Source organism: Amblyraja radiata, chromosome 29 (assembly GCF_010909765.2).
Source record: "Amblyraja radiata isolate CabotCenter1 chromosome 29, sAmbRad1.1.pri, whole genome shotgun sequence".
Lineage (NCBI taxonomy): Eukaryota > Metazoa > Chordata > Chondrichthyes > Rajiformes > Rajidae > Amblyraja > Amblyraja radiata.
The window spans coordinates 20563361-20707539 of record NC_045984.1 but is presented as its reverse complement, the minus strand read 5'-3'; the positions used below and the strand labels follow the sequence as shown (position 1 = coordinate 20707539).

Here is a 144179-nt window from a genome sequence, read left to right as displayed (position 1 = left end):
TGAGTGGGGGGGGGGGGGGATTTTATTAAAAATGTGTTGAGTAAAACGCCAAAATTTAATGAGGATTGGATTTGCGAATGTAAAAGTGAAATGTCTAGCGAAATGGAATAAATCTCGGAGTTTTTGCGTGTGGTTTTGGCGGATCAAGGAATCAAAGGTCAAATCTGACACCCACAAACAAATAAAGACACAAACAAAGAAAGACTCACACACACAGAGTTTTAAAAGTATACAAATCTGACAACCACAAACAAATAAAGACACACACATACACAGTTTTAAAAGTATACTAGACCAAGTGCAGACCCGTTGGGTCTGTTTCCCTAACGGCGTTTGCGGGGGGGGGGGGGGGGGGCTGCGGCATCACACTCACATTAACCACCCCCCAAACACACAGGTGGGGGGAGGGGAGGTGAGAAGAGGGGAGGGAGGGGAGAGGAGGAGGAAACGGGGCAGATTTGGGAGGGAAAGGAGAGCGGGGTAGGAGGTGAGATAGGGGGATTGGGAGAGAGACGTGAGGGAGGGGGGGGTGGGGAGGGAGGGGAGGATGGAGGGAGGGGGAGAGGGGTGGGGGGAGAGAGGGGAAGGAGTGGGGAGAGAGGAGGGGGAAGGGGGGAGAGAAGAGGAAGAGTGGGGAGGGAGGAGAGGGGTAGGGGGAGTGATGGAAGAGGGACAGAGGGGTAGGGGGAAGGGGGCGGGGGAGAGAGGGAAGGGGGTGGGGTAGAGAGGGAAGGGGGGTGGGGGAGAGAGGGAAGGGGGGTGGGGGAGGGATGAGGAGAGGGAGAGGGGGAGAGGAGTGGGGAAGGAGGGAGAGAGGGGTAGAGGGGTAGCGGGAGTGGTGGAAGAGGGACGGGGGTGTGGTGGAAGCGGAACAGAGGGGTAGGGGAAGGGGTGGGGGAGAGAGGGGAAGGGAAGGGAAGGGAAGGGAAGAGAGAGGGGTGGAGGAGGAAGAGGGGTGGGGTAAGGGAAGAGAAGTGGAAGAGTGCGGAGGGAGGGGTAGGGGGAGTGGTGGAAGAGGGACAGAGCGGTATGGGGGAAGGGGGCGGGGGGGGAGAGAGGGAAGGGGGTGGGGTAGAGAGGGAAGGGGGGTGGGGGAGAGAGGGATGGGTGGGAGAGGGAGAGGGGTGAGGAGAGGGAGACATAGAAACATAGAAATTAAGTGCAGGAGTAGGCCATTCGGCCCTTTGAGCCTGCACCACCATTCAATATGATCATGGCTGATCATCCAACTCAGTATCCTGTACCTGCCTTCTCTCCATATCCCCTGATCCCTTTAGCCACAAGAGCCACATCTAACTCCCTCTTAAGTTCCGATTGGACATATGTGAACATTTGGCATTGTGACATCACACAATGGAACGTTCACCATTGGCTGGGGCTCCTGCAAAGGCATATGTAAATGGATCCATTCCGATTGGACATCTGTGAGCATCGGGCATTGTGACATCACACGATGGAACGTTCATCAGGGGCTGGTGCTGCTTCTATGGGTGAGAAGCCAGTTTATTTTTGAAATATTGGGGAGGGGGGGGGGAGGATTTGATTAAAAACGTGTACTTAAACACGACGAAATGTAATGAGGAGCGGATACTTAGAAAGAAAAGTGAAATCTCTACCGAAATGGAAAAGATGTCGGCGATTCTGCGTCTGGTTTCGGAGTTGCAGTGAATCAAAGGAAGAAAGGCGGCCAGCAGCCGTCCATGTAAATGGGTCCATTCCGATTGGACATCTGCGAGTATTGGGCATTGTGACATCACACGATGGAACGAATCAAAAGGAAGAAAGGCAGCCGGCAGACAGACAGACAGACAGACAGACAGACAGACAGACAGACAGACAGACAGACAGACAGACACAGAGAGACAGACAGACAGACAGACAGACAGACAGACAGACAGACAGACAGACAGACAGACAGACAGACAGACAGACAGACAGACAGACAGACAGACAGACAGATAGATGAGAAACGGGCCTGGAGAATTTCAAGGGAGAATCAGAATTTCAAGGGAATCACCAGAATTTGTGAATAATCGGAGAATGCATTAGCAAAGTGCTGTAGAATTTTGTAACTTTGGTAAAAAAAACATTAGAATTTGAGTCTCATATTTTCAAGACTAGTAACCCTTACTTTTAAAATATTAATTTTAAAATGGCAGCAAAATGAATTAAAATCCTAGGATGTTTGTAATAGGTAAAGCTCAATATGATGGTTACGGTCACTTATTCAAAGCATCCCATTGTTTATTACCTTCAGTATGGACAAACTATCTCTATCAAATTAAAATCCTTAACATCTATCACTTATCCCCTTTTTTCTCCAGTCACATTTTGAAAATCATGTTTTTCATTCTGCTTGAATGAAGTAAAAATAAATCAAATCAATTGTGGGAGGAAGTGTTCATGCAGCATGCTAGCATACACTCTGTTAAAATACAATCAACCATCAAAGACCAAATGTAATTTTTCTCCTTCCAAAATCGACATGAAACCCAAGAGAAAAGAATGTGGAAAGTTTCAATGGACCAACAAGCTATAGAATAAATGTAATGGCAAATAATGTCAAATTACCCTGTGTTGCAAAGCTAACAGACTGCGTCTTTGACGGTCATAATTTGATAAAATGCAACATGCTGATGTTACTAAGAAAAGGTGTTAAGAAAAGGAGTTAAGCTTTCACACAAATATGCTACAAATATCAAAAAGTATTAAAACTGAAATCATCATCCAAATTTACGGAGGTTAGGGTTTAGATTAATACTGCCAGGCTGATGAACAAATCTCTTTGAGTTAATACACCAATCTAGGGTACGTGTTTACAAACGATACCAATAAAAGGCTTGACCATATTTCAAACTTTTTTTTTGCTTTTTGAGACTGGAACATCACAAATAAACAAATTACAAATAAGAGTTTTAAATGAAGCGTAAAATTTCCAAAGCACAGATTCGCGTACCTGTTTTATGCTAATACCACTTTCACTCTAAGTTAGCTAGGGAGAACTGCTGAAACGAAAATGGAAAATATCACCTAGAAGAAAAAGAGCTATACAATGAGAAAAAAAGATGCTAAAGTGCTACTTTGTTTATATTTTGTGACATAAACATGTGGTCAAAAATAATCTTGATAGCATCTGCTCTGTTCATGTAAAACTGCTAATCTAGAATGCTCAGAATTGTGGTGGCCTCACTGACAGCTTTTCTGCACTATTATAAAATATTCATTCGAACGCACTTTTAAATCACTTTTTTTTTAATGTCATGCAGTATTATAATAAATTCTTTAATGGATCTGGTAGGTTTGACGGGAACATGGGAACCAGGGCAACTGTGAATTTTAAGGTAACATGAGAAGTGGGCCTGGAGAATTTCAAGGGAGAGCAGGAAGCAGAGGCCTGGTGTGTTTCAAACAAGCACCAGAAACAGATGCCGAATCACCAGAATCGGTGAATAATCGGAGAACGCATTAGCAAAGTGCTGTAGAATTTTGTAACTTTGGTAAAAAAAAACATTAGAATTTGAGTCTCATATTTTCAAGACAAGTAACCCTTACTTTAAAATATTAATTCTAAAATGGCAGCAAAATGAATTAAAATCCTAGGATGCTTGTAATAGGTAAAGCTCAATATGATGGATGTAAAGCCCAAAATATTCCCTGCATATTCATTGACATTCTCTTAAGTCTGAACAGCAAACACAACCTTCTCCACCTGACAGTTTGGTCAATATATTGTGTCAATGGTACACAAGCCACCCCTGTGTTATGAGGTTCCCAGAAAACAGCCCATATTGCGATTTTCCCTAATGTGCAACTGCTTCATCTGCACATGCATCAAGAACGCAAATTTTAAAAAAAATTATGTTGATTAATTTAATTTGTTTTCATATAAATTATGTGAGAACTTTTTTTTCGTATCTCAAAGTTTTGGGTAGTGATTTATGAATTCGTACAGGCTCCTTGCTGATGTACTGCTCCTAATTTCCCGAATGGCCGTAATGCAGGGGTTGCCTACATGTATATCTTTGAAAAGGCATTAAGAGTGCTTAGAGAATATGTGCAAAGAAATACAGAAATCTATGATGTATATTTTGCCCGAGATGAAATTGAACCATTTAATTGATGTAATTGATGTAAGAAGATATTCATTGCACTGGTTTTATTAACAAGTTTAAGTACAAGTATGGTCATAGGCTCAAGGCAAACTAAACTTGTAAAGTCAGAGCATGCACTGCAAAGCCAGTTCCATAACAAATGAATATTGATTCAGATGCTTTGTTTATAAAAAGGTACATTTATAATAATTTTTTAACAATATAAGTACCAGTATAACATAATCCAATTCAGAGCTATTTTTATAACTTTAGAAACAGCTCAAAACAAAATATATTTAATGATTATTTTACATTCTATGTAACTGTAGATACAAACAATGATAAAAGGTATTATCATGTACAATAAACACATTTACCATATCCAAAAACTCAAGTATAGTAAAACAGATCTAGTAAAATCAATATTATTTCCAAATGAAAATACTACTTGCTAATTTTAATCTCTAGGGAATTCCATATACTTTAGATTCCAAATATATCTATACCATGACACAAACTTGTTCTTTCTCATCATTTATTATTGAATGTATTAGACAGACCTTGCCATTCACTATCTGAACTAGTAAAAACTAACCAAATCATTGAATCATATATTCCTACTTTGCTGCAACTTCCTCCACTACATTCACCAACCAACTACAATCTCAAACACGAACTGCACTTATGCCGAATTACAGCTGTACCTCAACAAATCGCACTGGGCTAATTATTGGTGAACTCATTTGAATAGCAGAAAAAAATCATCCAGGTACGTGTTGAAAAGTATACAAAGTATCTAAGTACTGTGGGAGACAATGCATCAATATATCATGTCCAAATCTATTGCAATTTTGTCTTTAAAAGGAAAAAAAGCCCTTCCTCTATTTGGCTAAAATACAAAGAGAATAAATGTTGTATGTTCACAACTGTTTAGCCCAAATTCACAAACACAGAGCATTCCTCTTCCTTATCACAGATCTAAACAAACACTGATTTGGCATTACTGGTATACTTGTGTTATTGCCAATTTATTTATTTGTTGTTGCATTAATGTGCTGTAAAGCTGCAGCAAGGAAACATTTAATTGTTCCATTCTCAGTGCATATAGCAATTAAACACTCGTGTGTGCAGTTTTGGTCTCCAAATTTGAGGAAGGACATTCTTGCAATTGAGGGAGTGCAGCGTAGGTTCACAAGGTTAATTCCTGGGATTGCGGGACTGTCATATGTTGATAGAATGGAGCGGCTGGGTTTGTATACTCTGGAATTTAGAAGGATAGAGGGGATCTTCTTGAAACATATAGATTATTAAGGGATTGGACACGCTAGAAACAGGAAACATGTTCCCAATGTTGGGGGAATCCAGAACCAGGGGCCATGGTTTAAGAACTAGGGGTAGGCCATTTAGAACAGAGATAAGGAAAAACTTTTTCACCCAGAGAGTTGTGAATCTGTGGAATTCTCTGCCTCAGAAGGCAGTGGAGGCCAATTCCCTGGATGCTTTCAAGAGAGTGTTAGATAGAGCTCTTATAGATAGCAGAGTCAGGGGATATGGCGAGAAGGCAGGAACGGGGTACTGATTGTGGATGATCAGCCATGATCATATTGAATGGCAGTGCTGGCTTGAAGGGCTGAATGGCCTACTCCTGCACCTATTGTCTATTGTCTATAACTCTTCACTTGATTCGTAACAAGTATGCTGCTGGCAAGGAAATTTCAAATAACTAATAACAAATGCACATTTTAAATAAAATCCACAGAAATGCCAGGCACAGAAGGTGGTTAAAATAGACCATTATGCAATTTAAAAACAAATTTCTTTCCAAAAAGTCAGTGCTATTTCTTGCATGCTTTTATAGTGATATAATCACAATGAAAAATATATTTACAATTTACTTTTAAATATCTTTCAATATAATGATTTTAGTGAGTAAATCATCACCTTTAATGTTGCAGTTATTCTAAAACGTATTTACAATTGCAATATAAAATTAATTTAAATGATGTATTGCATGTGCTTCAGTACCAGATTAGCTTTTCACTAACCAAAAGAAAGATACTGACTTGATTTTTGTCTCACTACCTGCTAGATAAGCAGGCAAAGTGATCGTGTTTTACTGAACCAACTCAATTTCCAATAACTCTGTAGATTAAAAAAGAGCAGCCTAATCTAATCTGCCCAGACATCACAGTCAAAAGTCTGCAAAATGTTAAAACCCTATGCAATACCTTATTTGCATTGTTGACATAATTATTAAAACAACAGACTCTTAAAGAAAAATTGTTTCGTTTTGTAGAAGCCTTTAAGACCAAACTGTTACGTTTCAACATAATTTGATCCAGCCAAGAGGGACAAAGTTAGAATGCTGGAAAATAATATTTTTCAGAACCCGAGTGCTTCTTTACTTCACATTTTGACGTAGCGTGTTTCACATTCATCTAAAAGGTAAACGCAGCCATGGTTTAACTCCCCATCAAAATGATGCAGCCTTCGGCAACACAACACACTGTAATTCAGCATAGGACCGTCAACCTAAATAACACCTTGAAGTCCATGAGCCTAAAATAACATTACGACCAATGAACAAAGCCTTAGACCTAGGGCAAGGCATAAAGCTTCGTGCTCCAGTGACAATTACTTTAGCTTAAGGCATGAGGGTATGAAAAGGTGATGGGAGAAACTAAGGCACCAAAAAGAATAAGAATTGCCGTGGACGCAAATTATGATATCGTGTAGAAAGCTATTCTGAAAGTCTCCACGACGCAAGAGTTGTAAAAACTTACTTTATAGCCTTCAGTGCTTTTTACCTAAAACAAGCCAAATTCCATAAAATATTATAAACTATTTCCATGTAATATTGGCTTTTATGATAAAACACATATTTTAATTGCATATTTAAATTTTAAAATTATTTCTCATTCCTTACAGGAATTAAATATTATGTTGCAACAAAATAGAAGATTAAACTGACAACTTGTTTTCTACACTACCAAAAAGCAATTATATGGTTGCCACTGGAACCGATAAATTATTATACAGTCTAAAGATTAGGTGGTGCACCGAACCAGTCTGATCTCGCACATCAATCCGCAACATTCTTAGTCGTGACACCCAGAAATTGTCAGGGTATCAGAAATGGTGTTTACTTCCACTTCATTAAAACAAGTGATGGTCTGATGCTGTCAGTTCTATACCAGCAGAACTCAAAATTGTTTATAACATTGATCAACATTGTATGCTGTTCATTGATCTTAGCATAAAATGCAGAACAGTACCGCATGAGAACAGGCCCTTTGTCCCACAATATCTATGGTAATCATGATGCCAATTTAAACTGCACACCTGCCTGCACGTATTCTATATTTTCCCATCCCCTATCTGTTTATGCATCTGTCTCAATGTCTTCTAAACATTGATATCATATCTGCTTTCACCATTTCCTCTGGCAGTGCAGTCCAGCACTTACCACTTTCCGTATACAATATCTGCACTCAGAGATCTCAGTTAAGCTTTCCTCCTCTTATTTTAAAGCTATGGTCTCTTGTATTTGACATTTATACTGTAGTTTAGGAAATAGCTCTATCTACTCTATTTATGCCTCTCATAATTTTATATACTTCCAGCAGATTGTCCCTTCTGACATTCCAGAAAAAAACAATCCTAGCCTGTCAAACCTCTCCTAATAATTAATACGCTCTAATCCAGGCAGCATTCTGGTAAACCCCGTCTCTGCCCTCTCCAAAGCCTCCACATTTTTTCTGTAATGCTGCAATCTGAATTTATTACAGGCAATGCATCAAATGTGGCCTAACTAAAGATTTATACAACTGCAACATGACTTCCCAACTTTTATACTCAACACCTCAACCAACAAAGGTGAGTATGGGGTTTGCCTTTTTTACCAGCCTATCTGCTTTCACTAAGCTCTGGACTTGCACCCTTGATCTGGGCCCTTTCATTTTATATACTGTATACTTTCTTCTTGCATTTAATCCCATAAAATGCAACACCTCATAATTTTCCAGATTAAATTCTATCAGCCATTTCTTTGCCCAAATTTCCAACTTTTCTATATCCTGCTGAACCCTTTAACAACTTTTCAATTGGCCACGCCAATTTTTGAATCCAATCCATTAAGTCGCCAAGGATCCCATGTGCCTTAATTTCCAGAGCAGCCTACCATGAGAGACCTTGGTGGATGCTTTATTGAACTCCATATATCAAAATTCTATTACTGGCTTCTTCGTTATCCTCATTAAAATGACAACAGCTGATTAATCCTGCCAGACTCACTGAGTTACTCCAGCACTGTGTATCTTTTTTATAACCACTGATCAAGTTTATTCAGTGTTGCAATACTTCTTCCGAATTTACTGAATTACATGTGCAAAATGTTGCAAAAGATAATTACCATACATTTTCTGAAGGAGATTTGGAACTTCGTATTACCAGTGAAGAAAATAACAGCTGTTAAGTACAACAGCTCATTGTTTCATTGTTGTATAAATGATTACTGCAGTAAAACAGTTACTGCATTAACAGGGTATTTTAGAATCAAAATAAACCAAAAATATTTCTGCAAATTTTTACTTTGTTCTTCATTTGGCTATACAGTTTTCCCAACTCTTCAAGGGATATTATTGATTTTTTTTTAAATGAAAATTCTATAATTTGGGAAAACATAAACCCCAGATGGTTACAATTTTTCATTGCATAAAATGTAAAACCAATATAACATCATAACATATTAAGTGAGGGCAGGAACGGAAGATCGGACGGATGAATGCATGGTTGAGGAATTGGGGCATGGGACAGGGATTCAGATTTTTAGAGTATTGGGATCACCTCTGGAGCAGAGGTGACCTGTGCAAGAGGGATGGGTCGCACAAACTAGAGGGGGCCCAGTGTCCTGGCAGGCAGGTTGCTCATGCTCCAAGGGAGAGTTTAAACTAGATTAGCAGGGTAGTATCTATTCCAGGAGTGAGGAAGGTGGAAAGCTGGAAGTCGATACAGATCAACGATAGAAACTTCAGTGGACAGGACAGGCAGGAGCAGGAAAGGAGCAAAGAACGCCGGTTGGATTAACTTACATTAATTTCAATGCTAGAGACATGACAGGTTAGGCGGATGAATACAGAGCATGTATAGGTAAATGTGATTAGGCCATTATAGCCATTACAGAACATGTAAAGGAGGGATGGCAATGTAATGCTCCAGGGTACAAGTCCGATAGGCAAGATAAAGATAGGGGGTGAAAGAGGATTGGGGGTAGCTTTATTGATTAAGGAGAATCTCATGGAAGTAGTCCGAGTTGGCAATATTGGGGAATTATCTAGTGACGCTTATATGGGTGGATCTGAGTAATAAAAAGAGGATGATCACCTTATTAGGATTGCACTATTGGCTCCCAGACAAATTAAATTAGAGAAGCATATATGCTGGAAGATTGCTGACAACTACAAGACTAATAGGGTTGTCATCAACTTCAACTTTCCCAATAGAGACTGGGACTTCATTAGTAAAAAGGGCTTAGATGGGGTGGAATGTGCCAAGTGTGTTTAGGAGATTCCTCAGAAAATATATAGAGTGCACAACAAGGAAGAGTGCAAAGTTTGACCTACTCTTGAGGAATAGGACAGGGCAAGTGACAGTGGATGAGCACTTTGGGGCCAGCAACCACAGATCTATTCACTTTAAAATAGTTATAGATGACGACCAGGCTGGTCCATAAGTTAAAGTTCTAAATTGAGGAAAGGCTAACTTTGATGGTATTCAACAATAACTTGCAAAAGTTTGTTGGAGTCGCTTGCTTGCAGACCAAGGGATGTCCAAAAAGTGGGATACTTTAAAAAAAAGTGAGTCAGACAACCCTGAAAGGGTGAAGGATAAGCAGGTTGGAGTAAGGAACCTTGAATGAGGAGAGAAATTGAGACTCTGGTCAGGTAAAAGGAGGCATGGGTCAGGAATATGCAGCAGAGATCCAGTCCATCCCTGGAGATATGTGGGGGAATAAGAAGCATACTTAAGAAATAAATCAGGACAAAAAGAACGCATGTGATAAATCTGCCAGATAAGATTAAGGAAAATCAAAAGAGATTTTATGTATATTAAGAGAAAAAGGTAATTGGAGAAAATGGTCCCTCAGAAATCAAAGTGGTCATCTAAGAGTGGAGCCACAAGTGATTAGCACCGTCCTCAATGTATATTTCTCTTCTCTTCATATTGTGGAGAAAGACATGAAGACAAAGGAAATTAGGAAAGTTAATGGCGATATCTTGAGGCCGGTCTGTATTACAGTCGAAGAGGTGTTAGATGTCTTAAACCATACAAAGGTAATGTCCCAGGACTGATAGGATATGTCTAAGGACAATGAAGCTGGAGAAGAAAGTGCATGAGCTGTGACTGAGATATATGAACATTCATTATGATGGCTAATGTTGTGAGGCCACACTTGAAGTATTGTGTGGGAAAGAACTGCTGTTTTGGTTACCTGCTATAGGAAAGATGCTATTAAACTGGAGTGAATGCAGAGGAGATTTTGCCAGGACTTGAGGGACTGAGCTGCAGAGGGAGTTTCGGCAAGGTAAGACTTTACTCCTTGAAGTCCAGAGTGCAGAACGGTGATCTTGGAGAGATGTGTACAATCACAAGGGGAATAGATAGGGTGCATGTGCAGTGTTTTTTTCCCGGGGAAGGGGAAATCAAGAACTAGATGGCACAGGCTTAAGGAGAGAGTGAAATGATATAAGAGTAACTCGAGAGGCAGCTTGTTCTAAGCAAGGAGTACATACATGGAACGTGCTGCCAGATGAAGTAGTTGAGACAGGGACAATAACAACATTTTGGACAGGCGCTTGGGTAGGAAAGGTTTCGAGGGATATGGGCCAAATGCAGGTGAAAATCATGGTCAGCATGGACCCGTTGATCCAAATGGTCTGTTACCATGCACTTGGTCTCTCTGACTCGGTGATATTCACCATCAATTTTTGTCACGGATTTTAACTGGCAAGTAAATAGTTTAGTAACCCATGTGTGGATATATGGTGTTCTGTACATTAATTTTCCCTAAGGCAGTAAAATTATGCTTGCAGCAAAACACAAACAGCAAAATATCCAAACAAGTTGGTAGAAATGAGATTCATGAATGTAAAGATGTCTTCAATGAACTAAAAGGATTAGGCTTTTAATATCTATTGGTGCAGAATTATGTTGTTGATAGATTACATATTTTATCCCGGGATTATTAATCCAGACCACTAATTTGGTTCAGATTGATGGTATATTTTACAAGTTATTGAGATTTTAAACTTTACAAAAATCACTTTTCAAACGACTTTTCCACTTGCCCTGCCCATCTGCCGTGTTCAGCATCATAATGACATCACAATAGGATCCCGAATCTCATTTACATTAAAAAATCGCGATTTTCAAAAAACTCCGTTTTAATCAAATTCTTCCATTCACAATTACATCACAATGGGAACCCGAATCTCATTTACATAAAAAGTGTGAGTGGTGGAATATTGTGTTGGGGGAATGGGGCCCAACAGGTCCCACTTGGTCTAGTACTTCTTAAATTTCTCTTCAATTTTTGACACTATTATCAAATGTAGTTCTTCAAAAATATGCTCTTTTCCAAGATACAGTAACACCGTTTAATGATGGCTGAAAATATTGTTTTACAAATTTTAAAGCGATAATTACATGATTACAAGATATTAATGGATAAAACTGCTGAATGGTATTTGACACAAATTTTCCCAGTGTAAATAAATTTAAATAATTCATTATGCTAAAGTGGAGAAAAGAAGATAATTTCTAATTAGCAGAAAATACTGGCGGTCCAAAGAGACTCATCAATGAACAATGTCAAGGAGATACAGAAACACATATTCATAAAGGCCCACAGAAAGTTGATTTTATACTTAGAAAGCTAACTATAGGTTAAAAAAGTCATGATTAAACCAGCAATGCTGAGAGTAGTTCTGAACATCACAACTCAGTGGGAAATTACTGTGAAAAAAGAATTCAACTTAGATTTAATAAAGGCAGTGGGAATCGAGATATAATTATAAAGAAAAATTATACAAACTAAGGATATTCTTCCTGTAAATCACCATTTTGTGTGAAGTGCACTGCACACAGCACATACTTTCACCATTCCTCCACAATTGCCAATTTCCGCTCAGTCAATTGCTAAATTTAAATCCAGGTTTGATTTTTTTTTTGTTTTAACAAAGATTTTAGAAATATGGAACAAAAGTATCTAAAAATGTTGCTGCTTCTCCAATTCTACATGCACCTGTCAGTTAGGGTTGCAAGAGAGGAAAAGGAATTGTTCTGCTTGGAAATTGAATGGCCTTGATGGATAAAATAACTTCCTTCTGTTTTGTTACAAATAAATAAGAATGCCCGCTCCATCAAATATCTTATTGGAACTGAGTTACAGCTCAAAATACATCACGCATGATTTCACAACTTCAAATGCGCTAAAAAATGTAAATAGTAGCAAACAAAAGAAATGTGGCAAAAAAACACATTCTGCAGAACCTGGGAACTAGTCATATAAAGGAATTCAATCTTAATGTGTTTTATAGATATCCAAAATATGTTCAGTTATATTATTAACAAACTGGTATATATTTAAAGTGAAGGGAATTAAAAGAAGTTTATGGTAAAAATGAGCCAGTGGGTGCCTAGGAATTTTGAAGTTGTTGAAATGGCAGAGCGTGTGAGGAGTTCTGGCTAAGAAGGATGGTGGGAGTGGGCAAGATAGAATTGAGGTATGAGGAGATGTGTTCAGTGGGGCAAGAGCTCGGTGAAAGAATGGCCGACCAGGGTAGTCCTAATTGTGGATTATAGATGGGAGCTAGAAAAAGGCAGTACAGGATTGAGTAACTATCAAATGTGGAAGGGAAATTGCCGGAGTAATGAGATCTGTGATGGTCTGTGGCATGGTGTTTGTTGATGGGATCATGAGTAAGGGATAGATATGAGAAGGTCTCTGCGAGTTGCTGCTTAGCCTCGCAGGGTTCAAAATCCAGAAGTCTGAAAATATTAATGGATGGAAACAGAAGCTCGGCTTTATAACTACTACCTATATCTTAATTAAGGTATGTTAAGAACCTGAGAGAGCTGTATCTAGATTTTGATGCCTCTGAGATTCAAATTGTCGGTCGTTTCCTATGTACACTCATACAGTAAAGTCAGTGATAGCAGGTGAAGAACAAAGAGCTATTTACATCAGTGAAACTGCACTACTGCTACAATTTACACACTCAGAGAGTTATTCATACTTTAGATTCCAAAAGCCAAACAGACTTGGATCTATCCAGTGAGCATTTTTCCTTCCCAATAAAAATACTTGGAAAGACATCAACATTATATTATGAATTAAATGAATGGTAATATCTGGAATATATTAATTGATTTAATAAAGTATTAAATAAATTACCATGATTTTAAAAGTTTAACATCTGATTGGAAATAACACAAAACAGGTAGATTACTGGAGGTAAATCAGCGGAGGATAGCATGATTAAAGCATCGAAATGCAATGAGTTTAGTGAGCAAGTGAGGTGTATTACTTTGGGCGGTCGAATGTAGAGAGAAAGTATATAGTTAATGTCAGCACTGATGCGAAGTGGATCTTCGGGACCAGACATCCCTGAAAGTGGTAACACAAGTAGATAGAATGGTAAAGAAAGCATATAGTATGCTTGACTTCATCAGTCAAGGCATTGAGAACAACAGTCAGGAAGTCTTCTAACAACTTTGTAGGACTTTGGTTCGGCCACCTTTGGATTATCGTGTGCAGTTCTGGTCGCCGCAGAACGTGGAGGCTTTGGAGATAGTGCGGAAGAGGTTTACCAGAATGCTGTAGAAAGGAACTGCAGATGCTGTTTAAACCAAAGATAGACACAAAAACCTGGATTAACTCAGCGGGCCAGACAACATCTCTGGAGAAAAGGAATAGGGTGACGTTTTAGACTTCTTCAGTCTAAAGAAGGGTCTCGACCTGAAACATCACCTATTCCCTTTCTCCAGCGATGCTGTTTGAACCACTGTTTTACCAGATTGCTGCCTGGATTAGACGATATTAGCTATGAGGAGAGGTTGGACAAACGGCTTGTTTTCTCTGGAACATCAGAAGTTGAGGAGAGACCTGATCGAAGTACATAAAATTACGAGGCATAAAAATTATCGGGCGGCACAGTGGCACGGCCCAGAGCAGGGACCCGGGTTCGATCCCGACAACAGGTGCTGTCTGTACAGAGTTTGTACGTTCTCCCTGTGATCGCCTGGATTTTCTCCGAGATCTTCCGTTTCCTCCCACACTACAAAGGCGTACAGGTACGTAGGTTAATTAGCTTGGTGTATGTGTAAATTGTCCCTTGTGTGCAGGATAGTGTTAATGTGTGAGGATCGCTGATCGATTGGGACTCGCTGGGCCGAAGAGCCAGTTTCCGCATTGTATCTCAAAACTGAACTAAACATAGATAGGGTAGATAATCAGAACCCTTTTTCCCATGGTGGAATTGTAAAAGACTTCAGAGCAAGGCTAAGATGAGAGGGGAAGTTTACAGTAGATGTGTGGGGCAATTGTTTTTAATACAGTGAGAGGTGGGTGCCTGGAAAACGTTGCACGGGTGGTGGTGGGGGCAGATATAATACTGACGCTTAAGATACTTTTAAATAAGCTCATGGAGATGCAGGCATATGAGATTAGTTTAACAACATCATGTTCTTCATGGATATTGTGGGCTGAAGGCCTATTCCTGTGCAGTGCTGTTCTGCAGTATGTTCATATTTCATTTCATTGTTATTCGTTAATTATTCGTTGTTTTTCATCCAAAACCAAATTTTAATAATATAAATGTATTTCCATTTAATTCACACAAATACATTGCACTTAAAACATTGCTATCAAAGCAATCTGATAAAATCATCCTGTGACATTAAAAAAGCATCTTTTGGGGATTTTTCATAAGTACATAAAAGTCACAACTTGGTAGATCATTCTTTCTCTCCAACACTAAATATTCCCAAAATATGATTAATTCAATTTCAATGGCATTATCAAAAGTTTAAAAGTTCCAACTTGATGTACAAGTTAAGTTTACTCTCCCCCTTAATGTAAAATTTCCAAGCAAAACACAAAATAAAGAATTTATGAGCAATAAACAAACAATTCATGGTCACAAATAATAAAAGCCTCAATTAAACGGAATGACAAATGGGCAATAAAGTAACAGGTTTAAATGCTGCTTTGCATTCACAAACACCATCACACAAACTCACATCAATGTCTTTGACCTCTGTCATTGAAATATTCCTGGTATTTTCGAGTGGAGTCTGTCTCTTCCAGGACATTTCAAGATCAAATTCTGGACCATCCTTTTCTTCTTTTGCCAGCATCGGTTTTACCTTAATTCTCAGTTTGTGAGGAAGGGCAGAACAATTTGATTTCATGACTGTTGGGCATTCAAATCTGCAGTCCTTGAAAGAAGAAAAATGATGCATCTTAGGAACCTCTTGTTCATCATCAGCATCATCTTCTGATTCTCTCTTGCTGCTTTTACTGTTCACTTCTATTGCAGTTGTGAAAACACTTGATGGTTTGTAGCAGGCATATGTTTCATTGAATGAGCAGGGGTATCTGGAATATATGAATTGATTCAAGGGAATATTGTGCATAGTCGGCTTATCAGCGGAGCTTTCTGGAGGATGTTGCTTCTGTAGTCCAATTGAGGTAGGGATAGCATAGGCTTTGGGAAATGGACTATCTTCTACATGTTGGGACATAGATTCAACGGAAAGTCTCCCTGGGGCGCATATCATATGGCTGTTGCAGATGCCATCTCGGATGAATGGGAGGGAATCCACTTCCAAAATAGGCGCATCCATCTCCATGCTTCTCTGCCTTGCCAGATGCTTCTGCATGTAGCTGTCCAGGATTTGTGCCTCTTGGGCATAAGCTGAGGAAGTGATGAGGCCGTGCCGGGCCTTCAGCGTGAGCAGCTCGGCCCTGAGGTAGGCGTTCTCGTCGCTCAGCGCCAGCATCTTCCTCTCCAGCACCAAGTCGTGGAAGCGCCGCTTCTCCCGCGACCGTTTGGCGGCCTCGTTGTTTTTCCGCCGCTTTTCCCAGTACGACTCGTCCTTCCTCTCCTCGGGCATGAACTCTCTCTTCCTGCGGGAGTTTAACCGGCTCCTGAAGCTATCGTGCTTCGGGCTGGGCGGCTCCACGTCCACCTTGACGTCGAAGGCCGACAGCATACCTGGACCGGGTGCCCGAGGCTTCGGCCTGGGCCTGGGCCTTTCCCTCCGCTCGCCCCTCGCCCGTCTCACCGAGAAGGAAGGCGGCTACCGCCCCTCGTCGATCGCCCAACGACCCGCCTCGAATGCGCCTCGTCCGCGCGCTGCTGGGCCTCAAGCCCGCGCCGTGCACGTGCACCCCGGGCTGGCTGGCGGCGCGCGCTCCCGCTCCTTTCACGCCTCTCCCGGGCCCTCACCAACGTGACAGCAAACTAGTTTATCAAATCTGCTATTAAAAAAAAGCACATCAGCATTATTAATGTCGTTAAAGCAGAATTTAAATAAATGCAGACAACTCCTTATATAGAAACATAGAAATTAGGTGCAGGAGTAGGCCATTCGGCCCTTCGAGCCTGCACCGCCATTCAATATGATCATGGCTGATCATCCAACTCAGTATCCTGTACCTGCCTTCTCTCCATACCCTCTGATCCCCTTAGCCACAAGGGCCACGTCTAACTTAAATATAGCCAATGAACTGGCCTCGACTACCCTCTGTGGCAGAGAGTTCCAGAGATTCACCACTCTCTGTGTGAAAAAAGTTATTCTCATCTCGGTTTTAAAGGATTTCCCCCTTATCCTTAAGTTGTGACCCCTTGTCCTGGACTTCCCCAACATCGGGAGCAATCTTCCTGCATCTAGCCTGTCCAACCCCTTAAGAATTTTGTAAGTTTCTATAAGATCCCCTCTCAATCTCCTAAATTCTAGAGAGTATAAACCAAGTCTATCCAGTCTTTCTTCATAAGACAGTCCTGACATCCCAGGAATCAGTCTGGTGAACCTTCTCTGCACTCCCTCTATGGCAATAATGTCCTTCCTCAGATTTGGAGACCAAAACTGTACGCAATACTCCAGGTGTGGTCTCACCAAGACCCTGTACAACTGCAGTAGAACCTCCCTGCTCCTATACTCAAATCCTTTTGCTATGAAAGCTAACATACCATTCGCTTTATTCACTGCCTGCTGCACCTGCATGCCCACTTTCAATGACTGGTGTACCATGACACCCAGGTCTCGCTGCATCTCCCCTTTTCCTAGTCGGCCACCATTTAGATAATAGTCTGCTTTCCTGTTTTTGCCACCAAAATGGATAACCTCACATTTATCCACATTATACTGCATCTGCCAAACATTTGCCCAATCACCCAGCCTATCCAAGTCACCTTGCAGTCTCCTAGCATCCTCCTCACAGCTAACACTGCCTCCCAGCTTAGTGTCATCCGCAAACTTGGAGATATTGCCTTCAATTCCCTCATCCAGATCATTAATATATATTGTAAATAGCTGGGGTCCCAGCATTGAGCCTTGCGGTAACCCACTAGTCACTGCCTGCCATTGTGAAAAGGACCCGTTTACTCCTACTCTTTGCTTCCTGTTTGCCAGCCAGTTCTCTATCCACATCAATACTGAACCCCCAATGCCGTGTGCTTTAAGTTTGTATACTAATCTCTTATGTGGGACCTTGTCGAAAGCCTTCTGGAAGTCCAGATACACCACATCCACTGGTTCTCCCCTATCCACGCTACTAGTTACATCCTCGAAAAATTCTATAAGATTCGTCAGACATGATTTACCTTTTGTAAATCCATGCTGACTTTGTCCAATGATTTCACCACTTTCCAAATGTGCTGCTATCCCATCTTTAATAACTGACTCTAGCAGTTTCCCCACTACCGATGTTAGACTAACTGGTCTGTAATTCCCCGTTTTCTCTCTCCCTCCCTTCTTAAAAAGTGGGGTTACGTTTGCTACCCGCCAATCCTCAGGAACTACTCCAGAATCTAAAGAGTTTTGAAAGATTATTACTAATGCATCCACTATTTCTGGAGCTACTTCCTTAAGTACTCTGGGATGCAGCCTATCTGGCCCTGGGGATTTATCGGCCTTTAATCCATTCAATTTACCCAACACCACTTCCCGGCTAACCTGGTTCTCACTCAATTCCTCCAACTCCTTTGACCCGCGGTCCCCTGCTATTTCCGGCAGATTATTTATGTCTTCCTTAGTGAAGACGGAACCAAAGTAGTTATTAAATTGGTCCGCCATATCCTTGTTCCCCATGATCAACTCACCTGTTTCTGACTGCAAGGGACCTACATTTGTTTTAACTAATCTCTTTCTTTTCACATATCTATAAAAACTTTTGCAGTCAGTTTTTATGTTCCCTGCCAGTTTTCTTTCATAATCTATTTTTCCTTTCCTAATTAAGCCCTTTGTCCTCCTCTGCTGGTCTCTGAATTTCTCCCAGTCCTCCGGTATGCTGCTTTTTCTGGCTAATTTGTACGCATCATCCTTCGCTTTGATACTATCCCTGATTTCCCTTGTTATCCACGGATGCACTACCTTCCCTGATTTATTCTTTTGCCAAACTGGGATGAACAATTTTTGTAGTTTATCCATGCAGTCTTTAAATGTCTTCCATTGCATATCCACCATCAACCCTTTTAGAATTAATTGCCAGTCAATCTTGGCCAATTCACGTCTCATACCCTCAAAGTTACCAAAGTTAGGTGGTGCAACTCAAAATACTGGAAGTGCTTAATATTAATATTATAATATTGGAGATACAAGGAACTGCAGATGCTGGTTTATAAATAAAAACGCAAAGTACTGGAATAACTCAGCGGATCCGGGGCATCTGGGGGAGAACGTGGATAGTAGACGTTACTGGTCAGGACCCCTTTTCACACAGGATATCAATCTATTTTATATGAGCTGGAATCAATGGTATTTGATTGGCTAAGAGGAGACTGCGGTCTTCCGTGCTTCTTTACCTAATCTACATTTCGTTATGACAACTACTGTTATGCAAACATTTCGAGTAACTTGCATTGCAATGCAGCCGCCCGGGCCGTGAGATCTCGTAATGGTGGAGTTTCACAGGTATCAGATGTGGGCTGCTGGGTGCCCTTCCGCGGAAGCGTTTTTTTTTACACTGTTCATTACCATATAGTTTCGAATTAGATATTGGTCTTATTGTCTCCTTAATGCGATAACATGAAATAACTAGCAGATCAATAATGCTGCCGAACTCTTTCTTCCATCAACACCGGTTTCAGGACCGTAAATCCACTTTTCTTTCTTCCCCATTCTGTCCGGTTTTGGGTTTCTCTTATTTCTCCCCTTCTCTCACATACGATAACATCTTTTCTTTTTGCTGCCTGACCCGATAAGTGACTCCAGCGTTTTGTGTTTTTGTTGAAGATTCCAGCATCTTCAGTTCCTTGTGTCACAATTTCCTTATTTTTATTTCACATCCCCTTCTACACCATCACCCCGCCTCTCTCTCCAATTTATTTCCTTCTCGTCTATGATTACCTCATTCGTTTCTCGATTCCTGTGCATTTTCCTGCGAAGTCACTAGATCACGTAACAGGTGCAAATTGAAGGCTTTAACGCAAGAAGAAATAATAAAAAAACAACTGTTAACTGCGATGGACAGTAACCTCAAACGCGCCAACTGATCCAAAGTTTCCCAAAGCACCAACGCACATTTAAGTAAAATATGCCAGGTTGCGTTAGGTTTAGAAGAATCAAATACAAACGTTCCAAAAAATTATATTAACCGCGATGAGTCCAACATTTAGCATCCCACCTCCGTGTCTAGACATTTTTCAAAGAAACTGAAAAAGTGAAACGAACACCCACCCACTTGCCATCTTTACGCAAAATTGTTTCGGCGACCAAACATGAGATCGCATTTCTAAGAACAAATTTAAAGATTTGAAAATCAATAATATTCACTGTTAAAGACCGGTATAAGCAGGAAGAATTTAATGCAGACGGTTCATTCTCAGTTTACCCACGTTATCTAGTTTCGAATTTTTTACGCTTTGTGCTCGTGTTGAAATGACCGAAATGAGAATCAGTGACGGGTCATGAACAGTCGCGGGTGTCAGTAAGATAGTGTGAAGACAATACTCTCTACGTCTATATCTCTCGTTTCCCTTTCCCGTGACTCTGGTCTGAAGAAGGGTCTCGACCCGAAAGATCACCCATTCTTTCCCTCCAGAGATGCCCAGTCCCGCTGAGTACACAACTCCAGCATTTTGTGTCTACACAACAATGAATCCTTGATTGTACCTAAAGTTATTTCCCTTGCTTCTAAGAAATCTTGTTTCTCCATGATGAAAACCCACACTCACAATACCTTTTCTCTACAAACTAAGCTCTGGGGCATGTCACTGTGCATAACACATAACGGAAGAGGATTATATTAACTCTGCACTTAACCAGAAGAGAACACAATTCTGCCCACCACCAGATGTAAATTAAAGATGGTTAATAGATTATCCAATGTTGTCTTACAGTTTTGAAACAGTTTTGAACTGAGATTAAAAAGACATAAAATATTTTTCTTGTAAAAGGAAACCAATTTTGAAAAGTTTGTCATGGCATATCTGTCAATTTAATCTGTCAATCGTTTAATCACTTAACTTGAAACGTCTCAGTTGAATTTTAGTCATAGTAATATTTCCTTAGGGGATTATATGCAGATCAGGGAAGATGGGCTTGTGTATCTAGAATTGAAATATCCGTAAACTTCAGGAATTATTAAAATTGTAAAGTTTGTAATGGCAATTTTTATATAGTGTAGCAATATCAGAGAATGGTTATGTAATCGTATCCAAAGCTGAACAACTACTGCTTATGTCTACATAGTGAACGCAGATGTGGAATTGTTTTTTACTGAGAAGAATAACCAGGTCATGTACAACCTTTAGAAAACATCAAGTATTAAAATGATTTGGTATTATTCCTTCATTTTGCCTGTTTCAATCAAACAACAACCAAAACAACAGATTTTGTTCCAGTCTTTGACAGATGGCTCCAACCCTGAAATATATGTTATCAAATAACTGGAGTAACTCAAGCAGGTCAGGCAGCATACATGGAGGGACTGGATAGTTCGAGATTTGGATGGAACCCTTCTTCGAATTGCTAGCCCTGCTGAGGTACTCTAGTTCTAGCTCTTTGTGTTTTGCTCAAGAATCCAGCATCTGCATTCTGTAATGTATCCTCTTTATCAAATGACTATTCAATTTCATCTCAAATTGTGAATCCCTTTTTTAGGCTGTCCTGCATATTGTGTGCAACAAATATTGGCATTTCAGCTCAGTTACATTAGGGCAATGACAGTTTTGGGCACCATTGTTTTAGAAATTCAATGGCATTATGACTCCATAAATTGCGAGTAATTGCATTCTTGCTTAAATAAATGCATTATTAAATGCAATTATGGTAGGTCTACAACATAATGTATTTTTATAATTGCATTCTATAGACCTAGAGGGAACCAAGGATGTGCAGATTATATTCTTTCATTATCCAGCCTCTATTTTCTCTGTGTTTCATTGAATTCTCTGCTGTAAACAATATAATGCAATTTAAGAATATAGATCATGGAAAAGTACAGCATAGGAACAGGTCCATTGACCCACAATATCCATGCCAAACATAATACCAAAATGGATTTGAATAGATCGGGTAGATGCACAGAGTCTCTTGCCCAGAGTAGGTGAAGGGGAAAAGATTTAATTTGAATCTGAGAGGTAACTTTTTCACACAAAGGGTGGTGGATGTATGAAACATACTGCCAGAGGAGGTAGTTGAGGCAGGTACTATCCCAACATTTAAGAAATATTTGTACAGATGCATGAATGGGACGGGTTTGGAGGGATATGGACCAAACACGAGCAGGTGGGACGAGTGTAGCTGGGATATGTTGGCCAGTGTGGGCAAGTAGGGCCAAAGGGTCTGTTTCCACATAGTATCACTCTATGACTTTATAAGCTAATCTCACATGTACATGATCCATATCCTCTCATTCCCTGCATATCCATGTACCTATTGAAACACCTCCTAAATACCACAATATTTGCCTCCATTACCACCCCTGGCAGCACGTTCCAGTCATCCATGTAAAAAACTGCCACCACACAACTTCTTTAAACTTTGCCCCTCTTACTTAAAGCTACGCTCTCTAGTCTTTGACATTTCCGTCTTGGGAAAATGGTTCTGATTGTCCACCTCTCAGAATTTTATACACTTCTATTGGGTCTCCCCTCAACTGTTAGCATTCTTGGGAAAACAATCCAAATTTGGGTATGAAATATTGATTCAGAATTTAGATAAGGCAATAGGGTCACTTTCAGGAACTAAACAAGTACAGTAAAATAGCATTTTTTTCCTGAAATAGTTCTGAGCAATTTAATACAAGCTAGTTTTATATATGAAGATGTTGAACTTCAATATGAAGACTATTATTATCAAACATCTAAATTCATACAGATCTTTTATTTTAGTAAGTAACTGTTGCCTTGTACACCCCATTTCTCTTAGAGAATGATGTGAACTCAGCAGAGGTGCACATTTCAGATTATAGTACAGGGAAAATTATAAGCAATCTCATACATTTTAATAGTAATCCTTAATCATTAATTTACAGTTTATTTACAATATATTTACAATAAGACCCAGAAACAACCACAAATACTTTTAGATAGGAAATGTTTCTGTGATATTAAATTCTAATTATATTGTTTTAATAATTTAATAATTGTTTATCTTTAACTTGCTAATTATTATACATTATTTAAAATATATTTGTGAAACATTGTAATTGTGGCCAGGGTTTATATCAAATAATAAGCTGTCACACAGTGACCCAGAGGCAAGTTCGTATGTACAGTTTAAGTCAAGTAATGAAATAAAAGAAACGTTATATTCTTCATTCCATCTTAATAAATTCTGACATATAACACAACGTCACTGTAATTCAAAGCATTGGTCAAAATGGTTGTTACACTTTTCCATAGACTAGGATTTTATCACATTTAACATAGTTCATTGCATATTCATTCTTTCTTTCTTGATATTACTACTTTTCACCACATGCAACAATATAAACCTATTAATGAGACTTGTCAATATTAGCCGATAAACATAAATAGTACTGTGACTTACCATAAATGTAGAATAATTTGATGATATAATAACTTGCGACGTTAGGGGTCAGAAGAGTACAAGTACAATTGCATTATATATCTGGCTATTTGTATACATTTTCATACTTTTAAGACAGTGTCATTCTTTCAAAGGTGGATATTACATATGCCCAAAACAACAATTCCAGCCTTTGCCCCAAAGGCACGCTGGTAGGCGGGCCGACTTCCTACGCTGGCAAAATTTACATGCAACTTTCACAAGTCTATAACGTACAGTAGCGGAAAATCTAGCCCACGAGTCTCTTATTTTCCACGAAACCTAATCTGCAAAATACGCAATAATTCTTCCATTGTAAGAATCCCTGATGATTCATTATCCGCAAAGTCGCATTGTTAAAATAGTTGTTCGGCAATTAAACCCGAATTAAAAGTGCATTTTTCCCTCAAAATGTTCCTGTTATCTTTTACTAAATACAAATGAAAATTGTGCTCCATCGTTTGGGAGGATGTGACATTGTGATATATAGTATTTAGTCACAATCAAATGAGATCAAATTGAATAGGTTGTCCTAAAGTAGATTGTATGTAGTTGCCTCTGGATTTCATGTTGTCAGGCCATTTTAGAAACAAAACACAAAGTGCTGGAGGAATTCAGTAGGTCGGGTAGCATCTGTGAAGGGAATGGATGGACGACATTTCAGAATACCCGAAACGTCTCCTGTCTATTCCCTCCACAGATGCTGCGTGGCCCGCTGAGTTCCTCCAGCACTTTGTATTTTGCTCAGGATTCCAGCATCTGCAGTTCCTTGCGTCTCGATCTTTGAAACAAGACGGTACTTAAATGAACGCCGAGCATCCCATACAGATCATCCAAGGCCCAGGGCTGCTGCTTGATTTCTGAGCTACTTAAGGAAGTGTTGATCACACCGCCCAGTACCAGGGATTTTTCCCCCTGATGGTTATTCAGTAATATCTGGTGGAAATATCAGGCGTCTATCTAGCAATTACAGTGGCGATTTAATAAGAGGGGTGGGGAAAGGGTGATTGCTTGTTGGCAGGTTGGGTAGAACGTATGGGGTTCAGCACAGTCCAGAGTCATTCACGGTCCATTGGTTTGTCAAAACTGTCCATGTCCAATCTGGCGAAGATTAGGGAGTCATTCATGGTCCATTGGTTTGTCAAAACTGTCCATTATTAGGCTTGGCAAAGATTGAGGAATAGTTGGTGTATATTTGCAAATTGATTTCAGAGGAGAAGGTTTGGAGAAACTAAAGCATTAAAATAATGAAAAACTGTTGGAGGAACTCAACAGGTCAGGCAGCATTTCTGGGTTCGGACTCTGAAGAAGGGTCGCATTAAAGAGCATTTAAAGAAAACCATGATATAGTTTCGACAGAATGGAGTTTAAATTGGTGCTGTGATTGAATTAATCCTTCTGGTTCCAACCAGATTTAAAAAATCCAATTACGTTAGGGCTTATCTGAAATGTGTATATTGTGGTAGCGAAAAGTCGTGCAAGAGGTTTCTGTTTCACTAGAAGTACCTTCTTTCTGCGATTACAGCCTAGCCCCGCTGGCAATTCATCGGCTTCAAGCCAATATGAAATAAAGTTTGTTTGTAGGCGGTTTTGAACAGTTGCCTCAAGAAAAGAAAATGCTCACCATAGCAAGCTTTTAACAGCAGTGCCTATTTTTCAATACCTGCAACTGTACAGATCAATAAACATATTTAAGCGCAATGCGTGGGGATTATAGTGAGCGTAGGGCCAGCGAGCTCCGGGACCATGCAACATGGGTTTAATTATTTTAACAACGTATGTTGCACCTCTCGGCAATTTACAGCCGGACTGGGTTTCAAGATCTGCTTTTCGGAATGACGTCAAAAAAGTAGCCCTGTCTTTGTAGTGCGAACAGACTTCCAGGAAGTCGATCAAACTCAGCACAACATCAAGGAAGGTCGAATGGTGATTTCCCTCGCGGGTGGAAAGCGGTTTACATTTTGATGCCTTCTTTAAGTAATTGGTTAGATCAATATTTGACACATGATGTTTCAACACTTTCACGGTAGAAAGAGCGCCAAGATAATCAGTCGATTCCATCCTCATCCTCATCCTCCTCCTCCCACCCACCACACCTAAACCCATCTCAATCGCATTACCTTTTATTCCTCTCCAGTTCAAAGCAACGATGGATTCCAGTGCTATCGTTTGAGGACTGAAGTGACTTACAAACTCTTTCGACGTTGTCACAAATGTGTTTAAAAACAAATCATACACAGTGGGTGACAACATACTGAGCGAAACACAAGGTGCAGGATGAACACAACAGGTCAGGCAGCATCTGTGGGGGGAATGGACAGACGAGGTTTCGGGTCGGGGCGTCTGAAGAAGGAGCCCGACCCGAAACGTCGTCGGTCCGTTCCCTCCACAGATGCTGGGTTAAAAGAAGGGTCTCGACCCAAAACGTCACCCATTCCTTCTCTCCACAGATGCTGCCTGGCCCGCTGAGTTCCACCAGCACTTTGTTTTTTTGCTCAGGGTTTCAGCATCTGCAGTCCCTTGTGTCTCCATGACAAACTCACATTCAGTGCTGCATACAGAATGTTTGCTAATGTAGCATATTTTGTTTACACAGCATTGTGTAAGGACTGACTTTGTTGTCTGTAATGAGACGTGTTGAAAATTACCAACATATATAATGTAGGGTTTTCACTGTATCTGACAATAATAACCTAAAACCAATACAAATAAACAAAATCCAAATACCTACTTGAAAGTTTCTCACCTAGGACGCATTTTCCGAATATAACCGCGGTGGAACATTTGTTTCGCCCCCTGTCCCGAGAACAGTGCGGAGTGCGGCCAACACCGACGTGTTTGTGAGTCAAAATGCCTTTATGCACAAGAAGCGTGTAACAAGGAACAAGCGCGCTGTCTTTACGCAACAGCATATGACAACGCACTTTATCATAACCGGTCGGGGGTAACCGGTCGGGGGAGCACTAATATCATTAATATTGGCCGCTAGTGGCAAGGTAAATTTAGTTTTAATTTAGAATGCCTTGAAGAAATCGGCCTAACCATGTTATAAACTGAAAGAGCGAACCAAATCTGGAAAGAGGCGCTTCGGCCCTACTCCTCTATGCAGACCAAGATGCCCCATCTAAGCTACATCGTTTTACCCGCATTTGGCCCATATCCCTCTAAATCTCTGTAAAACCAGGTATTCATAACTGAAAAGTTAAAATATGTAAACACGATTAGGCCAATAGGTTCGCCTGCCAATCAATATTAGAATAATCAGAAATATTGGTCTAAAGAAGGGTCCAGACCTGAAACGTTGCCTGTCCGTGTCCCTCCACAGATCCTGCCTGACCCGCTGAGTTCCTCCAGCTCTTTGTGTTTTGCTCAAGATTCCAACATCTGCAGTTCCTGGTGTCTCCAAATATTGGATCAACATTGCTTTAATAACCGGAAACATTAATTAAACTGAAGAATAATGCTGGAAATAATTTTATTTGATATATCATATTTCTCGAGGCAATCTAAAAACATCTCTGTCGATAGATTGAAGGAAAGTTGAATCGGGGAAAGAAAGGCAAGGAGCGACCTTGCAATGTGGAATTGATGGTGCCCAAACCCGACACCCGACTATGCCCTCGCTTGTTGCCTTACCACCGAGAGTTTCGAGTGGCGCTCCATATAGCGCCATCGACACATCTACTTGAATGAGAATATTGAAAGCTGTCACTGAATGGTTCAACGTGACATTTTAATTTTTGCTGGAAACCCCTTGATGGTCACCACTGGGAATGGATTTTACGCGCATTAATCCTGACACATAACTCAATGGTGGGTTAAATGGCTTTTGTATCAAAATTGCTCCAAGCCTAACTAGTCCACTGTATTGCACAAAACACAAAGTGTTGGAGTAACTCAGCGACCAGGCAGCATCTGCAAAACATAAGTGGTGGTGTAAAATCCTCCAGTCTATCCATGTACTCCACAGATGCTGCCTGACCCGCTGATTTACTCCAGCACTTGTATGTTTTGTTCAAGATCCCAGCATCTGCAGTTCATTGTCTGCCCATTGTTTTGCCACAATTCCTTTCAAACAGAGAATTTAAAAAAAAGATTTGATACATTGATTAATTTTGTTCTTCAGAATGTCTTTATTAGCCCACTGATGAAATGGAAGATCTTAATGGTTTAAGATCTTAAAACTAAAGGTGTAGGTGCAGATTCTACAGTGGGGGTAGGTAAGTTGAGTGAAAAGCCCACTCTCTCACACGCTTCAGACTAGGAATGATTCACGGCCATTGCTAGATGTCCCAATCCAAAACAGCACCTATCTCATTCCTCCACAGATGCTGCCTGACCCACTGAGTTCCACCGGCACTTTGTGTTTTGTTCAAGATTCCAGCATCTGCAGTTTCTTTGGTCTCCAATTGCTAGACGTTGCTGGATTGGAATCTCTATCCCATCTCAAGAGAATGCAAACAGCTAAATCATCAAATATCATCGTCAAAGACACACACCACCTTGGCCTCACTCTTATCCCATTGCTACTATTTGGATGAAGGTGCCCAATCATCAGGCTCTAGAAGCATTCATCATAACCCTAATAACAACCCTACCTCAGCACTGATCAAGAATAGACTTTGTTTTTGGTTTGCACTCTTATGGTCTGGTTACCTAGTTTTACTAATTTTTTTGCATGTGATTATTGTATATTAACATAGAAACATAGAAAATAGGTGCAGGAGTAGGCCATTTGTCCCTTCGAGTCAGCACCGCCATTCAATATGATCATGGCAGATCATCCAAAATCAGCACTCCATTCTGGCTTGTTCCCCCATACCCCTTGATTCCCTTAGCCCTAAGAGCTAAACCTAACTCTCTCTTGAAAACATCCAGTGAATTGGCCTCCACTGCCTTCTGTGGCAGAGAATTGCACAGATTCACAACTCTCTGGGTGACAAGGTTTTTCCTCATCTCAGTCCTAAATGGCCTACTACTTATTCTTAAACCGTGACCCCTGGTTCTGGACTCCCCCAAAATCAGGAACATTTTTCCTGCATCTACCCTGTCCAATCCTTTAAGAATTTTATATGTTTCTATAAGATCCCCTCTCATCCTTCTAAATTCCAGCGAATACAAGCCCAGTCGACCCATTCTTTCATCATATGTCAGTCCCGCCATCCCGGGAATTAACCTGGTGAATTTACGCTGCACTCCCCCAATAATGTCCTTCCTCAAATGAGGAGACCAAAATTGCACACAATACTCCAGGTGCGGTCTCACCAGGGCCCTGTACAACTGCAGTAGAACCTCCTTGATCCTAAATTCAAATCCTCTCGCAATGAAGGCCAACATGCCATTAGCTTTCTACACTGCCTGCTGTACCTGCATGCTTACTTTCAGTGACTGATGTACAAGCACACCCATGTCTCATTGCACCTCCTAATCTCCTAATCTGACCATTCAGATAATAATCTGCCTTTTTGCTCTTGCCACCAAAGTGGATAACCTCACATTTATCCACATTATACCGCATCTGCCATGCTTCTGCCCACTCACCCAACCTATCCAAATCACCCTGCAGTCTCATAGCATCCTCCTTGCAGCTCACACTGCCACCCAGCTTTGTGTCATCCACAAACTTAGAGATGTTACATTTAATTCCCTCATCTAAATCGTTAATATATATTGTAAACAACTGGGGTCCCAGCACCGAGCCTTGCGGCACCCCACTAGTCACTGCCTGCCATTCTGAAAAGGACGCGTTAGTTCCTACTCTTTGCTTTCTGTCTGCCAACCAGTTCTCTATCCAAGTCAATACCCTACCCCCATTAACATGTGATCTAATTATGCACAATAATCTCTTGAGTGGGACCTTGTCAAATACTTTTTGAAAGTCCAGATACACCACATCCACTGACTCTCCCTTATCCATTCTACATCCTCCAGAAATTCTAAAAGATTAGTCAAACATGATTTCCCATTCATAAATCCATGCTGACTTTGACCGATCCCATCATTGCTTTCTAAATGTGCTGCTATAACATCTTTAATAATCAACTCCAGCATCTTCCGCACTACCGATATAAAGCTAATTGGTCTATAATTCCCCGTTTTCTCTCTCCCTCCTTTCTTAAAAGGTGGAGTTACATTGGCTGCCCTCGAGTCCACAGGAACTGATCCAGTCTATAGAACATTGGAAAATGATTACCAATGCATCCACTATTTCTAGGGCCACCTCCATCTCTGGGATGCAGACCATCAGGCCCTGGGGATTTATCTGCCTTCAGTCCCAACAGTTTACCCAACATCATTTCATGACTAATGTGAATTTCCAACAGTTCCTCCCTCACACTAGATTCTCATACATTCAAAGTCTCCTTTATTCATGTTCAGGACACTAGTCTCTGAATTAACCATGTCACTCTCCATCCTAATGCAGAATTCCACCATATTATGGTCAGTGTTGCCCAAGGGGCTTTGCACAACAAGATCGCTAACTAATCCTTCCTCATTACACAATACCCAGTCTAGGATGTGTTCAAGAAGGAACTGCAGATGCTGGAAAATCGAAGGTACACAAAAATGCTGGAGAAACTCAGCGGGTGCAGCAGCATCTATGGAGCAAAGGAAATAGGTAGGATGGCCTGCCCTCTAGTCGGTTCCTCCACATATTAGTTTAAAAACCCATCCCGTATACATTCCAGGAAATCCTCCTCCTCAGCACTGTTACCAATTTGGTTGGCCCATTCTATATGTAGATTAAAGTCACCCATAATAATCGCTGTACCTTTGCGACATGCATCCCTAATTCCTGCTTGATGCTATCCCCAACCTCTCTGCTGCTGTTTGGTGGTCTGTATATAACTCCAACAAGCGTTTTCTGTCCTTGGCTATTTCGCAGTTCTACCCATACTGATTCTACAGCATCCAAGCTAATGACTCTCCTTGCTATTGCATTAATCTCCTCTTTAATCAGCAATTCCACACCTCCTCTTCCTGTCTATCCTTCCTGAATATCGAATACCCCTGCATGTTTAGCTCCCAGCCTTGGTCACCCTGGATCCATGTCTCTGTTATTCCAACTATATCATATCCCTTAACTACTAACTGAGCTTTCAATTAATCCACCTTATTTCGAATGCTCCTCGCATTAAGGCACAAAGTTTTCAGATTAGTTTTTCTTATCTCCCTTCTACCTTTTACTTCTGTCCTCCTTTTATGGCCCTCTGTCTCCTTGCAAGGGGTCCCATCTCCCTGCCCTGTTAGGTTAAACGTGACCTTTCCTACACTCCCTTTCCCATTAGCTGCATGGATACGCGTCCACATTGTTGACTCCACCACCCCACTTTTTAGTTTAAACCCATCCGCGTAGCACTATCAAACCTGCCTGTCAGAATGTTGGTCCCCTTCTAATTAAGGTGCAAACCGTCCATTTTGTACAGGTCACCTCTGCCCCAGAAGAGATTCCAGTGATCTGGAAATCTAAATCCGTGCCCCCTGCACCAACTCCTCAGCCACACATTCAGATCCCCTATCTCCCTGTTCCTACCCTCACTAGCACGAGGTACTGGAAGCAACCCAGAGATAACCACCTTAGAAGTCCTGCTTTTCAGCCTCCTGTCTAGTTCTCTATATTCACTTTACAGAACCTCCTTCGTCTTCTTACCCACGTCATTTGTGCCAACATGCACAACTACTTCCGGCTGCTCATCTTCCCTCTTGAGGATTTTCTGTCTCTTGTCTCCATGCCAAATAACTTTTGCCACTATTTTCCCCCAGGTTTGATTCTCAAGACATCTTAATATACAGTGCCCTCCATAATGTTTGGGACAAAGACCCATCATTTATTTATTTGCCTCTGTACTCCACAATTTGAGATTTGTAATTTAAAAAAAATGCAGGTGGTTAAAGTGCACATTGTCAGATTTTATTAAAGGGTATTTTTATACATTTTGGTTTCACCATGTAGAAATTACAGCTGTGTTTATACATAGTCCCCCCCCCCCCCCACCTCTATTTCAGGGCACCATAATGTTTGGGACATATGGCTTCACAGGCATTTGTAATTGCTCAGGTATGCTTAAATGCCTCCTTAATGCAGGTACAAGAGAGCTCTCAGCACCTAGTCTTTCCTCCAGTTTTTCCATCACCTTTGGAAACTGTTATTGCTGTTTATCAACATGAGGACCAAAGTTGTGCCAATGAAAGTCAAAGAAGCCATTATGAGACTGAGAAACAAGAATAAAACTGTTAGAGACATCAAACAAATCTTTGGCTTACCAACATCAACTGTTTGGAACATCATTAAGAAGAAAGAGAGCACTGGTGAGCTCACTAATCGCAAAGGAACTGGCAGGCCAGGGAAGACCTCCACAGCTGATGACAGAAGTATTATCTCTATAATAAAGAAAAACCCCGAAACATCTGTCCAACAGATCAGAAACACTCTTCAGGAGTCAGGTGTGGATTTGTCAATGACCACTGTCCACAGAAGACTTCATGAACAGAAATACAGAGGCTACACTGCAAGATGCAAACCACTGGTTAGCCGCAAAAATAGGATGGCCGGGTTACAGTTTGCCAAGAAGTACTTAACAGAGCAACCACAGTTCATGAAAAAGGTCTTGTGAACAGATAAGATGAAGATTAACATATCAGAATGATGGCAAGAGTAAAGTATGGAGGAGAGAAGGAACTGCCCAAGATCGAAAGCATACCACCTCATCTGTGAAACACGGTGGTGGGGGTGTTATGGCCTGGGCATGTATGGCTGCTGAAGGTACTGGCTCACTTATCTTCATTGATGTACAACTGCTGGTGGTAGTAGCATAATGAATTCTGAAGTCTATAGACACATCCTATCTGTTCAGGTTCAGACAAATGCCTCAAAACTCATTGGCCGGTGGTTCATTCTACAGCAAGACAATGACCCCAAACATACTGCGATAGCAACAAAGGAGTTTTTCAAATCTAAAAACATGGTAAATTCTTGAGTGGCCAAGTCAATCACCCGATCTGAACCCAATTGAGCATGCCTTTTATATGCTGAAGAGAAAACTGGGGATTAGCCCCCAAAACAAGCAAAAGCTGCAATACAGGCCTGGCAGAGCATCACCAGAGAAGACACCCAGCAACTGGTGATGTCCATGAATCACAGACTTCAAGCAGTCATTGCATGCAAAGGATATGCAACAAAATACTAAACATGACTACATTAATTTACATGACATTGCTGTGTATCAAACATTATGGTGCCCTGAAATGGGGGGACTATGTATAAATACTGCTGTAATTTCTACATGGTGAAACTAAAATGTATAAAAATACCCTTTAATAAAATTTGACAATGTGCACTTTAACCACATGTGATTTTTTCCATTACAAATCTCAAATTGTGGAGTACAGAGGTAAATAAATAAATCGTGGGTCTTTGTCCCAAACATTATGGAGGGCACTGCATTCATTGATTCAAATGAGGACTGTCTGAAGAAGGGACAATGCATGGGACTGAAGCAACTGAAGTAGATGCGGATCATCCAGTGAGGTAGACTTGTTTTTGCATGGGTTTTCTCTGAGTAATAAATCATAGAAAATGTGTTAAATACTCACTTCCTAATTTTTATATTTCATTGAAGTGTTATCCTGACCATAAACAAATATAGATTTCCATTATCTCAAGATCAAGCAGTGTCAAAGGTTCAGAGCTTGCTACTCAGTTTGTTTGTTTAAGATTAGCTCTACTAGGGCTTACTGGTTGGAGATGTATTTGGAGTGGTGTCTAATTTCTACAGGTGTATGATAGAGAGCATATTTACTTGTTGCATCACAACCTGATTCAGCAACTAGAGTGCCCAGCAACGAAGGAGATCACAAATAGTGTTGAACACAGCCCAGTTCATCATGGGTGATGAGTGAAAATGTGAATGAGTGATCGATGGAGGGTGTGGACTCAGTGGGCCATAGGACCTATTTCCACGCTGTACCTTTCAATTAGTTAAATTCAGCCAGAAATGCTAAAGAAACTGCTCAAAGATTTAGAATTATTCAAATGTTTATAATCATCTTTTGGCTGAGTTACCATCATCATATCTCCCAGATTAAAATCTGAGCCCCCTTGAATAACTCGTGTTAACAAAGGTGTTAGGTACACATGTGCTTTTATGTACAATGCAAACCTGTGGTTCAGCAAACTGATCACGTCGAGTGCATCCTGTTGTTACTTTAGATGCTACTATTGATAAGAGGCTGAGTCTATTCAAAACTGTGAAAAGTAATACTTTGGTGCAAATTTTGACAAACACAACTATATATATATATAGTTACATATACAGTCTGAAGAAGGGTTTCGGCCCGAAACGTCGCCTATTTCCTTCGCTCCATAGATGCTGCTGCACCCGCTGAGTTTCCCCAGCAATTTTGTGTACCTTCGATATTCCAGCATCTGCAGTTCCCTTTTGAACACTATATATATATATATATATACTTGCTATAACCGAGTTCAGCACATATTACGAATGATATAGTTTTTGGTGTTTAAAAAATGAAACAAGTAGCAGAGACTACTCCAGTTAAAAATATCATTATTTGATGTATAAATATATTTATTTTATGAGCCTTGACATGATGTGTAGGGGGTGAATCTTCTGCCATGGGTGAAATATGTTGCCATATACTCTTATTTTTAACTCAACCGCAATCTGTTTTTCCATAATTGTACCATCATATTTTTTCACTTTCAGCAATATAATCCTGATAATTCAGCAGTTTATCACTCATATTTATTGTTATATTTATCATCACTGTATAGATATTGTTTAAGATACCATGGTGATAACTGATACAACTGATGTCCATAATGTGATGCAGAAGAAATGGTCAGTAGAATGTCAAGCAATTGATAAGAATATTTATTGAAATTCAGTTCCGCCAACAGCCCAGACTAGCAGAGCAGTAGCTCTACTCAACAGCCAAAAGTCTGTAACCTCCTTTTGCTCTGGTATTTTATTTTATTCTTCACATGTTTAAATTATAATGCTTTATTTTTAATTGTCTACTGTATATCATGTTGTCACTTGCGAGCAAAGCACCAAGGCAAATTCCTTGTATGTATACATACTTGGCTAATAAAATGTATTAAATTCAATACAAAATGCTGGGGATTCTCAACAGATCAGTCAACCATTGTGGAGAAAGGTACTCAATGCTTCGGGTTATTGGAATGGTGCAAGATTGATGTGAGAGTGTTCTTTAACATTTTAGTAGACTTACTTTCTCTCTATTGCACTAAAAGGTTGAAGGGAGACAGAATTTATCACCCAGGCCTCATCATCTTCAAACAATTTTTACGAGAATATTGCCATTTACAAGGATGTTGCCAGGAGCTTGAGCTATAGGGAGAGATTAACCAAGCTAGGACTTTATTCCTTGGAGTCCAGGAGGCTGACGGATGATCTTATAGGGCAGTACAAAATCATGAGTGTGTTAGATAGGGTTAATGCACAGGCTTTTACGCAGGATAGGGGAATCAAGAACCAGAGGTCATGGGTTTAACATGAGAGGAGAAATATTTAATAGGAATCTAAAAGGGGACTTTTCTCTCAAGAGGTGGAGGGTATGTGCAATGAGCTGCCAGAGGATGTAGTTGAGGCAGGTACTCATACAGAATTTAAAATATACTGGATTGTTACATGGATAGGAGAGGTTTAGAGGCATATGGGCCAAACGTTGGCAAATGGGTCCAGCTTAGACGGGACTTCTCGGTTGACATGGACCAGTTGGGTTCCCTGGTGTATGACTCTATTACTGACTCTGTTTTCAAAAGTTTAATTCTTCCCAGATGAAAGACATTAGAATCCGCATTTAGCTTCTGGGCGTCGCGTTTGCTATTGTAATTCATCGCTAAACCCGGCTCTCTTGGCAACGGGAGATTGACTGTGGAAGTCCCCAGCAAGCGGCAGTCTTCTCCTTAACGCCGGGTGAAGTGGGAGGTGAGGCGCGGTACCTTCCCGAAGGCAGTTCGATGCGAGCTCGTTTTAGGAGCCGGGAGATGCTTCTGAGAATCGATGCAAGTTCCAGTCGAGATGGCCCGGGGAGTGGTTGGTTCAAACAGCGTAGCCTCTGATGGTCTGTTTCTCCATTCCCGTGCGTTTGAAGCGGAGTTTGTGAGGAAGGCTGGCGTGTGATCCCGAGTCCTGCAGGTCGGTCGAGGTGTACCAGGGGGTCTTGGGCAGCAGGCGGAGACCCTGCGGGCCGGACAGGGCTGGGTACACCTTACTCCCAACATCATCCTGCCCCCCTTTGGAGGAGGCACTCTCAACTCTAAGGTCGGATAACCTGAAGGCGTTGGCCAGACCCAGCGAGTCTTTCCTGGTCGATTCAGACTTGGCATGAGCCCAGCATCCACCGGGCGGGGAAGCGCCACTTATCGAGTTTGGGTCACATTGACAGCTCAGTGTCCCAAAAACAGGCAGGAAATTAGACAGAACTTTTCTCAGCCACACCTGTGAATGTGGAGAAACTTGAACGATGCCTAACTGGTACTGGAGGGTCAACAGCTCGGTTTTTAAGTGTTTGTTTTCCTCCGATAACGCGAAGATTGACCTCTCCATTTCCATGCTCCGTATGCGCTGCTTCTCCCGGGACTTCTTGGCCGCGTCGTTATTTTTTCCCCTCTTGTTCCAGTAACTGACGTCCTTTTTCTCCTGGGGCACGAACTCTCTCTTGCGCCGTGGAACCATGTCCCGTAGTCCGACACCCTGCCCGCTGGGTTCCTCGTCCCCGGCCGGAGCGGTGGGAGCGACCGCGGTGAAAAGCAGAGACACGGGCGAGTCAATGGCACTGGTGTTACAGGCAGCGCCCATCAAGCCGATGTTGGTCTTTAAATAAGGGCATTTCCCCTCTCGGCGAGGTTTCAGAGCAGCTTGAGAAGACAACATATTGCTTTTGGTGATTTGAGGTATTAAATAAAATGACAAACCGTTCTGAAACTCGCTTGCCTTTAGCGCTTTGTGGAAACAAGACAGTATACGGGGCAAGCTACATCCAATGCTAGACGTTCAATGCTTGACCTACTGAGTTCCCCAGTACCTTTGTGTTTTGTTTAAACTTCTATGATGAAGTCTGCAAAGTAAAACAATTACAGTTCTGTTCCCTAAAACAAGGAAAAGTGATATTAAAAGGCATAATGTCAGGTCATACATAAAAAAAATAGCTAAAGAATAATGCAGTGAAAGATAACTAATCTATTTTCAAAAGCACAACACACGGATCTCAGGACGAAATAATTCAAAAACAAATAAGCCCTGAGACAAATAACTATCTCAAACATATTTAGCTTTATGTTTATTATTGTCACGTGTACCAAGGTACAGAGAAAATCTTTAGAAGTAGAAACAAGGAACTGCAGAAGTTGATTTACACAAAAGGTCAGTTGTACAGAGCCCTAGTGAGACCACACTTGGAGTATTGTGTGCAGTTCTGGTCCACTAATTTGAGGAAGGACATTCTTGCTATTGAGGGAGTGCAGCGTAGGTTTACAAGGTTAATTCCCGGGATGGCGGGACTGTCATTTGCTGAGAGAATGGAGCAGCTGGGCTTGTACACTCTGGAGTTTAGAAGGATGAGAGGGGATCTCATTGAAACATATAAGATTGTTAAGGGCTTGGAAACACTAGAGGCAGGAAACATGTTCCCGATGTTGGGGGAGTCCAGAACCAGGGGCCATAGTTTAAGAATAAGGAGTAAGCCATTTAGAACGGAGACGAGGAAACACTTTTTCTCACAGAGAGTGGTGAGTCTGTGGAATTCTCTGCCTCAGGTGAAGGCAGGTTCTCTGGATGCGTACAAGATAGAGCTAGATAGAGGTCTTAAAAATAGCGGAGTCAGGGTATATGGGGAGAAGGCAGGAACGGGGTACTGATTTGGGATCATCAGCCATACTCACATTGAATGGCGGTGCTGGCTTGAAGGGCCGAATGGCCTACTCCTGCACCTATTATCTATTGTCATAAAATGCTGGAGTAACTCAGCGGGTCATCCCGAGTGAACATGGATGGGTGACGTTTCGGGTGCAGACCCTTCTTCAGACTGCGTTGCTTTGCATGCTATCCAATCAGATCAGATAATAGTACACATCAATACAAACAAGCCGAACTCAAGTACAATCGGTAGAACAAAGGGGAAGATACAGATTACAGAATATAGTTCTCCGCATTGCAGCGCATCAGTTCCATGGACAAAGTCGAATGTCCACAATGGGGTGGGGGGGGGGGGGGGGGGGGGGGGGGGGGGGGGGTGGACATGCTATCTTCTGAAGAAGGGTCCCGACCCGAAACGTCATCTGTCCATTCCCTCCCCTGACCCGCTGAGTTACTCCAGCACTTTGTGTTTTGCTCAATGTTCCAGCATTTACAGTTCATTTGTCACCACGGATGTCTAACTTGGTTTACACAAGATTATTGTACAGTTTTGTGGGAGGGGGGATAATCGCTGTTGAAACCTTTGATTCGATCACTGAATCGTTGAAAATGTCGAAATACAGGGTATAAATAAAACTACTCGACTCTTCGCTGGTTTATTGTCATATTTATTAAAGCGCCTCATTGCAGAATTAGCTGCCATTAGCTGGAGAAACTCAGCGGGCCATGCAGCATCTCCGGAGAACGTGAATAGGTCACGTTTCGGGTCGGGACCTATCGGGGGGGGGGGGGGGGGGGGGGAGAGAGAAAGCTGGAAGAGAGGTGCGGCCGGAACAACGCCTGACAAGTGATAGGTGGACACAGTTAAGGGATTGGGGGTTGAAGAAAGAGGAGGGGCAGTAATGTGTTACAGTTATTCTGTCTAGTTTTGTGGTGTGGGATATTCAGTGGATGTCCCTGAGTGGATACTGCATTGGATATTGGGCCAATTACTTCCAGTGTTAGTGTAGGGTGAAATGTTGGTGTACAGTTCCTTTAGGTAGCCCATTACAGAACAGTGGACATATTATTTCAAAACGGCACATTGGTATAATATTTGTTTCGATTGAGCATCTTGGTCAGCATAGACCAGTTGTGCCGAAGGGCCATTTTCCGTGCTGTGTACCATTGCATACTAATATGTGAATTGATTAATTATGCGGTATATTCATGAATATTAATCGGTTTTAATCATCATTGGTCAATTATTCGATATTGTATTACCGGAAACTGATACGTGAACTCACTTGGCGGAGGGTTACCTGACATTGGATGTGTTTACCCTTGGAATAGTGGAAACTATCGGATGGGACTTTGCAGGGTGTTTGATCAATGTCTGAGTGGTAAACTGAACGCATTAACACCATATATTCATTGTGAAGGTTTATCTTAACTAATTACCTTTGACAGTTTCATTGTAAGATATCGGGTGTGAGTTTTAGCTTAGTTTAGAGATACAGAATGGAAACGGGCCCATCCGCCCACCGAGTCCACGCCAATCGATCACCCACCCGTACATTAGTACTATGATATCCCACTTTCTCATCCACTCTCTGCACACTCGGGGTAATTCACAGAGCCCAATCAACCTACAAACCCGCATTGTGTTGGGTATTGGGATGAAACCGGAGCACGCGGTCACGGGGAGAACGTGCAAACTCCACACAGAGGTCAGGATCGAACCCAGGTGTCTGACGCGGAGACTATCCCTTGTATTTAGCTCATTAGCCTTAAATGAAATCTTGTGGATAGCGCAGAGTATTCCGTAAAAATTTGTTTATATTATGAGAAAATTCTCGGTAAATTAACGATTTATAACTGGCTAGAAAATATCACAGTGCATATTATTCACGGTTTTGCCACACCAGGTCGAAGTAGGTTTAAATCAAGGACGCGAAGTGCTGGGGTAAATCAGCAGGTCAGGCAGCATCGCTGGCGAGCATGGGTAGATGATGTTTCGGGTCTGAAGAAAGGTCTCGACCAGAAACATCACCTGTCCATGTTCTGACCAGAGACGCTGCCTGACCCGCTGAGTTACTATAGCACGTTGTGTCCTTTTGTGTAAACCAGAATCTGCAGTTCATTATATCAAGGTTTAAATAAATGGCAAACAAGACAAAGCAACAACAATTAATTCGCGAATACGCTGAACACAATGTTGTCAGGTCTTGTGCTATCAGTCTGAAGATCTAAATGACAAGAGACAACCACACGAGTGCATTTAAAAAAGCGCACGCGCCTCTGAATAGTTTTGAGAAAAGCCGAACTCACCTGCGACAGGGTGCGGGGGCCGAGTGGCTGGCCGATTAGAGGCAGTGGGCTGTTTAGATCAGTTGGAAACAAAACCGGAAATAAACAGGGTGTGAAAACAGAGTTCAGCGTTTGAAATACTGAACGTGTTTACAGTCCACCACATGTCCATTCACTCATCTTCTGAATAACATTATCATTGCTTCCCTTCAATTAAACAACCCCATCCCCCATTAACACGATTTCCAACATCTAATTCCGCCCTATATCATAAAGTCCCCAATGCAAAGGAGCTCATGTAACTCCCCCGAACAAAATGTCAATAATCTGACTGGAAAACGTGTAAATATTTCCAATGCATCTGATAGATGAAAAATAAACTATTGTTTCTAAATAAAACAGCTGACCTCAAATGTCAAATCTTTTTAATTTTAATTAAAATGTAAGTTTTTAATGTACAGCATTGAATATTTTTGTCTCTTATGTTTCAATTAAACAACCCCCTCTATGTCTATAATTTGTGTCTATTATGTTATCTGCGACAATGGCCTGTAATACTGCTGAAAATAAGAATTTTATTGTTCCATTCAGTACATATGACAATTAAACACTGTTGACTCTTGACTTCACTCATAGCATGGTTCGAACCTGACCTAAGGTTCTATCAATGTGGTGTTTGCACATTCTTCTTGTGACCGCATGGGTTTTCTCCAGGTGTTCTGATTTCATAGAAACATAGAAACATAGAAAGTAGGTGCGAGAGTAGACCACCAGGTCCGTCGAGCCCGCACCGCCATTCGCTCATGGCTGAACACTAAACAGACACACTTACCCACAAACAGTAGACACAAGACACAGAACACAAGACACTACCCTCCCCTTTATACCGCTATCACCCCTCTCCACCCCAAGAACCTCGTGATCTCCTGGGGGAGGCAAAAAACCGGATAAAAACCCAGGTCCAATTCGGGAAAAAAATCCGGGAAATTCCTCTCCGACCCCAATCCAGGCGATCGACACTTGTCCAGGAGATCACTCAGGTCTTACTATAGTAACCATACCTAGGTCCATATCCCTGCCCTCTCCCCGTAGCCCCTTATCCCCTTGGCAGCTAAAAAACCATCTATTTTAGACTTAAATATATTTAACGTTTCTGCTTCCACTGCTCCCTGGGGCAGTGAATTCCATAAATTAACCTCCCTCTGGGTGAAGAAGTTCTTCCTCATCTCAGTTTTAAAAGAGCCCCCCCTTATTCTGCAACTATGTCCCCTAGTTCTAGTTTCCCCGATCATTGGGAACATCCTCGGTGCATCCACCCGATCAAGGCCCCTCACGATCTTATATGTTTTCCTCCAACATTCCAAAGACTTGCAAATGTGTTGGTTAATTGGCATCTGAAAAAAGAACCCTCATGTGTAGGGAGTGGATGTGAAAATGGGACACAATGGGCCAAAGGGTCTGTTTCCATGCTGTATCTTTCAATCAAATACTGTTGTCTTTTGCAGTCTGCTATTTGCATAACGTTGCTTCATAGCTGATAGTCTGCCACAGTGCCATGAGAGCCAGCTGGTGGTCTGCCATGGTGACTGAAATATAATCAACTGGCAGATAATGAAGGAGTCATTGGAACCCCTTCAGCAAATCACATTCACCATCAATATTTTCATGTACATCTGTCGTAGGAGCAGAATTAGGCCATTTGGCCCTTCAAGTCTACTCCATCATTCAATCATGGCTGATCTATCTTTCCCTCTCAAACTCATTCTCTTGCTTTTTTCATATAACCTTTGATACCTTTACTAATAAAAAATCTGCCCATCTGCACCTTAAAAACACCCAATGACTTGGCTCCACAGCCCTCTGTGGCAACAAATTCCTCAGTTTTTCCACCAGTGGTCTTGAACCAATGAACCAGTAATCAAAAGCCTTTTTATTTCCCCAACAGGTAATTTCCAGTGTGGACGGTTTAATGACATCTATACCGCCAACCTATATCTCAGCAGGTGGATGAATTCCAGGTCCTGATGAGATGGCAAAATGAGGTAAGGGTGGGGGACATAGAACATGAACATAGAACATATAACATAGAAGCGCACAGCACACAAATTGGCCCTTTGATCCAATGTCGATGGTCCTCTTCTGTGGTGAATCTCTTCTGTGTCATTTCCAACTTAATGATATCCATCCTGTACCTGGGTATCCAGAACTACACTCGGTTTGCTGGAGCTTTGATGTTATGTCACAAGTCTGTGCAGCAAAGTAGTCACCCTTGGCAGAAGATGCTGCAAACTGATTGGGGAGGAAGCAACATGTTGGAGGTCAGACCTCCGGTAAGTCTGGAGCAAACACCACAACGTTTTTTTAATGAAGAGCAACGCACGAGATGCCTCCACTTCACCCGGGAAGCTGTCATTGAGCTATGCCACTTACAGCCACAACTGTAACCTCAAACCATAGCATCAACAGTACTTTCTGCCACAGGTTACAAAAGCACTGTGTCGCACCTCCCTGTGTACTGATGTGTCTGAGGAAGACCACAGACACTCTCTATTCCTTCCTCTCAGCACGCAAGAGTAGGAGCAGAGAGAGTCATGGAGCTGAATGGAATGGAAACAGGTCCTTCGGCCCACCTTGTCCATTCAAACTCCAAGTTGGCATACTGGGCTTCTCCGATTTGCCAACATTACGACCAAATGCAGGAAGGTGGGACTAGAGTAGATTGGGCATCTTGGTCAGTATGTGTAAACTGGGCCGAGGGGCCAGTTTCTGTGCTGTATAATAATAATAATAATAATAATAAATTTTATTTATGGGCGCCTTTCAAGAGTCTCAAGGACACCTTACAAAAATTTAGCAGGTAGAGGAAAAACATGTAAGGGGAATGAAATAAATAGTAGAGACATGACTAGTACACAAAGTATAGACAGAATTCAATACAAAACACAATATGAGGCAATTAATGCACAGATGAAAAGGGAGGGGGACGTGGGGCTAAGGATAGGCAGAGGTGAAGAGATGGGTCTTGAGGCGGGACTGAAAGATGGTGAGGGACACGGAATTGCGGATCAGTTGGGGGAGGGAGTTCCAGAGCCTGGGAGCTGCCCTGGAGAAGGCTCTGTCCCCAAAACTGCGGAGGTTGGACTTGTGGATGGAGAGGAGACCGGCTGATGTGGATCTGAGGGACCGTGAGAGTTGGTAGGGGGAGAGGAGGTCAGTGAGATATGGGGGGGCCAGATGGTGGAGGGCTTTGTAGGTGAGGATCAGGATTTTGTAGGTGATTCGGTGGGAGATGGGAAGCCAGTGAAGTTGTTTGAGGACTGGTGTGATGTGATGCCAGGATTTGGTGTGGGTGATGAGTCGGGCGGCTGCGTTCTGGACCAGTTGGAGTCGGTTGATGTAAGTGGAGCTGATGCCAAGGAGAAGTGAGTTGCAATAGTCCAGTCGGGAGGAGATGAATGCATGGATGAGTCTTTCAGCAGTGGGAGGTGTGAGAGAGGGTCTGAGTTTGGCGATGTTGCGGAGATGAAAGAAGGAGGTTTTAATGACATGGCGGATGTGAGGCTCAAGGGAGAGGGTGGAATCAAAGATCATGCCAAGGTTGCGGGCCTGGGGAGATGGGGAGATGGGGAGACAGTGGTGCCGTCGATGGTGAGAGTGGGGTTATTGATTTTGCTGAGTGTGGCTTTGGAGCCTATGAGGAGGAATTTTGTCTTATCGCTGTTGCGTTTGAGGAAGTTATGTTGCATCCAGGTTTTTATAGCTGACAAACAGGAGTTGATATGGGAGAGGGGGGGGGGGGGGGGGGGGTTGTGGGGGGATATGGTGCATGATTTGGTGTATGATTCTCAGACTCTATGAATTTTACATTGCAATGATAAAAACGGTCTGTTTTGAGGATGAGTGAAGGGGAATTCTGATCACCTTTTTTCCCAGGAGAATCCTTGGTTCATTTGTGGGTTCTGAATAGTGAAACAGTCGAGAGTGGTTGTGCTGGTTGGTGTTAGCCGCTGTCAGTCACTTCCACCTCCAAGAATTCTTGTTGCCACTCACTTTCCTGTGCAGTCCCCTGCAGCAAATCCAAGGACCTCTCCAGGTCAGGCAGCATCTGTGGAGGGAATCGATAGGCTCCACAACAACAGTGATCTTACACATGATAACATGAGCTAGGAGCTGATTTAGGCCACTCGGCCCCTCAAGTGGTTTAGGATCATGCTGTACCTCACTTCAGCATTCCGATAACCTGCATGGGCTGTAACCTTTCAGTCCCAAAAAAAACAAAGTGCTGGAGGAACTCAGTAGCTCAGGTAGCATCTGTGGAGGGAATTGGCAAACAATGTTTCATTGGGACCTTTCCTCAGAATGTCTGTCCATTCCTTCCACAGGCGCTGCCTTGCTCGCTGAGTTCCTACACCACTTTGTTTTTCGCTCAAGATTCCAGCTTCTGCAGTTCCTTTTGTCTCCCCCTTTCACCCCTGGTAGATGTTACGGGATCCTGGCTGACTTTTCCATCTCCAGGAAGCACTGTTGCAGATTGTAGTTTGTCCTATATTTGGTGTTGGCTCTGCAGCAGCTAATGGGCCTCAAAGTGCTTTGTGATGTGTCTCTGATTCTTTCAGAAGCTGGTCTCATGACTACTTCTCCCTCCCTCTCCAGCTCCTCCACCAATCGGATGGACATGTACTACGGTAGCCAGGACTGAACCCTGAATGTCACTTGGAGCCATCATGGTTGGGTGAGGGTGGGGATACTCTGGTTTCTTCCCACATTACAAAGACATACAGGTTTGTAGGTTAATTGGCTTCTGTAAATTGACCCTAGGGTGTAGGATAGGATTAGCACACGGGTCGGCGTGGGCACCGTGGGCCAAAGGGACCGTTTCCTTGCTGTATCTCTAAACTAAACTAAACTAAATTAAACAAAACTAAACTAAACTAAACTTCTCTGACTTCAGTATTGGTGACCTTGCCTTCCACAGCAGATCGGTCAGGGTGAAGGGAGTTGCCCCCTGATTGCATCAGTTGCCTGGAACCATCATAGGTGCCAATGCTCATAGTTGTAGAGCTGTGCATTAATGAGCTGCAGAGCAAAGGGTCAGCCTTGGTGAGCATTTTGAAAGTTGCAACAGATCACGGGCGGCACGGTGGGGCAGAAGTAGAGTTGTTGTCTTACAGCACCAGAGGCCTGGGTTCGATTCTGACTACGGGTGCTGTCTGTACAAAGTTTGTACGTGCTACCCGTGACCTGTGTGAGTTTTTTTCCAGGATTTCGGTTTCTTCCCACACTCCAACGAATGACCGGTTTGTAGGCTAATTGGCTTGGTATAATTGTAAATTGTCCCTAGTGTGTGTAGGATAATATTAGTGTGCGGGTATCACTGTTTGCCACGGACTCGGTGGGCCAAAGGGCCTGTTTTCGCACGGTATCTGTAAAACAATTTAGTTTTGAGATACAGCATGGGAACAGGCTCTTCGGCCCACCGAGTTCGCGTCTACCAGCGATCCCCGCACACTAACACTAACCCTACACACATTAGGGACAATTTACAATTATACCAAGCCAATTAACCTACAAACCTGTATGTCTTTGGAGTGCGGGAGAAAATCGGAGGTCCCAGAGAAAACCCACGCAGGTCAAGGGGAGAATGTACAAACTCCATACAGACCAGCACTCGTAGTCAGGATTGAACCTAGGTCTCTGGTGCTGTATGGCATCAACTCTACCGCTGTGCCACTGAGCTGCCAAATTAAAAGAAACGCATGCTGCTTTTAACATGATGCAAGTGTTTGAAACTATTGCATTGCGAATATGTAGCCTTTGTCCCACAGAAGATTAAGATTGCTGCCCTTGCCCTGGGCCATGGAGTATTCCGTCATTCACCATGCTTGACGCATTGGACATCCAATGCAGCAATAGCTAATATGGGCCATTAATAGCAAGGTAATAGCAAACTTTGTAGCAATACCTCCACTTCATAAAAATATAATGCCAAATGTTTATGGCAGTATGCCAGAGAGGGAGAATTGCAATTGCCGTTCTCCTGGACTGGGATGCTACAAGAAGTCCCGATCATCTGTGCTTGATTCTCCCCAACCTTCTAATCCTATTAAAACCCAAGCATGTGGTGTTACTTTCAAAGTCTCCTTAAAGTGCCACCATTGGAGTTTGTCCCAAATAATGCCTTGGACATGGAAAACAAAATCAAGTAAATTGTTGACGTGAAAAGATTATCAGAAGATTAACAGTAGATATTGATGTGACAATGCCGATTATGATAGTTTATATCCTACTGCTTGCTCACTCCCTCACAGAGCACAACAGAACTTCCTCTTCCAACCAAGGTTAGGCAAGATTTCAAACGTTTCTGTGACCATCACCACTTCTGATCAGCTCTTACAGATTATGATTGAAGGAAGTGGGTGAGCAAAGATGATCTCAGAAAGTTTGACTTTACATTGCAATCTTGGGTAAAAGATAGAGTTGTAGCATCGCACAGCATGGAAACAGGCCTTTTGGCCCAACTCATCCATGCTGACCAAGATGCCCCTCTTAAGTTAGTACCATTTACCACTTATGGCTTATATCCCTCTAAACCTTTCCTATCCTCGTACCTGTTCAAATGTATTTTACATGTTGTAATAATACCAGCCTCAACTCCTTCCTCTGGCAAAAGGACACAAAGTGTTGTCGTAATTTAGCAGGTAGTAACTTTATGCAGCATCATAGGAGAGCATGGATCGATGAAGTTTCAGATCGAGACCCTTCTTCAGCCATACTTCAGCATTTTGTGGCTTTTTTGGTATTAATAAGCATCCACAGTTCTTCGTTTCTACATCCTTTTTCCAGCAGCTCATTCCATATCCACCATCCTCTGTGAAAAAGTTGCCCCTCAGGTTCCTATTAAATCTCACGTTAAACCTATGCCCTCTTGTTCTTGATTCTGCTACCCTTGGAAAAAGACTATGAATTCACTCTGTCTATTCCCCTCATGATTTTATACATCTCCCTAAGATCAGCATCATGGCATCTTTCCTATAACAGGGTGACCAAAGCAGAACATAATATATGTGCTCAGATAATAAAGACAACCAAAAGAAGCAAATCTCATGAAACTACGGAAACTCTGTACTTGATCTTATACTATTGAGTGAGTGGGGTTATGTGAGTGAGCTTTGGTTTGATGGAAGGAAGGACAGCACCAGGGCTGGAGCATATGTGCAGCATTGATTTTACTTTTAAACCTCCAAATGTATCATCAACTTTAATAATGAAAAATTTACTTTTTATGAAAATATATCTTTAATAAAATTGGCAGCTCTGCAGTTACTCAACCACAAAAATGTCACAATTTAATTTGACACTTGATGAGACTGTTGTGGCAGAATAAAATTAGATGTGTCTAATGAAGCTTAATGTTGTCACACATTAGTTTTATGCCTGCTAATGTGTAAAAACATGTTGCACAGTGGAAAGTACTGTTAGCATGTTTGCCTTTGTAACTGACCAGATCTTAACACACAGGCCACAAGCCCACTGCACCTTACACTTGACAGTAGCTGGTAAAACCACCCATTTCCCGGTGATTAAACTGCATAGTGTTTGGATAAAAATAAAACACCAAACAACTTCAACTTCATAGTTTTTTTTGTGATGTTCATCTTAACTGAAAAATATGTTTTCTCTGTTATAAATGGTTTGAGCTGCAAATGTAAAATTTCTGTTGAGGATTACTTCAACATTAATGTACCACGTTTATGAACAGATTCTGCAAGGTTTATTTATATTATTTATGTAGCTGTACAGTTTAAAATGTCTTATATATTACACTCCATTTCTTAACAGGGTGATTTGATCTACCCATATTACAGTGCATAGTGAACTTTCATTGCTCAAGTTAGGAATAAGTAAAATTGGTAATGTCTGCTGCTAATATTGCATTAATTTTTTCTTACAATATACCCCAGAAAAAGTTCCATTTTTATTTCTGTCTTTGAGTTGATACCATCACTTTGAAAGCAAATATATTGAGTCTCTGACGTTTATTTTCAGTACCTCGGGACCCAGGATGTACATAGAGAATTTGATGCCTCATTAAGCTACGGTTGGTTCCCAATTAAGAACACAGAACATAGAACAGTACAGCTCGGCAGCAGGCCCTTCAGCCCACAATGTCTATGCCGAACATGATGCCACAGTTAAACTATTCTCACCTGCCTCCACATGATACATTTCCCTCCATTCCCTGTATATCAAATTGCCTATCAAAATGCCTCTTAAATGCCACTATCGTATCTGCCTCCATCACCACCTCTGGCACCGCGTTCCAGGCACCCAAAACCTTCTGTACAAAAACTTGCCCTGTACACCTCCTTTATTTTTTGTCCCTCTCACCTTAAACCTATGCCCTCTATTCTTTGACATTTCTTCCCTGGGTAAAAGGTATTGATGGTCTACCTTATCTATGACTCTCATGATCTTATATGCTTCTATCAGGCCTTCCCTCAACCTCTGGCGTTTGAGAGAAAACCATTCAAGTTTTAGCACAGTGTTTTAGCCCTGATTGAATTATCATGTTGAGTTTTAAGCTTTGCAAAGGTTCCCACAACTTGACAATTTAAACCAGAGTTCAAGTCATTGATGGTACAATGGAGCAGTGGTAAAGTCGCTGCCTTACAGTGCCAGAGATTCCAATTCAATCCTGACTATGGGTGCTGTCTGTACGGAGTTTGTATGTTCTCCCTGTGATAGTGTGGGTTTTCTCTGTGTACTCCAGTTTCCTCCCACATTCCAAAGACGTTTCCTCCCACACTCCAAACATGTATAGGTTTGTAGGTTAATTGGCTTCTGTAAATTGTCCCTAGTGTGTAGGATAGTGCTAGTATACATGGTAATCGCTGGTTGGCACAGACCCGGTCGGCCAAAGGGCCTATTCCCACACTGTATCTCTAAATTAAACTAAAGTACAATCACAGTGGGCCTTCTCTCCAGTCTCTCCATTGCCATGGTGCTCTTGCTGACTTCAAATGGATTGTGAATTGAGTGTGACATTGGTTCTGTACAGTTTGGACCTAATTCTTGCCCCTTGCCTCAATAAAGTAGATGATGGATCATCACAGAATCATCATGCCAAAGAATTGTCAAAATGATCATTACAAAACAATCGGAATTATCATTGTGCCTAAGAACAACGGGACTAAACTAGATGGGCATCGTGGTTGGCATGGATGAGTTGGGCCGAATGGCCTGTTTCTGTGCTATATTACTCTGTTTACAACTTTCTATTGGATATTTTTTTTTAATGTTGGCACTGTGCACCAGCTTCCAGTGATTTATACAGCAAGACATTTAATCCCATATCTCGTCCCTCATTCCTGACTAATACCCATTCAGACAATATTCCAGTGATGTTGCTTGAATAAAGAATGGATCAACCCACATTCTCCTGTTGGCCCCAGTCTTCCAGTTACTGAATCCATCAAAGCACCTGGTAAATTCGTAACTTTTTTTTCTAAATTTCGGTCACTGTAAATCTGTATAAATAGATGCAGGGTTAACAAAGTTTGCTTTTGTTTATTTACAGAAGATAGTGACTTCAGGGAAGGGGCAGCTAGACAGTTAAACTCAAGTCAAGCCATTCTGCTGTTAGCTTTGCTCGAGCAGTATCTTGTTGTTTTCCTTGCCATTGATGTGCATTCAGTGGAGTGAAGTTGCTATAAACTTGCAATATGCATAAATTAAATTTACCGCAAAAGTTATGCCTCGTTTACTGCAATCTAAGTAAATTGATCAAAAATATTTGTAAAACACCCTTCACATTGCATTCTGAATGTTCTAAGTCCAATGAACTACACTTGAAATACAATCCCTGTGGATGTAAGAAACACATCATTTACTTTGTACACAGCATGCTTCCATAAACAGCAAAGCAATAATTTCCTCATAATTTTTAATTAAATGTTGGAGGAACACAGCGGGTCTGGCATCATCTGTGGTGGGAATGAACAGACAATTTGGTTCGGGACAATTCTTCGGACCCATCGAGACAGAAAGGTATGCCCTCTCGGTTTGGACTCCCCGTGGTGGATGAGACCACTGTGGCCGACAAAAAAGATGATAGGTAGGATAAAAGCAAACACGAAGAGAAAACTTTGTTTAACTGGACAGGATGCAGAATAGTCCTCTCACTGTATCTCTGACATGTGACAGTAAATAAATTAAACTAAGTATTATTCTAAATTATGATTCCTTGTCAGTTCTCTTTTTCAAGTGTTCAAATCTCGATGACTCCTGCCTTGAGTGAAAAAAGTACGTCCTTTTAAGGACACAAGAATAAATGCTCATATAGAGGTAGAGAACCTGATTTTATTCGTATTGATACTTCATGTTCACCAAAGGAAGCAAAGGGATAAAAATTATCCCTTTGCTCATATCTTGTCTTGGTATATTTTTACTCGAGTTTGAGCAATGTGGCTTGAGACAGAGTGGGAGATTTGTTTGCAAATATTCCTAGTTCTGTGCGTCATTTGTATGCAATAAACCTTCTCAATTTTCCCCACTTGTTCCATTAAGTATATTTCGGGGTAAGGTTTCTACTGGATTGTTATCTGCACTGCCAACATTTTGGTTTCTTGCTGGTCTTGCTTTGATAAACCAGTAAACCGTTGTTAAAATGGCCCATAGGGGGGAGAATGGTGTGTGTTAATGCTGATTGTCTGCTGTAACCGAGTAAGGGATTATCTGAAGAAGGGTCTCGACCCGAAACGTCACCCATTCTTTCTCTCCAGAGATTACTCCAGCATTTTGTGTCTACCTAAGGGATTATCATTGTACAAGTAGTAGAAACAAACAGCTGCAGTTGCTGGGTAAAACACAAAAAGACACAAAATGCTCGAGTAATACAGCAGGTCAGGCAGCATCTTTGGAGAACATGGATTATCCCTCTGGTGCCAGGGTCACGGATGTGTCTCAACACATCCAATATATCCTGAAATCAGAGGGAGAGGAGCCTGAGGTCGTGGTACATATAGATACCAATGACATAGGTAAAAAAAGAGAAGAGGTCCTGACGGGAGAATTTAGGGAGTTGGGAGGAGAGTTAAGGAAAAGGACCAAAAAAGTGTCCATCTCAGGTTTACTGCCTGCGCCACGCGACAGTGAGAGTAGGAATGGAGCGAGGAGGAGGACAAATGCGTGGCTGAAGAACTGGTGCAGTGGGCAGGGATTCAAGTTTCTGGATCATTGGGACTTCTTTTGGGGAAGGTGTAACCTGTAAAGAAAGGACAGGCTGCACTTGAACCCGAGGGGGACCAATATCCTGGCGGGGAGATTTGCAAAGGCTACTGGGGAGATTTTAAACTAGAATGGTTGGGGGGAGGGACTCAAATAGAGAAAGCTAGTAGACAGAGTGTGAGGCAGGAGGCAGAGAAGGGAAGCACTCTGACCCAAAATCTAGGGGAGAAAGAAGAAAAAGAAAATAAACAGAATAAGAGGCAGTAGGTTTCTTAAATGTGTATATTTTAATGCTAGGAGCATTGTAGAAAGGTGGATGAGCTTAGAGCCTGGATTGATACCTGGAAGTATGATGTTGTGGCGATCAGTGAAACATGGTTGCAGGAGGGCTGTGATTGGAAACTAAATATTCCAGGATTTCGGTGCTTCAGGTGTGATAGAATTGGAGGGGCAAGAGGTGGAGGTGTTGCATTGCTTGTCAGGGAAGATATTACAGCAGTGCTTTGGCAGGATAGATTGGAGGGATCGTCGAGGGAGGCTATTTGGGTGGAACTGAGAAGTGGGAAAGGTGTAGCAACACTTATAGGGGTGTATTATAGACCGCCAAATGGGGAGCGAGAATTGGAAGAGCAAATATGTAAGGAGATAGCAGTAAGCACAGGGTAGTGATTGTGGGAGATTTCAATTTTCCACACATAGACTGGGAAACACATTCTGTAAATGGGCTGGATGGTTTGGAGTTTGTAAAATGTGAGCAGGATAGTTTTTTGCAGCAATACATAGAGGTACCTACTAGAGAAGGGGCAGTGCTGGACCTCCTGTTAGGAAATGAGACAGGTCAGATGGCGGAGGTATGCGTTGGGGAGCACTTCGGGTCCAGTGATCACAATAACATTAGTTTCAATATAATTATGGAGAGGGTCAGAACTGGACCTAGGGTTGAGATTTTTGATTGGAGAAAGGCTAACTTTGATGAGATGCAAAAGGATTTATAAGGAGTGAATTGGGACATTTTGTTTTATGGGAAGGATGTAGAAGAGAAATGGAGGACATTTAAAGGGGAAATTTTAAGAGTACAGAATCTTTATGTCCCTGTTCGGTTGAAAGGAAATTGTAAAAATTGGAAAGAGCCATGGTTTTCAAGGTTCGAAAAAAGAGAGAGATCTACAATAATTATAGGCAGCATGGAGTGAATGAGGTGCTTGAGGAGTATAAAGAATATAAAAAGAATCTTAAGAAAGAAATTAGAAAAGCTAAAAGAAGATATGAGGTTGCTTTGGCAAGTAAGGTGAAAGTAAATCCAAAGGGTTTCTACAGCTATATTAATAGGAAAAGGATAACAAGGGATAAAATTGGTCCATTAGAGAGACAGAGTGGACAGCTATCTGCAGAGCCAAAAGAGATGGGGGAGATATTGAACAATTTATTTTCTTCGGTATTCACCAAGGAGAAGGATATTGAATTATGTGAGGTAAGGGAAACAAGTAGAGTAGCTATGGATACTATGAGATTCAAAGAAAAAGAAGTACTGACACTTTTGAAAAATATAAAAGTGGATAGGTCTCCAGGTCTTGACAGGATATTCCCTAAGACATTGAGGGAAGTTAGTGTAGAATAGTAGGGGCTATGACAGAAATATTTCAAATGTCATTAGAAATGGGAATAGTGCCCAAGGATTGGCATACTGCGCATGTTGTTCCATTGTTTAAAAAGGGTTCTAAGAGTAAACCTAGCAATTATAGACCTGTTAGTTTGACTTCAGTGGTGGGCAAATTAATGGAAAAGATACTTAGAGATAATATATATAAGCATCTGGATAAACAGGGTCTGATTAGGAACAGTCAACATGGATTTGTGCCTGGAAGGTCATGTTTGACTAATCTTCTTGAATTTTTTGAAGAGGTTACTAGGGAAATTGACGAGGGTAAAGCAGTGGATGTTGTCTATATGGACTTTAGTAAGGCCTTTGACAAGGTTCTTCATGGAAGGTTGGTTAAGAAGGTTCAATTGTTGGGTATCAATGCAGGAGTAGCAAGATGGATTCAACAGTGGCTGAATGGGAGACGCCAGAGAGTAATGGTGGATGGCTGTTTGTCAGGTTGGAGGCAGGTGACTAATGGGGTGCCTCAGGGATCTGTGTTGGGTCCACTGTTGTTTGTTATGTACATCAATGATCTGGATGAAGGTGTGGTAAATTGGATTAGTAAGTATGCAGATGATACCAAGATAGGTGGTGTTGTGGATGATGAAGTAGATTTCCAAAGTCTACAGAGAGATTTAGGCCATTTGGAAGAATGGGCTGAAAGATGGCAAATGGAGTTTAATGCTGATAAGTGTGAGGTGCTACATCTTGGCAGGACAAATCAAAATAGGACGTACATGGTAAATGGTAGGTAATTGAGGAATACAGTTGAACAGAGGGATCTAGGAATAACTGTGCATAGTTCCCTGTAGGTGGAATCTCATGTAGATAGGGTGGTAAAGAAAGCTTTTGGTATGCTAGCCTTTATAAATCAGAGCATTGAGTATAGAAGTTGGGATGTAATGTTAAAATTGTACAAGGCATTGGTGAGACCAATTCTGGAGTATGGTGTACAATCTTGGTCGTCCAATTATAGGAAGGATGTCAACAAAATAGAGAGAGTGCAGAGGAGATTTACTAGAATGTTGCCTGGGTTTCAACAACTAAGTTACAGAGAAAGGTTGAATAAGTTAGGTCTTTATTCTCTGGAGCGCAGAAGGTTAAGGGGGGACTTGATAGAGGTCTTTAAAATGATGAGAGGGATAGACAGAGTTGACGTGGACAAGCTTTTCACATTGAGAGTAGGGAAGATTCAAACAAGCGGACATGACTTCAGAATTAAGGGACAGAAGTTTAGGGGTAACATGAGGGGGAACTTCTTTACTCAGAGAGTGGTAGCTGTGTGGAATGAGCTTCCAGTGGAAGTGGTGGAGGCAGGTTCGATTTTATCATTTAAAAATAAATTGGATAGGTATATGGATGGGAAAGGAATGGAGGGTTATGGTCGGAGTGCAGGTAGATGGGACTAGGGGAAAATAATTGTTCGGCACGGACTTGTAGGGCTGAGATGGCCTTGTTTCCGTGCTGTAATTGTTATATGGTTATATGTTATTGTTATATTGCACCAAATGATGGGTGCAAGTTAAAGATAGGATAATAATTCTGTAATTGGAAACTGAAGGTTGTACCAAGTTGATTAAGAAGGGTTTCTGAAGAAGGATTTCGGCCCGAAATGTTGCCTATCTCCTTCGCTCCATAGATGCTGCTGCACCTGCTGATTTTCTCCAGCATATTTGTGTACCTTCGAACACTAGTTGATGTTGGGCAGTTAACTGGTCTCATGCCTGAATTGCAAATTATATCTGGTAATGATTTATTATGGTCACAAGTACCGAGATACAGTGCAAAGCATTTGGTTGTGTGCCATCCAATCAAATCAGATCAGATATACCATACATGTCATACACTTACAGTCATGCATATGTACAACAGATACATGCAAAGAGAAAAATATCAGCGTGCAAAATATAGTTTCTCAGCATTGTAGTGTAACAGTTCCTGAGAAAATGTCCATTGTCCCCAGAGAGCTTTATTTGGTAAATCAAACTGTACCCCAGCTTGTGGAAGTCTGGTCACAGAGGGGAACTGTTTGACTTCATTGTGTTTATGTCTAATATATCTGATCTGTTTGGATAGCACGCAAAATATAACTTTTGGTGCAAAATATAACTTTTCACTGTACCTCAGTGTACGTAACAATAATAAAACTAATGCTATTCACGCGATATATGTTGCATGTCCAACAGCAGGAAAAGTTCTTAGCTGGTGAATCTTACTGGATGAATTGATAAATTCATCTAACTTCAAACTCTGTCCTTATTACATACAACAATATCCAAAAACCCAACATTAGTTCATGTACAAACTGAATGATATTTCTGTCATTAGAGACTATGTAGGCAACACTGTGGTAGCTGACGCATCACCATACACTTGTTATTTATTTGTGATGCTAGTAAACATGTCAGTTTTGTATTGCCAGTTTACATTTTAAGCACCCGCACAGAAGGTGCGTGTTTCTGAGGTTTATAAAGTCCAGCCAATGTTTATTTATATTTTGCCGTGGGCTGTAAAGTCCATATGATGGTCTTACGATTTGTTCATCTCACTGTATTACTTGGTTTGTGTGAACTTCCTTGTGGGTTTCGTTTACATCGTAGATTGCTCATATCTTGTCTTGGTATCTTTTTACTCGAGTTTGAGCAATGTGGTTTGAGACAGAGTGGGAGATTTGTTTGCAAATATTCCTAGTTCTGTGCGTCATTTGTATGCAATAAACCTTCTCAATTTTCCCCACTTGTTCCATTAAGTATATTTCGGGGTAAGGTTTCTACTGGATTGTTATCTGCACTGCCAACATTTTGGTTTCTTGCTGGTCTTGATTTGATAAACCAGTAAACCGTTGTTAAAATGGCCCATAGGGGGGAGAATGGTGTGTATTAATGCCGATTGTCTGCTGTAACCGAGTAAGGGATTATCTGAAGAAGCGTCTCGACCCGAAACGTCACCCATTCCTTCTCTCCAGAGATGCTGCCTGTCCTGCTGAGTTACTCCAGCATTTTGTGTCTACCTAAGGGATTATCATTGTACAAGTAGTAGAAACAAACAGCTGCAGTTGCTGGGTAAAACACAAAAATACACAAAATGCTCGAGTAATTCAGCAGGTCGGGCAGCATCTTTGGAGAACATGGATTGATGACGTTTGGGTCTGACCCTTCTTCAGACTCAGGGTGCAGAACTGGGCCTGGAACAAGGGGTCACAGTTTAAGGGTAAGGGGGAAATCTTTTAGGACCGAGATGAGGAAAACATTTTTCACACAGAGAGTGGTGAATCTCTGGAATTCTCTGCCACAGAAGGTAGTTGAGGCCAGTTCATTGGCTATATTTAAGAGGGAGTTAGATGTGTCCCTTGTGGCTAAAGGGATCAGGGGGTATGGAGAGAAGGCAGGTACAGGATACTGAGTTGGATGATCAGCCATGATCATATTGAATGGCGGTGCAGGCTCGAAGGGCCGAATGGCCTACTCCTGCACCTATTTTCTATGTTTCTATGAATCCAGGTGAGTTGGCGGCCCCTGGCCTGCTGGTGGCTGGGGGAAAGGTGAGGATCAGCAGAGTCATTGGTCATGGCTCGCGGGCGGCCGGAGTTTAGGTAAAGGCCGGCAGTGGTGGCGGTGACAGCAGGCATGGCCTGGAAGCGGCCGAATAAGCCGTGTAGCTTGGCAGCGGCGGCAGCAATAATAATAATAATAAATACTTTATTGATCCCCTCAGGGAAATTCAGATGTCCAGAAGCCCCCAACCAACAAACCCACAGATTCAAAATGAACGCAGACAGAAAATACATAGAATACAATGTGGACACTACCTGAGAGCAATAAATGCTTAAAAAGACCAATAATTAACAATTAAAAATTAAAAATTGCAAAATGCATCCCCCTACAGCCTAGCCGAATTATAAAATCTAATGGCTGCAGGGGTGAAGGATCTCCTGAACCGCTCCGTCCTACAGGGCAGGGAGAGGAACCGGTTGTTGTTCCGAGTGCTCTTTTGACTCTCCAGAATTACATGGAGAGGATGCCCGGGGTTTTTCAAGATGGCCTGCACCTTGTGCCTCATACGCCTCTCAAGCACATCCATCCCAGAGTCTACTCTCCCCTCCAGCACTGAGCTAGCTCGTTTAACCAGTTTGACCAGCTTCTTGTTGTTTTTTGCACTAATGCTGTTGCCCCAGCAGACAACAGCATAGAAAATAACACTTGCAACCACAGTGTTGTAAAACATGTGCAGCATATCATTACACACATTGAAGGATTTGAGCCTTCTGAGGAAAAAGAGTCTGCTCTGGCCTTTTTTTGTAGAGGGAGTCAGAGTTGACAGACCAGTCCAGTTTGTTATCAAGGTGCACTCCAAGGTATTTATATGTCTGCACCACCTCAATGTCAGCCCCTGCAGCATTGACCAGCTGAAGGGGGAGCTTGGACCTGCCAAAGTTAACCACCATCTCTTTAGTCTTAGTTGTGTTCAGGATGAGACAGTTCTCTTCACTCCAGGCACAAAAGGAACTGGTCAAGTTCCTGTATTCCTCCTCCTGCCCGTTCCTTAAACATGCCACAATCGCTGTATCATCTGAATATTTCTGTACGTGGCATGTGTCAGACTTATAGTTAAAGTCTGCTGTATACAGGGTGAAGAGGAACGGGGCCAGAACTGTTCCCTGTGGGGCTCCAACATTCCACGCCACTGTGCCAGAGACACTGTCCCCCAGCTTGACAAACAGTGGTCGACCCGTCAGGTAGTCGTATATCCAGAAGATAAATGTGGAATCCACCCCCACCTTCAGTAGCTCTGGTTTGGAAGCGGCCGGGAGTGGAACGTGGGCCAGGGGTGGCGTCGGCAGGCCGGCCTGGCTGTGAAAGTGGGTAGGTTCACCCCGCTATAACCAAAATCTGTTATAAAGAGATCCGTTAAAATGAGGGGTTACTGTATTGTTTGTTAGTTGACTCACAATGTTGGGTTTCACTGTGTAATCGCATCTGCAGTTCCAGTTATCCCATCATTCATGAAAAAGAACCACGGTTTAAGAATGTCAATGAAGAAATAAGGAACTGCTGATGCTGTTTTACCAAGGAAATACGCAAAATGAACAGAGAACAGAATTCCCAGAGATCCATAGAGACAGGCTTTCCTTCCTGCTGCTGTTAAAACATTAGCTCCGCCTGGCCAGAGGAAATTGAGCAGAAAACATTTTCAAAATTATTCTGCCTGGGCAAAAGGCTGAAAACCTGTTGCTGGTGTAGGTTCTGAAAACCTGCTACTAGCCACTATCCACAGGCTGTGTGGTACACAAGACTAGAGGGCATAGCTTCAAGGTGTGGGGTGGAATGTTTAAAGGAGATTTGTGTGGCAAGTTTTTTTTACACAGACTGGGTTGGGTGCCTAGAACGCATTGTCAGGATTGGTGGTGGAGGCAGACACATGAGGTGTATTTAAAATGCCTTTAGATAGAAACATGGATATGCAGGGAATGGAGGGATATGGATTATGTGTAGGCAGAAAACCTGGCACCATGTTTGACACAGACATAGTGGGATGAAGGGCCCTGTTCCTGAGCTGACCTGTTCTACTGTATATTCTATGCTCTGGTTTGCTGCATGCCTGACTGGTCAGTTTGCTCCTGGAAAACAAGGGCAGAGTTACAGTCAGATATGCTGGAGGTCTGGGCCGGATTTACCTATAAGCCAGACAACCTTAAGCTTAGGGCCTCGAGGTCTAGGAGGGCCTCCGGCCAAGGCAGGACACCTGCCGTTCAACTCTGAGTGGGCCCCCCTCTCTATCTCTCACTCTCCATCTCCCCCCGCTATCCGTGTCCGGGCCGCCGGGCTCCACTCGCTCCTCATCCGCCGGCACGGCAGGCCGCCTTGCACATGCGCATTGTTGCGGCCTGCACGTCCTCCCCCCTGCACATGCGCACAACCACGGCCAGCACATCATCGGCCGCCCTGCGCACGCGTACTGCGACGGCAACTAGTCGGCGCTGGGCACTTTCTCCCTCGCTTTGAATTGTGGGAGATTTGGCCGCCATGGCTGTCCGGTGGCTGCCTCGCCGCCAGCGCTGAAAACCAACGCGGAGGGGGCCTCACAAGTGGAACAGCTTAGGGCCTCTCTTCATCTAAATCCGGCCCTGCTGGAGGTTGAGAGGAGACCTGACAGAAGTATATAAAATTATGAGAGGCATAGAGAGGGAAGACAGTGCAAGCCTTTTTCCCAGGTTGAAAACGGCAAAGTCAAGAAGGCACAGCTTTAAGGTGAGAGGAGCAGTTTAAAGGAGATGTGCGGGGCAAGTTTTCTACAGAGAGGGTGGTGGGGACCTTGGTGTCTGGTGCTGTAAGACAGCAACTCTACTACCATGCCACCAAGCTTCCTCTGCGTTATTGCCAGCAGTTGTGACGATAATGCTGACTTCCCACCATCAAGGCAGCACAGCAGTTCTAAGGTTCCAAACCTCAATGAGTGTACAGAGTGGAGATAACTTGTATTTTGTTTTGTAAGCAAAACATTGCTATTTCAAAAATACAGCAAATTTGTTTCAACATTTGATATCACAGAATCAGGGAATATATCTGGAGGAATTCAGCAGATCAGGCAGCATCTGTGGAGGGAATTAGATAGGTGATGTTTCCAAACATCAAATGGGTTCTGACTCGAAATGTTGCCTGCCCATTCCCTCCACAGATGTTGCCTGGCCCACTGAGTTCCTCCAGCATTTTGTGTTTTGATGTAGATTGAGTTTGAACCTCTAATACCAATAGGCTTTGACTAAATTTGATGGCAAAAAAGATTTTGCCCTTTAAGGAAGGACTAAACAACTTGTTCCCAGTTCTACAGTACCCAGAGTCTTTTACCCAGAGTAGGGGAATGAAGAACCCGAGCACATAGGTTTAAGGTGAGAGGGGAAAGATTTAATAAGAACCTGAGGGGCAACTTTTTCATACAGAGGATGGTGGGTATATGGAACGTGATGCCAGAGAGGGTAGTTAAGGCAAGTACTATAACAACATTTAAAATATATTTGGACAGGTTCATGGACAAGAAAAGTTTCGAGGGAGATGGCAAATGCGGGCAGGTGGGACTAATGTAGATGGACATCTTGGTTGGTATGGGCAAGTTGGGCCAAAGGCCCTGTTTTCCTTCTGTATGACTCTATGACTCTATCCAGCAATTGCTGAGGTAGCATTAGGGATGGATAGGAAAGGTTTAGAGGAATATGGGCCATCTGTTGGCAAATGAGACCAGCTTATATAGGGCATCTTGGTTGGTATGGACATGTTGGGCCAAAGGGCCTTTTTCCATGCGGCATAACTCTATTGATGGTAATGGGCATTGCATGAGTGCATCAGTTGTGTGTCTGATGCCAGACAAGCATCAGGTTGCCTGCATGACTGGTACTGGCCCGCCCACCTTCATGATGAGTGTGACCTCATCCAGAAATGACTGCTGATCTAATCTACACCAGTATGATCTCACAATGCCTCAAGTTAAGTTGTTTATTTTCAGATTCACCGGTTTGGTGAGGTACAGGTACAATTACAACTATGCTTGTGGCAGCATCAAAGCCACATAGACACAAACAAACAAAAACATAAATTATACATACTTTCACATAAATTACACGTAAGTTCTGTAAGATACTGTGAGATTCAAAATCACAAACGCTTTTGAGACAAATTCAGGCAAAGAAGTGTTTTTATTAAGTTCATATTCTGCAGAATAGGTGCCTCTCCTCTGATGTACCCTAGAGGCACACCGAGGATCGGGATGTCTTCTATCTTTATACATTTATTTTCACTATTTTCACACCCATTGAGCTTCTTCCAATCATAACATAAAACCCAGATTCCCACGAGAACGTCGTGGAACGCCCACCCAAACTTCTACTGAAGTATTTCTGTTGCTACTTTTTATCTAGAATCTCTCTCTGTTCTTTATATCGTTACTTTCTATTCTACTAGCAGTCTGGCTTCTGCTGACATCTTATTTCTTTCTAAGTTATATTTTTCTATCCCTAGTCTAAATCAACCATGTCTATTAACTCTTTCCTCACAATACCATAAAGAAAAATGTCTGCAAAATAATATGGAGAGGGCAAACGAGGTTTGTACTTTTCCGTTGTCGGGGTAGGATTAGGATTGTGTAGGTCAGTTCAACCATCTGATGGTTGTAGGAAAGTAGCTGTTCCTAAACCTGGTGGTGTTTGACTTAAGGCTTTTGTACCTCCTGTGTGATGTAGCAGTGAGAGCAATTTTTTAATGAACTTGTGCATAGAAAAAGGGTACTAATGGATTCAACTTCTGGTTTGAGGTGCCCATTTGCAATAGAGCAGGGAAGCGATTGAAACTCTTCTTTACAACCCCATCTAGTGGCACACTTAGATGTGGGTAAAAGGCAGGCATGGCCTTTGGTGATGAGTCTCCATTGTTCTCGACCCCAGAGGTTTCCGGAGGCTGTATCCTCGAAGGGATTTAACAAGGGATTAGGTGATATCTTTGAACGGTCAAAGGACAATGCGGAAGAGGGGTTGAGACCAGCACAGATCAGTCTGGAGACACAAAGAACTGCAGATGCTGGAATCTTGTGCAGAACAAAGTGCTGTAGGAACAGGAGGCGACATCTCTGGAGTACATGGTTAGGCGATATTTTAGGTTGGGATCCTCAAGATACTTTGTTGTGCGTTGTTCCATTGTAGATTAGCTCAGCCTCCGACAAGTAACTCACCCATCAATCCGTAAGGCCTCAATTACCAGCCCTGAATAATCATACCGTCTCCAATCAACCCTCAAGCCATACCAATCAACCCTCAAGCCCTCAACTACCATACCTCAGCAACCAGGCCAGTACGAAGCTTGTCAAAAAGGGGGGTGGGGTGGCATGACAGGATTACAAAAAATTACGTTAAATAATGTGCGAGCAGCGCACATCGTGAATGCAAAGCTTGAAGTCCCTCGCGGCCGGGGTCCAGGGCCCGCTTACGGGCACTGGAAGCTCTGGGGTTTTAGATGTTCTCTGGTGCATTCTGAACCTTATTTTGGAGCATTTCTGCAACAAATTTATGACCAATATTTCAGAAATAATTTTAGTTGAGTCAAGAGTGGATGGAATGGGATGATTGGGGTCATTGTTGTATACATTATTTTAAATCAAGAAGTGAAGTTGTCCTTGTTTTAATAATCAAGTTGTACTGTTGTAAAATGTTATGTAAAATGTTATAAAGGAGCACGCAAAAACTGCAAATAAAATACTAAGTTTTTGCAGTAAAGAAAACCTTTTTTTAGAAAATGTTTTGTGTGTTGATTTGATTGCCTGTTACTATTAGACTGTGTTAATTTGTGCAGTGCACATTTAATGGTCCTTCTGACCTAATAACTTCACATTACGTCAATTTAAACATGGAATACAACATTTAGTTTGACTTCAATTTCCATCATGAAAATTGAAGTCAAACTAAATGGTGCATTTACATTACTATGATCGATTTCAAACTAACCTATTTTACTGTCATACTATTATAACTTCCATGAAAATTCTACTTCCATGATGACTCATAAACGAGATCACAAATCACATTTTGAATTCTAAAACACAATGTGATTGTGAATAATTACGGAGCTGCCAAGTTTCACCGAGCATTTCCGTATTTTGATGGCTGAAAATCAGCATTTTGTTGGGGAAATTGGTATTTCTCACATAAATACAATAGAACGTACCACACAGAAACTGGATTTTTGAAAATTAGTATTTTGCATGCAACCTCATGTATTCTCAAATATCAGTATGGAATACTGAAAATCAGTACTACTGAATTGTGAAACCATTTTTGAAATGTGAATTTATAATTCTTGATTTTGATTCAATCATATCCTTATAACTATAAAACTCTGATCTTGCATGTGTGTGTATTTATTTATTTGTTTGTGTGTTTTCACATCTTCTCGAAAAAACGACGGGCGAACGGGAACATATTTACATATTCTGGTAGAGATTTACCCCCTGGAGTCCGAAATCGGCTTACCTGAAAATGTTGTGCTTTATTTCTTGAGTTAATAAAAATGTTCACAAATCCAATCAAACTTTGAAATCAAAATGCCTATTTTTCGCTGATGACGTGAAAATGGTTCTGCCTGCCTGCCGACTGCTTGCGCTGCGACTGACCCTCCCACCCCTCCCTCCTCCCCCCATTGTTCAAAAGTCACCCTGTCGACTGAAGACCAAAGATCACAGCTGAAGATTGCGCAGGCCCAACTGGCGCTCCTTTGATCGACACTCGCTCGCTCGCCCACCCACTCGGCCTCGGCTCTATCCCCCTCCCCTCTCTCCCCACCCCTCTCTCTCCCCCTCCTCTCTCCCCCCCCCCCCCCCATCTCTCTCTGCCCCCCCTCTCTCCTCCCCTCACTCCCCCACCTCGGCTCAGTCCGGGCCTCCCCCCTCTCTCTCTTCCCCCCCTCTTCCACCTCCTCTCTCTCTCCCCCTCACTCTCCTTCTCTCTCTTGCCCCTCTCTCTGCCTCTCTCCCACCTTTTCTCCCCCCCCCTCCCTCTCCTCTGTCTCTCCCTCCCCCTTCTTTCTCTCCCCCACTTTCTCCCTCTCTCTCCCCCCCAAATCGGCTCGGCCCGGGCCTCCCCCCCCCCCTCTCTCATCCCCCCCTCTCTCCCCCCGCTCTCTCTGTCTCTGCCCCTCTCTCTCTCTATCTCTGCCCCCTCTCTCTCTGCCCTGTCTCTACCCCCCCCCCCCTCCTTCTCCCTCTCTAGACGCGCCTGAGAGTTGGGGAGCTATGCGTGAGAGGATAAGGCGGGGATGGGGGTAATAGGAGCGAATGAATAATATTAATATAATATCAAGGGGGTGGTTAGTCTGTGTGTTGGGGGGGGGTTGGTTAGTGTGTGTGTGGGGGGTGGTTAGTGTGTGTGTGACGCCACAGGCCACCCCCCTCCCCCCCGCAACCGCGCGTTGAGGGGATGAGACCCAACGGGTCCCACTTGGTCTACTAACTATTAAAAGTCTGATCTTGGATGTGTGTGTGTTTGTTCGTGTGTGTTTGTTTGTGTATAATCACATCTTCTCGAAAAAACAGCACGCTAACAGTAAAATGTTTACATATTCCAGTTGAGATTGTTCCCCTGGAGTCCAAAATCGCCTTATCTGAAAATTTCATGCTTTATTTCTCGAGTTAGTCATGAAAATCTTTAAAAATCTGACAAACTTTGAAGTCTGCGTCGTCTTGCTTGCGCTACGAGTGTCGTCGCCCCCACCACTCCCTCCTCCTTTGGTTGACGCTCGCTCCCCGCTGTCCACTCCACACTGTCCGCTCTATGCTGCCTGCTCCACGCTGCCCGCTCCCCACTGCTCCTCTCCCCCTCCTCTCCCCTCCCTCCCTCCTCCCCACCTCTCTTCCCCCCCCCTTCTCTCCCCTCCCCTCCTCTCACCCCCCCCCCCTCATCTCCCCTCCCCGGCCTCTCTCCCCCCCCTCAAGTCGCCACACCAGCAGCATCCCAGGGTACACAAGGAGCCCAAAGGCAAGGCTCCATCTGTGAGTTGTAAAATAAAAAAATATTGCGCCCCAAATTTTTAATTTATTTACTCTGGAAAAAACGGGGGGGTTGCGACCGCACCCATCGCACACCCCCTTCGGACGGCCATGGCAACCATGCCCTCTCCAGCCTCTCTCTCCTCCAAATAGCCGTAATGTATTTTCAGGATGTTCAGCTTTTATACATCTCACGAAAAGATCCTCTGATTGCTTGCTGTCTCTGCCTTAATGGATCTTTTTGCAAGCTTTTAGCTGCCGATTTTACAACTTTTATTTTGGTGTTAGGGGTTGCAAACCACAACCATCCCTGCATGTAGCCACATCTTTGCACACCAATAAGGACAAAAAACCTGTTCCCACGCACTGCTTTCTCCATTGTGTCATATTTTGAAATATATTTTTCATTGAATGGAGAAAATCAAGAGATATTTGAGAAAATGATTCAAAGTTACAGAGAATTTGAAATAAGTAAATACAGAAAAGCTACTTCCTTTCCATTGGTATTGGTGCATGTTGGTGTCACCTGTTCACCTGCCTGACACCAAAACAGATGTTGATTCTATCTCTGTCCTGGGAAGAGATTATCGGCTGGACAGAGGAAAAGGTTCAGGATGTACTTAACGCCTTGGTAGTGGTATTGGTATATTATTGTCACCTGTAGCGAGGTGCAGTGAAAAACATTTAAGTCCAATCCAATTAAATCAGATAATACTGTTCATGAATACAATCAAGCCATACACAAATATAGTATGCAGAGTGAAGAAAAAAAATACAAGAGTGCTGACTATAGCTTTCAGCATTCTATTGTTAAAGTTCCATTGAAAAACTCCAATGTCCGCAATGAGGTAGGTTGGAGGATTGGGATTAAACTCGAGCTAATAGGAGAACTGTTCATTAGTATGATAACAATGGGAAGAAACTGTTCCTGAATCTGATGGTACTTGCTTTGGAGCATTTGTATCTACTGCCCATTGGGAGTGGGGAAAAGAGTGAATGACCTGGTTGGGGAAGGTCCTTGATTATATTGGCTGCCCTCCCGATGCAGTATAAAGTGGAGATGGTGGGAAGTCTGGTCTGAGTGATGGACTGGGCTACATTCACAACTCTGTTATTTCTTGTGGTCTTGTGCGGAGCTGTAGTCAACCCAAGCTGTGATACAACTTGACTGTGCATTCTATGACACAAATGCATTGGTGACATTCCCACGGACCTCTATCGATGTTTAAAAGATATGTTTGATTTTGCTGCACTTCTCAAAGTGGGAACTGTATGAAATAAGGCCCTTTCTGTAATTTAACTTGATGTAAAATTCCCTCAAGATAACTCATCCAACAAATGTACAACAAATTAATAATATTATAAATATACTTAATCTGTGGCGTTGCAATGCTTCATATACAGTATATATATTTTTGTAAAACTGAAAAACAGACTGTCTTTCTATTAAAAATGCTATCTTGATTGATTGATTGGTAAATAAATGAGTCATGTAATTCTTCGTATGACTAAGGAAAGTGTAACACCTCCTTGGTTGCAAGTTAAGCCTCCTTGTTTAAGGTCATGGTTCAGGTTAAAGTTAATCACGGGCTATGTCCAGTCACTTTTAGAAAGTCAGAAAGGAAATTTTGAATAAGCTCCTAGGCCACTGTATGTTTCTGACCCGGCTGGATGTCATGAGAGAAAAGGGTGGGTACAATGAGTTCAGCAGCAGTGGGCAAGTTGTGTCCAGGTCATCTGTTGCAAAGTTTCCAGTTCATTTCAATTGTTCGACATGATTGTTCTTTTCATTATATATTGACCATATTTGGTTGATTTTGCTTGAAAAAGTCAATTATTTAAAGATTTGAAAAATGTTGCAGTTATTCAGGCCACAATATTGAATTCATGGTAAATTACAGGAAAATGACTTATTTGGTGAATCAGTGGAATTGCCTGCACGTTTTAGCCAGATTACTTGCAACTACAATGGAATTGAAAATGTGTGATCAACAGCAAACATCCCCACTTACAACTACTGTATATCATGGAAGGAAGGTTATTGATGAGACAAATGAAAGTGTAGGAAGGAACTGCAGATGCTAGTTTAGGGTGGGTACAATGAGTTCAGCAGCAGTGGGCAAGTTGCTAAATGCTGAAGTAATTCAGCGGGAAAGGCAGCATCTCTGTCTTGGGTCGAGATCCTTCTTCATACCCTCAGATTAAAGTGGTTGGGGTCCAGGATACTGGCCTGAGGAACTCCTGCAGTGATGTGACTGACTTGTTCATGGGATAGTTTAAATATCAATCCACAGATGTTTGGTGAGGAGGGCTTTACAAAATCAACTGAATTGCGATCAGTTTTGGTCTTTCCAAATGTGGATCCTAATTATTCTACCTAGTTTTATCTCTATCCCTTTTAAAAACGTAATAGCTGTCGTACAGATAAAGGAAGTAAAAGCCTTGATCAGTAGCATTTCTGGTGCATGGGTACATGTGGAGTCAGGGGAATACGAAGTTTGGTGCTCTCCTAAACCATGTGTCCGTCTGATCCCAAGGTGACAACATGATCTTACTGGCACTAAGTGAGATGGTCACCTTATTGCAGTATGGAGTCATGCATACTTGCATAACAGTAGCCAAAGACACAACACAAATTCTTGTCGACTTATTTGCAACAGTTTTTGTAACAGTTCATTTGTAACAATCTTTGTAACAGTTTTGTTTCCAGTGTCAAGACATTACATTCAGTTATTCTTGGATGTCGCAAACAATTTACTTTGAATTCCTGGGGATTTCAGGCTGATTTTCTGCTCTGGGATTAGTCTTCTCAGTTAATCTTTGTTCTACTATTCGGGAAGACTTGGTCAATCAAACCTTGGTGAAGAATTCCCAGCTCTGGTTCGGTCAAAATGTTCAAGATTCACATAAAAGTTACAGCGACAAATATTTTCCGACGACATAACAAAAGTTTAAAGTTTAAATCAACTAACCCCCACCCCCAAAGACAAGTTAATTTGTGCTGTTTAGGGACAAAAATAAATATTTTCCTTCATCCATTGCTCTCGACCCGAAACGTCACCCATTCCTTCTCTCCAGAGATGCTATCTGTCCCGCTGAGTTACTCCAACTTTTTGTGTCTATCTTTGGTTTAAACCAGCATCCGCAGTTCCTTCTTACACATAGCTTTCCACTCTATGATAACAGCTAGTCTGCCCTATTCATTGTCCCAACCTCCTTTCAAGGCACCACTTGGAGAACCGTGGGTCCTTGTGGCCAGAATGACAACCATAAGTTCAAATTCACCATTTTCTATCACATGTGGTACTGCTTTATTTTCATAGAGACAAACAAAATTCTTGAAAAAAAATATTTCACCTTGAAACAATGTGCACACAATTTGTAACTATGCCAGTTATAACTTCGATCGTATACATCAAACATCTGCAATGTGACAGAATCATCCTTGTTTACTAAAATACTGCAATGCAAAATACATTTACTGGCACAATATGTTCACACTTTCACTTGTTCTCAATTACATTAGGATGACTCTTTTGAACCATTTTCCCATTGGAGATGTCAAAGACAAGGGAATTGCTTTAAGCTGAGAGGGGCAAAGTTTAAGACTATGTGCCGAGCAAGCGTTTTACACAATGGGTGGTGGGTGGCAGGAATGTGCTGCCAAGGGTGGCGGGGGTGGTCTCTATTTGGTGTAAAGCAGCATCTGCAGGTCCTTCTTACAGTGGTGGTGGTAGAAGCCACTATGTTGGTGGAATTTTATGTTTTTAGACCGGCACATGGATATGCATGGAATGAGAGATATGGATCATGTGCAGGCAGAGGAGATTGGTTTAACTTGAAATCATGTATCAAAGGTATCAAAGGTATTTTATTGGTCACATTCACATACACCTAGGTGTAGTGAAGTGAAATGCTTCTTGCCATTTAGAACAGACATAATGGTGCAAAGGGCCTGTTCCTGCACTGTACCTTTCTATGTTCTATGTTTAGCAATGTTACAACATTTTGAGATTTTAAAAATCAAGTCTGCAATTTATCCCATCAGATAAAGCATAGAAATAAGTTTAATTTGACACCTAATTCACTTTCATATCTCAAGTATTTAAAAAGTTATGGCCATTTTCATACTCGGAAATTAGCATCTTGTTCCCTATTGATTTTCTATGGGCATAACAAAAAAGCTGTGATCGTGGACAGTCAAAAGCCCATAACTTTCTTAAAAATTAAGAGAACTGAATGAAATGTTCAGTTATTATAGATTGAAGCATTCTGAAACAAATATAAAATAATCTTACTTCGATGACCTGAAATTAAAGCATATAATTAGTTAGTTACCTAAATGTAGCTAATTTCAAACTTCAATTACTAGATCTAAACATCTATCCATTTCTTAATAAATGATTAACATTTTTAAATAGCCTAAGTGTCCAAATAATATTCACAAATAATTCATAATAAAACATGATTTTTAAATCTCATTTACATTAATTTATAGGCCAAATGGAAGGAATGGAAGGAATTTAGTCCATTTAAATCAGCTTTCTAGTGGGATCCTGTGAACGCGCTGGTTTAGAACGTTCACATTGCGGTAGATTTGTGCCTCAAATGCCCAGAAAAACACTGTGGGATATAATGGGCCCAAAATTAGCTACTCGCAACATTAAACTTTGTATAAAGGGATCTTAAGAAGCCCTTTTTAACGTAAAAATAAACAGCCTACCATCCGTCTTCCCCTGTATAAAATCCGGCCGGTTGCCGGTGGTCGGGGGTTTAGAGGTTAATTTTTAACCTACTATAACAATTTAATAAAGCCCTTAAAACTAATAATAGCTCAAGCGAGGGAATCTTCCAGCGATTTTTAGTTAATAATTAACTAGGCTGAAAAACCTTGATTTGAACAGCCTAGGGAAAATCGCGTTTTAAACCCGCCCCCTTCTAAACGGCGCCAAAATCGCGCACACGGGCTGGGACAGATTTTCAGCGACGTTTCAGGTAGGCTTTGCAACATACCTACTATGTTTACACTACTGTCATAGAAAAGCCACAGAGGCTCAATTTAATTTCAGTTTAATAACCAGGGTAAAGTTAAATTATTTTTTTAATGTAAATTATTATATTTAAAGTCAGATTGCATGATTGATCAGGAATGCTAAAATTTCAGCTTCGTTAAGCTTCCATAACTACTGACGACATGAACACTCTAAGATGGCACGTGCAGCAAAATGCCAACAAGCAAATCAAACCCGATGCTTGTCAGTATAACATCACCGCAAGTATGATATCAAACTGGTACTGGCTTCTGTGTTATTTTATAGTGGTAGTCACGCATTCTGCTCTCAACCAGCTCAAATCCGGGGCGATTCTCCACCCTGTGAAAGTAAACACAATGGAACAGATCATTGATGTGCCTTCATTTGATGGCTACACTGTTTTACACACAGATACTGCTTCAGCTGTGCACAGAAGTTTTAAAAGATGAAAGGTGATGCTCAGATCCTCCAGCGAGCTCAGGACGAAAACTGCATCACACTTTACTGAGTGATCCACAAGGCAGAGCACAAACCAAAACAGAAACAACAACCCAGATCTTTTGTCAAGAATCAGGAACAACCGTTATTAGCCTGCAATGAAATCCTGCCTTGAGTCTTGTGCTCCACTCTACGAGAAGTACTTAGAGTCGTGGATTCATACTGCACAGATACAGGCCCACCTCATCCATGCCAACCAAGTTGCCGCCATCTAATCTAGTTCTACTTGCTTTCCTTTGGCTCATATCCTTCTAAATCTATAGAGTTAGATTTAAATCTGTGGATAACCTATAAATATAAATTGACTTTACAGTATTGTTATTGCACTTGGCTAATTTCACTACGTCAGAGGATCAAATTGAACATAGAACATGGAAGTGTACAGCAGAGGAAGAGGTCCTTCAGTCCATGATATTTCTACATGATATCATTCAAAATTAATCTGACCACCTGCGTGCACATGGTCTCTGGCGCTGCAGGCATCAGATCTAGAAGCACCACAGTGTCGACCCCGACATTAAATCCTGACCCCAGATGATGTCTATGTGGAGTCTGCTCCGGTTTCCTCCCACATCCCAAAAAGGACATGCAGGCTTGTAGGTTAATTGGCCTTTGTAAATTGCTCCTAGTGCATAGGCAGTGAATGCAAAAGTGGGATAACATAGAAGGGTGAATAGGTCAATGGTCAGTGTAGATTCAATGGGCCGAAAGGCCTGTTTCCTTGATTTCAATCAATCAATCCATCATATATATTTATGTGTATATATATGGTCTTTGCTATATAGACACACTGAACTGTTCTGTATTTATGCTTACTATATTCTGTTGTGCTGCAGCAAGCAAGAATTTCATTGTCCTATCTGGGACACATGACAATAAACTCTCTTGACTTGACTTGATCAATCAATATTCATGCCATTGAGTAGTAGGCTACCCAAGCAGAATCTGAGGTTTAGTTTAGTTTAGTTTAGAAGTACAGAGCGGAAACAGGCCCTTCAGCCCACCGGGTCCATGCTGACCAGCGATCCCCATATATTAACACTATCCAAACCCACTAGGGACAATTTTTGCATTTACCAAGCCAATTAACCTACAAACATGTACGTCTTTGGAGTGTGGGAGGAAACCGAAGAACTCGGTGAAAACCCACGCAGGTCACGGGGAGAACGTACAAACTCTGTACAGACAGCACCCGTTGTCGGGATCAAACCCAGGTCTCCGGCGCTGCATTCGCTGTAAGGCAGCAACTCTACTGCTGCGCCACCATGCTGTTCTTCATGTTTGTGAATGACCTCACTCAGTCTGTGGAGGAGGCTGGGAAGGGGAATTAAAATGGCTTGCAGCCCTCATTATCTTGAATGAGATAATGATCTTGTAGTCAACAGAACATTCACAAGTGAGTCAAAACAGATAAACTGAAAGACTTGGGCCAATTGATGTGTCAGTTGCTATCAGGCGCCGATGCATCCATGTTCCTGGTGAACAGCAAGAATGATGTTATCGAGGTTGCTGACAGACAACCACACTGAAGTGTTTGCAGATACCAGGGTAGTATGGAAGAAGCACATTTTTTATGTCATAGTTTAAACATTTTACAGTGTATTACAGAAAGTGTGTTGGGCCGAGAAACATCTGAAAATTCACATTGAGTTTGGCCTGCCCAAGAGTGATTCTATCATAAATAAAGTACATGACAATGTGTGCATTAAAAATGCTCTCTGCATAATTTAACTCACCTATTTTTTTTCCTCTGCGCACCTCACCATTGTGGAGAGTGGAAATCAAAGGGAAGGGGAGTTGGGACCAGGCTGCATTATGGGAATGGAAGATAACTGAGGAGAGGATTCAGATATTGGAAGTGCAGAGGGACTTGGGAGTGCTTGTGCAGAATTCCCAAAAGGTTAATTTGCAGGTTGGGTCAGTAGTAAGAAAGGCAAATTCAATGTTAGGTTTCATTTTGAGAGGACTAGAATATAAAGGCACGGATGTAATGTTGAGGCTTTATAATGTTCTGGTTAGATCACATTTGCAATATTGTGAGGACACAAACTGCTGGAGTAACACAGCAGGTCAGGGTATAATCTCTGGAAAACAGGGAACCCAATGTCTGCTATCCAAGCAGAATATGAGGTGCTGTTCCTCCAATTTGCATGTAGAATTACTGTGGCAATGGAGGAAGCACAGGACAGAAAGGTCAGTATGGGAATTGGAAGGGGTGTTAGAATAGTTAGCAGCTGGGAGATCCAGCAGGGTTGGCAGACTGAGTGCAAATGTTCGGCATTTTTCATGACACATAGTAAGCTAGCATCCAGTTTCTTGTGCCTAGGTTTAGAGGAATATGGGTCAAACAAGGGTAAATAGAATTATCATAGATGGGCATCTTGGTTGGCATGAATGAATTGGGTCAATGGGCTTGTTTCCATGCTGTATGTCTCTATGAATCTATGAAAGTAGGAGTAGGAGTACACCACCAGATGCCTCAAGCTTGCGCTTTCAACATTATCATGGCTGGCTTCACTGGCCTCAACTCCTCTTCCATGCCTGTTTCCCAAAACCTTCAATTCCTCTATCTTTAAGAAATTAATCCATCTTCACATTATATCTGGTCTCCATCTCTCCTGGGAGAAGAGCACTTCAGAAATTCTCTACCCTCTGAGAAGAAATTTCAGATTTTAAATGACTGATCACTTATTCTTTATCTTGTTCATGACTCACCCACGTGAAAACATCTCAGAACCCACCCTGTCAAGCCCCTTTGGAATCATATATGTTGCATAAGATCACCCCACATTTTCCTGAACACGAAGGAATATAAATCCAAACTATCAAGCTTTTCTTCATAGGACATGCCTCTCATCCCAGGATGTATCAGGGTGTATCTCCTTTGGACTGCCTCCAATGCCACTACATTGTTTTTTATGTAAAGGAACCAAAACTGTGTGCAGTGTTCCACGTGTGACTTTACCACGACCTTGTTTAAGAAAGAACTGCAGATGCTGGAAAAGTCGAAGGTAGACAAAAATGCTGGAGAAGCTCAACGGGTGAGGTATACAACACCCTGTATAACTGGAACGGAACCTCCCTATATTTTAACTCCAACTCCTGTTTCAATTAAGCCCAAGATGCCGTTTGCATTCTTGATGACTTGGTGGACCTGCCTGCTAATGTTTTGTGGTTCAGGCATTAAGCCACTGAGATCCCTCTCTCCAGCTGGGTAATGATCAACTTTGGATTCCTGCCACCAAAGTGCATGACCTTGCCTGCCATCAAGTATCCTGTACACTAATCCTATCTTGTTCTCCCCACATTCCAGTCAAATCTCTTCAGATTCTACCACCCATCTAAACACAAGATTAATTTACGCTGGTCAAAACTACCAACCTAATCAGGCATTGAACGTGTTTTAAATGTAAAGGACCCAATCCTGAACCAGGATCCATGTTACCTGAGGGTAACTGGGTAGAAACAGTTGTCAAATCTGAAAACTGGCAAAACTTTTCTCAGGCAAAGGGAACAGTAGTTTACAGTTGAATTATCTGGAGAAATGTTGGTGCTGGATTTTGGTGGCTCATGTGACTCCTGTATATAGCTGTTTAAATCAGGAAATTCTGAGTATAGGTTGTTAAATGTTGCAGAATGAGAATACTGAACCTATCTGTTCACTTTGCCATTGTCCTCATGATGAGGGGTGGTGAAGAGCAAAGATCCTATAATGGAGCAAGATAGATCACTCCTGCTAAATGAAATGGGCTGACGTGTAGCACGCAACGGAACGGAACGTGGGCCTTTTTTTCATCCATTTCCGTAACCCGACCTGTCCCGACCTTACCCGACCCGACTCGCAGTGTAATCAACATTGCGGGGGAACAGTTTGTGTTAATAAATTACAATTTTGAGAATGAGGAGAAGATTTTTGCCAAATAACTTTTATTTTTACGAGGATGTGTTATCTTTGCTCTGCTATGGGATCTTTGGTGCGGAGACGGAAGCCGGTTACGGAAATGGGGCCTAAAATTACTCATGAATCTGCCCATGACCGTACTACGTCTTTTTCGTCGAGTGATCTATCTTGCTTGCTATAGGATCTTTGGTGAAGAGCAGTCCTCTGAAGTTCTCCAGCATTGCACTGTGATTGACCTCTTGGATCCTAGTCTTACTGTGCAAAGCATAAGATTCCTTCCACTTTAATAGAGAATGAGAGTAACGGGGAAGATGTTATTTCTTTCAAATTGTTTTGCTCAGGTTAAAGTTCTTAATTATGTGTTCATAGGTGTTCTTAATTTCTTCTTAAAATGTTAATAGTTTTTAAACTTTTACATTATTTTTAACTGACTGTTATCCTATCTAGGAATTTGATTGCCAGCTATCAAAACATTCAGAAGCATTTGGGGAAGGTTTTCCCCTCTGTGCCTCTGGAGACTCCACCACTACCCAGACCAAGTCGTGGAGTCTGGTTACCTGGAGCCGTCAGCGTCCAGATCAGGGGGAATGAGCAGTGGGGGCAATGGCCAACACACCCAACCCATTACTCATTACAGAACTAATCCACGTTTGGCAGCTACAAAGAAATAATGCTAAACTCCTTTGCCGTCTCACTTATACAAGTAATCACTGCATCAACACCAAAATACTAGTTATTCTGCGAGTTTATGCTATTCCTCTTTATTATTTATGTAAACACTTCAACAACTACAAGGCCTTTGTATCTGTAAATGCTGCTGAGGCGGCAGTAAATTTTGGGCCTATCATAGTGGCATGAGATTCTATGATTCTGGCATAAATATAAATCCCAGTTTGCTGTGCATTATTTTCAAGTGTTTTAGCTGTCAATCACATTTCCATAGGCGATCAAAAGCTCCTTGTACTTTGAATAATGACTACTACTTAATACAAACTGAACCATTTTATTTGGAACAATTGTACAATAACTGGTAATTAGAAAGGATAAAATAGTAAGATTAAACGAGAACTTACCAGTTTGAAGTTTGATCTGTATTTTATGAGGAGTTACGATGAGGGATTACGTGAAGAACCCGTCCAGCACGCATGCGCGACATACTTCAAAGCAGCGGTGTGGAATCACAGACAGACACAGTAATTGAAATAAAGAAAGTAAAGAAAAGGACAGCTTAGTTACCAGTTTGACCTCTATTATTGAGGGTGGGAGCGGAGGGCACGTAATCCCTCATCGTAACTCCTCATAAAATACAGATCAAACTTCAAACTGGTAAGCTCGTTTAATCTTACTATTCTACTTCGGAGTCACGTGAGTGACTACGTGAAGATTTTAAAGCTTTGTGATTTCAAACCGTGTAACAGTTCATACTTCACTCGCTGCCGAAGTCATTCGAGGGAGGAAGTATGTTATCGTAATCAACCATGATCTGTTTGTAAAACAAGAAATGGTGTTATTATCAATAACAAGACAAAAAATGCTCCCCCGGGCTTAAATTATATATTTGCAGATTCTAATGCTATTTCTGCAACCGATACAGGTTCTGCCAGCGGCTTGTTACAAAGTTTGGAACGTATACTCCCTAGACCACCCCGCTGTAGCCAGGATGTGGTCCATAGGCACGTCCATCCTCTTAGTCACTGACGTGGAAGCTGCTCTGGTGGAATAAGATTAGTACACGTTAGTATTTACTCCAGCAACTCCCGGTACCTGCTTGAGCCACTAGATAGTTTAGCTTGTCACCCGACCATGAGGTTTCTAGTGGCTGACCCATAAGGCTTTTTCCTCTCCCTCGGGTATTTCTTATTGTGTCAATGTAGTTCACTAAGTGGGTCATGACACATAACCGTGGTTCAGGTGGGTATGCCCGGAATTCCATGACTGGACCTGATGTTCCTGGTCTGCTCTGTTTGGCCAGCCCCTGAATGGAAATTGTGACAGTGTCTGGTGTTATAACCATGTTGTCCAATCGCAGTAGATGGAAGAACTGGCTCTTTATGCTGAGGTAAGGCCATCAGCATATCCATCTTCAGTCCAACATGCAAAATGGTGCACTATTGGGCAATATGCTTTACCAATAGTAAGTAAGTAAGTAAGTAAGTTTTATTTATATAGCACTTTTTAAGTCAACTCGCATTGACACCGAAGTGCATTACAAAAAATAGATAATACGTTTGTATACCATAGAAAAAGGTTTAACAATAAGGAAAATGGACACAACACATATAGAGTTCAACACAAACGTCCCCCCACAGCAGAATCAAAAATTTCCTCTGTGGGGAAAGAATGTTAAGTCCTCTTCCTCTGAAAACCCCCAAGGTCGAGCCCATTTGTGGCCTAGCAGCCAGTCCGATTAATATATTCAATAGAACATACTCAAATTTCTGACTAAGTTTAATGCCCAGTGTCTATAGTGATGACAACTCCGGATTAATCCATTTGCACCATAATCTAGGTATGGGATATAGTTTGAACACTAGTATCTCAGCTCATTGGAAAGGTACAATGTTCAGTAGCTGGTAATGCTGCTACTAATCCCAATTACTCCTGCCACGTAGTTGATAGGTGGTTAATGTTACCAACTGATAGCATTAAAGAATACCAGATAGACAATGTTGTGGATGGGGTCAATGTAGATATCTGGATAATATGACAGAGCCCAGGTTAAATAGGTTAGTAGCTAATGCTGCTGATATAGCTATGTCCAAGGATAGTCTGTCGTTAACATATAGACATGCCATGACGAATGTTCCTTAAAATGTCAGGGCTGGTTGAAATTCTGGAATAGCTTCGGCTCATATTAGCCAAGTCAATAATAAGTCAACTCAATCAAGTCAAGTCAAGTTATTTGTCACATACACATGCGAGATGTGCAGTGAATGAAAATGGCAATGCTCGCCATGGTTGCCCCATCCAGGTAAATAGAGGTATATCCGAAATCTATATGAGAGGGTACTGAATAGTATGCATCTTTAAAGTCGATGTCTACCATAAAGTATCCTTGGAATCCATGGTAGTAGTTACAAATTCCATAAGTGGGTATACCTGATGAATACTCAAGTGCTTTTAATCAATGATGGTGCGACATTCACCATCTTAGGGTTTTTTGGTACCAAAGGCTCATATGAGATTTCTTAAGACCCCTGGTATATCTTTTCCAGTAGCTAGACCCTCATGATTTTATTAGTGGAAGGGTAGACCCCTTGGGGTACATGCTGGACTGGTGGCAAGATATTAATTCTATTCCCCCTTGAGTATTTTTTGGTATATAACTACCAAGAGTGATAGCTTCCAAACCAGGTGATTCCCCCCCCACTGTTAGTACAAACCCTTCACCTTTATGTGATGGCAGGAACCATACTTATCTGTCTTCACTGTTGTTTGGTGGTGTTTTCATTTCTTCGGTTTCTGGTTCCTTGTCTGTAGGGATGGTGTTTGTAGAGTGGTGGCGCATTTTCCATGAGGCCCGCTCTGGGCCCTGGCCTAAAAGGCTTACGGGATTGGCATGCAGGCCCCGAGCTTTCACCAGTACCAACGTAGACGCTTCCTGGTGGACGCGTAGAGGTACTGCTGTCTGGTTTAGTGTGGTGCTCCTTCCAGACCCTGCCCTCTAGCCAAATATTTTTGGACACTTCGTCCAGTTTTTTAGGCTTGGTTTGGTAACTTTGCCAGATAGCAGGATCTGTGGTTGTGAGGTCGGCGTTCTCACAGTCCTGTGAATTTTATAGGTTGAGGGCATGTTTGTGACTTCCCTTGAGAAGTTGCGGAGCATACTGTGAACAGTAGGGTCAGGTGTTTTGCCATACTACCCTGCCCTTCTGGAATGAGCATGCGAACATGATAGCCGACGTCAGGGTATCAAATGCAATTTAAGATATTTGGGTTTTAAAATGCCCTGCTCAATGTGTCCCCCAATAATGGTGGGCACTTTGAGTAAATGCAATTTAGGGGAGGCGTGATGAAATCCAACGCCTCATGGCTACCTGTCTTGGAGAGGTTTTTTGGAAAAGACAGGTAGTAGGCTGGCCGTCAGTTGAGACTGAAAGGCCATCTCGCTCGTGGTGAAGCCACGTAGCGGCCACACCCAGCAGCTCTTCCTGATCCTGTACCTCAAGCATACTCCCGATGTTCTTCAGCCAGTGACCCCTCTTCTTGACCAGCCCAGCTCTGGTCGCCATCAATCCCTCGACAAGGGAGATGTCCAGTGCTGTAGCACTGGAGCGGGAGTGTTATGCTCCCTTGGCGGACTTGCCCCTGCTCCTGAGGCAAGTCTCGCTGGAGTTTTATACTCCATGACCTACTCAAGGCTTGGAGAGCAGACACTTGCTGGTTCTGTCTTCCGTGTCTGTCTCCAGCCGGAGGTTTGCTTGCTGACTTGCTCTGGAGGCTGCCTGCCGTTTTTCGGGCGGCATCCGCGGTTCTCGGGCGGCGAGTCTCCTTGTCGGGAGTTGCAGGGATTACCGGCCGGTTTTTTTAATTTCCCTCCAGTCCGCTGCTGTTGGTTAGCGGACTGGGCATCGGCGCAGTACCCTGCTGTGGTCCGCAGCGTGTGCGGACCCGGTGCCGCCTCTCCCCCCTCCACTGATGGCTCCTTCCCTGGAGTCGTACGGGGGCCGCTTCCCTCTGTGCTGCTTTGCTCCCCCTGGAGCAACAAACAAGAGCAAAGTCCCAATATTAATCTGAAGGTAAGTACTTCCCTAACGGTCCGTTCCTTCAGGCTTGTAGCGGGAGCGTCTGTACTCCCGCTGCGTCGCTGTTGTACTGCGTGAACGCAATGTCGTGCATGCGTGCTGGACGGGTTCTTCACGTAGTCACTCACGTGACTTCGAAGTAAAATTATAATTTCTGTGCACATATTTCTACAGGGTTCATAAAGTTAACCAGAGCACTTTTTGGAATAGTCTGTTAAACCACTGTAGATAAGAATCCACTTTTGTGATTAATCTTTTTACTGTGGCTAGCTATGCAACACACTAGAAATGGTGCCTGAAATATCAATGTAGATACCCAAAAGCAGTGGCTCTTAACAAGAACTGCAATCAAAGATAATAATCCACACTGTGGGTTATATAAGGGTGCATGTAAGGCTCTCTTGCTGAATAAACATTCCTCCCCTGTACTATCCATACTTTATTGTTCAGGGATTATAACAAAAGATGCAATCATGATGGAAAATTATAGCAACAGCCATCCACTTAATGATTTTCAATATTTTGTGATTGCTATGAATGGCCAAATATTTCAAGTAATTCCAGTTATTAAAAACTCTTGTCTTCTCTTCAGTGTACAGTGAATAAAGGTGTTGCTAGTACAATAGATTCCAATAAAATTTCAAATTGATATTTTGTATAGATGAAGATACATATATAAATATTTTATAACTAAGAACATTTGGTTAGAAACTTGAAAATAAATTTAAAAACGTTTTTCCGGAACTATCATGTGAAAACATTATAAGTATTACAGGCTTAGTATTTCTGCTACCACAGACCACTACTAAAAATAATTCTAAGATAATTGACAAGACCAGTACTGCATACGATTCTTGAGTGCACTGTGTACAATTAGCCATGCATCAGTGATAAGGTACCCTGCACTGAAACGCACCCTACTGTCACACATTTACTAACACCTTCAGGACATGCTAAATATTGAAAAAGTCTAAGTGTGATCGTGTATGTGAGAGCAGAATTAGTTGCTTGTTACAGATGTTAATATGAAAAAAATAAAACGTAAATCAGGCTCTGAAAAATATCTGAAAGATGTAGCAAACTGTTCATACCAAATCAACAGCCTTTTCACATTTTACCCAGTCTTATTTTGAATATGAATCTAATCATGTTCAAAATTAAATCAAGCTTCCGGAAAAAAAAGTAGAAACATTACTGCTTAAAATGTCTGCTGATGCCATCGAGCCTCCAATGCGATATCAGATGAAGAGAAGAGATTGGAATCTCTGGGTTTGTTTGTTGACATAAAGAGTGGAGTATTAGTTTTATGAGAACAGCATGAATAACACGTGACTTCGCTGGGCAAATGTATTTGTAAAATATGTAGTATCTGTGCCAAACATAGTGTTGCTGACATCTTTGCCTAGTAAAATCAAGGTAGTATCCTGACATATCCCAATCAACAGAGTGCAAATATGTTGGATTTTAAATCTCATTTAAAGTCAGAGCTCAGATGTAGTATTGTGCTGATTAAAAGCTGAATACCAGACATGGAGATTCAAATATTTGATAATCCATTAACCATTTAATGCTGGGAGTTTGCATTTATGTAAACCAGTTTGAACTTACTTGTAAATCCAGCAGTCCTGCATAAGAGCATACATTTCATCTGGACATTCAGCAGGACGATCCAAGCGACCTCCTTCTTCAATGAAACTAACAACTTCTGGGCCTTTCATTTTCTGTAAAACAGAATGGGTTTGCTTTTCACTTCAGTGATGACATAAAATGAGGCGAATTAATCAACTGGTAATTGCAACAAGGCATATATAGAACGTTAGAAAATTACAGCAGAGGGAGAGGCCCTTCGACCCACAAGGTCTTTAGCAAAGATAAAATAATTCCATCTGACTGCACATGATCCACAGCGTATTTTTGGGTTTTTTTTGTAAATTTTAGGGATTAGGCTCCCCTGGCAATTTATTGGTCTGAATATGAAGTTTTATAGTTCTTGAGATCTGACCCGCAGAGTTTGTTGCACTCAGTAAACAGCTAAGGAACAACTTTAAAAGCAGCCACGTACATAACTTAATTTCCCACTTAGTGGACAAGTAAGAGGCTGGGGTGGAAAATGTGCATGAAGGAAACTATGTTCATACCAAGCCCACTCTAATGATGCATCTGGAACACTGTACAAAAGTTGTTGTTTGTGTGACAGCAAATATTGCATGTGATAGTCACCAGGGTGCATAAACTCTATCCCACAAAGAGAACCTGGATCTGATCAGAAAGAAAGTGGATGACCTGAAGAAAGTCAATAGCACCATGTTTCCATATTTCTGTTTTCCTCATAAAGTATCCTCTTAGTAACTGCTCAGTTCAGATCAAAGATAAAAGGTATCCTATGTAGTTCTTCCAAATGGTAAACAGATGGTTTGGGAAGCCTACACCCCTTAGGGCTCACTTGCAAATACATTTATTTATAAAGATGAGACAGGAGACACAAGAGAGTGCAGATGCTGGCATATTGAGCAAAAACAAAATGTTGGAGTAATTCAAAGTGCCAGTGTAACTCAGCTGAGTACCTCAACAGAGATATTGAAAAGTTGTACTATTGACTTTCTTCTGGTCATCTACTCAACTGAGTTACATAAGCGTTCTGAGTTCCTCCAGCACTTGTCCTCCATAGATCCTCCAGCACTTCATTTCCTCCAACATTTGTCCTCCACACATGCTGCCTGACCTGCTGAGTTACACCAGCATTTTGCGTTAAGACCTATCGAGACTGCTCCGACATTCGATCATGACTGATCAATTTTTCCCTCTCAGCCCTATTATCGTGCCTTTGCCCACAACCTTTTACATTCTTGCTAATCAAGAACCTATCAATCTCCACTTTAAAAATATCCAATGACTTGGCCTCCCCTGCCATCTGTGGCAATGAATTCCACAGATTCACCATCCTCTGACTAAAGAAATTCTTCCTCATCTCCATTATAAAGGTATATTCTTTTATTCTGAGGCTGTGTCCTTTGGTCCTAGATTTTCTCACTACTGGAAACATCCTCCCTACATCCACTCTATTTAGGCCTTTCATTATTTGGTAGGTTTCAATGAGAGAGTATTTGATGCAAGATTCCAGCATCTGTTGTTCCTTGTGTCTGCTGGGGGAACTTAGTAGGTCAGGCAGCATCTATGAGGGAATAGGACATAGGTCAGTCGAAGGGTCCCAGACTGAAATGCATTCTGTCTGTCTCCCTCCACAGATGATGGCCGACCCGCTGAGTTCTTCCAATACCTTGTTTTTCCTTGAAAAGATATTGCAAGACAATAAGGCTTCATTTGTTGAGTCATCTGTAGTCTCTAGAGATGTTTAAATTGCCTGAGTCATTCAGGGGAAAATTTCTCAATGGTTTCATTTCTCACTTTTCATTGCATTTTGCTTTGTTCTCTCTGTGAACATGGAGGTTGAGTATGTGCTCATGCACTACCCAATGGATAGCATTGTACTGACTGGTCTGGTCATATTTTCACATTTTTGTTGGTCACATTGAAAAAAAAGACCACTGTGAAGGAAGTGTAATCTTCACATAAACTTCAACAAATGATAAATGAGTGAGTACAGCATGTCGTGGCAGAACCTGAACACACTCTACAAACAAAAAAATGGGTTGTAAAGACAGGCATGACATTATATGGGGCACTTCATATTCTACCTGGGATGTTGATGATTAAACAGTATGCATTGAATTCTCCAATTTCAACTAATATCACTCCTTCCCCCTTTCTTTCCCCTGCTGGCCCTCACCCCAGTGCATACGCATTTCTCCAACCACCTACTTCTGCCGTCATTATCCCTGCCCCCCCACCCCTGACACCATGCTCCTTTCCCCTCCTCCCTATGCTTTTCTCCAATCCTGAGTCCTAAATTTTCATTTTATACCCGCTCTGTCCCTTACGTGCACTATCCATATCCCTCCCCAGACTCCTTTTCTTTCTTATTGTCTCATTTTCACTCGCCTTTGTCACTTACTCCACCCATCTTCCAATCTTCCTCATCACGTATCCACCTACCACCAATGGCTGTGTCTTTGGTCCATCAGTTTTCCAGATCTCTCCTCCCCTGCTCCATCAATCTGAAGAAGTGTCCTGACCCAAAACGTTGTCTGTTCATTCCCTCCACAGACGCTGCTTGCCTTGCTGAGTTCATCTAGCACTTTGCTTATTACCTTATATGGCTTTTGTCCAAATGTCAATGCTTCCCACATCGTCACACCAAAGCTCCAGACATCAGCCTTGCTAGAAAATTTCCGGAAATTTATACATTCAGGTGCATACCACTTCACTGGCCATTTCCCAGCCGTCCGAGCCTGAGGTCAGAACAAAAGTTTTAGGTTTAGGTTTATTTGTGTCACGTATATTGGTCTACAGTGGAAAGCTACGTTTTGCTTGCTATACAATCAAATAAGATAATACTATACATAATTACATTCAAGCTAAGCTCAAGTAGAGAAAAGGGGAAGATACAGAGAATAGAATGTAGTTCTCAACATTGCAGAGCAACAATTCCAGAGATAAAGTCCAATATTCGATGTGAGGTAGAAGTGAATCGGACAGTATTCTAGCTTATGGAATCACAGGTTATTAAAAATCTCAGGATAACATGAGGGAGCAGATGCTGTCTTTAAAGATCACTAACTTCTTTTCTGATATGAGAGACAAGGAATGTTATAGCTTCAAAAGGGAAGTTGTGTGGTTAATAAGGGAGTGATATTGAGCAGTGGTGATTCTCACTGTTTCACGCTGTGAATTTCTCTACTCACTGGATATATAAACACCATGTATTGTGATGGTTAAGCATGGGTTTCTAGACCCACTGTTTCCAGGACCAGCTTGATCAATGATTCTGAGGAGACGTCTGGGCCTTGTGCTTCAACAATATTGGCTTTGGTAGAGCTTTATAAAGCATTGACGTACCACATCTGAAAAATCGTAATAAAAAGAAACTGCAGATGCTGGCTTATACCAATGGTAGACACAAATTGCTGAAGTAACTCAGTGGGTCAGACACAAAATGTTCCCCAGAGAGTGTAGTGGAGATTCACCTGGGTGTTGCCTGGGAAGGAATGTCTCTGTTATGAGGAGAGACTGGACAGGCTGGGTTTGTTTTCCTTGGAGCAGTAAAAGCTGAGGGCAGAGTTGATAGAGATGTACACAATTATGAGGGGCAAACATAGGGTAGGTGTTAGTCACCTTTTCACCATTACAGACCATATGGTCTTATATGGCATTATATCCGAGGTCTGAAGAAGGGTCGCGACCTGAAACATCACCTTTTCCTTTTCTCCAGAGATAGTGCCTCACCCGCTGAGTTACTCCAGATTTTTGTGTCTATCTTCGTTTTAAACCAGCATCTGCAGTTCCTTCCTACACATCTATAGATTTGACGTAAGGTGTAAGGGGCTTAGAAGATTCAAGATTCAAGATTCAAGAAGTTTATTGCCATGTCAACAAGTTGATAGGAATGTGTCTTGGTTCGCTCTCAGACAGATACAATACAGTACAATACAACCACCATACACCACAATAAATAATACAGACAATACCGTACGAAGGACAATATATACAGGAAGGACAGTACCCAGCAGCGTCATGTTAAGCGTAAGTGCAAGTGCAAAAGAAAGTGCAAAGTGATTAGTGCAAATTCAAATATCTGATGGCTTGGAGGTAGGTGCTGTCTCTGAAGCGAGATGTTTTACTTTTAATGCTTCTATATCTCCTTCCTGATGGGAGGAGATTAAAGAGGTAATGTGCCGGGTGAAAGTGGTCTGCTATGATTTTTTTGGCCTTTCTGGTGAGTCTTGTTGAGTAAAGTGATGTCACTGAGGGAAGTCTGCTGCAACCGATGATCTTAGAAGCTCGGCGCACTATTCTCTCCAGCCGAATCTTATCCTGCGAGGTTGTGTGACCATACCAGAGAAGCATGGAGAATGTGAGTATGCTTTCTATGGTAGAGCTATAGAAGTGGGTCATGGCTGGTCGACTGACCCTGAATTTCTTGAGCTGCCGCAGGAAGTAGAGTCGCTGGTAGCACTTACTGATTATGAGACTGGTGTTGAGCTCCCATGATAGGGATTGATGTATGGTGGTCCCGAGGAACTTAAAGCAGGTGACCCTCTCAACCACCTCTCCATTGATGAAGAGAGGGAGTAGGGGGGTGGCCTTCTTTCTGAAATCAACAACCAGCTCCTTAGTTTTTGAGATGTTAAGTATGAGGTTGTTGTTCTCACACCACCTTACTAGCTCCTCGACTTCACTACGGTAAACGGTTTCGATGTTATTGGTAATAAGACCTGCCACAGATGTGTCATCTGCAAACAAGACAGAGTCAGAGTGTGAACAGCAAAAATGTGTGTGTACAGAGTACAGAAGAGGTGATAAAACGCAACCCTGGGGGGCGCCGTTACATAGAAGGAATGTAAAGAAGAATTTCTTCAACCAAGTTATAAATTCAGCTCCTAGTTGGTACTTGCATAAGAACACAAGAAATAGGAGCAGGAGTATGGCACCTGGCCCTTTGGACCCACTCTTCATTTATCAAAGTTGTGATTGACATTACCCCACCATCTTCCAGTCTCTCTATTCCTTTTAATTTCTAAAAATCTAGTAATCTCTGGTTCTAAGTAACTTCATGACAGCCTCCATTGCTCTCCAAAGATTCACCATTCTCTGCACAATCTGAAAGGAAGTCTCTCTACATTAGACGGTGAAAAATGAATAGCAATTCCATTCCTCATAACTCATCAGAACTTTACTCAGATGGCAGGAGAGAGATTAAATAATGATTTAATCGTGCAGTATCATTGGGTCTGGTTTATTCCCTCTCCTGTATTTAGCGATGTTACAAAACCTACCTTCAGCGGCACACCAGATCTGCCACTGGCTGTGTGCGCGACTCCGGAGCCTTTGAGGGGGAGGGGGAGGGGGGGGGGGGGGGGGGTGGAATTAAAATGCAGGTTTGTATTGCTTGTCGGAGAGGGATTTCCTCGGGGTGATAATTGATGAAGAAAAATCGATCGGTCTTCCGTTCCCGTTTTTCTTTTTAAATCGCTGGACAATTTAATCGCTGGATTAAAGTAAAAAACGACTTCTAACGTCCTCAACGCCTTCAATGTCACGGATCGCAATATCAGGACAAAACAAAAGGTATGTCGTTTATTTCATATATAATCTTGCTTCTTGGAGTGGCTTTAGTCTAATCTTATGATGCGAAAATGTTATTTAGGTCTCATACGAATCGGCCGTGTCTTGCCTGCCGATATGGGCTTAAAATTTACGGCAACGGCAACGTTCCAATCGATCACATTCCAGAAACACCCACTCTCAAGATGATTAAAATTCTCTTTATTTTGGACAATCATGTCATAAGAGCATCTAAATCATCTATATTTTGTGTTATTGTCTATCCATAATCAATATTATCTCCATAAGGACGGTCTGTTGCTAGAAATTGTAATTTATTTACCTATCTGTTACAGAATTACAGCAAATAATACAATAATATTAAAGTTCTGATCTTGAGAATATCACATTTTTGAATTTTCAAGGCAGTCTGGGTGTTTATTACTATTTCCGTCACAACGGTCAATTTTGTAATTAGCTACAATTAGGTAACTAACTAATTATATGCTTAATTTCAGGTAATCCAAGTAAGATGTTTTATTTCAGAATGCTTCAATCTATAATAACTGTAATTTTCATTCAGTTCTCTTAATTTTTAAGAAAGTTATGGGCTTTTGACTGTCCTCGATCACAGCTTTTGTGTTAAGTCAATGGAACAAGATGCTAATTTCCGAGTATGAAAATGGCCATAACAATAATACTGAAGATATGAAAGTGAATTAGGTATCAAATTAAAGTTCTTTTTATGCTTTATCTGATGGGATAAATTACAGGCTTGATTTTTCAAATCTCTAAATTTTGTAATATTCCTACTGTATTGGTCCAATCTGCCGAAGACAACATACGCTGCAGTCCACAGATTTACAGCTAACTGTTATATACAGGGTGTCTGAGTTTTCAGCATTTTATACAGCAGGGAAGTAACAAACTTTTAGTAAAGTAGGAAACTCTTGTGAACTTTAAGTGGGCATGCAAATATAATTTAATAAGCTTAGTCATGGGAGTTTACAAAATTAAACATTGAAAGAATCACAATTCTATTTTCAAACAACATCTTCAAATTCAGGCTGCAGTTCATTATTTTATGATTGTTCAGTGAGTAATTTATACACTATTAACATTTACAGTATATATTCCAGGTAAGTCACATGCAGATTTGTAATTGCCCAAAATGTGACCTTCTGGAAGGTTTAAAACATGTTGTCTCTATTAATCTCTATACATTAAACCCATCTGAAAGTTTGTTTCCAAAAACAATTTCAATCACTTCTCTTAACTCCTCCATAAAGACTGACTGTCTATTATTCTCTAAACAGAACCTCGAGATCTGATTATATAGTGAAGACTATACATTGTTGTTGTACCAAGAGGGAGTGGAGAATTGGCTCTGGCACGCGCATGCCATCACTACCCACTGACCCCATCTCAAGCCAAGTCAAGTCAAGTCAAGTTTATTTGTCACATACACATACAAGATGTACAATGAAATGAAAGTGACAATGCCTGCGGGATTGTGCAAAACAACGGAACAAGAGAACAAAAAAACAGAACAGAACAGAACCAGTATTTACATTTAAAAAAAGACACAAGTAATTACAGTCCTGATGGCCTGTGGGAAGAAACTCCATCTCATCTTCCCTGTTTCGCAGCATGACAGCGGAGGCACTTGCCTGACCGTAGCAGCTGGAACAGTCCGTTGCTGGGCCCTTCATGATCTTGCTGGCTCTGGATCTGCAACTCCTGGTGTATAGGTCCTGCAGGAGGGGGGAGTGTAGTTCCCATGGCACTACTTTCTGCAGAGCCTTCCTGTCCTGGGCAGAGCTGTTGCCAAACCAGACCGAGATGTTTCCCATCATGATCACTTTCAACTGCACCAGCTCGGTGTGGGCGCTGTGAGCCGGCAGCTCTGCCAGCAGTGTGTGTTTTTTTTCTACTTTTTTTGTTTTTTTATTGTGTCTTAATGTACATTTTTAATGTCTCTCGGTGTGTCTTGTGTGGGGGGGTAAGTGGAGAAACCGCTTCGGTCTCCTCCTCCACGGAGAGACGACTTTTTCCATGTTGCCTCCCCCGTAGCCTAACATCGAGGATCGGTGCGGCCTTTCCCGGAGACATGCCCGGGGATTCAGCTGCGGACGCAGTGAGGACTCTCGTCGCGGAGCGGGTGAGCCCTCGCCGAGGGTCGCCGGAGGGGAGCGCTCCGTTCACTGGCCCGCGGAAGCCTGAAGCCGCGGTCTGCAGAGCTTCAGCTGGCGGCGTCCTGGGCCTGGGATCCCTCATTGGGGGCCAGGGAGGAGAAGAGCTCTGACCGCCGGCCCGCGGCCTACTTCTACCAGCGTCCAGGTGCGGCGTAGACTTACCATCCTGAGCGGAGTCCCTCGCCAGGATCCCTGGAGAGGCGCTCCGACCGCCGGCCCTGCGGTCTGCGGTGCTTCTGATTGCGACGCGGCGGGGACTTTAAATCTTCGACCGCCGGCCTGCGGCCTACACCATCTTGAATCGGTGGAGAAGCACCGATTCAGGACTTACCTGGTCTTATCTTGTCTGCACATCTGGACGCCCACAGCGGCGACTGCAGAGGGTTGTGGTCCCGACCACAGGGGAAAATGGAGGAGGACTGGCCAAAGTTTGTGCCTTCCACCACAGTGATGAATGCTGTGGTGGATGTTTATGTTAAATTTTTATTGTGTTTTGTGTGTCTTTTTTATTGTACCGCTGCTGGCAAATTCATTTCATTTGCACTTTATGTGCAAGTGACAAATAAAACTTGACTTGACTTGACAGAGTAGAAGGATTGAAGGATCCTCAGAGAGTCTCTGAATTTCCTCAGATGCCTGAGGTGGTAAAGGCGCTGCCTTGCCTTTTTCACCAGTGCGGCAGTGTGTGTTGTCCATGTCAGATCCTCTGTGATTTGGAGTCCCAGGTATTTGAAGCTGCTCACCCTATCCACAGTAGTCCCATTTATCCCCAGTGGCGTGAACGTCCTCGTTGTAGTGCCCTTCTAAAGTCCACAATCAGCTCCTTAGTTTTAGTGACATTCAAGAGGAGGCTGTTGTTCTGACACCAGAGTGCCGGGTCAGCCACCTCCTCCAGGTAGGCTTTCTCATCGTTATCGGAGATCAGGCCCACCACCACAGTGTCATCAGCAAGCTTGATGATGGAGTTGGAGCTGAACCTGGCCACACAGTCATGTGTGTACAGGGAGTGCAGTAGGCTGAGGCTGCAACCCTGGGGGGATCCTGTGTTCAGGATGAGGGCTTGGAGGTATGTCTCCCCATCTTGACCACTTATGGCCTGGCGGTGAGAAAGTCCAGGACCATGACACACAAGGGAGTGTTCAGTCCCAGTTCCAGCAGCTTCTCAGCAAGTCTGGTGTTGAAAGCTGAACTGAAATCAATGAACAGCATCCTCACATAGCTCCCCTTCTGGCTGTCAAGGTGAGAGAGAGTGGTGTGCAAAACCATCTGAAGAAACGTGTACCTGGCTCAGTTGCAATATTGAGAATCACATATAAATATGGCCAAACTGGCTACTATATGCCAAGTACCCATGGAACTTTACCCCAGAATAACACTGATAGAGGAGGGAAGAAAAATGGTGATGAAGAAACACTGTCATGTTCACACAAAGCAAGACCTTCCAGCCCATTGAGTCTACGCTGGCTCTCTGAATATTCCTTTCAGTCCCATTCACATGCCCTTTCACTTCCCTATGAAATTCAACTCTCCTCTGATTCTTCTGCCTTTCACCTACACCAGGGGCCTCCAAATTTTTCCGCATGAGGGCCACATTATATATTTGGCACATTTTTGCGGGCCGCAGGAAAAAATAAAGAAATGTCAGTTTTATAAATTCATCATGAAATATAATTATCATGAAGTATAATTATCAAGCAGGTAAAGAAAAAGACGGTAATCATGTATTTTTACGGAGGTGTCAGCCTGGCACCAACTCGCCCTGACTCTCCCGCCGTTCTGGGCACACGAGCGCACACACACAATCACCCATTCACTCACCCGCTCACTGATCCAAGCACTCACTCATCCACCTACTCATGCACTCACTCACCCCACATTTACACACACACACAAACACTCACAGGCCGTTGTCACTGACCTTCACTGTCTTCCCGGGCCACCGATGCTGCTGCCGCCGACCCGTATCTCTACTCCAGCCCCCCACGGGCCTCCACCAGCGACCCCGCCGACCCCTGCCTCTCCACAGGCCACCAGCGAGCCAGAGCTGTCACCTCACCAGAGTTCCGCTCAGCACCAGGCCCACAACCTGGATGCAGACAGCACGTGGTCTGACTCTGCTGTGTCCTAGTAACCGCAGTAGTGGTGGGTCTTCCCTTTCCCCCTCTTTTAACCAGGTTACCCCGACCACACACCCGCTTGTTAAAATTCCCCACTGTTTATTTTGGCTTTTTTTTACAGAAGTGCTGGAGCGGCGCTCCGGTGAGCTCCGGTAGCACTGCACCCCTGGATATTAGTCACGTTCAACTAACAGTAACCTGTCAGCAGCTGCACACAAACCCTCAACTTGATAGCCTATGGCAAACTGATGTGTAAGTTCCCGCGCTACCACGGAACCCACTAAATAGCCTGCCGCACGGAACGTGTTAAGGGCTAGCTGCGGGCCGGATAAAACCTCGTGGTGGGCCAGATCTGGCCCGCAGGTCATAGTTTGGAGACCCCGGACCAACACTAAGGGGTGATTTGCAGTGGCCAATTAACCCAACACACCTATAGGTTGTGGGCGGAAACTAGAGAATCCTGAAGAGGTGCAGGCAGGCATAGGAAGAATGTGCAAACCCCAAGCAGACAGTAGGGTTTCGTCCCGAAACGTTGTCTATTTCCTTCGCTCCATAGATGTTTCTGCACCCGCTGAGTTTCTCCAGCATTTTTGTGTACCTGTGGTCAGGAGCAAACCTGAGTCACTGCAGCTGTGAAGCAGCAGCTCTGCTGATGGTGCCGTTGCACCATTGCATGGCCTAGTTCGTCACATAAATTCCAATTGTGAGAAAAAAGCACACAGAACAAAAGTACACTTTGAACCTTCCCCAGTTAGTAGTTGTCAGCTAAACATTAGTGTATATTTTATCAGGGATTTCCATTAGATTGTTTACCTTGTAGTAGCTGTCATCGGCACCAATTGCTTTAGACAATCCAAAATCACTAATCTTGGCATAATGCTGATTGACCAATAGTACATTCCGGGCTGCAAGATCCCTGTGCACAAAGTTATTTTCCTCCAGGTATTTCATTCCAATAGAAACTTGGTGGAGAAGTTCAATAACAGTCTCGATAGAAATCTGATCTCTGGTGAGAAAATATATCAGGAAAGATAATTTGATTACGGTATTATTTTGCCACTAAGAACTATGTGTTAGATTAAATATTATTTTGTTAATTCTTTATATCAGTCCTTTTTGAAGACAACAGGTGCCTATACGTACCTGTATATCAATTAAAAATTAACCTTCATTTATCAGCATGTTTTTACATCAATGTACTGTATCTACATTGGAAACACTTTAACTTGCAATATTATAATTGAACTCTAGGACTAAACAAATAAATCTTATAATTCAATCACATGTTATTCATTAGCTAAGCATGATTGGTAAACATACATGGCATGTGACACAGAGTATTTTACCCAGAGTAGGGGAATCAAGAACCAAAGTGCTCATACTTAAGTTGAGAGGGGAAAGATTTAATAGGAACCTGAGGTGTAACTTTTTAACACAGTGGTGGATATATGGAACGAGCTGCCAGAGGGGGTAGTTGAGGCAGGTACTATAACAATATTCTCAGTGGGTCAGGAAGCATCTGTGGAGCTGACGTTTTGGGTCAGGCCCCTTCTTCAGACTGGACCCCAAACATCCTGTGTCCATTCCCTCCACAGATGCTGCCTGACCCACTGAGTTCCTCTTGCATGTTGTGTTTTGCTCACTGTCCTTGCATTATTTTTGGAAGAGGTTTTCAGCATTGATTTCCAAATGTGTAGCTGTCCCATCTATTTTCACAGAATTCAGATGTGTCCTGGGAGTAAGTACGCATTAATAAATGGAAATGTAATTTGATCCAACACTCAACTTCTTACTTTAGGGAATACTCACTTTTTGCCGGACAGAAATTTGTTAAGTGGTCCTCCTGCAGCCATCTCCATCACCAACATCAGATGTTCTGCTTGACACACTCCAATTATTCGCACAATGTAGGGGTTGTCCAGTTTCTGCATGAATTCAGCTTCTTTCATTAGCTCATCCTTCAGTGATTTTTCATTGTCATTTTTCAGCACTTTGATAGCAACGTCAATCTGCTTCCTTGATTAAAAAATTAAATAGACATATAACAGTCATACTATTTACAACACGTTATACAAACAATGAAGCTCAACGTGCTGGTAACTGCACTAAGGCAGTCAGACTCGCCCTTCACCCTTCTGACTGAAAACCAACTTGTATTTCTTTCTTTCCCAAAGGGCCCTGGACTTAAAATGTTAACAGTTTCTCCTTCACGGATATTACCTGACATTTTGAGCATTTCCAGGATTTTCTGAATTTATTGTTAAACAGGAATTGTCTCATCTCAAGATTGTACGTGTACCAAGTCCGTGTAATTTATTACATCAGTCGACCACTGTGCTTATTTATTTTCAGTTGTCCTTAAGTAGATTTTCTAATGTAGTAATTCACCCTGTGTCCCAGCCCCACTGACACTCCCCATCCCAGATGGGAAAGAATGAACCTGCTACTATTCTGCACTGTGGGTGAAGACACAATTGCAACTGGGCCTTTGGAAGCAAGACGAAGAACAACCCAATGGCCTTAACTGAAGGTAAAGTTGGTTTTGCATGCGGTTGAAGCTGCAATTGACTTTCATATATTTATCTCTTTTAGTCAAAGACATTTAAAAACTAATGAACTTATTCTAAATCATTTTAACCTTAATGAAAATGCATACAAAGATGTAGAAGTGATTAAAATTATTTTAAAAATAACTTCCTTTCACAGGCCAAGAATTTCCAACTGAAATGAATGAAGCTCACAATTCTACACTCTTTACTGGTAATTAAGCATTTTGAGGATCTGTGTGTGGCTGACAAGACCATATTTATTATTCATTCCCAATTGGCACTGAGGCGGTGGTTGTAAACCCCCTTTGAATGGCTGTGAATATGTTCTTACAGAGAACAGCTCCGACAGGGCTATTGAAGGAGGAGTTCTTGGAAAAGCCAGCTACGTTGAAAGAGCAACGATATATTTCCTAATCAGGATGGAACGTAACCTAGCGGTGAATCAGCACGAGCTGGTATTCCCATAGATTGCCATCCTTGTCATTCTAGGTGGTAGCAGTCATGAGTTTGGGAGGCGGTGTCAGAATAGCCTGGGCTATTTTGTGTGTTTTGTAGATGGTGCAATCCGCAGTGTGTTTTGTAGATGGTGCAATCCGTAGCCACAGTAAGCCACTGGTGGAGACAAATAATATTTTGGGTGGTTGTTGAAGTGCCAATCAAATGGGATGCTTTGTACTGGATGCTGCAAATTTCCTCAGAGGTGTTGGGAACATCTGGACAAGGTGAAAGTATTCTATCACACTCTTAAGCTTTTAGGAATCAGGGAGTGAGTTGCTCAGCACAGAACATCCAACCTCTGACCGCTCTTGTAGCTGGTCCAGTGGTGTTTCTGGAAAACGGTGACTCCTAGGACATTGATGGTAGCAGACTTGGCAATGGTAATGTCAGTTAATGTCAAGAGTAAATGGTTACACTCTCTCTCATTGGAAATGCTTGATGCCTGTCATTTATGTGGCACAAATGTTACTTCCCGTATATCAGCCCACATTTTGCTTAATCTTGTTGCTCATGGCCTCGTGGCCCGTTTCAATTGCTGATGGTTATGAATAAGAAATGAACATTGAGCAAGTATCAGAAAACATCTGACCTTATGATGGAAGGAAGGTCATTGATAAAGCAGCTGAGGATGGTTTGAATGAAGACTCAGCTCCAGGATCTCCTGCTGTACCACCTGGGGTTGGGATCATTGACCTCCAGCAGTCACAATAAACTTTCTTTGGTGGAGATATCATGCCAACCTCTGGAGCGCTTCCTTTTGCTGCCCATCTAATAGCCAATTTCACCAGGTCTCGATGCCACACTCAGTTAAATGATTAGGGCAGTCACTCTCACCTCACCTTGAGAATAATCTCTTTGATCTAAGTTTGGACCAAGACTTTGAATGTGGTGTGGAGCTGAGCAGTCTAGGTGAAACTCAACTAGGCATCGGTGGGCAGGTTATTCAACAGCACCTTCCATCAGTTTACTGAGACAGAGTGGACTGTAGAGAAGTGATTATCTAGATTTGAGATAAGTTCATGTTGTAAGAGCAGAATTGCTCTTAGGTAAGTAAGTCTACTCCGCCATTCAATCATGGCCGATTTATCTTTCCCTTTCAACCACATTCTCCCGCCTTCTCCCCATAACCTCCGACACCCATATTAATCAAGAGACACCCTACTTTTACCGAAAGGTACATATGGTCATGCTTCCAAGATGTTAATCTGTATTGCTGTATCTAGTGCTCTCAACTATTTCTTCATTTCATGTCTGACCAGAACTTTATCTGGAACCCAGCGATGGAGAATAGTGACAGATCCAATGTAATTTATCACTCACTGTCCTGGACCAAATGGGTTTGTGTTATTCTGATGTTGACTTCCATTGGAATGACAGAAGCCCTGGCCACAGGCAGAAAATATGCCCCAAAATATATATAATTTGGTTTTGATTGAATTTCTTACATTTTAATTATCATTACTTACATCAACCTGGCTAGGTTGGTTTATTTGATATTCTTTCATCATTTTGATTTATTAATTTCTTACTCATTTCTTTGTCTGTTATGTATCCCGTGGCAGGTTGAATGACCATTGTTGACTGGTTTGATCAATGCACCCTGAGATTTGTTAATTTTACGGACAAACTACTTACTTCCTCATCTTATACACCCCTTTTTTAACACAGCCAAAGTTGCCAGATCCCAGCTCCACTTCATCAATCATCAGGCATTCTCGCTTCAGGTACAACTTCTTGTCTTTTAACTCTTCAGGGTCGCTGTAAGGGCTGACATATGATTCTGTATCCATAGGAAGGGTTCGGCGGCCTGTCCAGAAATAATATGTAGATTAATTTAACATTTGAGTTTAAACCACATTTTAAACTCCTTACTCTGAATCTATTTTGAACTCAAAATGCAATATTTAACTCATCCAATCATCATCAAAATACCTAACATTGGGCCTCATACAGAATTCAACACCTTCCTATCACACATAGCAGTCTTACAGGTTGCTGAGTCTCAAGTGAATTTGTGTGTGAAGCTGAAGACATCTGCAATGTATGAGCCACACAGATGAAGAAAGGATCAACACCTTCAGGAGAGTGAATGAAAGAAAATAAAAATAAAATGCCATGAAATGTATAATTGTATCTTGCTTCACCATTTTGCCTTTAATTATCTGTATAATGATTACAGACAAAGTGTGGATTGAGTCACTAACTATCAAAAACTTAATGCCAATAGCAGCTAGAATATAGCTGCCAATCTTCTGCGCTCATTCAGGTTATGACCACAAGCAAAACTTCTAAACGAAGGCATGCCAACTGCCTTTGTCTATTTTTGTCTATTTTTGCAGCATTTGGTGCTCACCACTATGTTACTACAGGTACAAGCATGCAGAAAGCAGTAATGGACCACTTCACAACTGGTTGAGACTGCAGTTCCCAAATGCCGTCATTAATCACCGAACCAGAGTGGAAACATTCTCAATCCTGAGGAACTGGCTAAGAAGGGAAGACTAATAGCTCACCTTGAATTGGATCCGGTGTATATCCATCAAGGTTGCAGGTAAGACTGGCAGCACCAAGTCTCTGAAAGTTTAACATCAATATTATCAACATTCTCAAACATGAAAACGAGTAAATATGAAGTTCAACACTAACAATATTTAGTTCTAATGTAGGTACATTTGTAATGGTGTGATAACTCCCAATTACACTCATACATCCTTAAAGGGCACTGAAAATTAATGCAATGGTATGGACTTTCCTTCCTTCAGATTATTATTACTGCTGGTGAAGTTAAAATATTTAAGAAACCTAAATACATTTAAAATTATCTTAATTTTTCCCTCTCTTAATCCCTTTCCATCTTGCCCATTTTTCTGTTTCACATTCCGAACTAGATTTGGGACAATTTAATATTCTATTTAGCACAATATGCAGAAACGTGAGATGCCTAACATGCATTCAGTCTGCTCAATTCAAGTGGAATATAATTCTTGGCTACATTCAGATGGGTTTCAAATGCTGTTGAGAGTTCATTGCAATGACATTACTCTTTAATAACAAAATCCATAAGATGTCTGTGGACAAGTGGAAGTGGAGTAAGTCACTGGGCTTTTTTTCTCATCAACACACGAAGCAAATCAAAAAGCAAACTCTGTGAATGCAGGAAATCTGAAACAGCAATAGAAGATATTGTAAATATGTACCAAGTCAGGCAGCATCTGCCGAAAGGGAAGGTTTCTGAATGAAGGTCATGAACTTTCCATGGATGCTGCCATCCTGATGCAGTGTCTCGATCTGAAATGTTGACTATACCTTTGCCTCTACAGATGCTGCTTGACCTACTGAGGTCATCCAGCAGTTTCAGAAGGGTTTCGGCCCGAAACGTTACCTATTTCCTTCGCTCCATAGATGTTGCTGCACCCGCTGAGTTTCTCCAGCATTTTTGTGTACCAGCAGTTTACATCTTGCCCCATATTCCAATATCTGCAGCCTCTTGTGTCTCCAGCAAGTTGATAAATATTACAAAAGAAATATTGAAAGTGTAGGCTATATATCTAAATGGAGAGTTCTTTCAGATAGGCTGCACAGATGTCATCAGTTATGTTAGCATAAGCAGTCAGTTGTGCATGTACCTATCATAAAAAAAGATACTTACATTCCTAGGAAGTGATGGAGGTTTTACTGGATCTGTGAAGCAATGGGAATTAAAATGAATGCATTCTATTTTCTTTTGAAATCAATTAGACTTTGATTATACACGTTTTCATTCTTCTTCTTTTGTGGACCTTCACATTCCAAAATTCAATTTAGCACAATTATTTTTCTCCTTCTTGTCCACCTTTGATTCTTTGCTCACAAAGACAGGGCGGGCCAATAAATTAAAATTCTAATTGGAGCTTCCACCATCACCCTCTGCTTCCTTCCAAGAGGCCAATATTCTATCCATTCAGCTATCTCTCCTTGGATCCCATGCAATCTAACCTTCCAGAGCAACCTGTCATGGCAAGTTTCCGACTCTTCCAGTGTCCAACTTTCCATTACCATTACTACACAGGTAAGTAGGAGTGATCTTAGGCAGACCAAGTAGAACAGATGTTCCGGTCATTATTTCCAGTTCAATAGGTTCTTTATTGAAGTCGTTGTACAAACAAAGAGATGAATGTACCAGGTTTTCCTTATTCTGCATATAAGTTGCAGCTAGCTGTTCTCCCTACATAACTCCTCTTGTTATGGCCAACATGCCATTCGCTTTCTTCACTGCCTGCTGTACCTGCATTCTTGCTTTCATTGACTGATGAACAAGGACCCCCCAGATCCCGTTGTACTTCCCGTTTTCCCAACTTGACACCATTTAGATAGTAATCTGCCTTCCTGTTTTTGCTACCAAAGTGGATAACCTCACATTTATCTACATTAAATTGTATCTGCCATGCATCTGCCCACTCACCCAACCTGTCCAAGTCAGCCTACATTCTCATAGCATCCTCCTCACAGTTTACACACTTACCCAGCTTTGTGTCATCTGCAAATTTGATAATGTTACTTGTAATCACTAAATGAAGTCACATAATATGAACTCACATAATATGTTTTATTTACAGTGATAATAAAGTCCAGCACCACACAAGGGCGGTGTCCCTCATCGTCAGGGCAAATGTCTGGTGGCTCTGGCAATCTCAAGCTTGTCCTAAGCAGCTCAGTGCTGGTCTCAAGGAGGAGGTGTGGCGATCTCAGGCTTCTCCCTGCAGTTCACTCTTGCCTCGAGAGAGGGCGTTGTTGGTCGTTATTCTGGCAGCTCAACTTTGGGCTTGAAGAGGCGATGCTGGTGATCACTGGGTTATCCTGGCAGCTCATGCAATGTCTCTGTCTTGGCGCTGACCCATGTTGTCTGTGACCAGGAAGCAACACTGGCATTTCAGACTTGCCCCAGCCACTCAGTCTTACCCTCAGTCTAATCCCATAATTGCCAATGTTATTATTTTCTAAACTACTGATTCTGGCTCTTTCTGCACCATAACTGTGAAAAAATTGCATGGCTTCTTCCCCTCAGAGGCCGAATTGCAAGGTGTAAATAAGTCTTACTTCATTCTTCTAAATACAATACGCCCAGTTCACAAAGAAATAACTGAGATTTTTGCCCCATTGCTCCTGATTCAACGTGGAAAGAATAAGGCCTAGTGCTGGTCAATTACTAATTTCACTGTTATATACTGTTGCCTATTTCCTTCGCTCCATAGATGCTGCCTCACCCACTGAGTTTCTCCAGCATTTTTGTCTACCTTCGATTTTCCAGTATCTGCAGTTCCTTCTTAAACACGTTTATAATTGTTAATTATCTTTTGAAGTACCACAATGCATGTTAGCAATGTAATCATATTTCCTCACACATTCTTGCACACTCACAGACACATCACAGACGTTTATACTCTCCTATATATACACCCGGGCTGCTCCCCGCCCCCCATCACCCCCTCCCCTACCATTGTATACAGACACCTCTAAAATGTTTTAAAAAACCTGTTTAATATACAACAGCCAATTATGTCATGTGAACGGTTATTGACAAAAGAGAGATAGAATTAATCATAGTAGGTGAACTGCAACTACTTGAATAGAACAGTCTTACTCCATTGATCGATGTTGATGCTTACCAGCAGGTTGGTTAGGGTTACTGCAGGATTCACGTAGCACAGTTATCACTCCATCGGACTTAAGCTTTAGATATTCAACCAGCTTTAAAAGGAAACAACATTTCAGTGTGGTATCAAAAAAGCACATGGAAGTAAATCTGATTCACTGCACAATTCGGGTCTTTAACATTTAACTTGGAGGTTTGAATAATTTTGTAAATTAACTTTATGTTTATCTGGCTGACAATGGCAGGATGACATAATAGAAACTAATAAAAGGATGAAAGGATGGAACTAGTTGAAAAGTTGGAGAAATGCAGAGTTTCTCCAATTGTCATGGGCAATAGAGAAATAAGACTGAAAACAAAGTATTAGTTCAGGTATTCGTCCAGTAATCATCTCTGAATTGTTTCCAAGGCATTAACATCCATCCTTAAATCAGGACCCCAAAGTAGTATACAGTGTTCAAGATGTGGTATCACCAATGTCCAATATAATTGAAGCATAACATCCCTATTTTTGAATTCATTTTCACTTGTAATAAGCGACATAATTCTGTTGGCTTTCCTTATCTATATTACTAAAAGTCTGATCTTGACCACTTCCTGTTGTTCTGTATTTTAGAAACAACATTGCCACTTAAGGCTGTGATTTTTGGCAATCTTACTCAGAGTCCCCCACCGCTGCGCAGGACAAGAGAATTTTGCCCATTGATGAAAAATAAAAGAGTTATTAGCGTTTAAAAAATGTTGAGATTCTCTCTCCTGAAGACCACGCCCCTTCTGGACGGACTATAAAACCCGTGTTGAGTGCCTCAGTCAATCTCTGCAAGATGGGGGAGCGAGAGGGTCGTGTCTCTCAGTCTGAGCTGTGAATAACACTGAACACATGTCTACCAAACTGTGATTGGTTTTACTGACCTGTCAGTGCCTTAATGTGGTTTGAAAATATAGTTTGGAAACGCTAACGCTGTGTTGCCTTTGGTTTTGAAATGCTAAAGCTGTGTTGTCTTTGTTTTGGAAATGCTAAAGCTGTGTTGCCTTTGGTTTGGAAATGCTATTTGTTTTTGTACGCTCCATTTTGTGCCAAATGTTCAAATAATTAATTGCAACATTTCAAAATATTAACCCATCGCCTGGCAGTAACCCACCAGTTTTAGAAGGTTAAAGATTCAGCTTCCAAGGCACTTTTCTTCCTGCACAGCGTTGAAAATGACTTACAATATACTTCAATAGAACATTATCATCCATACATAAATTTTGAATGTTTAATATTGAATAATATTGTCTGCAGGGTCCAACTAATATATTGTATCTTTCCCATTTTATTAATGCATAATCTTAAATATCTTTGAAAAATTTAGATATAAGAACGATTGTTATAAACCTGCCAAAGAGTATCAAATTTCGATCCATCGGGAATGGAAAATTTTCCGGATTTATCCAAATCTATTCTGTAATGGTAGGATGTTTTCCCATAGAGCAGAGAGAGAGCATACGTTCCAGATTCTTCACGTTGTCTGAGCCTGGAACAAGCGCAAAAAACAATGTCTTAGCTGACTTTATAGGTTGTTTTAAATCTGTGTAAAATTATTTAGAAAGAACAAAACAAGATATTATTTGCTAGGAGAAAAGCGAACATCTCATGGTAGTGGACGTGACGTTTCAGGTCAACTGAAGAAAGGTCCGACCCGAAACGTCACTAGACCATTCCCTCCGCTGAAGGTTCCAGCATCTGCAGTTCCATATGTCTCCATCTCATGGTAGTGTTGGACACCATACTGGTCTGAATCATACGTTATATTCTGCATCAAATCATTCTTCAAAACAGACTGGTGGTCAGAAAGAGAAAACTTCTGGACCATCCAGTATAACTCCATCTCTCCTAATACAGTTTGGCTGCAAGTCTGTGATCTTTGATCTCCTTCAAGGCTCTGCAATGGTCTGCAACAGGAAGATGCTATCATATCCGGACAAATATAAAACGATGCGAGGCACAGATCGGGCAGACAGTCAAAACTTTATTCCCAGGGTGAATATGTCTGAGCATTGTGGGCGTAGCTTTTTTAAGGTGAGAAGGGCAAAGTTTAGAGGAGATGTGCAGAGCAAGTTTTTTTTATACAGAGAATACTGGGTGCCTGGAATATGCTGCCAAGGGTTGGTGTTGGAGGCAGGTACCATAGTAGCATCAAAGAGGTTTTTGGATACGCATATGGATATGCAGGGATTGGAGGGATATGGATCACATGCAGGCAGAGGAGATTAGTTTAATGCAGCATTGTGTACAGGAAAGGGCATGTTCCTGCGCTGTACTGTTCTAGATTCTAAACAACTGACCTGTGAACACACTAGATTTGTCTTTGAGTTTCTATCAGTAGTTCGGAGGCTATTATTTCACAACGGGTATTAAAATATGCTTTGCTTTCCACAAAGACAATATGTTCATTTGGAGACAGTTATAGTCATAGATTGATACAGTGTGGAAACAGGCCCTTCGGCCCAACTTGCCCATACCGGCCAACAATGTCCCAGTTACACTAGTCCCACTTGCCTACGCTTGGTCCATATCCCTCCAAATCTGTCCTATCCATGTACCTGTATAACTGTTTCTTAAATGGTGGGATAGTCCAAGCATCAACTACCTCCTCTGGCAGCTTGTTCCAAACACTCACCACCCTTTGAGTGAAAAATTTACCCCTCGGATTCCTATTAAATCTTTTCTCCTTCACCTTGAACCTATATCCTCTGGTCCTCAATTCCCCTACTCTGGGCAAGAGACTGTGCATCTACCCAATCTATTCCTCTCATGATTTTGTACACCTCTATAAGATCATCCCTTATCCTAGTGCGCTCCATAGATTAGAGACCCAGCCTACTTAACCTCTCCCTGTAGCTCACGTCCTCTAGTCCTGGCAACATCATCGTAATCTTTTCTGAACTCTTTCAAGCTTGATAATATCTGTCCTATATTTCCTGCCCAGAACTAAACACAATATTCTGAATGGGGTCTCACCGTCTTATACAACTACAACATGACATCCAAACTTCTATACTCAATACTCTGAATGATGAAAGCCAAACGGCCAAAAGCCCTTTTTGACCACCTTATGATTTGACCTTCAAGGAATCATGCACCTGTACTCCTAGATCCATCTGCTCTACAACACTACCCAGAGGCCTACCATTTACTGTGTAGGTCCTGTCCTTGTTCGACGTCTCATAATGCAACACCTTCTCTGTATTAAATTCCATCAACCATTCCTCCGCCCACCTGGCCAGTCGATCCAGATAATTTCAGTCATCTTCACTGTCTGCAAAACCACTAACTTTTGTTTCATCAGCAAACTTGCTAATCGTGCCCTGTATGTTCTCATTCAACTCATTGACGTAGATGACAAACAGTAATGGGTCCAGCACCGAACCCTGAGGCACACCACTAGTCACAGGCTTCCAGTCCGAGAAGCAATCTTCCACCATCACCCTCTGCTTCCTTCCATGGATCCAATTTGCTATTAATTCAGCTATCTCTCCTTGGATCCCATGCGATCCAACCTTCCAGAGCAGCCTACCATGTGGAACCTTGTCGAATGCCTTACTCAATCCGTGTACACAACATCTACAGCTCTGTCCTCATCGACCTTTTTGGTCACATCTTCAAAAAAATCAATCTGATTTGTGAGACCTCCCAAGTACAAAACCATGCTAACTATTCCTAATCAGCACTTGCCCATCCAAATGCCTGTATAACCTATCCCTCAGAATACTCTCAAGTAACTTTCCAACTACAGATGTTAAGCTCACCAGCCGATAGTTCCCAGCATTTTTCCTGCAGCCCTTCTTGAAAAGAGGCACATTTGCCACCCTCCAGTCTTCCAGCGCCTCTCCTGTATTTAAGGACGTCTCGCAAATTTCACCCAATGGCAAGTTCAATCATTATTTTGCTCATTTTATTTTAAATATTAACATTGGTATATAATACTTTATTAGACATCTTATTTAAGCCATAAATAACCATGTCCCCATTTTTACTTTTGCAATAAACATTATTATTTTCTTAACTATTTGATTTTTCTTTCACAAATCTACTTTTGTGTCCTTTAATAACCTTTGTTGTTCGTAGTGAATATTAATTTTATTTCATAATGTAGATTTTGGACACATATATTAGTTAGTTTATAATAACTTTCCCAACAGCTTGAGCAGAGACAACGGATGATGCACATTCCAGTCCCCAGAGACAAATTCTATGATCTCAGCATTTCCCTCAGTACTCCTCCGTTGCAAATGAGCCTTTCATTAAAAATGAAAGTCTGTAAACTAAGCTGCACTGAGGCATGCAGAATTTCTAGATGCCTGGAAGGGGTTCGAGTTCTCTGCAGCTGGGTGATGTACTGCAACTCTGAAGTGCATGGAGTAATGCAATTATGCCTTTGGGAGCTACTGCAGTTTACAGCAGAGCACCCTCAGCCAAAGCAATGGGCAACCATGCAGTAACCCCATAAAGCAGTCATTGTGGTTGTGTGCAACAATTTCCGTGCCAATACCGCTGATGCAGGAGCAATGAGGAGTCATCCTGGACTGTTGTGCTCAAACATTAGAATGAACCTCTCACCTCTCCAGGGTAAGAATGCTCGGACTGAGTCACTGTGCATCCTTGTACCTGCTGCTGACAGACAATATTTATTTCTGTGAATTTTCAACCAATGAGGAAAAATGATCGAATATTTACGGTAGCCTTCCCTTTTCTTTAAAATTAAACATCACCAGCTTCCCTATTGGATCCCCTCTCTTTTCTTCATTGGACAACATTGGTTCGTAACCCTAGCTCTAATATTCAGCATGGTGAAAGTTCTACAATTCCAATCTGATCAACCCATTGTTGCTTTCCTGATTCAATTTTAGCGTTGATGTGGCCGCATGAGAAACTACAGATGCTGAAATCTTGAGCAACCAACAAACAAACTCAGCGTAATTCAGCGGGTCAGGCAGATGAAGGGTTCCGACCTTAAACCAGGGCTGTCTTAACGCATGGGCACGCTGGGCAGTTGCCCGGGGCCCCACGGGCATAAGGGCCCCATGCTAATCTATGTATTGTAGAATGTTATTGTAGAACATGAAAACGGAGAAGAACATCGCAAGTGCAAGACTGCATATTTGATTCAGCACAAAGAAACTGTAAGTGTAGGGGCCTCAGTGCACTGCTTTCCCGGGGGCCTATAATGCTGTTAAGACGACCCTGCCTGAAACGTCACCTGTTTGTTCCCACTACAATGCTGCCTGGCCCACTGAGTTCCTCCACAACTTTGTATTCTGTACAGACATGGATGTTTGTGTTTGTGAGATGATGAAGAATAATCATGCTAGATTAACAGAGCCCTCCATAGTTCAACCAACCCTTCCATATTTGATCCTGTTCTTTAAAGCGAATATACACCCACCAGATTGTAAATGCCAGAACTTACAAGAATTTCCCATCAGGTTGCGCCCCAGAGTAGAGACGGCGCTCTGCCTCTTCACGGTTGGCCATGCCATGATACCAACCCATCTTCTCATGTGCTGTGGTTGCAATCAGTTTCTGCAACTGTGGAGCTTGGCTGATAATTGCTTGTTCCAGCACCTCGCCCTGTGAAGGAAAACAAGATGATCGCAGCTAAATCATTCTGTATCCTATTTATCTAATTCTGGGCATCACACCCAGGCGTATCTTAGTTTTATTTGCAAACCTGAGGATTTTTCCTCCAACTCGTTAATGACAATGTGTTGCATCTCTCTGCTGCTGGAGCCTGAGCAGATATCTATCATTAGATAGACACAAAGTGCTGGAGTAACTCAGCGGCTCAGGCAGCATCTCTGGAGATAGATGCCTACACACAGATATCTATTTAAATTATTTTATTTATTTACACAAATGTGATCGATTATTTATGGAGACCATTATTTGCACATCAATACTGCTGGATGTTACCATGTATGTAGAGCAAGTAATTAACAAGGCTAATGGGATATTGCCTTTGTTGCAACGGGTACAGAATATAAAGATAGGGAAGATCTGGTGGCATGTTTACAAGACACCTGTAGGATTACACTTGGGGTACTGTGCACAGCTTTTGTCTCCCTATTAAAGGAAGGACGTGACTGTATTGGAGAAAGTACAGGTAAGATTCATTTGACATCTCAGATCTCGGACATCTCAGTAATGCTCTACATACATCTGGGTGAAGAGGTTTGAAAATTCTTGATAAGGATGCATTAAATCTCAGATCCCGGATAGTTATGAGTTTATTTTCCCAGTCTTTAAACCCGTCTTTTTTATAATATGCAATGCAATAGCAACAATATCCCCTGAATTTTACTTCGGAGTCACGTGAGTGACTACGTGAAGAACCCCGCCAGGACGCATGCGTGTCATATCGCTACACGCATTGCAACAAGTCACAGCAAGGGGGAACGACGTTCCCCTAGCGGCAAAATTTGAAAACCAGGAACAGCAGGTAAGGAGACTCTGCGTTCCAGAATTTGAAAGTCGGGAACAGCAGGTAAGAAGACTCTGCGTTCCTTCCACTCACCTTTTAGGTGGAAACAGGGACCGGATCCATGAAGGCTGCGGGAAAGCTGGCGGGGGAGAACCGCGGAGTCGCGGGCAACGGCAGCAGCAGCCAAAGGCACGCTAAACTCCCGTAATGGGAACAGCTGTGCCCGACTTTCGCTCCCTACTCGCTCCCGCACCGGGCCCGGCTGGGCGGGAGAGGGAAGCAAAAAACTAATGTTTCCCCACGCTGGGTTTTTTCACAGGAGGGGAAGCTGGACAAAGTGGTGTCCACAAATGCTGCTAGTGAAGCTGGCTGGGGAGGACCGCGGAGTCGCGGGCAGCCGGCAGCAGCAACCAAAGGCACGTTAATCTCCCGTAATGGGAACAGCTGTGCCCGACTTTCGCTCCCGACTAGCTCCCGCACCGGACCGGGCGGGAGAAGGAGCAAGACTAATGTTTCCCCGCGCCGGGTCTTTACAGGAGGGGAAGCTGGACAAAGGAGTGTCCACATGTGCTGCTAGTGAAGCTGGCTGGGGAAGACCGCGGAGTCGCAGGCAGCCGGCAGCAGCAGCCAAAGGCACGTTAATCTCCCGTAATGGGAAGAGCTGTGCCGACTTTTGGTCCCGCGCCGGCCAGAACACCACGGCCGGGCGGGAGACTATTCAAATGGGGCCGTTGACTTTTGACAAGTCAATAACGGCAGCAGACGGGGTGGAACGACGTTCACCCGTAGCAACAATTTTAACCTGGACCTGCAGGTAAGAGCTGCGGTCTATTTTGTATTTACCATGCTGATTGCAGGTGCAGAAACCAATGGGCTGCGACAAAGCTGGTGGGCTAGATGGGATCAGCTGTGCCAGATGTCCTCCACACCGGCCATATCCACTCCACGGAAGGACAGTAAGGACAAAGCTGGAGAAGGAGGACCGTGGAGCAGCCAGCAGCAGCCAGTGGCACTTGGATCACCCGTAGTGGGATCAGCTGTGCCCGATGTCGCCTCCGCACCGGCCAGATCCACGCGGCCGGGCGGAAAGGCTAGACTCAAAACAAACAAGGTCGTGGACTCAGAGGAGTCCGACTTTGAACAACCGCGGGTGGCCAGCGCCCGAGAGCGCTGGAGCCGGAAGAAGCGGTGTATGGAGCTTTGCTCCAACGTGACAGACTCCGGGAGATGGAGTCGGGTCACTGTGGGCCCTATGATAAACCCACAGCAGTACCTCTTGAAGGGCTGCACAGTGCTTCTACCTCATCAGAGGGGAGCACTGCGGGTCAGTTCTGGGCTGGCCTGGAAGAGGGGTCCGCAGAAGAAAAGACAAATGTGCAGGGGGTGCAGGAACAAGAGAACCTACTGGAACCCACTACGGCCAACGACAGCACCCCCATGCACCCACCAGCAGAACTGGTGAAAGCTCGAAGGACCGGTACCCAAAACATGAGTCTTTTTAGGCCATGGCCCAGACCGGCCTTCTTGGAAGATGCGGGGACCTCCAGCGCCAACCAAACCGAAAATCCAGACCCCAGCGCTACAACAGCAGCGAAGAACCTACAAAAAGTAAACCTGCCACTGGTAACTATGGAGGTAGGTGGGTCTGGTTCCCTACAATATACAGTGGGCACGGAGATTGGGTGGAGATTACACTCTTTTCTGAATGCATGGAGCATGATAACAACCGATACTTACATCTTAAGCAGTATCCAGGGTTATACAACAGAGTTTATACACAAGTACAGCCCTCCAGTTCAACATATACTGAACTGAATGTTCGTGCCTTCTGATAAAGGAAAATCAAAAGCGCAAGCTGAACTGAAGCGGCTTCACATAAAAGGTGTAATTGAGAAAACTCAACACGAACCATTAGAATTCGTGTCCAATATATTTATCAAAAACAAAAAAGATGATGGTCATCGCATCATCATAGATCTGACAAAATAGATACCTTTGTTACTGCTTAACAATTAATTTCCAAAGGTTACTTCAATGGCCAGCACCGATTTAAAAGATGCTTACTATTCAGTGCCTATACGAGGTGACCACAGATGTTATTTAAAATTCAACTGGATGGTACAACTGTGACAGTATAAAGCACTGCCAAATGGGTTATCATCAGCCCAGGCTGTTCACAAAAAAATTGAAACCAGCCCTAGCGTTTATACGGAAACGTACACACATGGTCATGGCATATTTAGATGACATACTCATTATGGGCAAAACTTTGGAATTGGCCAAACAACCTGTAACAGCTACAAAAAAGTTATTTGGAAAACTGGGATTCATTTTTCATCCAGTTAAATCTAAACTAACGCCTTCCACTACTATGGACTACCTGGGGTTTCACCATTGACTCAGTTCACATGTCGGTGACTCTGCCTAAGGGAAAGGCTAGAGATTTAATAGAGGCTTGCAATAACCTCACTGACATCAGCAAACCATCCATCAGATTGGTAGCTAAAGTAATTGGCATAATGATGGCTGCCTTTCCAGCCACACAATTTGGACCTCTACATTACCAAAACATACAGAGAGCAAAATACAAGCACTCTAAATTATGCAGGTCACTTTGACAGATCTGTGAAACTACCAATCAAGCTAAAACGGAACTAAAATGGTGGATAGATAACATCTGGCCTTGTTCCAATCATTGTCAGTAACCCTTCCATGGTACTACAAACTGATGCCAGTGCACTTGGGTGCGGAGCCACCAATACCATACCACCGTGGTAGCATACATCAACCACAGGGTGGAAACAAATCGACATCATGTGACAATCTGCTATACAAATTGGCAATGGTGTATCCAGAGAGATATTTGGATATCAGCCACTTACCTACCAGGAAGACTAAATTCAGTGGCAGACACCAGGACACGCAAATTTAATGAAAACACCAAATGGATGTTGAATAAAATAGTACTGCTGATATCACAGCAAAATATGGAACACCAGATATCGATCTATTCGCAACCAGACTTAACCACCAGTTATCAAATTATGTTACATGGGAACCAGACCCTGGGGCAGCAGCGACAGATGCATTTTCGCTGCATTCCCTCCTTTCCTGCCTCATCAGTCGGGTATTAAGGAAATACAACAAGACTCTGCATCTGGTATTGGTAGTACCCGATTGGCCTACACAACCATGGTTCCCAGTGGTATCAAACATGGTATCAAAGACATGAACATCCCGTCTGTTCTGGAATATCTGGCAGGCCTCCACTATGATGAGGGGCTCAGTTACAATGCCATCAACTGCGCCAGAAGTGCCCTATCGACTTACCTATGGCAGGGGACAGACCATTACACTGTTGGGACTCACCCACTGGTACAAAACCTATGAGGGGAACCAGATACTCCCAAATATGGGATGTGAGAATAATCCTGAAGATGCTCAGGAATTGGTCTCCAGCAACAGTTCTGTCACTACACAGACTGACATTAAAACAGTCATGCTAATGGTATTGGTCACGGCACAGAGGATACAGTCACTGCAAAAACTAGTCTGGACAACATGACTTCCTCAACAGAAAATATTACGTTTCATATTTATGAGATAGTAAGCAGAACAGAAAAGGGATCTTAATTCAAACCCTTGCTGTTCTCTGCCTGTTGCACATTTCTTGCAGATTCGGGAAAGTCAAGGTTGAAACAAATGGAATTACAATAATCAAGTCTTCATTGATATTGCCCAATTCTATTACAGCCAACTCACTCCTCATTGCTTTGCAATTTTCTTTTGTTCAACTGTATGACTTTCCTTTCAGTTTAAACTATTTCACGTTCCATCTTAACTCAAACTTTGTATTAATACCGAATAATTTCATCACTTTGGAATGTTTCTCCAGTATCATCCACTGTCCCAAACTCATCACTTCGTGCAGGAAATTTGATGCCCAAAAAGCTTAAAGTAACAAAAAGATTTGAATGATCCTCATTGATGAATCACATGGGGCACAAAATTAAGATTAATCACAACTGCTGAAAATTCTGGAAACTTGAAGTAAATAATTAACATAATAGAAATTGCAGTAAAGCCAACACACTGTCTCAGATCTATACACTTCAGTAAGAGTGCTGTTATTGATTCTTTGACTCTTACTTCTTTCAAGAAATATTCAGCTCAATTGACAAGATTGTTTTAGAATTATTATGTGTGCTAATCATGCTCAAAAGTACCACATGTGTCTCTGAAATTCCTTTCTCCATTATATTAATTTGTTCGTGTAACACAGAATAAAAGGTCAGAGAAAGGTTGGTCAGATGCATGCGTACACTCATAATTCACAACATTCATATCGGGGGCCATGTTCTGACCCAGATTTGTCCCTTCACCAATTGAATCAGATTTCCAGCAGAGGAAGGGATGTGACAATAATGTCCTTTGTTAAAGGTGGAGTTTGAGAATGATGGTAGGGATGGGAATTTTCAGATTGATGAAAAATAGACCTCCTGATAAAATAACTTTTATATGGATTGTTCATTTCAAACTTAATTTGTGAATTATGTGCTCATCAAATGTTCAGGAAAATGGGCAAAATTCCCTCAGAGAGAGAGATAGAGTGAGAGAGAGAGAGCAACAAGGAGGAGAGCTCTGCACTGGCAACCCCTTGCTGTTCTCTGCCTGTTGCACATTTCTTGCAGATTCGGGAAAGTCAAGGTTGAAACAAATGGAATTACAATCGAGGAACTTGTGGAAACAAGGAACTCCAGATGCTGGGTCACCAACGGTCCTCAGAGGTGAAACAGAGATTCACGCGCATCACCCCTAACCTCATCTACTGCATCCGGTGTAAACTCTGTGACCATTTTGGTGAACACGTGTCCAGTCTGCCAAGACTACTGGATCTCCCGGTTGCTAACCATTTTAATTCCTTCTCCCATTCCCATCCTGAACTTTCTGTCTAGGGCCTCCTTCATTGGCAGAGTGAGACCATATGCAAACTGGAGGAACAGCACCTCATATTCTGCTTGGGTAACTTACAACCCTGAATGTTGAATTATCTGATTTTAGGTAATGACACAACCCCCCCCCCCCCTTCCCCCACCTCTTTCACCCCTTTGAATCCCCCATTCTCTCCCTTGTGCTTCACTTTTTTCAAGTGGTGGCGCTATTGAGTGTGGCTGCCTCGCCTACAGCTGTCTGTCCTTTCATCCTTTTTGTTATTTTTAGTCTGTTTTAAAGTTTGTTTTTGGAGGTCTTTTAGTCTTTTTTATGTGGGGGAGGGGGGGAGAGGGGGAAACTGTTTTTCTTAGTCACTTCCTGGTCGAGGATTCGACTATTCTCCGAGCCGCATCTTTGCCCCTTCCTCGCGGCCTACCATCTGGATTGGCGCGGCCTTTCCTACCGGAGACCGGCCAGAGCTTCAGCTTCAGCAGCGGCGCAGCACTGGATTCCATCGCGGAGCGAGCGATGCCTTACCGGGTCGCCGTGTTGGAGCTCTGGAGTGCTGGGACTGCTGACCAACACCGTGGAGCTGTGGTCTGCAGAGCTTCCAGCCGCTGGCGGCGCTGACTTTGACATCGCGAAGCCCTGGGATCTTTCGCTGAGGTCGCCAGCATTGAATCTCTGCCCAGCTCGGCCTGTGGACTTCGGAAGCCACGGTCTTGGGTAGGAAGCGACCGATGAGAGTGTTCTTCCGTTTGAGGGCCTGAAACAAACATCGAGCCCATAGCGGCGACTGCGGAGGCCTCAATAGGCCCTGACCACAGGTGAACTGAGGAAGAGGACTGAACTTTGTTGCCTTCTATCACAGTGGGAAACGTTGATTCCGCTGTGGTGGGATGTTTTTCATGTTTTATGTTAAAATCTAAAGTGTTGTGTTTATCTTATTTGTGTACTGCATGGTAACTCAAATTTCACTGCACCAATTGGTGTATGTGACAATAAATGTCCTTTTGTCCTATTTTTGGTCCTTTATTTTGTCCTGTGCCCCACCTGAACACAACTATTTATCCCCTCTCCCTCCACTTCCACCTGCATTCCTTCCTCTATCTTGTCCATGCAGTCCATATCCCTCTATCGGTGGGCGGCGCGACTTTCGTCAGCAGCGGCCTCTGCAGTCCGTCTGCGTTTTTATTATTTTATGTCTTTGTTTTTATGTAGTTTTTGTTATTTTTTGTTGGGGTATGTGTGTGGGGGTGGGGGTGGGGGTGGTGTGGGGGGGAGGGGGTAACTTTTAAATCTCTCCCTGCACGGGAGACCCGACCTTTTCTTTGTCGGGTCTCCGTTGTCGTTGGGGCTGCAACGAGGAGCGGCCTCCAACAGGAAGACCGGGGGCTGTGGTGCCGACTACTCACCTCACCGTCGCGGAGCTGGCCGAGTCCAGAGCGGGTGGAGCTGTGGTGGACGCTGCTGCGGCCCGACCCCCGGAGATTCGGTGGCTGCAACTGCGGGTCTGGCGGGCGGCACCGGGAGCCCGCGGGTCCCTGGAGGGAGACCGCTTTTCGGGGCTTCCGCAACGGCGACTTCTCCCGCCTGAGTTGCGGGGTTGAAGAGCTCCTGGAGCGGGGCCTTACAGCACCGCCCCGAGCGACTTGGAATGGCCGTGGGACTGCGAGCGCACGCCGGGGGCTCTAACATCTAGAACCCGGTGTGCGACCTTGCATCACTCGGCGTGGCTTTAATGGCCGCGGGACAACTCGCCATCGCCCGCCGGGGGCTTTGACTTTGACTCTGACATCGGGGGGGAGAGTGCAGTGGAGAGATAAGTTTTTTTGGCCTTCCATCACAGCAATGTGACGGATGTTTATGTAAATTATGTTGTGTCTTGGGTCTATTTGTTTGTAATGTATGGCTGCAGAAACGACATTTCGTTTGGACCTCAAGGGGTCCAAATGACAATAAATTGAATTGTATTGTATTGTATTGTATTGCAATCCTTTCCTGTCAAATGTACTTAATGCTCCTGCCTCAACTACTTCCTCTGGTAGTTCATTACATGTACCCACCAGCTTCTGAGTGTTCCCCTTCAAGTTCCATTTAAATCGTTTCTTGCTCACATTAAACTTATGTCCTCTAGTTCTTGACTGCCCTACACTGGGTAAAAGATTCAGTGCATTCACTCTATCAATTCCCCGCATTATTTTATACACCTCTATAAGGTAACTGGCTTTTGCAATCATATTGAGGTTTCTATTTTATTGATTTTTGCTGTTTATTATGTTATCTATGACCTGTATTTATAGGCCTGTTATGCTGCTGCAAGTAAGCATTTCATTGTTCCATTTTTGGTACATATGACAACTAAACACTCTTCACACCCCTCCATGTAAAAACTGAACCATGCCCGAGAACACTCAAGTATGGTTAATACCAGTTCTTCAGACTTGCTCCATCGGATAACTTTTATTTAAACTTTTACATTTTGCCCCACACATCTTCTATCTTCTTCTATTCTATATTCTATTCTATTCTATTCTATTCTATTCTATACTATTACAAAAACTCTCACCTTGACCACTTCCGGTCTGCGTTGTTTTTAAATTTGCGCAAAAACGGTGCCCTATATCACTAGGATTTTTTTCACCACCACCTGCTCCAAGGCACCAAATTTTGTTATAATTGGTGGAAGATTACAAAAGTTATGAAGGTATAAAAAATCGTGAAATCAGCAGATAGGTCTTCTCGCCTGACAGTCACCATGAAGGTAACGCCCCTTCCGGCACCCGCTGGAGAATAAAGCCCTGGAGGTGGGGCTATGTCCGTGAGCACGTCCAGAAGTCGCCCGCCCAGAAGCCGCCCGCCCAGAAGCCGCCCGCCCAGAATAAAGCTGAAGAAGTGGAGTGTAGGCTGTGTTCCACGGGCAGGGTCAGGCTGTGTTCCGTTGGTAGTGCGGTCGGAGCCGGGGCCGGGAACCGGTGAGCCCACACAACCCCCTCCCCTACACCCTCCTTCCCCCACACCGCCCTCCTCTACACCTCCCCTCCCCTACACCCCAACTCCCCTACACCCCCCTTCCCCACAACCCCCCTCTTCCACACCCCCCTCCCCCACACACACCCCTCCCCCTCCCCCCACACACACACACCCACACACCCCTCCCCCACACACACTCCCCCTGCCCCACGCACCCCCTCCCCCACGCACCCCCTAACCCACACACTCCCCTCCCCCACACACACCCACTCCCCCACACCCCTCCCTCCCCCACACACACCCCGTTGCATTGGGGAATGGGTTGCGTTGGGAGACCAGGCCTGCCGTGTGACTGGGACCCCACTTAGTCTAGTCTCTGTTAAATTTTGCCCATTCATCATATAGCTGTGCCCTCCAATCTTGGACATTTACATACCCGGAAAAAGATTCTCACTGAGTCTACCCTGTAAACTCTGTGGCTATACAACAATTTTATACAGCAATGTACTTCAAAACCTAACCTTGGGACAGATGCTCTCACTGCTCCATTACAACTTTCTGATCACGGTATCAACATTGCTTTGAGCTTTCTGAGTCTGGGTAAATAAACCATCAGGATGGGGAACCAAAAGGAAAATTGTGGATTCAGTATTTGGATACATTTCCCAGATGTAATTTCATTGTTTCAAGTTGATATACACCCTATGCATTATTTTTAGACAAGACAAAGGATATTTCATAATTTGGTGATATATTGTGCTGGTCAAGAACCAAAGGTTACAATTCACAGCATGTTTTCAAAGGCAGGAAGTGGCAGGGTCTAACTCCGGATAAGGTGGTGATGATTGAGCAACATTCCACATCATATTTTCCACTTGTGGCATTGTGAAGCGGGCAGTATAGATGTTATCTTGATACCATCAGTAGCTATGGTTAAGGTCTGTAAGGCCCAAATAAATCCCAGCCTATGAAAAGTAAGCAATTTCAAGACAATATTTTGTAAAATATACAGTTTTGAAATTTTGACATACTCACCATATATATATATATATATATATTATCATATTGAAGGTATGCGTTGATCAGACTGGAACCAGTCTATCTGTATTGTAGTAAATTCACAGAAAAAAGATTCTCTGTCTCTATCTCTTTCCCTCTTTCTTTCTCTTTCTCTTTATCAAGCTCTCCTTACCTCTCTCGTTCTCGTGCTCTCTCTCTCTCTCTGTAAGTTCTTGTGGTTAAGCAATTTGCTAGTTTTCCTAATTTGCTAATTTACCAGCTTTCCCCCAATATCTTGCAGGATGAGCAAACCATAAAGTGCTGGAGGAACTCAACAGGCAACATCCGTGGAGGGACATTGACAGACCCTTCTTCAGTCAGTCTGTCCATTTCCCTCCAGACCTGCTGAGTTCCTCCAAACCTTTGTGTTTCTTGCTCAAGATTCCAGCATCTGCAGTTCCTTATAGCATGACCAATAAATTTTAGTGGCATGAAATAAACACTAAAGGTCTGATTTTTATACTTTCTACATCCAGCAAACTTAACACTGGACTCTTGTTCTCATTACCTTTATTTTCACTGCCGCCACTCGACAATTTTACAGATGCATTGTGGAAAGATAACATGTGCTTTATCAGGAGGGACAACAGTATTGTTATGATGGTAATTAAAAAATCAGTGTCTACTGAGGTCATTGCTCTAGCCACACTGAGATGTTCTAGACAATAGACAATAGGTGGAGAAGTAGGCCATTTGGCCCTTAGAGCCAGCACCGCCATTCAATGTGATCATGGCTGATCAGCCACAATCAGTACCCCATTCCTGCCTTCTCCCCATATCCCCTGACTCCGCTTTCTTTAAGAGTCCTATCTAGCTCTCTCTTGAAAGTATCCAGAGAACCGGCCCCCACCGTCCTTTGAGGCAGAGAATTCCAAACTCACAATTCTCTGTGTGAAAAAGTGTTTCCTCATCTCCTTTCTAAATGGCTTACCCCTATTCTTAAACTGTGGCCTCTGGTTCTGGACTCCCCCAACATTGGGAACACAATTCTGCCTCTAGCATGTCCAAACCCTTAATAATCGTATATGTTTCAATAAGATATCCTCTCATCCTTCTAAATTCCAGAGTATACAAGCCCAGCTGCTCCATTATCTCAGCATATGACAGTCCGAGAATTAACCTTGTGAACCTACGCTGCACTCCCTCAATAGAAAGAATGTACTTCCACAAATTTGGAGACCAAAACTGCACACAATACTCCAGGTGTGGTGTCACTAGGGCCCTGTACAATTGCAGAAGGACCTCTTTGCTCCTCTACTCAACTCCTCCTGTTATGAAGGCCAACATGCCATTTGTTTTCTTCACTGCCTGCTGTACCTGCATGCTTACTTTCATTGACTGATGAACAATGACCCCCCAGATCCCGTTGTACTTCCCCTTTTCCCAACTTGACACCATTTAGATAATAATCTGCCTTCCTGTTTTTGCTACCAAAGTGGATAACCTCACATTTATCCACATTTAACTGTATCTGCCATATATCTGCCCACTCACCCAACCTGTCCAAGACATCCTGCATTCTCATAGCATCCTCCTCACAGTTCACACTGCTACCCAGCTTTGTGTCACCTGCAAATTTGCTAATGTTTGCAGATGTCTTGATGCCTTGCATCTTTAGAGCACATTTTCCCTTTACAAGGGAAAGCAGGTATCATGCAGGTCCTTCCGCATTGTCATCATCTGGCCTGTACAAAGCTGTCACAATGCACCTGCACAAATGAAGCAGGTGAGAATTATACTCATGTTTTAAGACTACATGTGTCCCTTTCGAACAGCAGCAGAGAGTGAAAATCAGACCTTTAAAGTTTAGCGCAAACTGCACACTTTATTAGACATATTTTGTTTTAAGACATTAATTGTGTCAGTTTAATCAATTCCATTTTTTTGGTCTGGGTTTTGCCAACCTTAAAGAGTTTCAGAAGAGTTTTGTGGCTAGTCTTCTGGATTGCACCCTGGTGCCAGAGAAGGGCTGAGATGCTTGATATTTTTTTACTTTGGATTCGGGCAGCCGATACACTGCTCCAGGCATTGTTGGGATATTTAGGAACCTCCCTGCCATGTGCATCACATCTCAATCTCCACAGTGAATTGACTGCTGGCAACCTGTCCCCACACCAATTCACTCCTCCTGGCAATCTTCCTCTCCTCTATCTCCCCCACCCCATGCCAGGTCCTCAAGGACTCCTGTCATTCATCTGCTGACTGGCCTCCTCGTTGGTCATTACCTCTGAGTTATCATGTGAGTTCATTGCTGAAACATGCCCGGGAACACTCAAGCATGGTAAATACGAGTTCTTCAGACTTTCTCCATCACTAACTTTTATTTAAACTTTTAAATGTTCAAAATTACGGCAAATATTACACATTAGACCACTCCCAATGTCGTTTCCTATAAGCATCAGCTGGCCATTTGGAATGATTTTCTGTTTGTGCTTAATTTGGGAATCATAGAATCATACAGCAGATTAACAGGTACTTTGACCCACTTTGTCTATGCCGACCGGGATGATTATCCCATTTGCCTACATTCGGCCATCTCCCTCTGCACATTTCCTATATAAGTATACCTATCCAAATGATTTTTAAACCTTGTTGTTGTATCTGTATCTACCACCTTGTTTGGGAACACCTAATTTATTTACAGTATTACATATCTCTGTGCTAACGGAGATGCAAGGAACTGCAGATGCTGGAAGCTGCTTGAGGAACTCAATGGGCCAGGCAGTATCTGTGATGGAGGACATGGATAGATGATGTTTCAGTTCTGGATCATTCTTTTGGGACCTGAAACATTGCCTATCCATGTCCTCCACAGATGCTGCCTAACCTGCTGAGTTACTCCAATACTTTAGATTGGTTTAGAGATACAGTATGGCAACAGGCCTTTTGGTCCCATGAGTCCACACTGATCATCGATCACCCGTTCACACTAGTTCTATATTATCCTACTTACTCATCCATTCCCTACACACTAGGGGAAATTTACAGAGGCCAGTAACCTACAAAATCACACAAAATGGAATGAGGGAGGAAACCAGAACACCCTGAGGAAACCTACGTGGTCACAAGGAAAATGTGCAAACTTCACACAGACATCCGAAGTCAGGATCAAAATGGGTCTCTGGCTATGTGAGTCAGTAGCTCTACCAGCTGTGCCATTGTGTCACTCTCTGTGTACTGTCCCTAATATAACCTTCTTTAAACCAAAATTACATCTTAAAATTAAAGTTGTTTCAGATATGAAAGGGATTCAATTGACTTGTTTAACCAATGAACTAACCTCTTAATTTTAATATAATACTAGACCGTGGAACCCATTGGGTCCCTATCACAAGGGAGGGCTGGTCCTCAAACGCAATATTCCACCACTCACCCATAGCCCCCAACTGCGCAGGTATTGCTGACGGGTTCCCATTGTGATGCCAGAGATCCCCGTTGTGACTCGAGTCATGGCAACCCTCTCCAACTGCACCTCGCCATCCCTATTCCTACCCCTATCCTCCTCCATTCTCCCTCATCCCCCAACACTTCCCTTACTCTTCGCCCTCTCTCTTCTTTCCCCTCTCCTCCTCCCCTCCTCCACTCCCTCCCTCCCCCCCTCCCTCCCTCACCTCTCCCTCCCTCTCCTTTCCCATACCCTCAGTCCCTCCCTCCATAACTCCTCTCCCCTCCCTACCCCCCTCCTCTCCCTCTATCTCCCTGCTCCTCCACTCCTCACCTCTCCCCTATCCCACTCCCCCACTAAACACAATGTTTAAATAACATTTCTCCTCCTCCCCTCCCCCATTCCCTCCTTCTCCTTATAACAATGCAACAAATCTCTCATTCCACTGGGTGGAACACTGTTGACGGACAGTTTATGTAAATGAGATCCCATTGTGACATCATACGCTGCTAACTGCTGCTGCAACTTCAACTTCAAACTGGATTTTGTAAAGTTAAGAATGTGAATAATGTAAAACATAACATCAATCTGAACAAAATCTGGGCGAGAAAGAGTGGAGGGGAGAGAGGAGGGGGAGAGGAGGGCAGAGAAAAGAAGGGGGAGAGAGGGGAAGGGAGGAGGGGAGGGGGAGAAGGGGAGGGAGGTGGAGAGGGATGGGGAGGGGAGAGTAGGAGGGTGGAGGGGGTGTAGGGGGGATGGGGACAGGTGGGGAGAGAGAGGAGGGGGAGAGAGGGGGAAGGGGGAGGGAGAGTAGGGGAGAGAGGGGGAGTGGGCAGAGAGATGAGGGGGGAGAGAGGGGGGGTAGAGGGGGAGAGGAGGGGAGGGGGAGATAGAGGAGGGGGTAGAGAGGAGGGGGGGAGAGAGGGGGAGGGAGGAGGGGGAGAGGGAGGAGAGGGGAGGGGGAGTGGGAATGGAGGAGGGGAGCCGGGCGGGCTGCGGGGCCCACGGCGAGCGGGCTGCGGGGCCCAGGGCGAGCGGACGGGTGGCGACCAAATGACTGCGAGTCGGGGGGGGGGGTGACATAACTCGCAGCGCTTGGAAAACAGTGCGCAGCAGGCTGCGCGTATAGAACAGTGTGCACAGGCCGTGTGAGAAGACCCATTGTGACGTCATCAGCTCGTTTATTTTATGTTATTTGAAATTTTTGAACATTTTCATAAATAACTCGAGAAATAATGCATTAAATTTTCAGATCAGGCGATTTTTGACTTCACAGCGTAAATCTCTATCGGAACATGTAAAAATTTCAGTGTTAGCGCGTCGTGTTTTCGAGGCGATGTGAAATGCACACGAACATCACACAAATACATACACATCCAAGATCAGAGTTTTATAAGTATAGAGATATTGATAATTACCTCCAGGCTCCAGGTTTGGCGAGCATACTCCCGTAACATATTTTCTCTAATGCTGTCAAATACTCCGGGTTTGGGGTCGACGCCAGGGGGTCGAAGGCAAGGTTTGCGAAGTACAAAGCATAGTCCATCTGCATCCTTTGAGTAATATTCGCAGAGCTCCTCAGGCCCACAGTGAGGCTTCCCGTTAGGAATGGCATATGTCCCATTCAACTGCCGTTCAATTGTGTAATGGTGGATTTTTTGATCAAAGACGACCGATAGGACGTAACCTCCAAGGTTACGCAAACACACACGTAACAGGAAGAGTCCATCAGACATATCTCCCAGCCGGAGGAATTCATCTGCATCTACACGGGATATGCTCCCAAAAAAAAAAGGCAGATGGAAAGCAACATCACGCATGGTTCCCTTGAGGGTTTCTTGCTTCTGATCAGGACTTGTTTCTTGCCTCCTTATACCTAAATAACAACAAAAAGATCAGTGTATAATGTTGAACAAAGAACAGAACAATACAGCACAGGAACAGGCCCTTTAGCCCACAATGTCTGTGCTAAGCATGATGCCAAAACAAATAGATCCAATTATCCAGCAAGGATATTTAGTTTGACAATTAAAAAAAAAAGATTTTGGCATATCTTTGTTGCATTGAAAGCTGTGAAAGGTTCGAAGCTGTGAAATTGTGAAAATTAATTTGAAAGCCAACTTAGTCACACTCAGCAAAAGACACAACGTGCTGGAGCAAAGCGGGTCAGATTAGAGAAATGGATATGCGATGTTTCAGGTTGGAACACTTCTTCAGGCTGATTGTGATGGGGAGAGGAACTAGAAGAGAGGAGGGGGAGGACAAAGCCAGTCGACTGATAAGTGGATACAGGTGAGGGGGGGGGGGGGGGGGGGTTTGATAGGCAGATGGATAGACAAAGGCCAGAGATGAAACGAGAAATGGCAACATTTGTGATATAAGGACAGAAAAGGTGTGAATTGTGAAGCTGAAAGGATTATTGTGACGGGGAAGGGGAAAAATGGGTGTGTGTTTAGGTAGGCCACAGGGAAGAGGAGGCTTTATCGTGCGCCTCCTCTCTTCCAGTTCTTTCACCCTAGCTCCTCCCAAAACAATGTCTGAAGGGACCGTACCTGAAAGGTCGCCTATCCATGTTCTCCAAAGATGCTGCCTGGCCCAGTATTCCAGTATTTTGTGCCATTCTTCATGTCTGCCTTCATCACACACAATTTGATAAGTGGCTATTATTTGACAATGTTAAAATAATAATTTCCTGACCTCTCCTTCTATTCTTCATGTTGCATTTTTACTATCCAATGCTCATGAGGTAGAGAGTTACTGAAGTCCACAGGTGAAGCTATCCAAATTGTTACCACAAATCCACCAGTCCCATGGTGTCCAAAGTCAGGATCAGAAATCCAATGGCTCCTGAGTGTTGCTGATAACATTAACTGCAACCCCCAATGATCACGGAGAAATTGAAAAAGTAGTTTAGACTTTATCAGAATTTTGTGGCCTTGCCCTTTCTCCTGCCATGTTCTCCAAAGATGCTGCCTGACCCACTGAATTATTCTAGCACTTTGTTTCTTTCTTTGTGTCTGCCTTCAGCTGAGGACTGCCTTTCCAAACACTAGTTTCAGCACCCAACTAATATTATCTCTAATCTTAATACCAAGCATTAATGGAAGTAGTGACATGGAGTCATCAAATGCTTCATGCAACAAAATGACAAAACTCAGCCGCATAACAGGAGGATTTAGTTTCAAAGGCTCAATAGTCCTTTGAAGGCTGAAGGCAAATGCATTGGGAATCATCCAGCCTTAAACTGGAGGTATTTGCAATGTTTGCAGGGTTGTTATCTCCGGTTTGCTTCCAGTTCCTCGTGCTGGCGAGAGCAGAAACAGGGAGATACGGGACCTGAATGTGTGGCTGAGGAACTGGTGCACGGGGCAGGGATTTAGATTCTTAGATCACTGGGATCTGTTTTGGAGTAAGGGGGAACTGTACAAAAGGGACGGATTGCATCTTAACAGGTGGGGGACCAGCATTCTGGCAGGCAGGTTTGCCACTGCTACACGGGTGGTTTTAAACTGAATAAGGGGGGTGGGGTGTCAAATGGGATAGTTGAGGATGGAGTTAAAGGGAAAGGGTTTCTTAAATGTGTGAGCGGAGAGACAGAGGGGTGTAGAATGAGGGTAGAAGCAATAGGTAGCAAGGTGAAAAGTAGGCAGGCAGACAAATCCAGGGCAAAAATCAAAAAGGGCCACTTTTCAACATAATTGTATAAGGGGTAAGAGTATTGTAAAAACAAGCCTGAAGGCTTTGTGTCTCAATGCAAGGAGCATTCGTAATAAGGTGGATGAGTTGAATGTGCAGATAGCTATTAATGACTATGATATAGTTGGGATCACGGAGACATGGCTCCAGGGTGACCAAGGCTGGGAGCTGAACATCCAGGGATATTCAATATTCAGGAGGGATAGACAGAAATGGAAAGGAGGTGGGGTAGCGTTGCTGGTTAGAGAGCAGATTAATGCAATAGAAAGGAAGGACATTAGCTTGGAGGATGTGGAATCGATATGGGTAGAGCTGCGAAACACTAAGGGGCAGAAAACGCTAGTGGGAGTTGTGTACAGGCCCACCTAACAGTAGTAGTGGAGTTGGGGATGGCATCAAACAGGAAATTAGAAATGCGTGCAACAAAGGTAAAACAGTTATAATGGGTGACTTCAATCTACATATAGATTGGGTGAATCAAATTGGCAAGGGTGCTGAGGAAGAGGATTTCTTGGAATGTATGCGGGATAGTTTTCTAAACCAACATGTAGAGGAACCAACGAGAGAGCAGGCTATTCTAGATTGGGTATTGAGTAATGAGGAAGGGTTAGTTAGCAGTCTTGTTGTGCGTGGCCCCTTGGGCAAGAGTGACCATAATATGGTTGAGTTCTTCATTAGGATGGAGAGTGACATTGTTAATTCAGAAACAAGGGTCCTGAACTTAAAGAAAGGTAACTTTGAGGGTATGAGACGTGAATTGGCCAAGATAGACTGGCAATTAATTCTTAATGGGTTGACGGTGGATATGCAATGGAAGGCATTTAAAGACTGCATGGATGAACTACAAAAATTGTTCATCCCAGTTTGGCAAAAAATAAATCAGGGAAGGTAGTGCATCCGTGGATAACAAGGGAAATCAGGGATAGTATCAAAACAAAAGATGAAGCGTACAAATTAGCCAGAAAAAGCAGCCTACCAGAGAACTGGGAGAAATTCAGAGTCCAGCAGAGGAGGACAAAAGGCTTAATTAGGAAAGGGAAAATAGATTATGAAAGAAAACTGGCAGGGAACCAAAAAACTGACTGCAAAAGCTTTTATAGATATGTGAAGAGCAAAAGATTAGTTAAAACAAATGTAGGTCCCTTGCAGTCAGAAACAGGTGAATTGATCATGGGGAACAAGGACATGGCAGACCAATTGAATAACTACTTTGGTTCTGTCTTCACTAAGGAAGACATAAATAATCTGCCGGAAATAGCAGGGGACCGGGGGTCAAATGAGATGGAGAAACTGAGTGAAATCCAGGTTAGCCGGGAAGTGGTGTTAGGTAAATTGAATGGATTAAAGGCCGATAAATCCCCTGGGCCAGATAGGCTGCATCCCAGAGTACTTAAGGAAGTAGCCCCAGAAATAGTGGATGCATTAGTGATAATTTTTCAAAATTCTTTAGATTCTGGAGTAGTTCCTGAGGATTGGAGGGTAGCTAATGTAACCCCACTTTTTAAAAAGGGAGGGAGAGAGAAAATGGGGAATTACAGACCAGTTAGTCTAACGTCGGTAGTGGGGAAACTGCTAGAATCAGTTATTAAAGATGGGATAGCAGCACATTTGGAAAGTGGTGAAATCATTGGACAGTCAGCATGGATTTATGAAAGGTAAATCATGTCTGACGAATCTTATAGAATTTTTCGAGGATGTAACTAGTAAAGTGGATAAGGGAGAACCAGTGGATGTGTTATATCTGGACTTTCAGAAGGCTTTCGACAAGGTTCCACATAAGAGATTAGTATACAAACTTAAAGCACACGGTATTGGGGGTTCAGTATTGATGTGGATAGAGAACTGGCTGGCAGACAGGAAGCAAAGAGTAGGAGTAAACGGGTCCTTTTCACAATGGCAGGCAGTGACTAGTGGGGTACCGCAAGGCTCAGTGCTGGGACCCCAGCTATTTACGATATATATTAATGATTTGGACGAGGGAATTGAATGCAACATCTCCAAATTTGCGGATGACACGAAGCTGGGGGGCAGTGTTAGCTGTGTGGAGGATGCTAGGAGGCTGCAAGGTGACTTGGATAGGCTAAATGAGTGGGCAAATGCATGGCAGATGCAGTATAATGTGGATAAATGTGAGGTTATCCACTTTGGTGGCAAAAAAAGGAAAGTAGACTATTATCTGAATGGTGGCCTATTAGGAAAGGGGGAGATGCAAAGAGACCTGGGTGCCATGGTACACCATTCATTAAAAGTAGGCATGCAGGTGCGGCAGGCAGTGAAGAAGGCGAATAGTATGTTAGCATTCATAGCAAAAGGATTTGAGTATAGGAGCAGGGAGGTTCTACTGCAGTTGTACAGGGTCTTGGTGAGACCACACCTGGAGTATTGCGTACAGTTTTGGTCTCCTAATCTGAGGAAGGACATTATTGCCATAGAGGGAGTACAGAGAAGGTTCACCAGACTGATTCCTGGGATGTCAGGACTTTCATATGAAGAAAGACTGGATAGACTCGGTTTGTACTCGCTAGAATTTAGAAGATTGAAGGGGGATCTTATAGAAACGTACAAAATTCTTAATGGGTTGGACAGGCTAGATGCAGGAAGATTGTTCCCGATGTTGGGGAAGTCCAGGACAAGGGGTCACAGTTTAAGGATAAGGGGGAAATCTTTTAGGACCGAGATGAGGAAAACATTTTTCACAGAGAGTGGTGAATCTCTGGAATTCTCTGCCACAGAAGGTAGTTGAGGCCAGTTCATTGGCTATATTTAAGAGGGAGTTAGATGTGGCCCTTGTGGCTAAAGGGATCAGGGGGTATGGAGAGAAGGCAGGTACAGGATACTGAGTTGGATGATCAGCCATGATCATATTGAATGGCGGTGCAGGCTCGAAGGGCCGAATGGCCTACTCCTGCACCTATTTTCTATGTTTCTATGTTTCACAGTTCATTGTCAATTGGTGCTCACTAAGTTACTGATGCTCTCTATACCAAGTGAGCATACATTTAAAATGCTCTTATCAGAGAGTAGCAAATGGAGCAAGCACGTGGCTTTACAAGAAACACAGGCTGTCACCTAGTGCAAGATGCCTTGGCCAGCTTGCACACCCCATTTAGGAGAATGTGACGCAGGCTTTGTTAGTTTCATATACAAGTACCAGTTTGTTTTTTATAAACCTTCTTTACTCTGTGCTTATGTTCATGACTGTTTTATTTTCTTCCACATTTAATTGCAAAGATTTTACTTCTTCCTTCAATGTTTTAAGGTGAGATGTGAACATTTTCTGAACACTGAAGGTTTCTGTTAAGATACAGGAGCTGAATACTGGAGCTGCACCTGCATTTTGTGTGCTAAGTTCACCCGCAAAGAAACATGCTGTTACTTCCTGTAGTTTGGTTTCCTGCAGATAGTTTAGTAGGTTTTTTGATAACTCCTCTTCCATTATAAAACGCATTTGATATTTTTGAGTAAATCTACCTTTACTTGGTTCTACTATATTCAATACATCAATTTCACATTTAGTACTAAATTAGGTCCCTATGCAATTTATTAAATGGGCAGTGGGATCTTAATACATAAATCTGCTGCATTCATAATGAGTTGCAGTACAAGATGATATTTTATTTTTTGGGGAGAATTATTTTTCTTCTGCTCCCAGTTAAACTGGCACCATAATTGGATATGATTTGCAATATGATTAAAGAGTTGAAAATTGTGAAGCTAAAGGAAGGAGTGTCGGTGAAGGGGGTGGGGGAATGGGAGAAATAGGGGCACATCCGAGAAGGGGGTAGGGAGTAAGGGAGATGGGGAGGATTGGAGAATTCAATGTTCATACCGTTGGGTTGTAAGCTACCCAAGCAGAATATGAGGTGTTGTTCCTCCAGTTTGCATATGGCCTCACTCAGCCAATGAAGGAGGCCCATGACAGAAAGGTCAGTATGAGAATGGGTAAATGAGCTAAAATGGTTAACCACTGGGAGATCCCCTCGCCCTTGGTGGACCAAGCTCAAGTGTTCAACGAAACAAGAGCTAAGTCTGCACCTGATCTTGTCAAAGTACAGGAGGCCACATTGGGAACACTGGATGCAGTAGCTGAGGTTAGAGGAGGTGCACGTGAACCTCTGTCTCACTTGGAAAAACCTATGGGACCCTGATGGAGGTGATGGAGGAGGTATAGGGACATGCGTTACATCTCTTGCAGTTGCAGGGAACGTATTGGGAAGGGGGTGGTATGGGTAGGAGGGGATGTGTGAACTAGGGAGTTGTGGAGGGAGCAGTGTTTGCAGAAGGTGGCAAGGGGAGGGATAGGATGTTGTGACTGGTGGTGGAATCATGTTTAAGGTGACGGAAATGTCGGAGGATGATGTGTTGGATACAGAGGCTAGTTAGATGAAAGGTGAAGACCAGGGGATCTCTATCCTTGTTCAGTCTTGGGGGAGGGGGAACGAGAGCAGAACTACACAAGACACAGAGGAGATGTGGGTGAGGGATCCAGGGAAACCACATTTACAAAAGAACGTGGACATTTTGGATGTTCTCGAATGGAAAGCCTCATCTTCAGAGCAGATGTGGCGGAGACAGAGATATTGGGAGTAGCGGATAACATTGTTGTAAGAAGCATGGCAAGAGGAAGTGTAGTCCTGATAACTGATACAGTAAGTTTGTAGGAGATGTCAATTGATAGTCTTTCCCATGATGGAGATAAAGAGATAAATAAAGGGTAGAGAGGTGTCATAGAAAGTTGGTTTCTTGCATTTATTTACTCTTGCAATGAGTACAAAAGAAAATGAGTTAGAGAAACATGCTCTACATCTGGCAAATTCCATCACACTATATTTAAAAAAAATGTTTTCTGTAAGCCTGTGCACCCTGCCTTGAGCTTCATCCTGTTATGCCAATTGTATCTGCTGCCATTTGGTGCAACAGAAATGGTGTTCGTTTAGTTTAGTTTAGAGATACTGCATGGAAACAGGCTCTTCAACCCAATTCATCCGTGTTGATTAAAATGGCCATCTAAACAAATCCCATCTACCTGCATTTGACTCATATCCATCGAAACCTCTCAATCCATGTCCTTGTCTATTTACTTACCAGTCTCTGTCCATTTGAAGCATCTCTGCATCTTCCTTTGCATTACATGATTGCATCCAGCTTTGCATCACTAACGAACTTAAATGCATTACACTAGGTCCCCTTATCCAAATCATTGCTATACAGTGTGAACAGTTGTTGCTCCAGCAAAATCATGCCTCATAACTCAGCTGCTGACTCACTACGTTAGAACCAGTCACACAGCACTGAAACTGGCCTTTTGGACCAACTCACCCATGCCAACCAAAATGCTCATTTCAGCTAGTCCCATTTGGCCCATATTCTTCTAAACCTTTCCTATACTTCTAGCACTTATGTTTTACTTAAGATTCTAGCATCTGCAGTTTCTTGTGTCTCCATGCTTCATAACGCTGCTGTTTTCTTTGTATACGTTTAAGAACCTGGTTTCAGATTGAATTAAATGACTTTTTATGAAAGCCTATCATATTTCAAAGTTTCAAGGTCAGTTTATTGTCACACGTGCCAATTAAGGTACAGTGAAATTTGAGTTACCATATAGCCATACTAAGTGAAAAGCAACAATACTTTAAGCATTGGAAGATGCAGGTTTATAGGGAAAAACTGTAAATTGATTTTTAATTGCTTGGGCAATGGCGATGAATGGTCCTTTGTGTCCATGGTTCCTTTTACTAAGATGGGGTTAAAGCCAAATCTTTCTCTGGTAAAATATATATTTTTTTTACATGGTGAATTCAGCAAACGATCAAATTTTGTAGAACAATATTTTCAGCTAAATTAAGTTTAGTATGAAAATATTTCAAGAAAATGTGCAAAACTGGAAACTAAATCCAGCCATTGCATTCCTTATTCAGGAATCTTAAGCAGGTTAACAAGATTCTCAACTAATTCTTTAATGCTTTTTTTCTTCAATTTCCACTGCAGTTTTCACATACTTAAATGTTGTTTTACTCTATTTCAATAAGGAGTAAAAGGAATTAGTTATGGCATAGAGTTTGCTAAAATTACAACAATTATCATTTATATAACTCCTTTAGTACATAAGAACAGTCCCAAAGTACTTAAGGAAACAGCCATTAAGCCAGGAAGGGATGTGGTTAAGAGGAGTGACTCAGTTGAAGACTTCAGATTTGAGAAATTTTCCAAAAACTGAAATAAGAGCATAGAGGCAATAGAACCCAGTAAAACGCAGTGTGACCATTTGCCAAACAATGAGTTTACAGTTGAATTTTCAATAATGCCATTTTTCAAATGCATTTCATGTGCCAGGTGCATTTGTAAAATATTCCACAGTAACACCGCTAAAAAGAATCCAATCATTGCACTTCTGGATATTGCACCGTGGGTGGCTGCTTCCAGAAAGTAGAAGTAATTGACTAAAACTAGCAAATGAACAATTTGGAACTGACCTCAAAAAGATTGTTACCATTTGTTTACTCAATGCATAAAATGTTTGATGTGTGGGACATTCTTCTTGACATTTATTCTAAATTGTCCAAATACCAGAGTAACCTTAGAAAAGTAGATATGTTTGATTATCACAGATCACAAACTAAATTTGACCAATGGCTTCCTTTGATTATTTTTTTGTTTTGCAGCAAGAAACTGGTGATGTTACTAGTGGCCTCGCCCCATTTCTCAGCTGTTAGAATTGTTTATGGTGAATATTTATAAAGTTTAATGCTGAGTGAAATTTTGTATCTCCACAATTTATCTATGAATATCAGTGTTTAACAAAACATCTGCAAACTATTTGCTCAGAAATTCCAGAAACTCCCATGTGGTATATTAGTAGTTTCTAAGTTCACAAAAGCAATCTTCAACTCAACGGCATACTTTATTCTGCAGTCTCCAATTAAAACTCGGTGCAGAAAGGTTAAAAATCCTGAATCCAGACCTTCATACTTACTGTCAAAATGACAATGACTCTTTTCATATGAATTTTAGTTTAAATAGCCAATACAAATACTAAATGGCGGATGGAAATAGCCCAAAGGTGTCACATGCTTAAGACAGCTAACCAGAAGTGAAGCAAGAACATCTTACTCATACATTTATATATAACTGAGCATTATAGAAGCGTGGTTGAAGGAAGCCACCTTACTTAACATGTCAGTATACTATTTGTTGGAGCATTTCAAATTAGTGTCTCTAGCATTTAGTGCTTTATTTTAGCTACTTTAAATGTTTCTCCGTTTTCCATTTAAAGTTATGATGGTTTTTACTTTGTTCATTTCCAGTGAATGAATACTTTCTATTATTCTGCTGCCATGAAAAGAAGTAGAGCTTTTGTGTAACTTGATCAGTAGGGCAAGTGGGTTGAGAAATAGAATTTAATGCAGCTAAGTGTGATGTGTTACATTTTTGGAAGTTTTCAAAGCTGGATCTTCACAGTGAATGGCAGGACCCTGGGCAGTGTTGAGCAGAGGGATCTAGTCCAGGTATATAGTTCCTTGAAAATGGCATCACAGGTAGACATGGTGGTCAAGAAATGCGTTCATCAGTCAGGGCATTGGGTATAGAAGTTGAGATGTTATGTTACTGTTGTTCAAGACATTGGCAAGGCAACATTTGGAGTATTGTGTTGGTTTTGGTACCCTTGCTATAGGAAGGATGTTGTTAAGCTGGAAAGAGTATAGAGATTTAAGAGAATATTGCCAAGACTTGGGGGACTGAGCTATAGGGAGAGGTTGGCCAGACTGGAACATTATTACTTGGAGTGCAGGAGGCTGAGGGGTAATCTGAGGGTAACCCTTTTGAGGTATATAAGATCATGAAGGAGAATAGACAGAGTAGATGCTTTTACTAATAGATAGAGTAATGTATTTTACCCAGAGTTGGGGAATCAAGACCCTGAGGTTAAAGGTGAGAGGGGAAAGATTGAATAGGAACCTGAGGGGCAACATTTTCACACGGAGGGTAGTCCTATATAGAATGACCTTCCAGAGCAGGTAGTTAAGGCAGATATTCTAGAAATATTTAAAACATATTTGAACATTACATTGATAGGAAAGGTTCAATATCTACTGTATATGAGCAGGGAATTGCCAAAGCATAGAAAAATATGAATCAAGTATTGTTAACTAGAATTAGTTGTAGATGGTTGGCATGGATATGGGCGTGTTGCTCTGAAGCCTTTTTCTGTTCTGTGGCTATTATTAAGAAAGCTTGTTTTTTGATTGGAGAGAAGTGGATTTCCTCAGGAGACAGTAAAAGCACCATCACTTTTCATGAAGGTAGACAAAAATGCTGGAGAAACTCAGTGGGTGAGGCAGCATCTATGGAGCGAAGGAATAGGCGATGATTTGGGTCGGGACCCTTCTTCAGACTAGGGCCTCAACCTAAAACGTCCCCTATTCCTTTGCTCCATAGATGCTGCCTCGCCCGCTGAGTTTCTCCAGCATTTTTGTCTACCTTCGATTTTTCCAGCATCTGCAGTTCTTTCTTAAACATCACTTTTCTTGATGTACATTAATGACTTGGGCTTGGGATGTACAGAGCATTATTTCCAAAGCTTGATGTAGTGAACTGTGCAGAGGATAGTAAAAGATTTCAAGGATTTCAATACCTGTCTACCTTCTCCTGCAGTTTACACAAGGTCTTTGTCTACATCTCCTGCAGTGAAGCTCTGGTAGTATGGGCCATTCATTAGAGGTTGGTGAATATCTTGTCGGACTATCCAGGTTAGCTTGGACTGAGTAAAACTAAAAGTCTGGAGTCACTCAGTGGGTCAGGCAGCATCTGTGGAAAGATTGGATAAGTAACATTTCGGGTCGGGATTCATTTTCAGACCGTTAGCCTGAAAAAGGGTCCCAACCCGACCCAAACCGTTGCCTATCCATTCTTTCCACATATGCTGCCTGACCTGCTGAGTTCCTACAGCACTTTGTGTTTTACTCAAGATTCCAGCAAATGCAGTTCCTTGTGTCTCTATTATGAACAGCGTCCTAGCATTCTCCTCAGCTTACCTTTTTCGCAGTTTCTGAGTATATGAAACATCTCCATGACAATTTTGGAAGTAGAACATTTCACCTCCTCGCCACCTCAAGCACTAAGGACTTTAGTAGAGCATCAGAAAACCGTGGGGCCCAATCTTCTCCCTCATCACATTCTTGAACCTTTCCTAGGCTGGAAATGAAGTCCAGGATGCTGTCAGCACCAGCCCTAGCCGCAACCCAATTCTCCTTCATGATATGCAGACTAACTTGGAGCACCGCTAGCCAATTTATCTCAAACCTTCAGACTTGATGACAGCTGTAACATTTAATTGTTCACGGTTATTACTTGATATTTGTTTGAAATTCATGCAGTAATGCCAAGATTACAGCAACATTCAACCAAGCAGTACTCTGTACGTAACATTTCTGGAATTTTTCTTGAAGCACTCACCAAATCAAAATGCTGTCTCTCTCAATTGACCCCACATGTTTTCAAATTTATATTCGTCCCTGAAGGGGTCTGTGGGTTTATTTGCATTTCTGCAAATCATAGGTGGTTAGGAAGAGATAGAGATGCAAACAAAATATCCTTTACTGGACCTTTGACTTAACAGCATTATCTGCTGAATCAATCAACGTCAAATCAGCCAAAACACTCAGCTCTTAAAGGTACCTATACACTTATATATACCACACTACTAACCCTTTAAAAGGAAATAAACTTAATTAACCACCAACAGTTTGCACATATTAAATAATATAACATGATAAATATTTACATATGTACATACAGATGTAAATTCAATCTTCTGCTTGTGAAACTCAAAAAAATGCAGATGCTAGAAATCTAAAATAAAAATTGAAAATGCTGTAAATACTCAGCAGATCAGACTACATCTGTGGGAAGAAACATGGAATTAACCTGAAACTTCAGCTTTGTTTCTCTTCCCACAGATGCGGTCTGACCTGCTGAGTATTTCGAACATATTTATTTTTATTTTCTATTTGTCTTCCTGATCCTTGAGATCTCCTCATTGGGAAGAATATATTTTCATAAACCACCGTGAACTTCTTTCCGGCAACTATTGGGAAACCATGTCTCCTTGTTCAAGAATCGCCCTGTAGTGAAGACATCTTGTGATCTTAGATATGTGAACAGTCACCCAATTCCACCCAACTCCAAGGAATACAGACACAAACTGTTTAGCCTCTCTTGATAAGACACAGTCTCTTCTCAGAGTTAAGCCTCGTGAATCTGCTGTGGACTAGTTCCAATGTTACCCTATCCCCTTTTTAGGTAAGGGGACCAAAACTGTGCACAGTATTCCAGATATGCTCCCACTAACATCCCATATAATTGCAACAAAACCTCCCTATTTTTAAACTCCAACTCTCCTTCGTAATAAAGGGCCAAAACACTGTTTGCCTTCTTATCTACTTGCTGCCAGCAGACGTGGACACCCAGTATGATAATACATCAGCTGCTGGAACTTACTCTGTTCCCAAACAAAGGCATCTCTACCTGCAAAACACAAATAAATCTGGTGGAAGAGTGCACTGGAGATAAGACGTTTACTGCTTTTAGTGGCAGTTAAAGTAACAGCTGCATAGGTGATGTCTGTGGTCTTAATATGTACCCAAGTAAACTTTCCATTATTAAAGCCTGCCTTTGGGGCTTGAGCCCATGGTAGTTTTATTGATACATCTTTGCTCTTAAATATGCAGCAGCAATGTTGGATGTGGGAAGCATGGCAAATGACATAATCACTGAATACCTGGGGACTTGTGTGCATGATTACATAAAGAGGAACCACAGGTAGCAATTCCAACTCTTACAACATTGATCATATTTCACCATATATTTGTAGATGCTGGAATCTTGAGGAAAACACAATGTGCTTGAGGAACTCAGCGACACACCAGCATCTCTGGAGGGATTGGACGGGCGACATTTTGTGTTGGAACCGCTATACAGACTACTTTTAAGCTTCTATGTTCAGTATCAAATTTTGTACTTTTTCAGTACTATTACACATAACTTTAAACAATTTTGAAACAAATTCCTACGTTATTAGTAGTTTTTTTAAAAGTATCAGTTTTTTATTTCACAATGAAGGAGTGAATGGGATGGATTTTAGGTCAGCAATTTTGTTTTACATTTCAATGTCCAGCTGATGAACATTGAAAGTACAATTAAATCGTTGTGTGTCTGAGCAAATAATAGAAAGAATGCTGTGTCGTAATTATGAATTCATTCCAGTGATGATATAAAACTTTAGCATGCCACAACAACAGTGGCTTGCAAAAGTATTCATACCCCTTGAACTTTTCCACATTTTGTCACGTTACAACCACAAACGTAAATGTATTTTATTGGGATTTTATGTGATAGACCAACACAAAGTGGCGCATAATTGTGAAGTGGAAGGAAAATGATACCTGGTTTTCAAATTTTTTTTTACAAATAAAAAACTGAAAAGTGTGGCGTGCAAAAGTATTCAGCCCCCTTTACTCTGATACCCCTAAATAAAATCCAGTGCAACCAATTGCCTTCAGAAGTCACCTAATTAGTAAATAGAGTCCACTTATGTGTAATCTAATCTCAGTATAAATACAGCTGTTCTGTGAAGGCCTCAGAGGTTGTGGCAAGGGACATGGAAGTAGAGGACAAAGAGTTCTGCCCTGCAGTATTGTGGCCATCTGTCCCAATATGGTTACTGAACATCCCAAAAGTTGATCTGGAGATATGGGAGGCAAAAAGGAGGGAAAAAAATTCGGACCTAAAAACAGAATACCATAACCATATATATAATAGATACAGGGAACACCTCTTAATCTTCACAGATGGATCAAAGGACCCAGTAGCTGAAACAACAGGGGCAGCTGTGGTAGTGCAAGGGATGAATGTTGAGATTTGCAAAAGAACAAATAACTATTTGGCAGTGTATACAGTGGAACTGTACGCTATTTTGATGGCAGTTCGGTGGATAGAACAGGTGCAACCATGCAAAGTATTAATATGTAGCGACTCATTGTCTGCAATCCAGAGTATTGGGTCTGGAGCATCCCATAGGCGGCCTGACCTAGTGTATGAAATTCTACTACTATTAAGCCAAGTAACAAGGAAGGGCAGTGACGTGACTTTGTTGTGGGTCCCAGCACACATTGGTGTGCTAGGAAATGAAAAAGTGGATAAATTAGCAAAAGAGGCCGTTAAAAAAGAGAACATAGAGGTAAACTTACAATTATCCAAATCTGAAGGAAAACACATAGTGTGGAAGAAAATAAATCAGGAATGGCAACAATACTGGGAACAGGAGACAAAGGGGAGACACCTCTATTCACTACAAAATGGAGTGGGCATTACAGCAAGAAGAGGGGGGAACAGGAGAGAACAGGTAGTATTAGCAAGATTGAGGATAGGACACACTCACCTGAACAGCACATTAAAAATGTTGGGAAAACACCCTACTGGGCTGTGTGAGGAATGCCATCAGCCGGAAACAGTTCAGCATGCTCTAGTTGCATGTAGAAGATATGAAACAGAAAGAAGAGTTTTGATCAGTGAAATGAAGAAAATTGGAATGACAGATATATCAGAAAAGAACATTCTAGCGTATGGAGGGGAAGGAAAAGGAGTAAAGGTGTTGTTTAATTTCTTGAGGGCCTCTGGCCTCATAAAAAGGATATAATGTAAAGACATGAGGACTGTGGAGTGAAGCCAGAAGGTGGCAGCAATGCAACATTGTGGATGCCGGCTGCCGTAAAACTCCAAAGAAGAAGAAGAAGGCCTCAGAGGTTTGTTAGAGAACATTAGTGAACAAATAGCATCACGAAGCCCAAGGAACACACCAGACAGGTCAGGGATAAAGTTGTGGAGAAGTTTAAAGCAGGGTTAGATTATAAAAAAATATCCCATGCTTTGAACATCTCACGGAGCACTGTTCAATCCATCATCCGAAAATGGAAAGAGTATGGCACAATTGCAAACCTACCAAGACATGGCCATCCACCTAAACTGACAGGCCGGGCAAGGAGAGCATTGATCAGAGAAGCAGCCAAGAGGCCCATGGTAACTCTGGAGGGGCTGCAGAGATCCACAGCTCAGGTGGGAGAATCTGTCCACAGGACAACTATTAGTCGTGCACTCCACAAATCGGGCCTTTATGGAAGAGTGGCAAGAAGAAAGCCATTGTTGAAAAAAGGCCATAAGAAGTCCCGTTTGCAGTTTGCCACAAGCCATGTGGGGGACACAGCAAACATGTGGAGGAAGGTGCTCTGGTCAGATGAGACCCAAATTGAAGTTTTTGGCCTAAATGCAAAACGCTATGTGTGGCGGAAAACTAACACTGCACATCACCCTGAACACACCATCCCCACTGTGAAACATGGTGGTGGCAGCATCATGCTGTGGGGATGCTTTTCTTCAGCAGGGACAGGGAAGCTGGTCAGAGTTTATGGGAAGATGGAAGGAGCCAAATACAGGGCAATCTTGGAAGAAAACCTGTTACAGTCTGCAAAAGACTTGAGACTGGGGCGGAGGTTCACCTTCCAGCAGGACAACGACCCTAAACATACAGCCAGAGCTACAATGGAATGGTTTAGATCAAAGCATATTCATGTGTTAGAATGGCCCAGTCAAAGTCCAGACCTAAATCCAATTGAGAATCTCTGGCAAGACTTGAAAATTGCTGTTCACAGACGCTCTCCATCCAATCTGACTGAGCCTGAGCTATTTTGCAAAGAAGAATGGGCAAAAATTTCAGTCTCTAGATGTGCAAAGCTGGTAGAGACATACCCCAAAATACTTGCAGCTGTAATGGCAGCGAAAGGTGGTTCTACAAAGTATTGACTCAGGGGGGCTGAATACTTTTGCACGCCACACTTTTCAGTTTTTTATTTGTAAAAAAATTTGATAACCATGTGTCATTTTCCTTCCACTTCACAATTATGCGCCACTTTGTGTTGGTCTATCACATAAAATCACAATAAAATACATTTACGTTTGTGGTTGTAATGTGACAAAATGTGGAAAAGTTCAAGGGGTATGAATACTTTTGCAAGCCACTGTATGTAAGAATATACATAATCACACAGAATGTGGCAACACTATGAATGGTTTTACTTTTACAACCAAATTTAATGTGAAGTGATCTTTTTGCTTGCTTCTGTTTTTGGTTATTCATGTCACAAATGAGAATGTTGACAAAGTACTGGAAGAGGGGAGGGGAAATAAAAAAAATACTTGCAAGTCTTTCAGCACATTTGCAAGTCTTTGAATGACATTTAAATAATCTGATAGATCAATATAAATCAGCATATCTAAACTCTTTGATTATTTAAATTGTTCCAACTGTAGCATACACACTTTGCCCACACATGTGCTGACTTTCCCGAAAAAACATGAGTGAAAGTTTCCTATTTAAAGTTCAGTGTGTTTTGTAGAAGTGCTGTGATTATATCTTTGGGGAAATTAAACCAGGCCAGTACTTACAGAATGAATAGCAGAGCCCTGGGAAGTGTTGAGCGACCTTGGGGTACAAATATATAATTTCATGAAAGTGGAATCACAGGTTGACAGGTGGTGAAAAGGGCATATAGCACGCTTGCCTTCATTGGTCTATGTTGGCAAGGTTGGAGTCCAACAACACAAGCATTAGCATGCAGCTCCATCTCAGACAGAAACACATAAACACAATCTCAGAACTCATATTGGCAGCTATTTCACCCACATGCAGCACACTCATCCCTGGAGCACATTGCTTGCAACAAGTACCTCCAGTCTGAAAAAGAATCCCCACCCAAATGTCACCAGTCCATGGAGTCCATGGATGCTGTTGATTTACTTCAGCACTTTGTGTCTTTTCCTGCATTAACAAATAGAATGGGACCTTTCTGTCCTCCAGGATTTAATGTTTTGAAGAGGATTCTAATTACTATGGTCTCCATTCGCATGCCAGACAAATAAGAAATCAGTATATTGGTGGTCTGCCCAAATGCAATCATCTTTGCCATTTACCAGATCTGCTAATTACACAATACCTCAGCCTCATGTTTCATATCTGGTCTTTCTGCTTGCCTCGACCTTTCATCAAGATTATATTCTGATCATTTAAGATTCACAGGAAGGGGCATCTCTACATATCTCCATACACTACTGCACTCCGTGAACCATAATAAGGAAAACAAAAACATATCATCACTGTAAATGTAATTCTCCCTCAGCTCAGAACTTGATGCGTCATGGAACCCAGAGATGGTGAGACAGCTAGGTGGAGTGGATGGCAGTTCAGTTCGGGAGAAAGTGTATCACTTGTGTTAGCTTTCATAATGGAAATGTCACACATTAATTCTGCCACAGAGGATTGAGATTATTTGTCAACGGGGGCAATTTACCGTAGAAAGCTATTAGGGGCAGCAAAGTGGCGCAGCCGTAGGGGCAGCAAAGTGGCGCAGTGATAGAGCTTCAGGAGGACCATTATCAAATTGATTCTCTTGGTAAGAGCCCTTTCTCCCCTCCTTTTAAGGCACCCCCTTGCCTCTGGACTTTCTGTCTTGAATATTAGTCATACTGCAGTTCCTACAAACACCAACAGTTCTTCCCACTCAGGAAAATGTGAAAGTGCATTTTGGGATGTTGTCACAACCCCAATTTCCATATTTGTCTGTACCTTACCCCAGAAATTCATTGCCTGAAGAATCCCTCACAAAATCTGCTTGATTGTCTCATTAAATAGCTGGGCTTGGCCTGTTACAACTTGGTTTTTGATGAGAATCTATGTACTCATCGTACATAGAGCTATGTACTAAATGCATCTGCTCCTCAAAGCAGAAAATGCTGGGTGCACTTAGCAGTTCAAGCAGCGTCTGTGGCAAGAAAAACAGAGTTAATGTTTCAGGTCAAAGAGAGTCTCAGGTTTCGGAGTGTCTTTGACCTTAAACGTTAACTCTGTTGATCTTTCCCCAGATGCTGCTTACCCTACTGAGTGTTTAACTTAGCATTATGTTCTGCAGGGATAAATATATGTCCTGCTCCTGTGACCATAGAAATTACTTTAAAAATGTACTGCAGAGATAAATATAAACATGGTATGAGAAGCGACCAGATACGCTAGGAATAGATACAACAAGAAGTCTCTCTCTGTGTACATGAATCAAAGAAATGTAGTATCCACTGTATTAAACCGACATTCCAAATACCAAGAAAAATCCTACTAGCAACATGGTGTATAAACTTACACAAACTTCTGCGACTAAGGTTTGCAGATACCAACGAGTGATATTTTGTGGTCACAAACTAGATGTTGCTGAGTGGAAAATGCGTTCAACAATGTTAAAATTGATAGTTAAGCGTATGGCACCTGTTCAAGACTAAATAACACAAAATAACTTTTCAACGACAGTGGTGATGGATTTAAATAGTAAAACAAGGAAGATTTAAGCCAAGTTATCTAAAAAATGACAGGCATTTGTGAAGAAAAGATGAAATACGAAGCTAAGCTAGCCGATAATATAGAGTATACCAAGAGTTCCTTTACTTATATAAAGAGCAAGAAAGAGGCAAGAGTGGATGTTGCACCGCTGGAGAATGATGATATTTTAAAAGACAAAGACATCAAACTCATTGCTTTTATTAATGGTCATTTGATCTTTAAAAACGATGAAAGTTTAAACTATCTAATGACTTTTGAGAACTTGTTCTGATATTTTTACTGCTCAGATAATAAACCATAGATCTAGTGTCAAATATGGTGAAATGAGAAGCATCGTGTCTGGTCTTTAGGCACAAGATACAAGCAAATATATTTTCAGGCTTTGAGCCCATTCCTATACAGCTTGGCCAGACATACAATTTTTTTGCAGGCAGAAGCATGTGGTCATTAATAATATTGATTTGGATGACAATTTACAAGGCATGGTTAGCAGGTTTGTAGATGACACAAAAATCTGTGGTACTGTAGACAGTGGACAGCGGGATCTTGAGCAGCCAAGGTAAATGGCTGGAGGAATGGTAAATGGATTTTCATTCAGATAACAGTGAGGTGTTGTGTTTTGGGAAGTCAAACCAGGGTAGGACTTTGAGTGAACACGAGGGCCATGGGAAGTGTTGTAGAACAGAGGGACCTTGGAGTGCAAGTACATTGTTCCCTGAAAGTGGCATAAAAGTAGACAGGGTGGTGAAAAGGCTTTTATGAGCTGACCTTCTTTGGACAAAGTACTCTGCATTGAAGTTAGAATATTATCAGTCTGAAGAAGGGTCTCAACCCGAAGCGTCGCCCACTCCTTCTCTCTAGAGATGCTGCCTCACCCGCTGAGTTACTCCAGCATTTTGTGTCAACCTTCGATTTAAACCAGCATCTGCTGTTCTTTCTTACACAGTTAGAATATTGTGTTGCTGTTGATAGTAGTGAAGCTGCACTTGGAATATTGTGTAGGAAAGAACTGCAGATGCTGGTTTAAATCGACGTTTCGGGTCGAAACCCTTCTTCAGACTGATGTCAGGGGAGTGGGCGGGACAGAGATAGAATGTAGTCGGAGCTACGTTTGGGTGACGAAGGGTCTCGACCCGAAACGTCACCCATTCCTTCTCTCCAGAGATGCTGCCTGTCTCGCTGAGTTATTCCAGCTTTTTGTGTCTACCTTGGAGTATTGTATTCAGTTTTGATTACCCTAATATACAAAAGATGCCATGAAGCTGGAATGAGTTCAGAAAAGATTTACAAAGATATTGCCAGACATTGTGGGACTGAGTTATAGGGAGAGACTGGTTAGGTTTGGCATGTGGGAGACTGAGGGGTGCTCCGAGTGAATTATGAATGGCATAGATAGGATGAATGCACATATTTTCCCAGGACTGGGGAATCATGAACTAGGAGGCATAGATTTAATATGAGCAGGGATGATTGAGGAGCAACTTTTTCCACAGAGGTTGGTACATATATAGAATGAGCTGCCAGAGGAATTAATTGAGATACAATAACTACATTTAAAATGTGTTTGGATAGGTAGATGGATGGAAAAAGATTGGAACAATGTCTGGCTTAGGCTGAGGGACTAGACTAGGAAAAAAGATTCTAGGGAGAGAAAGAGGTGACCGTTGCTGTCAAGGGAAGTCAAGGACAGTATAAAACTAAAAGAGAAGGCGTACAACATAGCAAAGATTAGTGGGAAGCCAGAGGATTGGGAAGCATTTAAAGAACAGAGGGTACCTAAAAAGACAAAATGGGGCGAAAAGATGAAATACGAAGGTAAGCTAGCCAATAATATAGGACTGCAAGAGTTTCTTCAATTATATAAAGAGCAAGAAAGATGCAAGAGTGGACGTTGGACCGCTGGAGAATGATGCAGAAGTGATAATGGGGAATGAAGAAATGGCAGTTGAAAAACTTTTTTGCATCAGTCCTCACAGTGGAAGACACCAGCAATGTGCCTGAAATTCAAGAAAGTTAGGGGGTGAAAGTTAGTGAAGTGGCCATTACTAGGGAGAAGGTGCTTGGGAAGCTGAAAGGGCTGAAGGTGGATAAGTCACCTGGGACGGATGGACTGCACCCTAGGGTTCTGAAAGAGATGGCTTTAGAGATTGTGGAGGCATTGATATAGTGATATTTCAGGAATCACTAGATTCAGGAGTGGTCCCAGATGATTGGAAAATGGCCAATATTACCCCGCTGCACAAAAAGGGAGCAAGGCAGAATAGTGGGAACTATAGGCTGATTAGTCTGACTTTGATGGTTGGTAAGATTTCAGTCCATTATAAAGGATGAGTACTTAGAAGTTCACAATAAAATAGGCCAAAGTCAGCACGGCTTTGTGAAGGGGAGGTCTTGCTTGACAAATTTGCTGGAATTCTTTGAACAAGTAAATAGCCAGATAGACAAAGGAGAGTCAGTAGATGTTGTTTACTTAGATTTTCAGAAAGTTTTTGACAAGGTGCCACACGTTAGGCTGCTAAGGAAGATGAGAGCCCACACTATCAAGGGGGCAGATTCTAGCATGGATAACAGGTTGGCTGGATGGCTGAAGACAAAGAGTGGCAATAAAGGGGGCTTTTTCTGGCTGGCTGTCAGTGACTAGTAGAGTTCCACAAGGGTCGGTACTGGGGCCGCTATTCTTCACGTTGTATATTAATGATTTGGACGAGGGGATTGAAGGTTTTGTGGCAAAGTTTGCGGATGATACAAAAATAGGTGGAGAGACAGATAGTGTAGAGAAAACAGGGACTCTGCAGAAAGACTTAAACTGGGAGAATGGACAGAGAATTGGCAGATGGAAGATAGTGCAGCTAAGTGTGGAGTCATGCGTTGTGGTAGTAGGAATAAAAGCGTAGACTATTTTCTAAATGGGGTGAGAATCCAGAAATCGGAGGTACAAAGGGGCTAACATTTATTTCAAGAGGGCTTCTATACAAAAACAGGGATGTAATATTATACCGTTTTTTAGGAAGATGAGAAGAAATTTCCTTAGTAAGAGGGTGGTGAATCTGTGCAATTTTTTGCCAAAGCAGTGATATTTTTAAGGCAAAGATAGATAGATTCTTGATTAGTACGGTTTCAGAGGTTATGGGGAGAAGGCATGAGAATGAGGTTAGGAGGGAGTGATAGATCAGCCATGATTGAAGGGCAGAGTAGACTTGATGGGCCCAATGGCCTAATTCTACTCCTATTCCTTATGACCTTATGACTTATGACATGAAGAACATCTGCACTTCAGCTCACATCATCACAGAATGACCTGGACCCAGTGGTGCCAGTATCCACCTTCCACCACAGTCTGTGCACTACAGCTGCGGTTACTCTGCATGTTCCTAGCAGATCTCTACATCCCATCAGCTGGCCATAAGCACAATTTGGCCCAATAACTGCCAGAGGTAGGAACAGTAACAACATTTAAGAGGCATCTGGACAGTTATTTGAATAAGCAGAGCATAAGGGGATGCAGTAAATAGCCTTAGATAGACACAAAAAGCTGGAGTAACTCAGCAGGACAGGCAGCATCTCTGGAGAGAAGGAATGGGTGATGTTTCGGGTCAAGACCCTTCTTCAGACTGGTTAGAGATAAGAGAAACAAGAGATAAAGACGATGATGTGGAGAGATAAAGAACAATGAATGAAAAATATGCAAAAAAGTCATAGCCTTGATAGTTGGCATGGACGCAGTGGGCTAGAGGGCCTGTTTCTGTTCTGTACAGCTCTATGATCCTATGTGCAGCACAAAGCATTCTCTTGAATCTTTACAACTTCAGGAAACACAGGTAGCAACATATACTTTCTGCTAATCATATAATAGTCATGAAAATTTCTCAATAACTCATTAACAAAAAAATTCACATTAACAAAAATTATAATGCATGATGTTCTAACAAATATTAAAATATTAGCGTGAGTGTGCACATGAGGTAAGTAAAGCAATAGTGAATGTTTTCTTTTTCTTTCTCATATTCATGTTATTTATGTCAGTTGGGCAATTCTTCCAGGTGCGAATAAAGTACAATGTATGCAACCATAAAAACAACGAAGCATAAAATCAAAGGAATGTCATTTCTTTCAGTTTTATAAATTTACATAGGGCTTTTATCATAGTTCAAAATCTACAATGAAAAGATGACTTAGAATTACATGCAAGATTTAAAGAAACTTAACCTGCATTGTATATTTTCTCATTTGTATTTGGTATTTATTTGTCACTTTACGACAACATTAAGTTAATCGGCTAATCTGATAAAATTGCATCCTCTGTGATAAAAAGGATGCACGTATATAAAAGGAATGTTCACCATAACATAACTGACAAAATTCTGCAATGTTACTTCTGAAAATTACTCAAACTGTTTCTGAAGCATTGATCTGTGGTTTAGAACCAGGAAAAACAGCAGGATTCAGGCAGTAAGTCAACCATTCTTGGCCGATATTTAATAAAGATATTTAGTAATGTATAAATAAGCATACATCTGATTACATGCGCCATAGAATTTATTTAAAGTCAACGTATAGTTAGTGCATTAAAAATCTTCTTAAAGGATTTCAATTCAATTTAGATTTTTGCTCATTACAAAATTGTTGTGATTTAATTGTGCAAATTTGCCATACTCCAAAAAAATGTTTTCATTTTTGTCTACCTAAACCAAATTATCCGTGAAAGCAGAGAGGCCAAATCATATATTTTGCTTTTTCCAGCCAAGCCTTGTTCTTGCTTTAAAATGGTTGAATGTTGAACCAATGTTACACTGCATTTTAACACTGCTTCGCTGCATGAATTAAAGCTGCATCAACTGAGAATATTGGCAAGTTGCAAGTATACAACAAACTTGCAGTATTTTTTGGCATTATGTAGCACAGCATAAATATAGCTTTAAAATATTTTAACAATGTTTTATCACCACGTAGTGTGTATATGGTATAGTGTTTATAAAATCTTACCTTCTGTATTGTTGAGATTCTACGTCATTTATAAAGCCAGCTTATTTTCTGTTGAGTACTGCTTCCTTTGTTTTCAAATCAATAGAAAGGTAATTTTTCCAAGACGAGTTAATGTTGAAAAAATATTCCCTCAGTTGTGATAAAGGGAAACAGTTATCAACTAAAGTAAATTTATTCAGCCATAATCAGTTAAATCTGCTGTAAAAGTGAGCGCAGAGGTGACGTGGCGGAACTTGTAGGCAGATAAGAGTATCAGTTTCTCGGAACAGTGACCTATATCCGCACTGCATCACTACCTCCTGTACTGAATATGTTCCATGTTCATTAACATGACCAAATGTCATAATTGTGTATGCACAATATCAATGATATGCATGTTTCTTGGGCTAGAGCGTCTTTATACAACAAATTTAACACCATTTCCAAGCGGTTTCTACCTACCACCACTATTTCAGGCAGTTGTTAAATTTTAACTCCAAACTGGTGTGAGAGACCCTCCTGTTGAGCTTGAGTATGTGATTCCAGTACCAGGTTGAATAATTAAGCTGCATTTACAGATATGGTGTTATAGATGTAGTGTAAAATGGTAATAAATATTAACATTTTTATTGTAGATATTGAATTGTATAATCTAATATTGGAACATAAGAAACAGAGCCAGGAATAGGCCAATTTACCCTCAAAGCTGGTCCACCATTCAATGTCGACTCAAGCATCTCTTTCCTGCTCTTACACAATTCCCATTGACTCCCTTGTAGTTTAAAATGTCTGTCAATCTCCTCCCTGAATACATTCAATGACTCCATCCGCACAGCATACTGAGCCGGAGAACTCAAAGATCCACGACGCTTCCACTCCCTTTCATATGGCACTGTGCTATGAATTTGCAGATGCTATAACACCTGTTCTTTTACCTCACCCCTTGCACACATGTGGGACTCAAAGATCTTGTTACCATTTCTGACAATCTTAACACCATCCTTCTCTGAATCTTCATTTCCTTTTTTTTTGATATTTCTATCTCCATCTTAGGGGATGGGCTATCAACCAGCATCCTACAGAATCTTCTGACTCTCAACCATACATTCTTAAACCTTTTCTCCCATATGATTCATTTCATTTTCCCAGTCCCTCCATTTCCATTATATTGCCTCTAATAATGTCTCTGGGATTTCTTCCTGTTCTCGAATTGTGGCTTCCCCTCTACCATAGTTGTCAGAGTCCTTAATACATATCATCTCTTTTCTGCATTCTGCTCTAAATCCCTTTCTTGCTGGCTAGTGCAAAATAGAGTTGCCTTGGTCCACACTTCCAAACCCAATAGCCAATGTACTCAACAGCTCATCCGTTGCATTTTCTTCCAGCATGATACATCACACCTCCTTCCCCTTCCACTGGTTTAAAATAAACTTTTCCTTCACTGCCCCACTCAGAGCTAACTGCCTGTGGTCTTCTGCACTGTTACAACATAAACACAAGGAACAGTGCCTCGTCCTTCGTTTGGGCACCTTGCAGCCTTCCAAACTCAATATCGAATTTTACAACTTCATGTAACTCCCTTTCTCTGCTTGTATCAAAGCCAGAAAATTCTGCTCTAAGCAGGAAAATTCTGCTCTAACTCATCTATTTGCAATATACTCAGATTATTTCTCAGTTAGCACAGCCTGACTTGCAGGAAAAAACACAAAGTGTTGGAGTAACTCAACGAGTCAGGCAGCATCTCTGGAGAACATGGTTAGGTGACGTTTCGGGTCGGGACTATTTTTCAAACTGATTGCAGGGGAAGGGAAAAGAAAAAACGGAAGAGAGGAAGGGCAGGAAAAAACCTGGCAGGTAATACGTGGATTTTTGATAGGCAGTTGGTTGGACAAAGGTCAAAGATGAAAAGACAGAAGATGTGAAACAAAAGAATTGATGAGTTGAAGAGGAAGGAATGTCAGTGGAAGGAGAGGGGA

General features: G+C 42.3%; 2 protein-coding genes and 1 long non-coding RNA gene across 3 annotated transcripts; all 3 read right to left on the bottom strand.

The window, feature by feature from the left end:
* Window positions 1-14629: 14629 nt before the first annotated feature.
* LOC116989444 (nuclear factor interleukin-3-regulated protein-like) lies at window positions 14630-16474 on the bottom strand. The gene has a single exon (XM_033046824.1). The coding sequence runs from the start codon at window positions 16365-16367 to the stop codon at window positions 15312-15314; it is 1056 nt and encodes a 351-aa protein (XP_032902715.1). The 5' UTR covers window positions 16368-16474; the 3' UTR covers window positions 14630-15311.
* A 93-nt stretch (window positions 16475-16567) lies between these two features.
* Window positions 16568-26218, bottom strand: LOC116989445. The gene is made up of 3 exons (XR_004416247.1): window positions 26118-26218; window positions 19725-19796; window positions 16568-16635 (listed from the first exon to the last, which is right to left on the bottom strand). It is a non-coding gene; the product is annotated as an uncharacterized LOC116989445 (long non-coding RNA).
* A 42765-nt stretch (window positions 26219-68983) lies between these two features.
* LOC116989443 (tyrosine-protein kinase ZAP-70) lies at window positions 68984-142424 on the bottom strand. Its single transcript, XM_033046823.1, has 13 exons — window positions 142225-142424; window positions 118529-118986; window positions 103751-103911; window positions 99676-99814; window positions 98311-98392; window positions 96315-96346; window positions 95179-95239; window positions 94301-94472; window positions 91428-91634; window positions 90432-90624; window positions 82354-82494; window positions 79754-79866; window positions 68984-69340 (listed from the first exon to the last, which is right to left on the bottom strand). Exons 2-13 carry the CDS (start codon window positions 118928-118930, stop codon window positions 69253-69255), a joined length of 1791 nt encoding a protein of 596 aa, XP_032902714.1. The 5' UTR covers window positions 118931-118986; window positions 142225-142424; the 3' UTR covers window positions 68984-69252.
* Window positions 142425-144179: the final 1755 nt, after the last annotated feature.

Coding starts and splice junctions, on each gene's coding strand:
- LOC116989443 (XM_033046823.1), bottom strand. CDS start 118,930: ATGCGTGATGTTGCTTTCCATCTGCCTTTTTTTTTTGGGAGCATATCC. Junction 91,635..94,300: donor GGGGTGTATAAGATGAGGAA/GTAAGTAGTTTG, acceptor TTTTTAATCAAG/GAAGCAGATTGACGTTGCTA. Junction 90,625..91,427: donor AAATTTCTGTCCGGCAAAAA/GTGAGTATTCCC, acceptor TTTTCTCACCAG/AGATCAGATTTCTATCGAGA.
- LOC116989444 (XM_033046824.1), bottom strand. CDS start 16,367: ATGCTGTCGGCCTTCGACGTCAAGGTGGACGTGGAGCCGCCCAGCCCG.